Raw genomic sequence first — 109,776 nt, 5'->3', positions numbered from 1 at the left:
TGGATGTTACAATATCAGGAACTGCTCTGTGAGAACCCACGGATAAGACTGGAAGCTGTAAAAACTCCAAAGCCTGCCACTTTCTTGCCTGCAGCGGCGGGGCTCCCAGAGCACAACTGTCTAGAAGTACTTGATGAAATCTAGTCTAGCCAACCCGACCTATCAGATAGGCCCTCGCAAAATCGTGACTTCATCCTGTACACCGACAGCAGCAGCCTTCATGAACGAAGGCAAAATATATGCTGGTTATGCAGTAGTCTCTGATTTTGCGGTCACAGAGGCAAAAGCCCTTCCACAAGGATGGTCAGCCCAAAGAGCAGAACTGTGGGCCCTAATAAGAGCACTAGAACTCAGTAAAGACAAACGGGCCGACATACACACTGACTCGCACTATGCCTTTGCCACTCCACATGTACATGGGGCTCTATACAAGGAGAGAGGACTTTTGACCGCAGGAGGAAGAGAAATAAAAAATCAGGAAGAAATCCTAAAACTATTAAGGGCAGTCTGGGAACCGAGGGAGAAAGCAGTCATTCACTGCAAGGGACACCAAAGAGAAAGGACTCAGTGTCAGAAGGTAACTGATGAGCCGACGCCACAGCTAAATAAGCAGCAGGAAAACAAGCAACACCCTCAAAAATCATGCTGGCCCCACAACTGCCAACTTGCCCAAAGTGCACAATCCAAGAAACAAAATGGGGCACAATAGGAAAAAGGAGGCCAGACAAAAGAAGGATGGTGGGTACTTCCAGACCAAAGAGCTAGTCCAACAGGTGGCTCTCCAACAGATGAGTTCACCCACCTTGGAAAAACTGCCCTTAAAAACTTATTAAGCCATTACTATGTAATTGCTCGACTCCCATCCCTCTGTGCCTCAGTCTCTCAATGATGCCTCCTCTGTGCTCAAAATAACACCAAGCAAGGCCCCACTGGGCCCATGGGAATCCAACGCTGTGGTCAGGCACCCTTCGAAGATTTAGAGGTAGACTTTACTGAAATAAGACCCAGTAAAGGATATAAATATCTTTTGGCATTCATCTGCACGTTTTCAGGCTGGGTTGAAGCCTATCCCACACACATTGAAAAGGCAAGAGAAGTAACTAAGGCCTTGCTAAGGGATACCATTCCCAGACATGGTATGCCGTTAACCATAGGCTCAGACAATGGCCCAGCTTTTGTGGCCGAGGTGGTGCAGCAAGTAGCCAAAGTCCTAGGCATCCGATGGAACTTACATGCAGCCTTCCGGCCCCAGAGTTCAGGGAAAGTGGGATGTTTGAAACGGACCCTTAAATCAGCCATGGCAAAACTATGTCAGGAAACTAACTTGCCCTGGCCAGATATACTACTCCTAGCTCTTCTCTGAATACACTGAACACCCTGGGCAAAAATAGGATTCTCCCCCTTTGAGATCCTATGTGGAAGACCCCCTCCACTAGTCAAATTCAAGGGGGACCTGACAGAGCTAGGGAATTTAGAAACACAAAAACAACTACAAGGACTGGGGAAAACTGTATTTGAGATACATAGATGGGTGACAGACAGGATACCTATTTCCCTAGGAATACCTGTACACCCCCACAAACCTAAGGATCAGGTTTGGGTAAAAAATCGGAAAAAGGAACCACTTAAACTACCTGGAAGGGACCTTATTTAGTTGTGCTAACCATGTCCACAGCTCCCAAGGTTGTAGGTCTAACTGCCTGGATCCACCATTCTTTTTTTTTTTTTTTTTAATGTTTTTTAATTAATTAATTTATTTATTTATTTTTAATTTATTTTTGGGACAGAGAGAGACAGAGCATGAACAGGGGAGGGGCAGAGAGAGAGGGAGACACAGAATCTGAAGCAGGCTCCAGGCTCTGAGCTGTCAGCACAGAGCCCGACGCGGAGCTCGAACTCACAGAGTGTGAGATCATGACCTGAGCTGAAGCCGGACGCTTAACCGACTGAGCCACCCAGGCACCCCAAGGATCCACCATTCTTGAGTAAAGGCAGCCCACCTGTCACCTGACAACCACTTGAAATGGAAAGTAACTGCTAACCAGAATAATCCTCTATGAACCATCCTTAAGAAGATAGCAGATGATAAGCGGTCTGCAGCCAATACCTGAGAACACTCTGTAACCAGAAGCTTGAGGAAAATCACGAAGCAACTTAAATGAACCATAACAAATTATTCTTTTTCAGATTTCATTGTCATCCCCTACCTATCTCTCTTTCTGTACTTCTTGCTATACTCTGCTGTCAGGCTGGACCTGCTAACCCACGAAAGGAGAGGACTGTCTCTTCCTAAATGAAGAATATTGCTTAAAAGTCAATCAACCAGGGATAGTCTGAGATACGGTCCAGCAGGTAAGGGAGTGAATCAACAAACGAAGACAGGAACAAATGAAGACAGACTGGAACTCTTGAGGCAACATAAGAATAGAGAATCTTGACTCCTCCCTTCAGTGGGTCCTCTCCTAATGCTTTTCATAGATTGGTCCTTGCATTCTTTTTTTTTTTTTTTTCATATATATATATATATATGTTTTATTTTTATTTTTGAGACAGAGAGACAGAGCATGAACGGGGGGAGGGCCAGGGAGAGAGGGAGACACAGAATCCGAAGCAGGCTCCAGGTTCTGAGCTGTCAGCACAGAGCCTGACACGGGGCACGAACTCACACTGCGAGATCATGACCTGAGCCGAAGTCGGACGTTTAACCGACTGAGCCACCCAGGCGCCCCGGTCCTTGCATTCTTAATATGCCAACCAGGTTTGTTTCCTTTCGTCTAGAAGCTATAAAACTCCAGATGATGCTCCAGTTGGGCCATTCTAGCTGTCACTACTCTCCTTTGGATGACGAAGAACCCTAGCTGCCTCACCCCTCCCTTCGACATCCCTGTCCAGCAGGAAGAAGCCAGAATGGTCTTCACCCCTCTTCCCATGGCGGCAAAGGGTTCCCTGGCCCCCACAAACTGATTCTCTCTACGTCTGCCACAGCAGCTTGAGAATCAAGAGGGGGGAATGAGAAGAAAAGCTGTAAAAACAAGATAAAAGGGGCCAGTCAGATGCCCAAGGCTGGATTCTCCCCTTGCATACTTTTGGCTTTTGTAATCTTGTTTGTCTCCTCTGTCTACCAACTGCCCAGATAGCATCACTGATAAGGGCCCCCTCCCCTTTTTCTTTTGTCTCTCAACCCCCTACCATCCCAGTCATGAAAGGAGGTGCCAAGGTTTGGGGCTCAGCCTTTGGAGGTGACTCTGCTGGGCCGACACCAATGCGCAATAAACAGTCTTTTCTGATTCCCAGGGTGTGTGTGGCTTGTTTCTTCCTGAGCGCTGAGTACTTGCTGTAACATTACAACCAAGATCAAGAGGAGAATAAAACAAACAAACAAACAAACAAACATGTAAATGAAAAAGAGGCTTAAAGAAAAAATCTGAGGCCTTAGTTGTGGCCTTATGTACTATGTCAGACCAGACTTCCTGAGGTCCTGGCACCAAGTGCCATTTACATGACCATTCAGAGCACTAAAATGAGAACATCCTGAGAGAGGACAACCGAAATTAAAACCCCATAAGCCTTGCGCTTATGTGGAGACAATCACTGGAAATCTGAATGCCCTTGGGGACCTCTATCTGTGAGGGCTCAGATAACCAATGTCCCTGGAAGGGACTAACGGGCCTGGGGCTCTTCATGGTGGCTCCCCTAAACCAACTGTCTATCAGAAACTCAGAGCCTTGGGTAACTCTAAATATAGAAAGAAAACTGATTTCCTTCTTAACATCAGAGCTACCTTTTCGTCCTCCTGTCTACCCCAGGCCAACTATCCAAATGCAGCATGACGGTTAGAGGCATCTTCAGAAAACTAAATTTTTCTCTCAGCCCCTGGGATGTATATGGGGAAACCTAATGTTTTCTCATTCTTTCCTGATAATGTCAGAGAGCCTTACTCCGTTTCTAGAAAGGGACACTATAACTAAATTAGAGAGACTATGGTGGTGCTAACGCCAGGACAGAAAACATTTATGTGAGTTTTTGGAAATTACTGGATATTGTAGGCTATAGTTACCAGGGTTCAGGAAAATAGTTTGCCTGCTATATCATTTATTAAAGGAGACTCAATCCCACCTACTCTCCCCTCCCCGCAAAATAAACTGCAGTCTGACTCATAGACACTATTTGCAGCCCTTGGAATGATTACAAACAGAACAGGCCAGTTACTATTACCAAGCTCACAGAGCTAAAAGATCATTAAAAGACAGCATCAGGCCTTTTATTTAGGGAGGGACAAAACGTATCAAATGGTCCAAAGGATGTTTACTGGAAAAGAATTTGTCAAGGACAGTTCAGCAAGTAGTAGCAGCCTGTGAAGTATGTCTTAGAAACAATCCTCTCAACCACAAACTTGCTCTCCCAGGCAATCAAGAAACTGGAGGCTATCCAGGAAAGACTAACAATTAGGTTTCACTCATTCAAGGTCAAAGAGATTCCAACATCTGTTGGTATGGGTTAATACTTTTACTAATTGGGTAAAGGTCTTCCCCTACAAAACAGAAAAGGCACAAAAAGTAATAAAAATTCTGCTTTATAAAATAGTACCCGGGGCGCCTGGGTGGCTCAGTCGGTCAAGCGTCCGACTTCGGCTCAGGTCGTGATCTCACAGCTCATGGGTTCGAACCCTGCGTCAGGCTCTGTGCTGACATCTCAGAGCCTGGAGCCTGCTTCTGATTCTGTGTCTCCCTCTCTCTCTGCCCCTTCCCCACTCGCATTCTGTCTCCGTCTCTCTCAAAAATAAATACACATTAAAATAATACCCAGGTTTGGCTTACCTAAAAATTTGCAAATTAACAATGGTAAATGGCTCCCTGACTCTTTCTCTAGTAGAACTCCAGGCTCTTGGAAAAGTTTTACACCTCAAAATAAAGCAAACTGTCTGCTTATACTCAGCAAACCTCTAAATAATAGCTAACAAGCATTAGATGCTTAAAATTTTCTTTTAATTAAGTTAGGGCCAAACTCTTGGAAATAGAGCCACCATTGATTACTTACTGCTCCTACTCCTCCAGCACCTGGGGTACGAGAGATTCCCTGACATATGTCACTGACAAAGTCAGGGTCTCTCCTAGATTGTTTGACAGGTTTAAAAACTGGAGACATTTTAAGGTGCCATCTTGTTGGTCAGTATAATCTCTACTTTGTGTTTTTCTCTTCGTGTCTGCTAATGTTTATGCCGCCTCATGCCTGCCAGCCTTCCTGTAGAACCACACCGTGGGCCACTCGACTGACCCTAGGGTAGACTCTAACTGCTGTATCCCCACACCATCCCTTATCAGCTTGAAGGAGCCAATACGGTCATCGTCCCTGTTCCCTAATAGCAGTTACAGGCCCTATTCCAGGGGAGAAATACATAAGAAAAGGGTTAACACTAGGCAGGGAGAGATAGGGACCTTCAGGGAGGCAGACTGCAGCTGTAAGTGGGAGGCTAAAGAAGCAGATGGGATTCTCCCTTTTATAAAATCCTTTATGGGTGCCCTCCCCCCATTATCAAGGGCATAAGCGGGGCATCTAAATGAGATAGGCAAATTAACCCTAAGGCAACAGATGCGGGCCTTGGCTCTACCTTAACCACCTTATACCACTGGGTCAGGGAGCAGTTACCTGTGAGTCTGACCACAGACGCTCACCTCTTTAAACCAGGAGATGCTGTATGGGTGAAGGAATAGAATGTCCAACCCCTACAGGGGCCTGTTCACTGTCATTTTGTCCATCCCTACTCAGTAAAGGTAGCCAAAATGGGTCCCTGGATTCACTACAGCAGAGTAAAGCTGGCATCTCGAAACTGGGAGTGCATTCCTGATCCATCAACGCCATGCAAGCTGACCATATGGGAGAAGCAGTCTGCAACTCCAGAGGCTCCAGGAGACTACAGCCTTGCTTTAGTCACTCCAGAAGCTGACTAATCTACACGTGGCAGGAGCTTGACAGTTTCAAGCTGTCCGATGAAACAAAAGACTGTCCTTATTTTCTATATGTTTCCTTACTGTGATGCACTGTCGCATCTTGTTTCTCGTTATTATTACGATTCTTGCTCTACTCTTTGCCATAGGATTGGCCAAGGCCACCCTGGCTGGCTGAAAATGTAGTGAGAGGTTTCTGTTAACACTCACCTTCTTTTTGTGGATAGGATACTTCGTTGGTACCAACATGGGGAAACAACGGCCATAAGAGACTAGAAAATTAGATCCCCACAAACCTTATGGTAAAACAAAATACCCCAGTCCTACTACTGGGGTTTGGCTTCTCAAAAGCTCAATTATTGGGAAAAACTGTTTTCCCTAGCAGGGAAAAAGTTCATTGTTGTCTTTGTTAAAAACTTAACATGCCTAGGCCAAAGATTTTATAACTCAACTGCTAAAAAACCCCGATGGTGGGGGACCCCAGATCACCTTGAGCCAGATCTCCACCCCTTGTCTAACTTCTCTCATCTCTAAGAGGCCTGGAACAATGTCAACGCAGCCATCAAATGGCAGGGCCCAGGTGGACCAAACTAATATGTGGAAGGACAGCCTATATAGTACTTCCCTCAGTCTGGTCAGGATCATGCATGTGTGCTGGAAACTATTCGTCCATCTTCCTGCTCCCACTTGCCTGAGGGAAACATTTGGGAGGCTTTTTTTAAAATTTTTTAAAAATTAAAAAAAAATTTTTAAATATGCAAGAACTCTATTTTGTTCTTATAAAATCTTCCTATTTTTTTCTGTAAAAATCGAAGAGTAGAGCTTTCCAGTAAAACCTTCAGCAATGATGGAAATGATTTATATTTTTGTCTTCCATTATGGTAGCCTTTAACCACATATAGTTATTATGCATAAAAAATGCACCTAGGGGCGCCTGGGTGGCGCAGTCGGTTAAGCGTCCGACTTCAGCCAGGTCATGATCTCGCGGTCCGTGGGTTCGAGCCCCGCGTCGGGCTCTGGGCTGATGGCTCAGAGCCTGGAGCCTGTTTCCGATTCTGTGTCTCCCTCTCTCTCTGCCCCTCGCCCGTTCATGCTCTGTCTCTCTCTGTCCCAAAAATAAATAAAGGTTAAAAAAAAAAAAATTAAAAAAAAAAAAAAGAAATGCACCTAGTGTAACTGGGGAACTGAATTTTAAATTTTATTAGTTTAAATTAAAATAGCCACATGTGGCTGGTGGCTATTTTTTTTATAGTACACTTGTAGAGTATTTAACCCTAAAGGGAAAGCAAACTAGTATTTTTTTAGGGACTTTAAGATCGGATGGATCCCACTACATGGCTCTAGGCCTATGACTAACTCTACCTTCCGTCTTTTCATTTATAAAAATAGAAAAATCCCCATATCAAGGGTTTGTTGTCAAAGTAAAATGTTATATCCATAAAATGTTGAGTACATGGTAAGAGCTCAATTATGGTTATCATTTTTTTTTAATCTCCTAAAAAGTCTACCAAATCATGGATGGGAAAATTATGCAGAAGGGTTTTGTAGTGAGGAATGAATCTATATAAATGTCTAAGTCTAAAGAAATGTGAGGATTTTGGTTATAAACTGAAGGTATTACTTATACTTTGGGCATTGTAGACATGCTATAACTGAGTTTTACAAGTGACTTTTCCTTCCAAATAGGACATAGTAGGTTGTAACAGGACAATTTTCCTCCTACAACAACCTTAGAAAATGCAGAATAAGTTAAAAATATCATAGTTTAAAATGTATCAGAGAGCTGTGAAGTAAGAAGGACTTGTTATCTAACTTTAGGTAAACAAAAACTCCAGAGAGGGGAGAGCCCTTGTAAGGTGAGTTGATAATCACTAGCTGTTTTTTTTTTTCTGGAAACATTTGCTGATTTTAGGGACAGGCTGGGAATCAGTCTTAATCTAGGCAGAGGCAGCCTATGGGGGCAAAGAAAACCCAGAGGAACTTTTAGTGGGCTACTGGGACTGACTGAAAGCAGAAGCGCCCCCATGCATACCTAGTTTTCCATGTAGGGCATTTTCTGAGTTGAGACCTGCTTGGGAGGCTATGGGACTGAACCAAAACTTAAAAAAAAAGTCATGGTACTTAGGAAACCATACCCCATTAGAGGGACATGGCCTCCTCAAACACATGGCTAATTTCTCTCTTTTTTTTTTTTTTTTCCAGCTCAGCAAGACATTTCTCATATTTTGAAGCACAATTGGTTGGAGGCTAAAGAACTAAGCTCAAAGCCCCAGAGGAATGAACTGGAAGTACTATAGTCTTTTAGGGCCTCATGAGGAAACAGATTTTCTATCAAAAACTTGAGCTACACCTGAGGGATGAACAAGAGGTAGAATGACTATAGGAAGACAAACTTGCCAAGACCCGTCTCAATCCCTGATTAGACTCCGAGGACTAGCCCCTCTCTACCAACCTAACAGAGGGAAGGGGGAATCCTCACCAGTAGATGATATCATGTGGTGGCTCTACAATCCTTTTATGTACACAAGAAAATAATACCTACCGAGCATGTGAAGTGGCAGGAAAATATGACAGATAATTAAAAGAGAATAATGAATCACTGAACTAGACCAAGGATGATCAAAACATTGAAGTTAGCAAACAAGGTCGGAGGGAGGAAAAAACAAACAAACAAAACATGATAAAGAAAACAGAAGGAATGATGAACAAAATGAAAAGCTGGAGATTTTCATCAGATATAAAATCTACATAAAATGTATAAAACAATCAAAACCCTGAATATACATTATTAAAAATTAAGAACTCAGTCTATAGATTTGACAAATGACTGAAGATCACAGAAGAGAGAATTAGGAAACTCAAAACAATAGGACAATAGAAAACATTCAAATTGAAGCATCAAGTGAGAAGAAAGATGGTACAGAGTGTTAGAACACATGATGTACAAGGTCAAATAGTCTTACACATGTAATTGGAATCTCAGAGGAAAGGAGGGAATGAAGCAAAAACTCCAGTTGAAGAGACCATGCCTGAGAATTTCCTACGGGGCGCAGGGCCCCAAGCACCCCACCCTTAATACTCATTTGTATCCACCTCCATTCTATTCCAAATCGAATGTCCAAAATGGAATTCACTTTCCACTATACATCTGCTATATTTTCTGTCTAGACATTGTATTATCCATTTACGACTCCCCCAAATTAGATTGAGGGCTTGCAAGATAAAGACGTTAAAAAAAAATGTTGAGTGACTAGTGCCTCAATGTACCAGGCTGAAGCCACTTTTCTCTCTTCATAAGAAATAAAGTAACAGTTTTACTGAACACCTACTAAGCAAGCACTTGTAGGTCAGACTGTTCGGTGCTGGGGCTATAACGTTAATAAGACCCCGGCTCTCCAGGGGAAGTGTTCCCTCAGAGGCGGAGCACAGATGAAGAGGCACATTACTATACCAAGGGGTAAGATCACGGAAAAACCAGAAAAGAAAAGTTTGGGCCACGCCTTAAAGTGCATCCAGAACAGGAATGTGGTCTTTCGCTTTGGGCCAAAGGGAAAAAGGGATTAGCGGAGGGAGCGGCCATATAGTAGTTGTGGTCTGCCTTGGCCCTTTTGGGGTTATAAAGGTGCGAGGGGGCTGAACAGAAAAGTCTCAAAGCAGCCCTGCCGAGCCTCTACAATTTCCAGGTACTGTTTCTACCAAACCCCTCCCTTGCAGAGGCGCGGGTAAGAGTCCCCGTGGCGCGGCAGGACGCGTCAAGCGCACGTCTCGGGGGGCGGGGAAACGCGCCGCCGGAAGCGGAGGGAAGGCGGAGCCACGCCCCCAGCGCCAGCCTGCCACTCTCTCTTCCGCTCCCCGCACGGGGCACGGGCGGGGCTGAGGCGGAAGGGCACGGAAGGAGGTGACGATGTAAGTGAGCGCCGGCGTCGCGGCGGAGGCTGCAAAGGAAGCTCGGTGGCCGTGGCCGCTGTGAGCAGGCCGGACACCTCCTCACTGTCTGGGGTTCCCTAGAGCTGGCGAAGGCGGGGCCTTAGTCTGAGCTGCGGCAGTATCTGAACCCGCGGTGGGGCAGGTGCCGGCAGCGAGCGACGTAGGTAAGTAGGTGCCCGGTGTCAAATCGGGATGACTTACGGACCGGGCTTGCTGGCCATTCCCGCGCCAGAGCGCGCCAGCTCAGCACCCCGGCCTGGAGGCCTCGAGCGCTGCCCTCCCCCACGCCCGAACCGGAGGCAGCAAATTTCTCCTTGAGCGCTGCTCTGCCTTTCTGGGGGCCGGAAGGGAGCTTGTCCCGAGGGACCTCTGTCCTCCCCTTTTTCTTTCCAGTTTGAACTGTACGACGTAGAAGCGGAGAAAGCTAGGGCCCCTCCTGAGGCCGGGGAAAGGTTTGAGAGGAAGAGCTGCTGTTAGAGGTCCTCCCGCTGCTGCCGTTTTGAAAGCCGAGAGTTTATGTTTGTTCGGACAGTTCTGCTTCCTTCCTGCCTTTGGTTCCTTCCCCCCGCACACTCTTAAGACCCTGTTGTAGCGAATGTGTGTGGCACAATTAAACATTAGGATGGTGGGAAATCTGTTTTCTATGAGGCTTTCTGTTTTTCTGTCTATGCTGGGCAGTATCAACCCCCTTTCCACTGGGCCACTCTGTTGGGGGAGGAGAGACGCAGAGAGGATGTGGGAAATGAGGGTTTTGTATTTAAGTCGGAAGAGCGGAGTTAAAATCCTAGCCTGCCATTTGTTAGTGGTTTTAATCTCGTGTTAGACACTTAGACATTTTTAACCACATGTAAAGCGGAGCTTCCTTATACCTACATAAATACCTGGGAGAATGAAGAGAAGTGAAAAAAGCAGAACATCAGCCATTAAACGTTTTGGATTTAAGAATATCCTGGACATTTAATGGTAGGTTCTTAATTACATCTTTTACTCAGAATAACTACACTTGCTATGGAGGAGGGGACCAGAGGAGAAACTAGTATCTTATGTGGTTAGAACCTAACTGTGGGCTCTACTTTGGGTTGGGCAGCATTAGGACGAGGTCAGACTCTCCTAGCCAACCAGATGTCTCATGTTTAATGATAAGCATTATTGGTATATGAGGAATAACCTAAATCAGTTTTGCTCCTTACTCAAGATTGTTTTGTCCAGTGGGCCCTTTCTAGGATAAAAAGCTGGAAGGGCTTTATTTACTTACACCTTGGCCGGCTTTAGAAGAAATTCTTTGCACATCTTTCTGAGGACCCCTCACTCTGCCTCTAAAACACTTCGTGTTAATTGAAAATGTGCAGAGAATAAGAACAAGAACTTGACCTTTTGAGTGGCTGGACGTTACAGTCCTGAGTTAATCTGAGGAGCTGCCCTTTCTCTGTATTGGAGAGAGTAGAACATACCCCACTCTGAGGTTTAGTTTTTCTGTGTTTTATTTATTTTTGAGAGAAAGTGTGAGTCGGGGAGGGGCAGACAGAGAGGGAGACACAGAATCCAAAGCAAGCTCCAGGCTCTGAGCTGTCACCTCAGAGCCCGACGTGGGGCTCGAACCCAAGAACCGTGAGATCATGACCTGAGCCGAAGTTGGAGGCTTAACTGACTGAACCACCCAGGTGCCCCTGAAGTTGAGTAGACCCGAAGTTAGAGAAGTGTTTGGGGAGGAGCGAGCGGATATGCAGCCAAGTGATTTGAGTAAGTTGCACCTGTTCTTACAGTTGCTTGCTCAGACAGATTAAGGATGCTTCCTTTTCCTTAATGGAACATGACAATGGCTGCCATGCAGTATGTAGCCAAGTGCACTCTTCAGTTCCTTTGACACAGAATTGTCAGTTGGGAATTTTAGCTCATGGACACGAAAGGGACCTTGAGGGTTATCTAATCCAGTGGTTCCAAACCTGGCTGGGCATCGGCTGGGGTAATTAAAACAAAACCCCAGGTGCCTGGGTGGATCTGAAGTGGCACATGGGTATTTGTGGTCTTTAAATAGCTTCTCAGGTGATACTCAAGTTTTGAAAACCCAGATCTAGAGCAGGTTTCATATATTAGTTTATAAACAGGCTCAGAGATGAAATGTAATGTCCAACTAATTTGTTGCCTTCTATACCTTTTTAATTTTTTTCTTTCTCTTCCTTTCCTTAACAAATCACTTTACTTGAATCAGTAGTACTCTTTTGTACCACCTTGAGCCCAGAAGATAAGTCCTTTAAGTCAGTGGCTCAGTATAATTCTGTTTTTGTAGTTTCTTATGCATTAACACTCCTTAAAGCTCTTTGATGAAAGTATTAACTTTTACAATAAAGTTTCTTACTAAATGTTGCTTAGGTTTGTTTTTTGGCGTAATTATATAAAGGTTATATCACTTTGTAAATCAGCTTTTTAGTAGGCTTTTATGCCAAGCTTTCACAAACCATGGAAAAATTCTATTTAAGAAAATTTTGCTGTTGTTCTCACTTATCATAAACCCAGTCAACTATACACAGACTTTTTTTTTTTAAACCCCTTCCTCTATCCTCATATGTACTCGTATATATGACCACTCTGTCATGAAACACATGAAACACAGTTTGAGAACTGGGCTCTAAACATCTCTAATTGCCTTATAAACACCTAATTTAACTAGAGGCTCTTGGTATTTAAGCTTGTCCTTGAATTTTTAGTCCCTTTTCTTTTCTTGGTTAAGTTGTAATGTGTCACTGGTTTAAAGAATTTGATGGGGTGCCCAGGTGGCTCAGTCGGTTGAGTGTCTGATTTCAGCTCAGATCATCCATGATCTTGTAGTTTGTGAGCTCGAGCTTGGCATCTGGCTCTCTGCTCTCAGCTTGGAGCCTGCTATGGATCCTCTGTCCCCCTCTCTCTCTGCCTCTCCCCAACTCACTCACTCTCTCTCTCTCTCTCTCTCTCTCTCTCTCAAAAATGAATAAATATTTAAAAATTTTTGATAGATGCCTGGAAAGGGTCAACTGATTAGGCGGTAACAGTATTTCATGTGTATTTTTCTTATAGTGAAAACCTCTTGACTATTTATTTTTTGTAATATTTTCAGAATTGCTAAGGTAACGAGGCAGAGTTGAACATTCTCTTTTAGGGAGATATACTCATTCTCAAATTATTCTTCAGTAACCTCATTGCTTTAGTATTTCTGTTCTGTGTTAGTAGGAGAGCCACAAATAGACCCTACATCACAAGTCCATAGGATGCTGAATTATTTTCTAAAAGTGACCCTGTTTATTAGCATGTTAACTTCCTACAACCAGATGACAAAGGGCATTCTAAATTTGCTAATTAAAAAAAACATGTTAACAGGGGTGCCTGCCTGGCTTAGTCAGTAGAGCATGCAACTCTTGATCTTGGGGTCATGAGTTCAAGCCCCACATTGGGTGCAGAGATTACAAAAATAAATATTTTTTAAAACCCCCAGGTTAACAGATATGTAGTCTGTGAATTCAAGTCTAGAGAAACATGATATGTGTCTGAGATGAAAAGCCGTTACTGAGTCTCCAAATTTTTTTATTTTTGTGGCTGAAATACCTTAATTCTGAGGTTTTAAAAATTGTTGAATTTCAGGGGCGCCTGGGTGGCGCAGTCGGTTGAGCGTCCGAGTTCAGCCAGGTCACGATCTCGCGGTCCGTGAGTTCGAGCCCCGCGTCGGGTTCTGGGCTGATGGCTCGGAGCCTGGAGCCTGTTTCCGATTCTGTGTCTCCCTCTCTCTCTGCCCCTCCCCCGTTCATGCTCTGTCTCTCTCTGTCCCAAAAATAAATAAATGTTGAAAAAAAAAATTTTTTTTAAATTGTTGAATTTCATATTTTTACAGCAAAATTTTCAAGTTAGAGGTACTTAAGAAGGATAAATCTGAACCCATGGTTCCAGTTTTAGTCTAAACTGATATTACAGGTTTAACATAGAAACCAAGGTGGGCTGAGGGTAATAACAACTTGAAGACCCGGTGAAAAGTGGAGTTTAATAGAAGTCATTTGCTGGTCTTTGAGGCAGTCTTCTATGTCTGTGAGGACTTGAGAGCATAATGGGATACCATTTGTTTTAATTAAAAATTTTTTTTTAATGTTTATTTTTGAGAGAGAGAGAGAGCAAGCAAGCAAGCAGGGCAGGGCAGAGAGAGAGAGAGGGAGACACAGAATCTGAAACAGGCTCCAAACTATGAAATGTCAGCACAGAGCCCAGTGTGGGTCTCGAACTCGTGGATGGCAAGATCATGACCTGAACTAAGTCGTATGCTCAACTGACTGAGCCACCCAGGCACCCCTAATTAATTTTTTTTTATTTTGAGAGAGAGTGAGCAAGGGTGGGGGAGGGGCAGAGAGAGAGAAAATATCTCAAGCAGGCTCTGCACTTCTGCACTGTCAGAGAGGAGCCTGATGCGGGCTACAACCTACAAACTGTGAGATCATGACCCGAGCCAAAATCAACAGTTGGACGCTCAACTGACTGAGCCACCCAGGCGCCCTGAGATTTGTCGATTTTAGAGCACACTGGATGGACTCTTATTAGAGAACCTTCAGTAGCAGTATCTTTGGCTTTCCTTTTGAGCAAGTTAGATTCCTCAAAAAAGAATCTTCAGGGGCACCTGGTTGGCTCAGTTGGGGTTGTAAGTTTGCAACTCTTGATCTTGGGATGGTAAGTTTGAGCCCCACAGTGGGTACAGAGATTACTTAAAAATAAAATCTTAAAAAAAAAAAATCTTCAGATCTCCTGCTTGGAGCTTTTAAGCTGGCTGCCAGCAGTCTGGTAGCTAACCTGAGTGAAGGGATAGAGATTTTAGCCCTTAGTGTGTAAACTCTTTATGTTTGGTTAACTATTTTCAGTATGATACCCATATTCTTTTTTTTTTTTTTTTTTTTTTTAATTTTTTTTTTCAACGTTTATTTATTTTTGGGATAGAGAGAGACAGAGCATGAACGGGGGAGGGGCAGAGAGAGAGGGAGACACAGAATCGGAAACAGGCTCCAGGCTCTGAGCCATCAGCCCAGAGCCCGACGCGGGGCTCGAACTCACGACGGCGAGATCGTGACCTGGCTGAAGTCGGACGCTTAACCGACTGCGCCACCCAGGCGCCCCATGATACCCATATTCTTAACTGGGCCAGGAATCCATTGTTTTACCTTCTAGAGCTGCAGTGTCCAATATGGTAGCCAGTAGCTACATGTAGCCACTTAAATTTAGTGATTAAAATTAAAGAGTAAATACCTCATTTGAACCAGACACATCTCAAGTGGTCAGTAACCATATGTGTCCAAAGGCTACCATGTTGGATAAGGCAGATATAGAATATTTCTGTCATTGCAGAAGTTTCATTGGACAGCACTGTTCTCGTATAGAAAATAATTCTCCATACTTGTGTAAAGGTGAGATAGGGGTAGTTGGCTGGTTTTGTGGAGAGTAGGAGGTTATCTAAATGATTTGGTCTCATTTTTAGCACCATGTTTACACCTCTCTCATAAAACCTGATGCTGCCAATTCCTGATCTGTTTTGAGGCACTGTTGCATAAACTGGATTGCTTCCCCTTTGCGAACTTGAGATTAACTTTTTTCAGTCTTTAAGTCAATCTGCGTTCCAAGTTCCAAAAGGTTTTGTTGTCCCCTCTTCCATTTTGTGTATATATGCTTTAAAAAAACCCAAAACCTTTTTATCTATACATTTCATTGTATATAATTCATATTTTAAAAAATAAAGTTAAAATAATGTTTTATTTTCATTTTAATGGGATTTTGGAGGGAGTAAGAGTAAAATGTGTTCAGTCTGCCATCTTTTTCCATAAGTATAGTATGGAGCATTCATATATGAACAACTGTCTCCGTTAAAAACAAAACAAAACAAAACCCCCTACCCTGTCTATCTCGTATTTACTTGGGCTTCTTGGGCAGTTTTATATATTGTCTTCTTCAATCCATCTTGGTTTTTGTTCTCTCCATTCTATTAAAATTTGACTTACAAATGTCATGAGAATCAAATGGAGACTTTTTAATCCTTATCTTGCCTTTTTTGTTTTGTTTTGTTTTTTGTTTTCTAAGTAATCTCCACACCTAATATGGGGCTCAAGCTCACAACCAAGATCAAGAGTTTCATGCTGTACTGACTGAGCCAGTCAGGTACCCCAGTCCTTATTTTGCTGGAGCTCTCAACAGCCTTTGACCATTTCTCTTCTTCTGGAAACTTTCTCTAGCTTTCCTGATACCACATTAACCTGATTTTCTACCTATTTCTCTGATCATTCCTTGTCATTTTCCTTTGCTAAGTAGTCTTCCTTTATCTCACTCTTACATCCCAGAGTTCCTCTGAATACTGCCCTAGGGTGCATTTGCTTTTACCTTTTACAGAGTCTCCCTAGGTGAGTTTATCAGTTTCTGTAGCTTTAGTTATTATAAGCTGATGGCTTAAACTATAATTCCTGTGGTATCCTTTTTTTAGACTTCCTGACCTGTATATCCAGCAGTATACATCCAGATGAATTTCCTACAGTCACCTCAAGTCTACCATGTCTAAAACTAAAGACATAGCCAGTATAACCTTCCTTCAGTCTTTCTCCATTTGTTCCATGTAAATTATACAGCCATCTACCCAGTAGCTCATACCAAAACTCTTACTCCTCTCCCTCCACACAGTCTTCTAAAAAGTCTCAAGATTGATTCACTTTGCTATTTCTTTCCATTGTCTCTTAATCTGAGTGACTTTGCACCTTGCCTATATTTACCTGCAACAGCCTCCTAACAGGTTTCCTTTGCTATGGCCTTCTCCCAGCCATTCTGTACACGGCAGGTAGAATGATCTTTGTAAGTATACAGATCAGGTCTTGTACCCCTCTTTATATTTTAGTGGCTTGACACTACCTTTATGTTAAGTAGCAGCACCATTAGTTTACATTTTCTATTCTCCGGGTCCTCCTCCAAGTGATCCTGAAGTTTCTTTCATTTCCTTTGAATACTGCATTCACTGTACTGGGCTTTTGTTGATCTGTTCCCTTTGCCTAGTAACCATTTATCATCCTTTGTCTCAGCTTAAAAATAATTTCTTCAGAGAGGTCTTTCCTCCTGACCCTTTGCCAGAATAATACTCTGTTGTTGTTGTTTTTAACATAGAGTGCAAGTGGGGTGAAGGGGAGAGAGGGAGAGAGAATCCCAAGTAGGTTACATGCTGTCAGTGTGGAGCCCGATGTGGGGCTTGATCTCAGGAACTGTGAGATCATGACCTGAGCCAAAATCAAGAGTTGGATGTTTAACTGACTGAGACACCCAGGTGCCCCGTCCCATAATACTCTCAATTTGACCTTCTATTCATTACATTTGTGAATACCTGTTCAAATGACTCTCACATTAGACTATAATAATTTTTTGAACACTCATATGTCATCATATTTGTAAAAACTCACTTATTGAATTGAAATTTGAAAGATGTTTGTATATCTTTATAACTTCAGCATTATTGGTGATATAACCACCACCAAGAAATACGTTAGAATAACTTTTTAAGGTACAGTTCAGATAGTTTCTCTAATTTGGGCAGGACTTTTAAGATCTTAATTATACATTTTTTTACCCCCTTCTTCAGTCTAGATTTGTTATGGGCTCATAATTATGTAGCTCTGTGTGTTTTTAGAATAAAAAATATCTTATAGGGGTGCCTGGGTGGCTTACTCGGTTAAGCATCTGACTGTTGATTTTGGCTCAGGTCACACTCTCCCGGTTTGTGAGTTTGAGCCCTGCATCAGGCTCTGTGCTGACAGTGGAGAGCCACCTTGGGATTCTCTCTCCCTCTCTTTCTTTCTCTGTCCCTTCCCTGCTTGTGTTCGTTTTCTCTCTCTCTAAATAAATAAATAAACAGACAAACATCTTATTAAGATTTCCCAGTGATTATTACATTTAAGTATTAGGAAGAGTAAATTCCAGATCTCCTTTTATTGTTGGTAGTGCACAATGAGAATGTATTTGGATTTCATATTAATTTATTTTAATTTCTTTTTCCATTGATAAAGGGACACCTGGGTTGCTCATTTGGTTTAGTGTCTGACTTTGGATCAGGTCATGATCTCATGGTTTGTGAATTTGAGCCCTGCATGGGGTTTGGTGCTATCAGCACAGAGCCTGCTTCAGATCCTCGCACTCCTTCTCTCTCTGACCTGCCCCACCACCCAAAAAGAAATAAAACCTAAAACAACAACAACAACAACAACAAAAACCTTAAAAAAAAGTAAAATATAATACCCTAAACAGAGGTTCCCAAACTTTCTTTGTTTACTGCCCCCCTTAGTGTCTTTTTCATAGTATCCTTAGGCCTAATAATTAAATAACTAGTAATTTATTAAGTAATTAGATCTAAACAACTTAAGTACTTATAGTCTAGCAACCCAATAGTTGTTTAAAAAATACACATCAGGAGCTGAGTGGCTCAATCGGTTAAGTGTATGACTTCATCTCAGGTCATGATCTCGGCAGTTTGTGGGTTTGAGCCTCACGTCATCGGGCTCTCTGCTATCAGCATGGAGCCTGCTTTGGATCCTCTATCCCCGCCCTGTACTCCTCCTCCACTGATTCTCTCTTCCTCTTTTTCAAAATAAATAAACTTAAAAAAAATTCTTTTTAAATACACATCAGTTGAAAGACAATATAGTATTTTTATTTCATTCTTAAATAATCAATTACCCAATGTACTGGTTGGGCACTAGAGAACTTCTCAAACCTTGGAATCATTAGACACTGCTACCCACATTTCCTATTTCAAATAGATTTTTGCAAATTTTTTTTTTTTTAATCATCACAGTAACCAACAAAAACCCAACTTTGCAAAGATAGGATGTCATTAGAAAGAATATACCATGATCTAATTTGAAACTGAATTGTATTAAACTGGTAGTTTGTCACGTGTTTGATAGGTATGACAGATAAAGAATATTGTTTTTTCCCCTCTGATTTAGAATGCTTTGTGATATCCCTCTGAATTTACTGCAGAACCCTTGGGTTCCTTGGCACATAGTTTAGGAACTGTGGGCCTAAACTCTTAGTAGTTTGGTGTAAATTCTGATAGACATGTTTTCCCCTATAAATATTCAAAATACACGGCTTTTTCCACTTAGCAAAAAATGGGCTCGTACATTTTGTTTAGTAATTTTTTTTTTCTTTATTCAGCAGTATGTTATGGTAAGGAAATTGGATTGAATGTACACATTTAATTCCACAGCAGCCTGAAAACTCCATTAAAACTGTAGAGAAGTGAGGAGTGCCTGGCTGGCTCAGCCAGAGCATGCAACTCTTGATTTTGGGGTGGTGAGTTCAAGCCCCACATTCTGGAAGCTGGAAAGCAGAAAAGACTAGTGGTAACTGATTAACAGACTTGAGAAAGCTGAATCCTAAACCAACAAGTGGAGAAAGCTGACAAGTAGTCATGTTTGTGTTTCAGAACCTTTTAAAAGTTTCAGGGTTAGTGAGTAGTGTCATGGACTGTGAACATGTAGGTGAAGGTGAGACTAAAATATATATACATAAGTGATTGAAAGTCTGTTTAAGAAAAATCCTTCCAGATCTGACATTTTCTTCTCCCTATACATAAAAACAGGATAACTAAAGATTTAGTATGTGGTGTGGAGAGGGTAAAACAGTCTCTGGTCTGAGGGAACCTTGCCTATTTGAGGATGGGATGTAGGTGCTTTATAAAGGGACTAAGTAGAGGGGCACCTGGGTGGCTCAGTCGGTTGGGCATCCGACTTTGACTCGGGTCGTGGTCCCCCGGTTCGTGGGTTTGAGCCCTGTGTTGGGCTCTGTGCTGACAGCTCAGAGCCTGGAGCCTGTTTTGGATTCTGTGTCTCCCTCTCTCTTTGCCCCTCCCCTACTTGCACTCTGTCTCTATCTCTCAAAAATAAATAAATGTTAAAAAAAATAAAAGGGACTAAGTAGAGAAACGTATACTGAAGGAGAAACCTCTAGCCCTCTTTCCTGACTTAGTTCCCAGAATCTTGCCCCTTTCTGCCATTTCCTGTTTCCCAGCAACAGCCACTTTCAAGTCTTTGAGCTGTTCTTTTTGTATCGACAGCATGTCCCTAAATTAGCTTTTTTTCTTTTTTAATGTTACTTTTGATTTCCTAGTGTTAAGCTTTATCTGTAGACTATGGAAGATAAAGATTTACTTCTCTTTAACATGTGCTCCTCACTTCTACATACATGTACACGTCTGCTGTCCCATCTATCCTCACTGTGTAGTGATTCTGTAATTTTGGCTAGAAGTTTTTCTCAATAGGGGCAGTATTGTCATTTTGGATGAGACGGTTCTTCATTATCCTGTCCATTACATGATATTTAGCATTACACCAGGCACTAAATATCAATACCAACCTAAATTCATTGTAACAACCAAAAATTTCCCACACAGTTCTAAATACTGGACTGAGAGGTATGATATGGAGTGTCTGGTTGAGAACCATTTGATTAGAGCAGTGTTTGCCTTTTTATGATTATGTAAATGGTAATCACAGCTAAGTTATATAGTACTCTATGATTTATAGTGACTGTTTTTCCTTTCTTGTGCAACTTTTTCTTGTCCCTAAAGTGAGTAGTCTTTTTAGTAAACTAAATATATTTTCAAGCTCTCTTCCAGTTGTATCTCATCTGTCTTTGCATTCAGACATTTTAGAAATTCTATCAATTTCACATTTTTGGAGACATCTTTCCCAAATCCTTTTGACCTCTTTCTTCTGGGTTGGTGGCTCTCTAGGCTTGAGGCATAGTTGTCACTCTGATCTTTCTTTACCATTTTCTTTAGGATTTCTCTTGCTTGTGTGTTGTTTTGGATCTTTCCTGGGTCTCAGGTCTTTCTTCCTTTACTCCCTCATTTTGTCAGAGTGTGACAAAATGTGGCTCCCTGAGAAAAAGATGCATGGTAGTTCTGTATTTTGATAACTTACATCTCTGAAAACCTTTTTTCTATGCTCAGTTTTGATTGATGAATTGGCCGAGTTTCAAGTTCTGTGTTGAAAATAATTTTCCCTCAGACCTTGATATTCTGGTTTATAATCTTTTTTTCTTTCTTTCTTTCTTTCTTTCTTTCTTTCTTTCTTTCTTTCTTTCTTTCTTTCCTTTTGCCACTTTTTTCTTTTCTTTTTTTAATTTAATTTTTAATTTTTTAATTTTTTTTATGTTTACTTTTTTATTTTTGAGAGAGAGCATGGGTGAGGGAGGGGCAGAGAGAGGAGACTCAGAAACTGAAGCAGGCTCCAGGCTCAGCTGTCAGCACAAAGCCCAATGCAGGGCTCAAACTCATGAACTGCAAGATCATGACCTGAGCCGAAGTCAGACACTTAACCAATGGAGCCACCCAGGCGCCCCTGTTTTTCTTTTTTAAAAATATTTTTTTAATGTAATCTCTACTGCTTAATGTGGGACTCAAACTCATGACCCCAAGATCAAGAGTCATATGCTCTACCAACTGAGCTAGCCAGGTGCCCCTCATTGGTCTTTTCTATTCTTAAAAATTTATTTATTATTATTTTTTAAGTAGGCTTCAAACCCAGCCTGGAACTCAGTGTGGGGCTTGAACTCACGACGGAGATCATGACCTGAGCTGAGATCAAGAGTTGGATGCTTAACCGACTGGGCTACCCAGGTGCCCCTCTATTGGTTTTTTAGTCTCTATTTTATTTATTTCTGTTCTTTATTATTTCCTTTCTTCTACTCGTATTGGGTTTTATTCTTTTTTCTAGTTCTTTTAGGTGTAAGTTTAGATTACTCATTTGAGATTTTTTTTAAGTTTATATATTTACTTAGCATGGGGAGGTCGAGGGAGAGGGAGAGAGAGAGGGGAGACAGAGGACAGAGAGGAGAGAAAGAGAATATATGAATGAGAGAATATGAATGAGAATCCTGAGCAGGCTTCACACTGCCAACAGGGCTTGAACCCACAAACCACGAGACTGTGACCTGAGCCAAAATCCAGAGTTGGACACTTTTAACCGGCTGAGCCACCCGGGTGGCACCCCGAGAGATTTTTTTTTTTCTCTTGAGGTAGGCCTCTATCACTACACATCTCCTGCTCAGAACTGCTTTCGCCATGTCTCAAAGATTTTGGACCCTGTGTTTTCATTTTCATTTGTTTCCGTGTATTTTTTGGTGTCTTTGATTTCTTTGTTCACCCATTGGGTGAACATGTGGTTCAGCCTCCATGTGTTTGTGTTTTTTAATTCTTTTTTTTTTCTTGTCATTGACTTTTAGTTTCATACCATTCTGGTTGGAAAAGACACATAATAGAATTTCAGTTTTAAATTTATTGAGACTTGTTTTATGGCCTAACATGTGATCTTTTTCTGGACCAGGACCCCATCCAGGATTACATGTTGCCTTAGTTATTCTGTCTTCTTAGGCTTAGTCCTTTAATCTGGGACAGGTCCTCAATCTTTTTGTCTTTCATGACCTTGACTGACACATTTTTTTTAAATGTTCGTTAATTTTTGAGAGAGAGTGTGCACTGGGGGGAGGGGCAGAGGGACAGAGGATCTGAAGTGGGCTCTGTGCTGACAACAGAGAGCCTGGTGTAGGGCTCAGACTTACGAACTGTGAGATCTTGATGTAAGCTGAAGTCAGACGCTTAACCGATTGAGCCACCCAGGCACCCCTGCTTGACACATTTGAAGAGTATTGGCCAGTTATCCTATAGAGTATCCGTCCCTCAGTGTGGCCTTATCTGTTTTTACTTATGATTAAATTCAGGTTATACATTTATAACATCACAGAGGTGATACATCATACAAGTGACATTGTGCTACATCAGGAGGCATATGAACATCATATCTTATTACTACTGGTGATGATAGCCCTGATCACCTGACTAAGGTGATGTTTGTCAGGTTTTCCATTGAAAGGTACAACTTTTCCCTTTGTGATTTTAAGTATCTTGTGGAGATACTTTGAGACTGTATATATCTTGTTTCTCACTGTATTTTTTCATCTAATTTTCTTTCCTGAGTCTGTTGTTTATGAGTTGCAAATTATAACTTTTCTATTTCCATTATTCCTTCTGTATTTATTAATTTGAAATTCTGTGTAAGGAGAGCTGTCCCTTCTCCCCATTTATTTAGTCATATATTGTTGCAGACTAGGGCATTTGTTTTGCTCTTATAATCCATTACTGTCATTATATATTTAGTTGCTCAGAGTCTTTGACCATGGCAAGTCTCTTTAGGTTGGTTCCTGTGTTCTTTTGACATGTCATAATTTCTTGAGCACTTTTTTTTTTTTTTTTTTGCTTTCTGTCATTATAATGATATTCCAGGCTCATCTATTTGTTCTGTCCTGCTCTGGCATCAGTCATTTTTTAAAATGGGAACCAAGATCTGGGTGCTAGGGGTGTTCATTGCTACTGGGATGTTACTGCTTCTACACTAAGTAGACAGAGCTAGGAAATACACATGTGTGCACATTTCTAGATGTATATCTGTGTATATGTATATATAAAATCATGAACTCATATGGATACTTCTGATTTCATTCTGTCATTATAGATTCAAACCTGTCTCAGTCTGTTCATTATCTGTTACTCCTTTCATCAATGGTGAAAAACCTAGCTCTATTTATCTACAACTTATTTTCCTATGTACTCAGTTTTAGTATTTACAAGTTGCGGCATCTGGATGGTTCAGTTGATAGAGCATATAACCCTTGCCCCATGTTGGGCGTGGAGCCTACTTAACTAAAAAAATTAGAATATTTACAAAGTAGTTTCAAAATTAACTCATTCATCTGTGAAGACTAATTTGTTAACTAAAGTACAGTATTTGTATACAGTCCTTTTGTTTCTAGTCCTGTACAGTCCAAATGTTTTTGAAAATTACTTTGGCTAATTTTTTCGTACTTTTTCAGTATAGTTATTTGTCATTCATTTGCTATTTGTATTTCATTTTGGAGTCCTCCTGCATTCTGGTTGATTTTAATTATTTGTGTGTGTGTGTGTGTGTGTGTGTGTATGTATTTTTTAAGTTATTTATTTTTGAGACAGCGTGAGCAGGGAAGTGGGGGACAAAGATTCTGAGGCAGGCTCCACACTGACAGCAGAGAGCTGGATGCGAGGCTTGTACTCATGAACCATGAGATCATGACCTGAGCTGAAGTCAGACACTTAACTTACTGAGCCACCCAGGCACCCCTATTTGTATATATTTTTTAGTATATGAAGCATTAATATGGTTTTAAAAGTCAGAACTTTATAAAAAGGCAAGCTTAGAGAAGTACCACTCTCTCTCATCCCTGTGCCATTTCCTTCTCATTCTTTCATCCTATACATATCTATAATTTCCTGTATGTTATTGTTCTCATTAGTTTCTGGTTTATCATCCCATGTTTGTATTTTTATTTTATTTTGTCTTGGGGGACGAAAGGGCAGATATGTGTATATTTTTGTAATTTTTCTTTCATGAGAAGCAGCTACATGGTAAAGAATTTAACCTTGCCCCAAAAGCAAGCCTTTATCCTTGGCTTCTGGGAGGTAATCTCTAAGCCCTTGGAATGTCATGCCTTGTTGGAATGTCTGTATTTGCCTGGGAGCTTTGGATCACCAACAGTCTAACAGCATGAATTGGGATGGGGATTGGCCATGCCAGAAGGACCAACAGTGTAGTTTAGGGTAATGACTTTGGTATCAGTGGATCTCCAGAGGGGCTGAAAGACTGAGCTCAGTCTTGTGGGCAAACAGTTATGCCTAAAAACCCCAATAAGAGCTCTGGATATCAAGGCTCAGGTAAGCTTTCCTGGATGGCAATATTGTCATACACTGATGTCAGGACAGTAAAGTTCTCCTGTGTTCATGGTGCTAGAACACCTTATGTGCTTCTCCACTTGGCTGATTTAATCCATATTCTTCAGCTTTAATAAACCATAGCTATGAATATAATAGTTTTCAGTAAGCTCTGTGAGTCCTTTTGGCAAATTGCCAAACCTGAGGCTGGTTTTGGGAACTCCCCAAACTTGGAATTGTGGTGTCTATGTGCCACGGTCATGTCTTGGTGGCATAGTATTAATACTCATTTGAACTTGGCTTTTTTCACTTACCCTGGAAATCATTCCATGTTAGCCCATGGAGTTCATTTTTATTCTTCTATAGCTTCACTCAGTGTGTGGAAGAACCATACTTTATTCAACTACCTTCCTGTTAGGTTTCCAGTATTTTGCAATTACAATGTCGTAATGACTAACCTTGATTTTGTATTTTCATTATTATTGGAGGTGTATCTTAAGGATAAATTCCTAAAAGTGGGGCTGCTAGATTAAAAGGTAAATACCAGGGTTTGTTAGATATTATCAAATTCTCCTCCAAAAGGATTTTATCGGTTTGTATTCCTATTAGCAAAGTACGAAAGTTTCTTTTCTCCCACCAACAGAATGTGTTGTCACAGTTTTTGCCCACCTTTTTATTGAGGTATAATTAACATATAGCATTATATCATTTTCAGTTCTACATCATGATTTGCTGTTTGTATACATTGCAAAATGATGACTATAGTAAGTCCAGTTAACATCTACTACTATACTTAGTAACAAAGTTTTTTTTCCTGTGATGAGAACTTGTAGGATTTACTGTCTTAGCAACTTTCAAATACACAGTACAGCATTATTAACTATAATCACCGTGCTATACATTACATCTCCATAACTTACTTTATAACTGGAAGTTTTTACATTTTGACTCCTTTCACTCATTTTGCACAACTCCCCAACCCTCTTTGCCCATTTTTTTTTTAAGTTGAACATCTTTTCTTATGTTTAAGAGCTATTTAAAAATATTTGTGAAATGTCTCCTTATGTCTTTTTCCCATATTTCCATCAGGCTTTTTTTTTTTCTTTATCCCTCAATTTAAGAAAGTTCTTTATATTAAGGATATTAGCCCTTTACTTTTTACTGAGTTTTTCAATTCTTTTAAATTTCCAGGGTCCCTTTATTATTTTTGATTGTTGCTTTAGAAAAACAAAAACAAAACGGCACCTGCGTGGTTCAGTTCGTTGAGCATCTGACTCTTGATTTCAGCTCCGGTCATGATCTCATGGTTGTGGGATCAGGTCCCAAGTTGGGCTCTGCGTGGAGTGTGGAGCCTCCTTGGGATTCTCTCTCTTCCGTTCTCTGTCCCTCTCTGGCTCATGCTTGTTTTTTCTCTCTCTCTCTCAAAAATAAACAAACTTAAAGAAAACAACATAAAACATGCTATTATATTCCCCCCAGTGGATATGTTTTTTTTTTTTTTTTTTACTTTGAAGATACTGTTAGATTTTTTTCCTTCCCTCTTGTTTTTTAGTGTGGTAAATATACATAGCATAATTTTTACCATTTTATTTCATTTTATTAAAAAAATATTTTTTAATGTTTATTTTTGTGTGTGTGTGAGAGAGAGGGAGAGAGAGAGAGCGAGCATGTGTGCAAGGTGGGCAGGGGCAGAGAGAGAGGGAGACAGAGTCTGAAGCAGACTCTAGGCCCTGAGCTATCAGCACAGAGCCCAGCGTGGGGTTCGAACCCATGGACCACGAGATCATGACCTGAGCTGAAGTCAGACACTTAGCCCACTGAGCCACTCAGGTGTCCCAACTTTTACCGTTTTAAACATTTTTAGGTATACAGTTCAGTGGCATTAAATACATTTACGCTGCTGTGCAATCATGGCCACAATCCATCTTCAGAACCTTTTTCATCTTCTTAAGTGGAAACGTGTACCCATTAAACAAGAACTCCTCTTTCCTCCTCCTCTTAGTTTTTTATTTTTATTTTATTTTTAATTTTTTTAATGTTTTATTTATTTTTGAGAGAGTGCAAGTGGGGGAGGGGCAGAGAGAGGGAACAGAGGATCTGAAGTGGGCTCTGCACTGAGAGCAGCAAGCCCGATGTGGGGCTCGAACTCACGAACTGTGAGATCATGATCTGAGCCAAAAGTTGGACGCTCGACTGACTAAGCCATCCAGGTGCCCCCTCCGTTAGTTTTTTGAAGTGGACTTCTCTATGTAAGTTTTTGCTTTTTTAAATGTTGGTCCACTTGTCAACCCTAGAAATCTGGTGAATCTTGGATTTTCCTGTCATTTTAAAGAATAACCACTAAGAGGTTGCTTGGTAATTTAGAACATGCGGTGAGACTTGGCAACTTTGAGATGTACTGTGGGCCACCCTGGGCCATTTTGGGGGGATATCTGTATGTATTTTCTTGTGGACTATTTAGATTCCCCAGAGAAGAATCTTCTAATTTCCTACTTGGATGGTAAAGCAAACTGCCAAGGTTCTGGGAAATGAGTGGGAAAGTGTTGGGATGCATATATTTAGTGTATAAATCCATCTTCATATTGTGTCTGGGATCACCCTGGCTGCAGAGCTTCATTCACTTTTACCCTTTCTGGAGAATAAACTTCCAAAGTTGGGTAGTGGAGGGGCAGTTACCTCCTGGGTGGAGTTGGGGAGGGATTTGGGGTCTCACTGCTTAAACTCTGGGGTATAGTGTAGGGTAATTGTTCGGGCCTGTTTAGTTGAGGCATCCCCAAAAATCAGTATCTGCTCCCAGGGCTGATCTCTTCCTTAAGCTATAAACCTTTTTCTGGGATCTAAATGAGGAAATGGGTTGGGGAGGGAATTCACTGTGTAAAATCCTATATCCTGTTGAACCCCTGCCTTCAGTTGTGCATGATGTGCCTGACTAGCCTGGTTCGTCCTCCCCAGAAAGTAAAACTTTGGTTATCTGCCAGGGTAGGAGAATGCGCATCTTGGGGGTCTAACTGCTTCTTATTCAGACTTTAAATGGGTCCCTCCTTTTTGAGCTCCCTTCTTTGTTTTACAAAAATTTTTATTATTTTTAAAAAAATTTTAATATTTATTTGAGAGAGGGAGAGAGAGAGAGAGAGAGAGAGAGAGAGAGAGAGAGAGAGAGAGACACACCCCATGAGTGTGGGAGGGGCACAGAGGGAGGGAGACACAGAATCCAAAGCAGGCTCCAGGCTCTGAGCTGTCAGTACAGAGCCTCATATGGGGCTTGAACTCACAAATAGTGAGATCGTGACTGAGCTGAAGTCAGATGCTTAACTGACTGAGCCACCCAGTGCCCCTTAAAGATTTTATTTTTAAGTAATCTGTACACCAAACGTGAGCTTGAACTCAACCCTGAGATCAAGAGTTGCAGGCTCTACCAGCTGAGCTAGCCAGGTACCCCTTGAACTCCCTTCTCTTGACCTTCATAGGTATTGTTGCTTCTATTCCTGAGCCTTTCTGAGGTCCTGTAACTTGCTTCTGGTCTTCCCCTGCTGCTGGCTTAGATTTTCATTCTTTTGGCCTGCTCATCACTCAGTTATGTGCTTTCTTCTTTCAAAATTGTATTCTTGTGGGGCGCTTGGGTGGCGCAGTCGGTTAAGCGTCCGATTTCAGCCAGGTCACGATCTCGCGGTCCGTGAGTTCGAGCCCCGTGGCAGGCTCTGGGCTGATGGCTCGGAGCCTGGAGCCTGTTTCCGATTCTGTGTCTCCCTCTCTCTCTGCCCCTCCCCCGTTCATGCTCTGTCTCTCTCTGTCCCAAAAATAAATAAACGTTGAAAAAAAAAAACCAAAAAAAACCAAAATTGTATTCTTGTCTGCTTTTTTAAAAAAATTTTTTTAAAGTTTTTTTTAACGTTTATTCATTTTTGAGAGACTGAGAGAGACAGAGCATGAGTGGGGAAGGGGCAGAGAGAGAGGGAGACACAGGATCTGAAGCAGGCTCCAGGCTCTGAGCTGTCCGCACAGAGCCCGACGTGGGGCTCAAACTCACCAACCGTGAGATCATGACCTGAGCCGAAGCTGGACACTCAACCGACTGAGCCACCCAGGCGCCCTTTCTTGTCTGCTTTTTAATTTTCTTTGTCCGTGAGAGTTTTCCCTTCTTAAAACCCATTTCTGTCATCTTAATGGGATTTGGAGAGGGAACTGAGGTAAACATGTGCTCAGTCCTTTTTTTTTTTTTCCCAGAGAAAACTGATGCACAAAAAAGTAATACAACTTTTCTTAATAAGCTAATAGCAAGCTGAAATTAGATTATTAGTTTTTTGATTCATAGTCTATTATTTCTTCTGCCCCACCACCCACAACAGCCGACACCTTTCATTCTGCACTGAAGAGCCTTCAGTAGTGCTAGATCTTATTAAATCTGAGGAGGGATCCTGTTTGGTTTTTGACTATCATTTTCATCTATCATTCCTAATAAGTGTGTCCCTGAACTTCATATATGCGTGTGTGTGCGTGTGCTTTTTTACTTAGATTCACTTGAGAATCAGAACCCTAACTGTGTGAGAGCACCTGATGGGCTCATATCCCTGCATAGTCACTCAAAGTTTTTGACTGACTGACAAAGAGGAAGCTGGTTTCCCTCTTGAGGTACTGATGTTACTTGCATTGTCTGCCTCTAGATGTCTATACCCAGCAAAAGTATCGCCCTTCCTTTCTAAAATTTGATGTATAGAACACACTCTTTAAAAAAAAAATCTTTTAATGTTTATTTACTTTTGAGACAATGCAAGAGACAGAGTGCAAACAGTGGAGGGGCAGACAGAGGGAGACACAGAATCCGAAGTGGGTTCCAGGCTCTGAGCTGTCAGCCCAGAGCTTGATGCGGGGCTCGAACTCCTGACCTTGTGAGATCATGACCTGAGCTGAAGTCGGACCCTTAACCGACTGAGCCACTCAGGCACCCCTAGAACACACTCTTTTTATATGGAATCAGTTTTAAATGGTATGTGGTCCCCCTCCTTCCCCATCCTTCATTTTACAAATGAGAACACAGAATTTGGGTGACTGACTTAAAGTCACTTACCTAACAAGAAGCAGTGTCAACACTGACCGATTTTCTTCTGACTCCCTACCCTGTTTACTCCATCAGAAATTGACTGCATTTTGGGAAATGATCTTGACATTTCTGTCAGAGTCAGCTATACCAAATGGGGTCATGTGAGAGTATTCATGTCTTCCAGTTTTCACTGTGGGGAAAACCTTAATCAGGTAAGGATTTCGTTATGTCTGATAGTCTAAATTGCACTTCATAGGCTTTTTTTTGCCCCTAAGAGTTTTCTAACTTCTAATGCTGTGATTATATCTTAATGACATTTTTAGGGTAAATGTGTAACTCTTCTTTCTCTTCACAGCTGCATCAAGATCTCATTATGCATCAGAAAAATGAAAAAACAGAAGAAAATTTTATGGAGGAAAGGAATCCATTTAGCCTTTTCTGAGAAATGGAATACTGGATTTGGAGGCTTTAAGAAGTTCTGCTTTCACCAACACTTGTGCATTCTGAAAGCCAAATTGGGAAGGCCAATTATTTGGAGCAGGCAGCTGAGGCATTTCCAGTGCAGAAAGAAGGCCCTTCAAATCCAGAAGACATGGATCCAGGATGCACCTTTTTTTGCTAAGGCAAAGTCCAGTGTGGCTTCTCAGAATGTTAGTACTTTGCCCTCTAAAGTGAAAAGAAAAGACTCTAAACACTTCATTTCCTCCTCAAGGACCCTCCTGAAACTCCAAGCAGAGAGGCTGCTATCATCAACAAAGAACTCTGACCATGAATACTGTGGAGATAAAAGTCTCTTGAAGGCGGTTGCTGACTTACCAGCAAATAGTGTTTTAGGTCAGGTCAGTGGTCACAGACCTAGGACGGAGCCACAAGCTTCTGACTTTCCCATGAAGTTCAATGGGGAGAGCCAAAGTCCAGGTGAGAGTGGCACAATTGTGGTCACCTTGAGCAACCATAAGAGAAAGCGCTTTTGTTATGGCTGCTACCAAGGGCTGGAGCACCACAGGAATGGGGGACCCCTGATTCCAAAAAAGTTTCAACTTAACCAACATAGAAGAATAAAAGTATCTCCTCTTATGATGTATGAGAAATTATCCATGATTAGATTTCGGTACAGGATTCTCAGATCCCAGCACTTCAGAACAAAAAGCAAAGTTTGCAAGCTAAAAAAAGCCCAGCGAAGCTGGGTGCAGGTCACTGGGGACCATCAAGAGACCCTTAGGGAAAACAGTGAGGGTGGCAGTTGCAGCCCATTCCCTTCCCCAGAACCTAAAGACCCTTCTTGTCGGCATCAACCGTACTTCCCAGATATGGACAGCAATGCTGTGATGAAGGGAAAGAACTCTCATGTGCCTGATGGCCACACTAAAGGAAGCCCTTTCTTGGGCAAGGAGCTTAGTTTAGATGAAGCATTCCCTGACCAACAGAATGGTAGTGTCACATACACCTGGGACCAGTCACCCTGTTCTCCTAAGTGGGAGTGTACAGAGCTGATTCATGATATCCCCTTATCAGAACATGATTCTAGTAACATGTTTATCTCAGAAAACGAAAGAGAAGTTATGACTCTGGGTCAGGAAAATCGGACAAGTACTGTCAGTGATGACAGAGTAAAACTGCCCATGTCTGGGGCAGATCAGTCTGTGAGTGATGTAGATGGGCCTGTGTCCGAAAAGACTGAGAGCTCATGCCAGATGGATGAGGATGGATCTCTCAAGCAGAACATTCTTAGTTCTAAGTTGCTGGACCACCCTTACTGTAAAAGTCCACTGGAGGCTCCTCTGACATGCAGTGGACTCAAACTCGAAAATCAAGCAGGAGGTGGGAGGAACAGTCAGAAAGCATCTCCCGTGGATGACGAACAGCTGTCAATCTGCCTTTCTGGTATGCACTCTTCCTTTATTCTCCCTCAACCTGCGGCCCACACTTGCTGTCCATGATCTTTTCTTTCTTTGTTTTTTTTTTAAGTTTGTTTATTTTTGAGAGACAGAATGAGTTGGGGGAGGGGCAGAGAGAGGGGGAGAGAGAGAATCCCAATCAGGCTCCGTACTGTTCCCACGGAGCCCGATGTGGAGCTCAGACTCACAAACCATGAGATCGTGACCTGAGCCAAAACCAAGAGTTGGATGCCTAACCGACTGAGCCACCCAAGTGCCCTCCATTATCTTTTTCTGGGAGATTCCTGTTTTTTCTTCCACGCATGGATTTCCCTTTAAGCATTTAGACATTCTTCTTTGGAGTCTTCTATATTGCTGTATTATGGAGATGTTCAATACTTTAAGTTTTGGTTGATGATATTTGTGTTGCTTCCAGTCGTTTTCTTCTATAAATGATAGTGCAATGAAACTACTTCTATATACTTTAACAGTTTTTTCTCTAAGTTAAATTTGTAGTAGTGGAATTGATGATGAACAAATACACTTAAAATTTTAAGAGAATTGTGAAATTACCCTCCAAAAAGTTGAACCAGTTTACACTTGTTAAAATTTACTAATCTTCTCTTCTAGATCACCTGAGAGTTGTTTTGATTTGTGTTTTTGAGTTTAAAGCTTGAACATCTTTTTCTGTGTTTCTTGGCCATCTTTGGTTTGTATATAATTTTCCTTTGCCTAGAAGTTCCTATATGCCAGGCACTGTGCTAGTTCTGAGACTGTGGCAGTGAGCAAGAAACAGTGATTCCTACCTTGTTAAATTTTAATTACAAATGTCCTAAGAGTTTAAGTTTTTCCTTCCCCAAAGGTAAAAGTACCCTGACTTTGAGTGTGGTAATTTCGCTTAAAGGAAATTATCAATTCTTCATTGTGAAACTTATCTATCTTTAATGGCTTCAAGTTTTTACGTCATACTTTAAAAAGTCTTCTTGTCAAAATCTACCCCATGAGTAAGCTGGTGTAAACATTTTTGGAAGACAATATGGCAATATTAGTCTTTGACCCATTCCCCTTCTTGCAGTTTATCCAAAATAGGAATATATTTATTTGTATAGGGACATTACTTATAGTATTGTCCTGGTAGTAAAAAAACTGGAGACAACTGGAGCACCTGGGTGGCTCAGTCAGTTGAGCGTCTGACTTCGGCTCAGGTCATGATCTTGTGGTTCGGGAGTTCGAGCCCCGCGTTGGGCTCTGTGCTGACAACTCAGAGCCTGGAGTATGCTTTGGATTCTGTGTCCCCCTCTCTCTCCGCCCACCCCTACTTGCTCTCTGTCTCTGTCTTTCAAAAATGAATAAACATGAAAAAAAATTTTTTTTTATAAAAACAAAACAAAACTGGAGACAACCAAAAAAAAGTTTCTATGGAAGTATAAATTACAGCACATCTGGGCAATAGTACATTATGAAGCTGTTAAAAAGTTCAGTCTATATTTTGAACTGAAAGCTGTCTACATAAAGTGAAAAAAGCAAGATGCAAAACAGAATGATGCCACTTTGTTAAGAGATATACACACAAATGGAGCATACGTATAGAAGTGTGCACACACATTTGTATCGGCCACATCTGGAAATAGATATCAAATTGTTATAAAGGGCTTTTCTGGGGAATTAGGAGAATTACTTCTTGGTGGTTTAAACAATTCTGAGCACTTTGTTTTCTTAACCATTAAGTGTGTATAGAAAGTTTTTCTCCACAAAAAGACACAGAGTAGTACAGAGTCCTAGCAAATCTTTAAAAACAAAACAGTTTCTGTTGTTTATACTGTCTTAGAATAGGGAAAGGCAAATTCTCTACTATAAAGTTAGCAAAGCCATATAATACATAAACCTGAAAAAGTAAGCATTTACGCATAGATACCAATTAACTTAAAGAGATGTAGCACTTCCAAAAGCAATTGATCAATTGACTAATGGCATACAGTAAGACTGTAGTGTGACATGAGGAAGTAGGCATTTTTACAGAATGCACACTTGGTGATCTGGAAAGTAATTCATTATTTTCATAGACTGAGGAAAGAAGAACCAGAAGAACCATTTTTGGGGTTTTACTTAGCATCTCCATGCTGATTGAAAAGGGTTGAAGGCAGAGCAACAGCTACTGCCCATCACAGCCCTCCCTGCACCAGCAAAAAAAAAAATTACCCGAGTAGAGATAAGCCCACAATCTGTCACCAAATATGAGGAAAGCCAGCACAATGAAAAGGACAAATTCAACAAATAAAGGAACTAAACCTGAATAATCAGGATTAATAGAGCAATTAGAATAGGAATCCATACGGGACAATCAGTATAGTGAATGCTCCTTTAACTGACTTCTATAGCATTAGTTAATACCAGGTTCCACGGCATAGTGAATGCTGGCTTTTCTCTAATAGAACTACACATGTTCACTGCAGTAGATTGATACACTTATCAAGAGCCAGTTGTACTTACTACAGTTTACTTACTGTTTTATAGTTGTAAATATTGCATAAAACTGGTTTTGGAAGGAAAAAAAATAGATTCCTATGTCAGTATATTCTAGGTAGGTTAAAAATTTAACCAGTTAGGGGGCGCCTGGGTGGCGCAGTCGGTTAAGCGTCCGACTTCAGCCAGGTCACGATCTCGCGGTCCGTGAGTTCGAGCCCCGCGTCGGGTTCTGGGCTGATGGCTCAGAGCCTGGAGCCTGTTTCCGATTCTGTGTCTCCCTCTCTCTCTGCCCCTCCCCTGTTCATGCTCTGTCTCTCTCTATCCCAAAAATAAATGTTGAAAAAAAAAAAATTAAAAAAAAAAAATTTAACCAGTTAGAAACAAACACACACAAACCTGTACACAGATGTTCATTAGCATCATTATTCATCATAGCCAAAAAGTAGAAACAATCCAAATGTCCATCAACTGATGAACAAGTAAGTAAAATTTGGTATTTTATACAATGGGATATTCTGGCATAAAAAGGAATGAAGTACTGCTGTATGTTTCAGTGTGGATGAACCTCGAAAACATGCTAAGTAAAAAGAGCCAGGCACAAAAGGCCACATACTATGTGATTCTATTGATTTGAAATGTCCATGGTAGGCAAATACAGAGATAGAAAGTAGGTTAATAGTTGCCAGGGGCTGTAGAGAGGAAGCAATGAGGAGTGACTCCTAACTGGTACAAAGTTTCTTGTGGAGTAATATGAATGTTACTAAATTAGGTGATAGTAATGGTTGGACAACTCTGAATTTCCCAAAAAAAAAAAAAAAAAAAAAAAATTTTACACTTTTGAAGAGTAATTTTTTGTGGTGTGAATCACGGGTCAGTAAAGCTATTAAAGAGAACACATTTTATAACACCGTTTTATAATTTCACATTAATAATACATTTAATAATTTTCTGTTATTTTTTGAGAGAGTGTATGTGCAGAGATGGGACAGAGGGAGAGAGAGAATCCCAAGCAGGCTTAATGCCCAGCGTAGATCCCAGTCTCACCATGAGGTCATGACCTGAGCCAAAATCAAGAGTCAGACATTCAATCAACTGAGCTACCCAGGCGTCCCAATAATACATTTTAAAGCCTGATAGGAAACTCAGACGCAATATACCAGTTTGACCCCATAAACACTAAAGCTGCGTGTGTATATAAGAAGTCATTAATGAAAATTTAGAACTTTTAGATATGCATGTCCTTTGACCCAGAGATTTAACTTTTAGTGAGTGTGTTGTGAGGAAACAACAGAACCAGGATATATCAAGGGTTTTAGTTGTGACATTAATTGGAGAGCTAAAAAATTAACAAATGGTCCCCAGTAGGGAATTGTTTATGGCATACCCATTTACTGGGTTACTAGATTGTTCTGAATTGGCCTAGGGAAAAAAAAATTCCATAGTGTATTGAATGGGATAAAATAACTTCAAAAAGAGAAACTAGAGTGCTACTTACATGTTGAATAAATAATGTTCATATTAAAGGGCATAAAAGTTCTAAAGGAATTAGAGGATGATTGCCATTTTATTTTAAAATGTTTATGGTCATGTATTAGAAAAAAAATACTGGGGCACCTGGGTGGCTCAGTTGGTTCAGTGTCCGACTTCGGCTCAGGTCATGATCTCACGGCTTGTGATTTTGAGCCCCATGTGGGGCTCTGTGTTGACAGCTCAGAGCCTGGAGCCTGTTTTGGATTCTGTGTCTCCCTCTCTCTCTCTGCCCCTCCCCCACTTGCGCTCTGTCCCTCTCTCTCAAAAATAAATAAATATTAAGAAAAAAAATCCTGGGCCCCTGGGTAGCTCAGTCGATTGAGCACTGAGCGTCTGACTCTTGATTTAGGCTTCGATTTACATCAAAGTGAATTCCAACTGTAAATAAAAGATTTAGTTAATAGTTCTAATATTATTTGAGTGATCTTTTCCCTGTGGTTATGAGTTGCTACCTGTTATTAGGTCTCTTTCTGGATTTGGTTTTTCAATTTCTATACTAGTAGTAGTCTGTCTTAATTCTAGTAGTTTTATAATTTTTTTAAAAAAGTTTATTTTGACAGTGTGTGTGAGCAGAGGAGGGGCAGAGAATCCCAAGTAGGCTCTGTGCTATCAGCACAGAGCCCGGCGCAGGGCTCACACTCACAAACCATGAGATCGTGCCCTGAGCCAAAATCCAGGGTGGGACGCTTAACCAGTGGAGCCACCCACATGCCCCAGTTTTATAATTTGATGGGACTAGGCCCTTCTCCTCTCTTGCCCTCCCTTATTCACCTCTCCTCTTTAATTCTTTCCAAAAATTCCTAGGAATTTCTCATGTTTTGGTCCCAAGATGAATTTTAGATTTGTTTTTTCAATTAAACAAACAAAAATAATGGCTTTGATTGGTACTGCATCACATTTATAGACTAAGGGGAAATTACATTTATTATGATACTGAGTTTTCCTGTCTAAAAACAAAGAATTACTCCATTTATTGACCTGTGTCCTTTCACCAGAATTTTGTGCTTTTCACTTAGGCTTGCACATTTCTTAAGTTTAGTCTTAGCTATTTCATGCCTTATTTTGTCATTAAGATTTTGTTTTAAGTAATCTCTGCATCCAATGTTGGGCTCGAACCTACAACCCTAAGATCAAGAGTGGCATGCCCCACTGAGCCAGCCAGATGCCCCATGCCTTCCTTATTTTTGATGGGACCTTTCTGACATGTGTATTGTATTTTGTTGAAGAAGCAAATGGTTCCATTTCTTGTATGCACAACACAACCTCATTCCACATTCATGGTGGGATGTGACCTGTCAATTGCCTTTAGAAAAAACTATCCAGCACATTTGGTTTAAGATGAGCAATTTAACTTCTGAAATAACACTTCAGGTTTTGTTTTTCATATTATTTCCTTTTGTGGGTTTTTTTTTTTTTAATTCTTAGTTTATTAATCCTCTCATGAAGGATTTCTGCAGTATTTATCTGCACAATCACCACAGATAAAGTCACTGTAGAATCTTTACTCCTTTTTGCTGGCACCAACATTGGCTTTTGCAGTCCCCCTGACTTTCTGCATTCTGTTCTTGTGTTCTTTTGTTGTTTTCTTGAGGTCTTTTTCTTTTCATACAGGCCGTCTTACAAGACTGTGGGTTCGTTTTTCTTTGCATAATCCAAGGACTCATAAATCATGCCAAAGCCAGTCGCCTTGCCACCACCAAAATGGGTTCTGTATCCAAATACAAAGATGACATCTGATGTGGTCTTGTACATTTTGGCTATTTTTCCCCGAATTTCTGATGTAGGTACTTTTGCCTTTTCCAGATGAAGAACATCAGTGACCACTTGTTTCTGCTGAAATAGTGGACTGGTCATGAACTCGCTGGTCCCAACAGTTACTGTTGTTGTGTTGTTCATGATGGCTGAGCTTCTAGCAGCCAGGGAGGAAGAGTTACTACCTTTTGTTACTACCTTTTGTGCTGGCAGATGGACTATAATTTGAATTCTAGTTTTTGTTTTCTTTTTCCCCTAACATTTTATCATTTCTTTCTTGGTCACATTGAAGTTTTAGTACTATGCCAAATGCATTTTTCCTTTTTGGTTCATTAGTTTGTGAATGCAAGTGGGTAAAAAATAATGGGTTTAATTCTCATCTTAAGAAGCCATTTTCTGGGTAATTCTTGGCCAGGGGGTATTAAAAGGAAAAGATGCAGTGAAGAACAAGTTGCTTTTGTAGAGAAAAGATAATAGGCATCTCCTGCTTTGGAGGCAGCATAGGTTAATAGTTAATGGTTAACTTTCTGTGGTCATATAACCTATAATCAGAATCTTACTCTGCCATATGCTACTTAAGGGTTCTTGGGAAAGTTACTTAACCTCCCTAAGCTTCCTACCTCCATTGGTAAAGTACGGATGCTGTCTAACACAGTGTAGTTAAAAGGATGAGATGTAGTAGTGCTTGGTTTATGATAATGCTATTTGAATGCAGTTTTACTTCTGGTCCCAGTGAGATGTGTGTATCAATATGACATTGTCCTCTAGGGTTCTCCTTGAACATCCGCACAGGACCTTTCTGCTGCATTAGAAATCCATGTTTATCATCTGAAAGTGAAAACAAAAATGCAGATAAGAAGAAACAAAAATAACTTAAAATCCCCCCAATACTACCATCCATAGATAACACTGTTAAGAGGGATACCTCTTTCCTATGACACTAGTTTGGAATTGGGGTCAGTATCCCATTGATAGAGGAGACTGCTTTCTTATTTGAAGAGTCTCAAGGTTGCTGAGCCTACAGTTTACTCTTTTATTATTAGGGGCATTATTTTTGTATGAAATTTGCTCTTCAAATGCAGTTTCTCAAATGTTGGGATTCCTTATCTTCTATTTGAGTTCATTTTCCCATGTAGACAGACATAAGGCTGTTCTTAGGTAACCTGTAAACACTTGTTGGCAAATACAAGTTTAGAAGCCCCAAATCTTTACCTCCTTCTCTTATTAAGCTGGAACAAAGGATTCCCTTTCTGTCTTCTTTATGCCTAAAGCCTAGACCAGAACCAGGTGTAAACAATCAGCGTTTTCCTGTTTACTGTATCCTGACCTTTGCTCTGAAGCCTTTCAAATTGGGAGCCTTCTGGTAGGAGACTAACAAAAGGAAGATCTGTTTTTCACACCTTTGTCTGACCCTCCCTCAAAAAAATCCACCCTGTTCTTGGGACAGTTACTCCATTGTTCTCTTTCCTGTCCATTTTGTACTGATGTGTACCAGAGGCCATTCTTTTTTTTTTTTTTTTTTTTTAATTTTTTTTTTCAACGTTTATTTACTTTTGGGACAGAGAGAGACAGAGCATGAATGGGCGAGGGGCAGAGAGAGAGGGAGACACAGAATCCGAAGCGGGCTCCAGGCTCTGAGCCATCAGCCCAGAGCCCGACGCGGGGCTCGAACTCACGGACCGCGAGATCGTGACCTGGCTGAAGTCGGACGCTTAACCGACTGCGCCACCCAGGCGCCCCGCAGAGGCCATTCTTGAAGGTAGAAAGGTGACTGGGTAAAATAAGTGGCTAACAGTGCTCATTCTTCCCATCTTAATTCTGGAAACTTTTAGACTGATGGTTAATTAGGTTATTGCTCTCCCCATTCAGCATCAGTGAATGTCCTAAGTCATGTCAGCATTTTTGTGAGCCTTTCTTTCCCTCAGCTTCTGTGTATTTCCTTAGAAATAAAGCCCTGATTTTATTTCCTAGGACCTTTTTAAGTATGTTTGTTCAGTGGGTCCTCATGGAAGCCATTAAAATGCGTATACATCTTATTTGACCCAAAGACTGTCCTATTCTGGCCAAGAAGTCATCCTTTAATTCTGCTTCCCCTTTTAAAATATGCTGACACACACTTACCAAATAATAGTGACTGCGATCTCAACAAATCCCTCAACAAATTGTGGTTTTTGAAAAGATAACTCCTTTAGGGGCACCTGGGTGTCTCGGTTGAGCATTCAGCTTCAGCTTAAGTCATGATCTCAGGGTTTGTGATTTCGAGCCCCGCATTGGGCTTGCTGCTGTTAGCTCTGAGCCCACTTTGGATCCTCTGTAGCCCTGCCACCCCTTCCCCACTCATGCACACATGCTCTCTCTCTCAAAAATAAAAAAAATATTTTAAAAAAGAAATCTCCTTTAGTTACCAGATGTGATACACATTTAACCAGGTGATTAAACCATTTTAGATTTCACTCTTTAGAAGGGAAGATTCTTCTTCAAGGTTAAACTACTGAGTGATGTCAATCTTCAGTTTTAGCTAGCCATTTTCTAACAGTGCATCAGTAGCTTTAAAAATCCAATGTGAAATGATACCTTAAGGCATTTCTCTCTGGATTGGAATGGTGAGGGCCTGATCTATTTTATTTCTTACAAAACATAACTTTTAATTAAAAGATTTCTGTATAGCGTAATGTATAGGTTAAATGTGTGGTAAGTGTTGTGTATAGGTTAAATATTGGGAGAATGACTTTTGCTGAAAATGGTTTTTCCATTGTAATTTTTCTTCCTTTATTTAAGGATTCCTAGATGAGGTTATGAAGAAGTATGGCAGTTTGGTCCCACTCAGTGAAAAAGATGTCCTTGGAAGACTAAAAGATGTCTTTAATGAAGACTTTTCTAATAGGTTTGTCCATAATGCTTAATTTAAGCCCTTGAAAATAAAATTGTTGGCACATGTGACTTTTAAAAAAGAAGATACTTAGTAAATTTAGTGGAACTCGTGTTTCTTTCAAAATCTTTTTCAGAAAACCATTTATCAATAGAGAAATAACAAACTATCGGGCCAGGCATCAAAAATGCAACTTCCGCATCTTCTACAATAAGCACATGCTGGATATGGATGATCTGGCAACTCTGGATGGTCAGAATTGGCTGAATGACCAGGTTAGTGTATTGTAGGTTCTCAGTGTGGAAAAGTTGCAGAGGATGTTGGATAATAAAATAGAATTAACCTTTGGGTTGGTCTCATAGTTATGTTTTGAATCAAGGGTTCTTCACCCTTACTAAAGCTACTCATTCACCAACCCCAGCATCCAAAAGGTTTGATTACTGTTAAAGGTGTCAGTGTTATTCATTCTGATGGGATGTTCTGAATTGTATAGGGTTAGTAAGCTGGTTTTATGTTGACTTTTTATAGGTCATTAATATGTATGGTGAGCTGATAATGGATGCAGTCCCAGACAAAGTAAGTGAAAGTTACTCTTCAGGAGAGAGAATTCTTGTGTATTAAAATGAGGTTTCTTTTTAACTTGATGTAATTATTTGATATTCCTTCGATTTTTTTTTTTTTTTTTAATATTCCTTCGATTTTTAAAGGTTTTGATTTTATCTTGATCAGGCGCTAACAGGTTGGGCATAGGTTCTAGACAATATTTGAGCATAAGAAAGTCAGATTGCCAGTGTTTTCCTACATGTTTATTTACTTTTGAGAGCGAGCGAGCATGAGTGGGAGAGGGACAGAAAGAGGAAACACAGAATCTGAAGTGGGCTTCAGGCTCTGAGCTGTTAGCACAGAGCCTGTCGTTGGGCTTGAACCCACGAACTGCAAGATCATGACCTGAGCGGAAGTCAGACACTCAACTGGACTGAGCCATCCAGGCGTGCCCCACTTTTTTTTTTTTTAAGATTTAATTTAAGATTTAAGTAATCTCTGTATGAGTGGCTTGAATTCACAATCCAAGATCAAGAGTCACACACTCCACCAACTGAACCAGACAGGCACCCCAAGGAGGCTTTTTTAAGGTGTGAAAAAAGTTGGGGCGCCTGGGTGGTTCAGTCAGTTGAGCATCCAACTCTGGCTCAGATCATAATCTCCCGGTTGGTGAGTTTTAGTCCTGCATCGGGCTCACTGCTGTCTTTGCAAAGCCCACTTCAGATCCTCTGGCCCCTTTCTCTCTGCCCCTCCCCCCATTTGTGCTTGTTCTCAAAAATAAAAAACAACTGAGTATATTTTAAGATCTTATTGGCTTTATTCAAATGATTCATGAATCAGGCAGCATCCCATCTAATAAGTAAAAAGGAGCTTTGAAGAGCTGTACAAAATGGAAGACTTACAAGGCAGAAGGGGGCAGGACAAGGGGGTTATTAGCAAGAGTAGATTGATTGCAGCAAAGTTACCTTACTTAAGGGGAAGACCAGGTCTAACAGGCAGGTTACCTAAGTAGTGCTGAGCAGGTAATTCTGTTAAGATTACAGTCCTGGGAGAGGCTGAAGTTGCAATTAGGTTAGGTATATTTTGGTTTGGTGACATGGGCTAAGCACAAGTCAGCACTAAGTTAGATTCTATTTTGAGTCTCTTGTCTCTTTTTTAACAGTGACGAGATGCACAAAGAGTGTATTTTTGCTTTAAGTTTTTCAATTTAACTTAAAGTCTTATTCTTTTTAAAGATGTAATAAAGTGGTATTCATTGTCACTTTTTCTTGGATTAATCTTGGGTATTCTGTTCAAATACAGACAAACCCTCCTTAAACTCTAAAATTCCCATAGAGTTTTGTTACTATTAAAATTATTTTTTTAATTTAATGTGTTAATTTTTCTGAGTATTTAGATTGCCTGATGGGTAACTTTTGATTTCAATATCTAAAATCTTTCCAAATACTTTTATAAATCTAATAATTTAAACAGGTAAATAAATATAATGAGTCGGAGATTCCAACACTTTATGAATATAGACAAAATGTTTTACAACTTTCCACTTAAAATCGCAATTCTGTTGCATTTTAAATTGGAATCATGAGGTTAATCTGTTGGATTCTCTATTATGTGAAATTCTCTTAATCACCAGAAAGTTTAAACCTAAACACATATTATAGATGACTTTTAACATAAAGGTGTTAGTTTTAAGGGTATAATTTACCTTCATTATTTCTACATTATATTTAATTCTGAACCTTCATTGGATTAAAAGGACACTTACAGTCCCCAGACCAGTAGCACCGACATTACCTAGGAATTTACCAGAGATGTAAAAGTTTGAACTCTAACCTACCCCTACTGAATCAGAAACTGGAGGTGGGGCCCAGCAATCTGCTTTCACAAGCTGTCCGGATTCTAATGCACACAGAGTTTGAGAATCACTTTTCTTAGAAATAGCTATTACAAGTTCTTTTTATTGATATCTTAAGCTGCAGAGATCTCAGAACAGTGTGCATTAGGATTTTTTGGAAGGTTTATCAAACCAAACTGTTGAGCTCCACGCTCAGTTTCTGCATTAGTAAATGGTGTGGGGTAGGGCCTGAAAATTTGCATTTTAAGAAGTTCCTGGGGATGCTGATACTGCTGATCTGGTGACCACATCCTGAGAACCTCAATACTGAGGGAACATTTTTTTCATCTCAAGTGAATCCATTACTGAGTGAACACGTTAAGACCACAGTATGTTTACTAGTTCACATGAGCCGATCCTAGTTTATAAGCCAGAAATTTGATGTCAGGACACGATGTTCCATATGACCAGGTTAATTATTTCTGTGCTAGAAATGATCATGTTAAGGCTTTTTAACAGTTATGAAAGCAGGAGTCTGCAAGTCCATATCCTTCAGATGGGGTTAGTTTTGTAATCCATATCCCTTGAGTTCAAGGTAATGTTACCTCATTCTTTCTTAGCCTCTTTCAGTTTTATCACCTGATTTGGAGAGATTTGTCAGGTTGCTTCTCTACTTGATTGGATTCAGGTAATCTATTTATTTACTGTCCCATTCCAGTTCTGACTATAGACCACAGTGTAAGGTTATTCTAAGAAAATTTGGAACAGAATCTTCTGTGAATCAGGTAATGTATTTTCTATAGAAGAAACTTTTCCTCCTTTTGGTCTGTCTTACATACAAGGGTTTTTAAATTTCCATGTTCTTTTGAAGTTAAATCTGGGTATACAGCTTAATATAATCTGGGTGCTTATATTTGATGTCTCTTCTAGGTTCACTTCTTCAACAGCTTTTTTCATAGACAGCTGGTAACCAAAGGATATAATGGAGTAAAAAGATGGACTAAAAAGGTATTCTCTTTATTTCTTTTTTATTCTAAATGTGAAATGCAAATAAGCCACTTTGAGTGGAAGGATAACAACTTTAATGTCCATATGATACTGATTAGAAATAGACGCTTAAAAAAAAACCACTCTTTTAATATAATTATTTCTTATTGTTTTTTACATCCTGTTGTTTGAAACACAAGACACTAATAAAACTCCAAGTCTGTCCAGTTTATTGGATTATGCTCTAAGTGAAAGCACTGGGCTGGAAGTTAATGGTTCCAGCATTGTCATTAGCTTGCTGTGCAACTTGGACGAGACACTTTATTTGGGCTTCAGAATGCTTCATTTGGGCTTCATAAAACAAAATGATAAAATCAGCATAACCCTTAAAGCTCCTTGCAACCTTAATTTCTCTCTGGAGTCATTTACTAGGGCCAGAAACATTATTTTAAAAGCCCATTTATATTCTGTTTTTGATATTTTGACATAATTACCGAGTTTAGATTCCACAGTTACAGGTTTAGAGATACTGTAGCATTTTGTCTTTTTATACTGGATAGGTTATAGAAAATTAAGAGTAAGTCTTGTCTTGAGTAGTTGTGGATGGAAATAATTTTTTGCAAAGTAAAACACCTGACTGAACATGACTATTTAGGTAATATGTGCAAAGCATTATCAGTAATGCCAAGATAAACATGGCTGAAGGGTACAAATCCAGGGGAATAGATAGAATGAACTCAGGACTCAGACCTGGGTTCAGATCCTGCTGTAGCCCCTTAACAAGTTGTAAGACCTTGGGCAGATGACTTAATTCCTTTAAGCTTCAGTTTCCTCATTTGTCAAATGGTAGTATCACAAGTATTTACCTTGCTGAGAGGATTAAATGAGATAATTTGTGTAAATCACTAAGCACAACAGTAAGAATCATTATATTATGATGGTAGAAACATGGGCAGCAGCTAGTGTAGCTGGAGGACAGAGAGCAAAGAAGAGAGTGGCATGAAGTGGACCTGATCTAGTGATGTAGGGCATTAAGGTTTAGATTTTGAATTTTCCTCTAAATGTATAGGAATCTATTGAAGGGTTTTTGGTGACATCATCCAATTTGTAGTCTTTGCTCTAGCAGCACTGAAGAAGATGGATGAATGTGGGAGCAAAGCTGATGTGGGTAGAACAGGAGGCCACTGCAAAGTACCATTAGTGGTACTTTGGATTAGAATGGTAGCAGGATAGATGGGATATGTACATAAATATGAATATGATCTAGGAAGTAAAATCAACAGGACTTGGGTGACAGATTGGTTATGGGCATGAAGGAGAAGGAAATGTGAAAGATGACTTCCAAGTACAGTATATGATTATCTTTTTCTCATCTACATAACTCTTCTTGGTTAAGTAGCATCCCACTATATGGGTATATTTTTTAAATTGACCAGTCCCCTAATAGTTATCCTTAATTTTTCTTGGATAAACACCAGTACAGCCTATCCAGTGGTACAAGCCACATACAGGCATACCTTCTTTTATTGTGCTTCACTTTATTGTGCTTCACAGATACTGCGCTTTTTACAAATTGATTTGTGGCAATCCTGCATCAAGTAAGTCTATTGGCGCTGTGTTTCCAACAGCATTTGCTCACGTTGTGTCTTTGTGTCACATTTTGGTAATTCTTGTAGTTATTTCAAACTTTATTATTATTATATTTTTTATAGTGATCAGTGATCCTTGATGTTAGTATAGCCATTGTTCTGGGGTGCCATGAACTGTACCCATAGAAGATGGCAAACTTAATGTTATGTATGTTCTGACTGCTCCCCCCACCACCTGTTCCCGTCTCTCTCCCTTTGGGCCTCTCTATTCCCTAGATACACAGCAATACTGAAATTAGGCCAGTAACACCACAGTGTGTTCAAGTGAAAGGAAGAGTCCTATGCCTCTCACTTTAAATCAAAAGCTAGAAATTATCAAGTTTAGTGAGGAAGGCATACTGAAAGCTGAGATTGGCTGCAAGCTAGGCCTCCTGTGCCAGACAAGTTGTGAACACAGAAGAAAAGTTCTTGAAGGCTACTCCAATGAACACATGAATGACAAAGTGAAAACAGCCTTATTGCTGATATGGCAAAGGTTTTAGTAGTCTGTATAGAAGATCAAACCAGACAAAACAGTCCCTTATGCCAAAGCCTAATCTAGTGCAAGACCCTGACTGTCTTCAGTTCTGTGAATGCTGAGAGAGATGAGGAAACTGAAAGAAGAAAAATTTGAAGCTAGCGGAGGTTGGCTCATGAGGTTTAAAGAAAGAAGCCGTCTCCATAGCATAAAAGTGCAAGGTGAAGCAGCAGCAGGTGCTGGTGTAGAAGCTGCAGCAAGTTATTTGGAAGATCTGGCTCAGATAATTCATAAAGGTGATGACACTAAGCAACAGATTTTCAGTGTAGATGAAACAGACTTCTATTGGCAGAAGATGCCATCTAGGACCTTAATAGCTAGAGAAGAAAAAGTCAATACTTGGCTTCAAAGGACAGGCTGACTCTCTTGTTAGGTAGGGGCTTATGTGGCTGGTGACTTGAAGTTGAAGCCAGTGCTCATTTACCATTCTGAAAATCCTAAGGCCCTTAAGAATTATGTTAAACCTACTCTGCCTGGGCTCTGTAAATGGAACCACAAAGCCTGGACGACAGCACATCTGTTCACAACATAATTTACTGATTATGTTAAGCCCACTGTTGAGACCTACTACTCAGAAAGATTCCTTTCAAAATAAGACCTGTCATTGACAATGCACCTGGTTACCCTAAGAGCCCTGATGGAGATGTCCAACGAGATTAATATTTTTATGCCTGCATAACCTCTGTTCTGCAGCCCATAGACCAAGGAGTAATTTCAACTTTCAAGTCAGATTATTTAAGAAATACTTTTCATAAGGCTATAGCTGCCATAGATGGTGTGTGATTCCTCTGATGTATCTGGGCAAAGTAAATTGAAAATCTTCTGGAAAGGATTCACCATTCTAGGTGCCCCATTAAGAACATTTATGATTCATGGGAAGAGGTCAAAATATCAAAATTAACAGGAGTTTAGATGAAGTGGATTCCAACTATCATGGATGACTTTGAGGGTTCAAGACTTTAGTGGAAGAAGTAAATGCAGATGTGGGGGAAATAGCAAGAGAACTAGAAGTGGAGCCTGAAGATGGGACTGAATTGCTGCAACCTCTTGATAAAACTTGAATAGATAAGGAGTTGCTTCTTACAGATGAGCAAAGAAAGTGGTTTCTTGAGATGGAATCTGCTCTTAATAAAGATGCTGTGAGAATTGTTATGGCAACAGAGGATTTAGAGTATTATATACATTTAGTTGATAAAGCAGCAACAGGGTTTGAGAAAATGTACACCAATTGTGAAAGAAGTTCTGTAGGTAAAATGCTGTCAAACAGCATCACATGCTACAGAGGAATTGTTCGTGAAAGGAAGATTCTATCAGTACTGTAAACTTCGTGTTATCCAATTTAAGAAATTACCACAGCCACCCAACCTTCAGTACACTACCATCCTGATCAGTCAGGAGCCATCAACATTTAGGCAAGACCCTCCACCACCAAAAAGATTACAACTCACTAAAAGTGAGTCAGCATTGTTGGTGGTTAGCACTTTTTTTTTTTTTTTTTAAATTTTTTTTTTCAACGTTTATTTATTTTGGGGACAGAGAGAGACAGAGCATGAACGGGGGAGGGGCAGAGAGAGAGGGAGACACAGAATCGGAAACAGGCTCCAGGCTCCGAGCCATCAGCCCAGAGCCCGACGCGGGGCTCGAACTCACGGACCGCGAGATCGTGACCTGGCTGAAGTCGGACGCTCAACCGACTGCGCCACCCAGGCGCCCCGGTTAGCACTTTTAATAACAAAAAGTATTTTTTATTTAAGGTATGTATATTTTTTGTAGACATAATGCTGCACACTTAATAGGCTACAGTTTGTGTAAACAACTTTTATATGCACTGGGAAACCAAAAAAACTCCTTTGACTCGTTTTATTGCAGTGGTCTGGTACTGAACCCACAATTTTTCCGAGGTATGCCTGTATATGCTATATATAAGAAACATAAAAGAAAATGAACAAGAAAGGTTGAAAATAAAGTGACAGTTAAAAAGGGTCTAGGCAAATGTAAACCAAAAGAAAGGAGTGGTAAATAAAAAGAAGGAATGGCAGTATCAGGAGCAGATGAGGTAGAATTTAAGGTAGAAAGTAAACTGTGTGATACAATTTCAATATATAGGAGGTGCCTGGGTGGCTCAGTCGGTTGAGTGTCCGACTCTTGATTTTCGTTCAGGTCATGATCTCGGGGTTCCATGGACTCAAGCCTGCATCGGGTTCCACGCTGATGGTGCGAAGCCTGCTTGGGATTCTCTCTCTGCCTCTCTCTCAAAATAAATAAATAAACTCAAAAAAAAAAAAAAAAAAAGAAGAAGAAGAAAGCTAATGGCCATTAAATGCCTTGATCATTAAAGAAAAAATTAAAAACAGAATTTAGTGTTCACTAAATTAGATTACATCAAGATAGATTACAGAATGACCAAGGATTTGAATGCAACAAAAATAAATAAAACAATGGAAATACTAAGAAAACTCCATGAAAGAACTGGTCCATAGGGTAACTGAGTCCATTCTGTGCATAACTTAAAAGTTTATAAAAGAAAAGTGAATTCAGTTACATAAAAATAACTCTGCATTTAAAATAGCGATGTAAAAAGACAAATAGTAAACTAGGGAAAATATTTGCCATTAATGTCACAGAACTGATTTTCTTAATATATAAAGGGTTTATACAAATAATAAGAAAAAGACTACCAACTCAGCAGAAAAATGGGTGGGTGATATGAATGAAAAGGTTTGTAGTAAAGAAAGGTGTTCTGGAAATAAATTCTTTGTCAGGTCTATGTTTTGTGATTGTTTTCTGTCTATAGCTTTTTTACTTATTTTCTTAACCATGTGTTTTGGTAAAGATTTTTAATTTTGATGATTTCTCCATATGGATATCCAGTTCTTCCAATGTCATTTGCTTGAAAAGACTTCTCTTTCCTAGTTTAATTGCTTTGGTACCATTGTAGAAAATCAGCTGACCACATATGTATGGGTCGGTTTCTGCACTTTGTGTTCTTATCCATTGATCTCTGTTATTATGCCAATACCACACTGTCTTGATCACTGTATCTTTAGAGTATATCTTTTTTTTTTTTTTTATATTTTTTTTTAATTTTTTTTTTTTTTCAACATTTATTTATTTTTGGGACAGAAAGAGACAGAGCATGAACGGGGGAGGGGCAGAGAGAGAGGGAGACACAGAATCGGAAACAGGCTCCAGGCTCTGAGCCATCAGCCCAGAGCCCGACGCGGGGCTCGAACTCCCGGACCGCGAGATCGTGACCTGGCTGAAGTCGGACGCTTAACCGACTGCGCCACCCAGGCGCCCCTCTTTAGAGTATATCTTGATATATAGTGTAAGTTGGCCAGCTTTATCCTTTTTCCAGAATGTTTTGGGAATTCCAGGTCGTTTGCATTTTCATTTTCATACAAATTTTAGAATCAGCTTGTCAGTTTTTTTTTTTTTTTTTTTTAACTTGCGGGATTATTTAGTTTGGGGAGAATAAACATCTTAACAATATTAAATCTTCCATTTCCATGTACATGGTACATGTTCCCTTTATTTGGGGTCTTTAATTTTTCTCAGCAATATTTTCTAATTCTTAGTGTAGAGGTCTTGCACATATTTTAAAAAAACGTAACCCTGGGCGCCTGGGTGGCTGTTGTTAAGCATCTGACTTCGGCACAGTCACAGTCTCATGGTTCATGAGTTTAAGTCCCACATTGGGTGAGCTCGAGCCCTGCTTCTTTCTTTCTCTCTCCCCCTCCCCCTAGATCACTTGCACCCTCTTTATCTCAAAAACAAAACAAAACATGAAGCGCCTGGTTGGCTCAGTTGGTTGAGTGTCAGACTTCAGGTCAGGTCATGATCTCACAGCTTGTGAGTTCGAGCCCCATGTCAGGCTCTGTGCTAACAGCTCAGAGCCTGGAGCCTGCTTCTGATTGTGTGTCTCCCTCGCTTTCTGCCCCTCCCCCACTCACGTCCTCCTGTCTCTCTCAAAAATAAACATTAAAAAAAAATTATAAAACAAAACATAGCCCTATTTCATATTTCCGAAACTGCTATAAACAGAATTTTTTAAATGCTGTCTTCCAATTGTTTCCTGTTAGTAATAGAAATACAACTTATTTCTGTGAATTGACCTTGTATCCTGTGACCTTGCCAGACGCATTGGTTGTAGGAACTTTTTTGTAGATTGTGAGATTTTCATAGACAATCATGTCTCTAAGTAGTGAGTGTTTTAATTTTCCCTTCCAATTTGTATGCCATTTTTTTTCTTGTCTTATTGCACTGGCTGGGACTTCTATGAGAGGGGACATCTTTGCCTCGTTCTCAGTCTTAGGAGAAAAGCAGTCTTTCACTACTGTTTGTGTTGACAGTTGTAGGGTTTTTTGTAGATACTCTTTCATCAGGTTAAAGAAGTTTTGGTCCTATTCCTAGTCTATGTGACAGTTTTTAACCATAAATGGATGTTGAGTTTTATCAAATACTTTTCCTGCGTCTAAGGACATGATCCTATAGTTTCTCATCTTTAGTCCTTAAATGGGCTCCCAGATGGGAGGAACAGCACCTAATCTGGAGACATAACAGTCTCAGGGCCACAGGATGGCTCTTGAAGCTTCAGCTTGGTCATGACATAAATTCACTTCTATTTACAGAGCACTACTTAAAGCAAATCACATGACAGGACTACTTTCTTCACCTGGGAGGGACAGTGAAGCCACATGACATCAGGCAGTTCTATATAATCCTTTTTATAGGAAGGGCAACAAATAATTGGGTCAATAATAATACAGTCTTGGGGCGCCTGGGTGGCGCAGTCGGTTAAGCGTCCGACTTCAGCCAGGTCACGATCTCATAGTCCGTGAGTTCGAGCCCCGCGTCAGGCTCTGGGCTGATGGCTCAGAGCCTAGAGCCTGTTTCCGATTCTGTGTCTCCCTCTCTCTCTGCCCCTCCCCCGTTCATGCTCTGTCTCTCTCTGTCCCAAAAATAAATAAACGTTGAAAAAATAAAAAATAAAAAAAAAATAAAAAAAAAAATAATACAGTCTACCACACATACCATTCTTAATTATATATATAAAGTTATGTATGAGAGAGATAATGTATTAAAAAGAAGAAAAATCTGGAAAGATATACACTGAAGTGTACTTCTTATCTGTATTTTCTAATTTTTATTTAAAAATTGTTTTCATAGGGGCACCCAGGTAGCTCAGTCGGTTGAGTGTCCAACTCTTGACTTTGGCTTGTGTTGTGATCCCAGGGATGTGGAATTGAGCCGTGTTGGGCTCCACACTGAGCACAGAGAATGCTTAAGATTCTCTTTCTCCCCCCACCCCCTCCATGTTTATAGCAGCACTATCAACAATAGCCAAAGTATGGAAAGAGCCCAAATGTCCATCAATGGGTGAATGGATAAAGAAAATGTGGTTTATATACATAATGGAGTATTACTTGGCAATCAAAAAGAATGAAATCTTGCCATTTGCAACTATGTGGATAGAACTGGAGGGTATTATGCTAAGTGAAATTAGAGAAAGATAAAAATCATAGGACTTCACTCGTATGAGGACTTTAAGAGACAAAACAGATGAACATAAGGGAAGGGAAACAAAAATAATATAAAAACAGGGACGGGGACAAGAGACTCATAAATATGGAGAACACACTGAGGGTTACTGGAGGGGTTGTGGGAGGGGGATGGGCTAAATGGGTAAGGGGCATTAAGGAATCTACTCCTGAAATCATTGTTTCACTATATGCTAACTAATTTGGACGTAAATTTTTAAAAATAAATAAAATAAAAAAATCTTTACTAACAAGAAAATTCTCTTTCTCCCTCTGCCCGCTCCCCTGCTCACACACTTTCTCTCTCTAAAATAAACTAAGAAGACAAAATTGTTTTTATAATTAGGAGAAAGCTTTTTTAAAAATGTTTATTTTTTCAAGAGACAGAGCATGAGCGGGGTAGGGGCAGAGAGAGAAGGAAACCGAGAATCTGAAGCAGGCTCCAGGCTGTGAGCTGTCAGCACAGAGCCCGATGAAGGGCTCAAACTCCTGAACCATTAGATCATGCGAAGTCAGACACTTAACTGAGCCACCCAGGCACCCCAGAAAGAGTTTCTTTTTAAGAAGAATGTAAATTTGGCCTCATTTAATACTGTGTTTAGATGTGATTCCTTGTTTTAGATACTCAGGATTTGTGCATTGGAAAGGACCAACTGTCTTCATGTTTTCTTCTGTCCACCTCACCTGCCAGGTTTATGGATGCAGAAAATGGAAAAGTAGAGGTGCTAAAGTGCTTTGCTCCAAGATCATGTCGACTAGTAGAAGATTCATTTAGAGCAGGACATTATCTGAATATCAGAAAGCAAGGAAGGCTTGAGAAATAGCTTCTAAGAATCTGATGTACTTTAAAGTAGCCTTGTGACTGTTTTAACCCAAGGAATCCCTAAAAACTCTCAAAAAAAAAAAAAAAACCTGAAAAAAAATTCATTCACAACTTTTACAGATGTTTATTGAGCACCTACTACTTTATCATTCATTCCACAACTGGGATTTTGAGTGGAATAGTAAATATTTCTAGATTGTAAAGGATGTGTAAAGAATTATCAAGGATATTTTTCTCAATTTTACCATCTGGGAAACCTGAGGTAGTGATAATGGTAATAGTTAAGATTCACTGGCTACATAGAATATGTGAAAGCAGTTTTCTGCATCTTATATGTATTATCTCTCTCAATAATTTCCTAAGGTAGGGGCTGTTGTCTATAGTTTATAGTTGAGGAAATTAAGTCACAAGGAAGCTATGAAAATGACCAAAGTCACCTGGCCAGTAAGTGGAAGAGGTTCTCTTTGAACTTCACCAGACTTCCTTCAGAGCCCATGATCTTAACTAGGACACTGAGTTTATAAAAAGAAGGCTTATGGTGCCTGTGCTGTTTTATAATATGATTCCTTCCTACATAAGAATTGAGTCAAGGTCAAATATGTACACAAAAGCATAAAAATAAAGGCTAAGTCAAATTAAGCATTTGCAAAGCACAGGTGTAGCAGGTTTGAATGTGAAATGGTGCTTTCTGGATCTTCAGTTTTCTTATTGTGTATTAATAGCTTAGTAGTTACAAGCATGGGCTTTAGATTCAGACCTGGGTTCAGATTTTGGCTTCACCACTTCCTGCTTTTATGACCTCAAACAGGTCAAAGGTCAGTAAATTGAAGCTGTTTCTGCTGTTGTTTTGGATAGTCTGTGGTGATGGCCGCATTTCTTTTTCTTTTTTAATCAGGTGGATTTGTTTAAAAAGAGTCTTCTGTTGATTCCTATTCACCTGGAAGTCCACTGGTCTCTCATTACCGTGACACTCTCTAATCGAATTATTTCATTTTATGATTCCCAAGGCATTCATTTTAAGTTTTGTGTAGAGGTAAGTTAATATACTGCCTATATTTTTTCATTTATCTTGTGATCAAATAGAACAGAAGTCAGTTATCATAGGGGATCAATTTCTGTCATGAAAACCCTCTAAAATGTTGGCAGAGAAAAAGAACTACAAGAGGAATCCCCAGGTTGGGAGAGGTAGCTGTCTGTGATATGGATCCCACTCTGAGAAACAAGTCTAATTTGGATTTTGTCACATATTTTCCTGCCTCCCTATAAAGCTGCATTTTGAATGGATACAAATCATTTTCCTTGGTTTCTCTTAGGGCTAAAATTGGCTTGTATCTTCAAAATAACTTATGTAGAATGTGTTATAATCAAGAGAATCAGCCAGCAAAATAGGAGAGCTCAACTAATGACAGTTCAACAACATGGTGAGATGCAAGAAAAATCCATAGGTTTCCTGATTTTCTTTCAGTATCAAGGACCAGTTAAATTTAACTGAAAAAAGAAAGATTCCATTTTCAAAAGCAAACAGATATAAACTGACCAGGAGTATATACTCCAGCAAAAATTGAAGTTCTTTAAGAGTAGAGCTCTATATTTAAAGGAAATCTGAGCAGATGGAAAGATAGGTAGGCTCAGTATTGGAAAGAGATCAATTCTTCTCAAACTAATAATATATACCAATTTGCCCCCAATTTCTCAAGAGGATTTTGAATGAAAACTGATAAGCTCATCCTAGAATTCATAGTGCAGAGTTTATTGCATGAACATTGAAGGAAGGAATACTAGAGGCCAAACCATATCACAAAGTTTTAATAATTAAAACTTAGGAATAGACCAGTAGATTGGTGGTACAGCACAGAGAATCTAGGAATAACTGCTGTATATGAGGGAACCTGGTATATGATAAAGTTGGGGAAAGACAGGCTATTCAATATATGCCAATGTGAAAAGTAGCTGTCTATTTGGATCCACATACAGATCCTTCATACTATTTATAAGAGCAAATTCCATGTAAAATAATGACCTAAATATAAAATGCAAAACTATAAAAGTTAGAATAAAATATAGAAAATGCTATGTTTTAGATTCAGGAAAGACTTCTTAGAGCCATAAAAGCAAAACACCTAAAGGAACAGATTGATAAACTGGACCATACCATAATTTAAAACTTCTGCATGTCCTAAAATTCAAAGAGAAAGGAAAGACCTGGAGAAAATATTTGTGACATATAATAATCACTACCCAGAAAATATAAAGAACTCCTAAAAATTAATAAAAGGATTTAAGAGAAATGGATAAAGATTATTCAAATAAGTAATTTTTAGGAAAAATGCAAATAGCCTTGAAACGTGGAGAGATGCTTAGTCTTATCAGAAATACAGGAAATGCAAATGAAAACTACATCAGGGCTTCATTTTTTGCCCATTAGGCAAGTTTGATGGTATTCAGGTGTTCGTTAGGTGTAAGGAAACCAGCTTTCATTTTTTCTGGTGGAGTATATGAATTAATATAGCTAGCCACTTAGGGGAGTTGAAATCCTGATCAGTTCTAAGTGCCTTATAAATTTATAAAAGATGTATGTGTATCCTAGGGATTCCTGGCTGGCTCAGTCCTTGGAGTACACTCTTTATCTCAGGGTTGTGTGAGTTCAAGCCCCATGTTGGGCGTGAAGCCTACTTAAAAGAAAGAAAATATATATCCTATTGAATACCAGTTCTATTTCTTGGTATATAAAAATGCTTGTGTATGTATGTGCACAGTGATAGGGCATGCACCAGAATGTTGACTGCAGCAGCATTACTGATAGTAGAAACAAAACAAAAAACAAAAACCAAAAAAACCCACCTAAATTTAGCTCTACCAACAGAATAGTTAAGTACACTATAGTACATTCATACTATTAAACTGGCCATAGATCATAGATCTAGATCATAGATCATAGAATATAGATCTCCATGTTCTAAATAGCATGGAAAGATCTCCAAGACCTATTGGGTTTTAAATAGCCAGTTGCAGAGTGATAGAGTATATGTTTATGGGAAGAAAATACATATGTGCACGTATGTATGTATTATGTGTGTGTGGTAGTATGTGCATAAAAACAGTTGTATACATGTACATACATACTAATATTCCACCTTCGGTGTGGTTGGTTTAATTCCTGTTACCTCTGACTTCACCTTTAGAAGTGATGCACAGAAGTAGAGGGCATAAGGGAATATTTGAAACTCTGATAGGCTTCATCTCGGTAGAAGCTTCAGCAGTGGACTCGACTGTATTTAGTATCCAGAATGGGTTTCAGTAGAACTTTCTAGAAACTGCAAGATACCTTTATCTGCAGCCCTCAAAATAGAGTATATCTAAGGCTGGAATGTTTTTCATTTAGTTTCAATTATTGATTTCTGCCATGGGTTCCTTCTTTGTATTGAACATTGGCAGTAATCAGGTCTTTTTTTTTTGTCTTCCCAATATTTAAATGTCAAATTCAGCAAGTTGGCTGCTGGAAAAGGCTGACCATCTTACAAAAACTTCTAATTAAAACATACAGTGGTATCCACAGCCTAAATGCATACCTGAGTATAGAAGGCCTGAGTCCTTCTTAACACTATGAAACGAAAGGTCAGAAATAAAGTTCCACCTTTTAAACTCTTGAGTGCAGACTTTGCCCAGTGGTGGGGCCACAGCCTCCTCCTCCTTTGCTTCTATCTGCTGTGAGCAGGTTCCATTTTTCACCAACTGATGGAACACAGCATCTGTGTTGTGGTTTCTTTTTAACCAGAATATAAGAAAGTATTTGCTGACTGAAGCCAGAGAAAAAAATAGACCTGAATTTCTTCAGGGTTGGCAGACTGCTGTTACAAAGGTAAGTATGTGATAAAAATGAAAACCCAGGCATGTCAAGGGGATGGAATTATCCTTAGGGGTGGGTGTCTTTAAAAGCATTTGAAGACTGGTGATGGAGATACCAGTAAGAGTCTGGAGGCTGCAGGGAGGCAGCTTAGAATAAACCTATGTAGTATTGATCATCTAGCTACTTAGTTTCCCAGTGCTTCTGGAGAAAAATTTAGTCATTTCATCAATGGGGCAGCTGCTAATGATATGGTTGTTATATTGGAAAAAAGGGAAAGGAAAACAACTTTTTCTTTTGATGGCACCTGCCTCTTCCAGATGACCCACATAGACCCAGAGAAATGCTGAAGCGACTGTTTGGATCCACTAAGGGAGCAAGTGCACTGGGCTTCTTACCAGGCATCTGGGGAAGACAGTGGCTTGAAGGTTTCAGTATGAAAGCAGCACTATGTTTGTCCTATATGCACTCATGCTGTCTATGGGGCAGAGTGCTCAGGCAGGTCTTCTCATCACTGTCACAGATACCAGCATCTTACATTTTATGGTCACTGCTTTATTGTCTTCAGAGTGTTTTTGCATGTGTGATCTCATTTGATCCTTACAGCCTATGAGGTAGGCAGGTCATTTAGGGATGGGCATCCTCTTTATTTTATAGATGAGCAAACTGAAGCCTAGGTGTCACCTAGGCCATCGGAACTACTGATAGAGTTGGGTCCTTGAACTTAGGTCTAGATCACTGAGCACAATCTTAAAGAGGCAGAGTCTTGGGGTGCCTGGGTGGCTCAGTCGGTTAAGCGTCCGACTCTTGGTTGAAGCTTAGGTCATGATCTCAGTTTCGTGAGTTCAGGCCCCATGTTGAGCTCTGAGCTGGCAGCTGGAAGCCTGCTTGAGATGTTCTTTCTCCCTCTCTCTGCCCTTCCCCCACTTGCACTGTGTCTGTCTCTCTCAAAACAAACCTATTAAAAAAAAAAAGGCAGAGTCTTGAAACAAACTTTAAGCCAAACCCAAGGGAACCAGATTTATTTGTTCATCCTTGAACTACACCAAATGCTAAGGTTTAAACCTAGGCTTAAGTTTTCTTTTAATAACTTAGTCTTTTAGTTGAAACCGGAATTGAACTTGTAAATTTTGAAAATTACCCAACTAGAATACCTAGGTATTCCAAATTTAGTCAACATCCTTCACATTTCCCCTTTAGGCAGAATACATAATCAGTTCTTTGGGAAACATACTGCTCTTTTTTATTTTTTAAATAATTTAAATGTTTGTTTTTAAGAGAGCATGCAAGAAGGAGAGGAGCAGAGAAGGGGGGACAGAGGATACGAAGCGGGCTCTGCGCTGACAGCAGAGAGCCTGATGTGAGACTTGAACTCACAAACCGTGAGATCATGATCTGAGCCAAAATTACTTAGCCGACTGACCCACCCAGGCACCCCAACATACTGCTTATCTTTATTTCTTTCAAAGAGTGACAGATGAAACGTGAAGACTACTAAGCAGGATTTTTAGTACATACTCAGAGTCCAGGCGTATGCTTTCTGATCCACAATTCCATTTTGATTCCATTGTCAGTAATCTGATAGCAAAACTATCCAAATCAAGTTTTAAAACAGGGTTTTGATTTTCTATTTCTCATATTTAGGCGAAGGTTCTATACATTTGGTTGCTAGCGCTTTTGATGCCTCTGTAAAATCACACACTTTAAATACCAGAGATATATACTAGGACACCAGCTGTCCTGGACAGACAAGTTTCTTTTACTTATTTTTCCATAAAAACAAATTTTCCTATCTGAAGAGGAGTACTTGGTCTTATTTTAATGATCATTTTGTTTTTCTCTTTAGTGTATTCCACAACAGAAAAATGACAGTGACTGTGGAGTCTTTGTGCTCCAGGTAAAGAAATCTGTTTATCCAGAATTTGGAATGTGTGAATTAAATTTGTTGGGTTTAGAAAGGAGAGATGGGAGCCCCTGTTGTTATGTACCTGGCATTAGGCACAGGTACCCGAGTATCTCCTCCTCTGGTGTACATGTCTTATCAGAGGTTAGGCACACTAGAGACTGGTCTGAATCTGTCTGTATCGTAGACCCTTGGCATTTGCAGAATTAACTACTTTTTTTTTTTTTTTTTTAACCTTTGGCAAGTGGTCTTTAACCACAGAACAAAATTAATTACATTTTAAATAAGGGCCACATTCAAAAACTGCTTTCTCATGCTGTGGGTTCCCTTAGTGGTCTAAAAGGATTAATGCAAATTTTGTCATACATTACGTTTACGAAGAAATTGTGTATAACCCATGAATTTATAGAGATTTGCAAAGATCATGGAAGATGGGCTCATTCCTTTGACTCATGAATGTCTGGGGTTTGTAAACAAACCGAAGTTCTCACTTAAAAGACCACTTTAGGTGGAGTGGCAGTCTCAGCAGGTAGCACCTTGGAAAGAGTTGGAGCCTCTCCATCAATTTCTGCTTCTCACAGTGTTGTTTGGGGGAGAGAGGGGAGACCCCAAACCATATACTTACCTGGAAAGTTGACTATAATTTGGAGGCAAATGTTTCAAAACAATGTTTTTACAACGAGTTTAAACTTTAAAATGCCACCTTAGGCCCCATTCTGTTAGGTCTGCATCAAAGCTCCATATGCCATTTAAGTGTTTCTGGGACCTTTGCAGTACTGCAAGTGCCTCGCCTTAGAGCAGCCTTTCCAGTTTTCCCAAGAGGACATGCCCCGAGTGCGGAAGAGGATTTACAAGGAGCTGTGTGAGTGCCGGCTCATGGACTGAAACTCAGCAGGACTCTGGAAGGTCTGACCCAAGTTGAAGCAGATGGTTTGTTACTTGAATCTCCAAACACTTATTTGAATTTTTACAGATATTTCAGATCAGTGGTGTTGGGCCACTATTGTTACCTCAAATTTGTTTTTTGCCCTATTCATTTCTCTAGCTACCGTGTACTATTTTTTAATGTTCAGTTTGGTTTCATTTTTAATTTTATGGATTCCGTGTGTTTCCCCCATATTTAATATTTATTATCCAAACGCATGCATATAGACAGAGCATGCAATGCAGAGTATTAAAAAAAAAAAAAAGCCTAGTAGATTTGGTGCAGCTTTTGAAATTTACTTAGACGTGAACTGAATACAGGTTTAAAATTTAATCCCAGAACCTAAAAGTGCAGGATGTTTTTGATACAACATAACTTTGAGAAGGATCGTTGTTCCCTGGGGTGTAAAGGGTAGCTAGGAGTGGTGGTTTTGACAAAGCCAGTCCTGTTTTACCTGCTGCACCTTTCATGGACTTCCTTCTCCAAATGAGTCTTGCAGAGTGAATTGCATTCCTTTTGAAAGGTGAGAAGTGGCCAAAATCTGACTGGTGTGTTCTATTTATACAAGCACACTTATAAGTGCAGTGCCTACTTTGGGAGGAGTTGATTAAAGACAACAGCTTTTGGGGGTGGGGGCGTCCAGTTATTTTAACACATGAGAAAATTTCAATCTTGGCTTTAAGAATTACAACAAATGCCTAAATCTTATAAAGGCTTTTGCTGGAACACTGAATTCTCTGGATTAAAAAACATTAATATCCATCAAACTAGTAGTCAACCACATGAGAATTCAGCCTTTCCAAGAGTAATTTACAAGTTGTCACTACCCTTGTGTTGTCTAAGATGTGACAAATACCTTTCTATTTCAATGGTGTTTAAATATTAATCTTCAGAACTAAAGACTGACCAGGTCTTTTGCAGATGGGTGGGGAGAAGAGGAAAAGTAGTAAGACTTGCTTGCACAGGAGCACAGCAGATGTTACTAGACTTTTTTTGCTCCTACCTCTTTAGTGATCTCAGCAGCATGCGGGGCTCCCTCAGTTGGCCTCTTGTTGACCAACCCTGAGACTCCAGAGCTGGAGTCCTTTTTTCACTTCTATCAACCTCGTCTTCTGGGGAAAAGCAGAAGCGACCCTGTCCTAATACTTCGCTGCATTAGGATTAAAGTAATGGATCTTGCATCTTTATTCTAGCCTTTTGTGATATTTGAAAAGAAAGGAAATGAGGAAAGATGCATGTTAAACTACTCAATTACCTTTTCTGAACTGGGGCAGAAAAAACAACAGAGGTGTATGTAAGCATCTCAGAAGCTTACACCAAATACCAAGTAAATGACAGAAGATACTTGGATTTATGCCTGGTTAGGTATGGGGTGTTGGAAATAAAAAGCTAAAACGTGCAGTTAAACTTGGCCATGAGGTAAGGTTTCCAGCAGTTGAAGGTAGAGTCAGAACATGTTTACACGGAGGGTTCCCATCCCCTGACATTCCAAGCACCAACACCAGTGTTTACATTGTAAAGAGCCCCAGCATTCTCCACACTCCTCTAGACTTCGTGTAAAACCAGGTCAGTATTTCTTACTGTGCTTCAGGTCGCTAAAAGGACTGAGATCAGAGGCACTTTATGCTGCTACAGTTAGGCTTGTGTTGTCAGCATTTGCAAAGATGACAATTTAAAGTGAGGAAGAGATCCTGAGGTTTTCTGACATTAGCTAATTATGCAAACATGAGATTTTTTCAAATCTGCATGTAAGACATTTGCCTAATGGGAGAAGGGGGCAGTTATGCAGTGGCCAGTAACTAGGCTGTGGATTCACAGTGTTTTATACTTTAGAGCTCCATCTCACCTCCTCACTGACAACCAGGCACGTAGAAGAGGCAGAACTGTGTTCTGCATCTTTAATGCTCAGAAGTGGAGTTGCCGTTTTCCTCCAGTCTGAGAAACGGTCACCTCCTCGGCGCGGAGGCAAGCAGGGGTGCTCAAGAGGTAACTACAGTAAGCTGCCCAAGTCCCGCTTCCCTTTCACTTCCAGCTTCATAGGGCACCCTTGAGGTGTACTGTCAAGCTTGCTTTTGCCTAATGTCAGATGTTTTAAGTATGGTTCAAAACGTTCCTCTATTCATGAAACTCGGTTTTAGCATACAGAGTTGCTTTTCCCCCTTGTGATTAGGTGTAAACCTCTATTAGCCCAAACCCTACATCAGAGGGGCCTCTGTCCTGTTTGCAGTAATTGCTTCTTTGCAACAAAGACATTTTTTAAATATAGTCTGGGCTGCTGGTGGAAGAGACAGGCATTGTTTTATTGTCACTAGCTTGGCACTGAATTGTTTGGGTGCCCACAAAGTGGGCAGACCTTATGCTTTTGAGGTTGAGTGCAGGCCTTGTACAAACTAAAAGCTGCTTATGATGTGCCTTCAAGCTGCCCGGTCCATCAGCAAATTACTAGTCTGTTGTTTCTTTCCAGTGATTTGTCCTTATGTTAAATCTGTAGCCATGAATGTGGATTTAATTCAACTTTTAGTTCTCTTAAGAAGAAAGGGAACCTCTTAAGGAAGGGAAAGGAAGCAGTTGCTGCCAATAATCCCCACTTTCTGGCTTTGCATTATATTTTCTACTTCTGAGTGACACTGTCATCTTGGAGTCACGGTTGGAACAAAACAACAGCCCTGACTAGTGGAAGAGCTGCCCTTTTTCTTTGCAGTTGTGTTCACTGCTTCCCCGGGTGAGAAGGGCTGACTGGGAGAGCTCTGGGTGGATCAGACCCTTCACACGAGAAAAAGTATGTTAATAATAAATAGTGTGAATTGAATATACTGACTACCTGCTCTGTTTAATTATGTTAAGAAACCAAACTAATCAACAGTTGTAAAGCACCTACTTCTATTATGTGCGAGGCTCTGCCTCCTGGCCTATAGATAATTAAGACCTAGGGAATATACCGTCAGAGAAATGCAAATTGTATTTGGGTGTTACAAAAACAGGCCTAGATAAGCTGTTCACTTAAATGGTACCTTTGGACAGAAAAAGAATTTATTTAAAGATTGTGATCATGTAAAAGTACTCAAACCTTCTAGCAAAAATATTTTTTTGAAAAATAAACTAAATGCCTTTATAAACGTGTGTTCTCTTGTACTGAATAACACGTACTGTTTGGGAGAGTGACGCTCTTGTCACGACAAAGCTCATTTATGAACAGTGACCAGTGTAAGCTCTAAGCAGCTGACCCAACAGTGTCCAACAGAATCTTCTGCAGTGATGGCAATGTTCATATTTGCATGCACTACAACAGCCGCTACCCCCATGTGACTCATGAGCTCGCTATTAGACATGTAAATTCTGCACATTACTCAAATATTCCAGAGGAAGAGTTCCAATGTCTCTCTTTATAGGTGATGGGCAGAGATGATAACTTGGTTCAACAATTCAAAAAGGAACCACTGTCTGTGGAAATCTGAGTTACGTTTTACTACAACATTATAAAATACGTTAATTCAAAGTACAGCGTAAAAGAAATATTTCAAATGAAGAGTGTTATGTCTTCATTAAACATCTGCAAATTATGCACTTACAGCTAGTCATAGCTCTTAATCCAAGTAATCAACTTGAACTTAATGAGAGAACCTATACTTTAATGTGAAAGATGTTCCTATTAAGGTACTTCATCTCCAACTCTCACAAACCTTAGAAGTTAGGAGATACTTTGTTGATAGATGAGAAAATTTCACTTATATGTCAGGGAAAAGTATATTAGACTAACAGTTACATTAGAGAAATCAACTTATGCCTTATGAATACAAAATAAATTTTGTAGACTCCCTTCTCTAAACTGTCCAGGCTCTGACACTCCGTAAGCACAATTAAGGAAAAAACAAGACAGACTTCAGTATGAGAATTAGCCAAAACACATTTCCTGAGGGAAGCAATTCTGATTGTTCTTGTTATGTGTTCTCTTGATCTTCAAGCCCTTTTTAAACCCAGTCCATCCCTAACATCATTCTGAAAACAAATCAGTCTGATGCATAAACCCTTCTGTAGCTCTAAGTAAAACACATCTTTTGAAAAATGTATAAAATAATAAATACTCAAGTCTTAATACATATAGCATATAAGCTGGTGGTATCCCCTGGCTTACAGTCTAAGGCTTACTTTTGCTCCAACAATTTAGGAAGTTGCCCTGACTCCTAAATTTGCCTTTAGAGATTAGAACTCAACCCAGAAACAAATGTAGTTGTCAGACTTCTAAACAGAACAAAGCTGTACAACATAGCAAAGCCCCATTTATTACATTTTGTCTCCTGCAAACCTAATTTTTAATAATTCCAGGCCCCAGTGTAGACTGTGATCGTACTATCCATTTAAAAATTTTTCCATCTTCCTAAAAGAAGTGTGGTGTTTGGGGCTGACAGATCAACATCGTAGATTGAATCTGTTGCCATGGAACACAAATTCTGACCTGGTAACCTGACACATGGCCAAGATTGTAAGACTATAGATTTAAAGGCATTCTTTTGGATTCTGTCCTTTAATAGTTTTCAAAGGAAAACCAGGAAAAGGCTTCCAGCTCAGAAGAGACCTTGATCAAAGCATGGTACAAGTGGACAGGTTTGTAGACCTTGGGTAATGCATGGCAAATTGAACAGGCCAAAGGACTGAGTTTTCACGATGGGGCTCTCACCACTCACTGGTTTTGGGCCAGTTTTCCATAGCCTCCTCTCCCAGCGTCATAGTCCTGACGATACTCATCTCGTACCTTAATTGAAAAGAACACAAGTTACATTATAGAGAAGATTGGGGTAGCAAATAAAGTAAGTTCTACACCCAACGTGGGGCTTGAACTCACAACCAAGACCAAGAATTACATCTCTACTGACTGAGCCAGCCAAGTGCCCCTACTAACAGTTTTTTACCAAACATTATGCTCATACTCTTTCACCAGCATTCAAAAGTAGCATACTCCAAAGATTACTCAAGTTAGGCTATTTTTTAAAATAAAAACTCAGAACTTATTTCAGTGCATTTTCCTTTTGTTCTAGACACTTGCAGGTACAAAATATCTAGGCCCTGGCAGAAGTCCAATAATGGTTGCTTGTGAAAATGTATACAATCTATAATTTACCAATCCTAATGGTTAGTTTTCAGATTCCCTTCAAGCGAGGGTTATAGGCACAAAGTTATTTTCTACAAGAGCAAACACAAACTGACAAAATCTTGTCACTAGGACTGAAATCCCAGGCAAACCCTGAGCCAAGAGAACCTTCCTGCATACCTGGCCCCCAGATCGCCCACGGCCATACTGCCTGCCCTCCTTAAAGCCTGCGTCCCAGTCTGTGCGAATGATCCGGTCATCCAGACGAGTTCCATTTATGTACCTCATGGCATTTTCTGCATCTGCTCTTGAATAGTATCTTAAGTGGAAGTATTAAGGAACACTATATAGCATTTCTCCAAACATTTTTAGAAATACGGGAAACATCTAAATGAAGCTGAGATAAGAAAGAATACAAAAACAAATCCAACCAGATAGATTTCAGAGACAGACAAGCTTGTTTGAGGTTGGTCCAAAAGCACTTACAGGGTCAACTAAGATTTATCCAGGACTACTGACTGAGATTTCCTGGAGAATCTTGCCGATAATGATTTGGTCCCACTGTCCCCATATTTTGGTTTGTAAAGTATAAATATGTTCAGTGCAGGTTTGGATCACAAACTGCACACTTCTTATCCAAAGAAACAAAAGCATCCAAATCTGAAACTGTATATTCAACAACCTTAATAAAAAGATTACAGTGCATACGGAATTGCCATTGCATTTCATTAGAAGGAAAGGCTCTATCAGGTTAGTTGTTTCCAAATCTATTTAATTAGGTCTACTAAATCTATCTTTGGAGTGGTATTAAAAAAAAAAAAAAAAATCTCCAGGGACACTTGGATGGCTCAAACATCCAACTCTTGATTTCAGCTCAGTTCATGATTTCATGGATCGTGAGTTCGAGGCCCACGTGGGGCTCCATGCTGAGAGTTGGGGAGCCTTCTTGGGATTCTCTCTCTCCCTCTCTGCTCTTCCCCTGCTCATGCGCATGCTCTCTCAAACTAAATTAACATTAAAAATCTATATATTAAAAAAACCTCCATAAGCAATTATGATCATTGGCTGGGTTCAGGGAAATGCTGATCTAGATTTTTTCCCATGTCTTTTTTTTTTTTTTTTTAAGGCTTATTTTGAGAGAGCGAGCAAAAACATGCACAAGCAGGGAAGGGGCAGAGAAAGGGAGAGAGGAAGAGAGAATCCCAAGCAGACTCTGCACTGTCAGCATAGAGCCCGAAGCTGGGTTCAGTCTCACAAGCCACAAGATCATGACCTGAGCAGAGTCAGATGCTTAACTGACTGAGTCACCCAGGCGCCCCTTTCCCTCTAGGTCTTTAATTACACAGGTAAGGAAGCACTTGCAGAAATTCCAGTGTCCAACACCTACACTGCTGGCACATAATAGGCATTCAATAACTTTTTTGCTGAATGAATGAGAAAAGGGCAAACTGAGAGAAACCACTGTCCACAGCAGCCTTTCCTTTGGGTATTTGCTATTATGATTGTGAATCTCTGACCTACAAGACAGATGCAAAAGCATTCCAATTCTCAGACTGATTATTAATTATAAGGTAGATTTTCTTTGCTTTTTGTGTTCTCGTTCTCCCTGTGAAGAGGCAGATATAAAATCTGAGCACTCTTGTCCTCTGTGACTGACAGGAGAATGGAAGAAGCTTGCAGAGCCTAGAAATCAAATACCAAAATCACAAGTTTGGAATAGGTTAAGTAGGGCTTCCATTTCAAGCTGACAGAGTGAGCATATTCCTCATTTCCTTCTCAAGACCCAATTAAAATGACAGAAAAGATACACCCAAAGAACAGAAAAGGCCATCAGGAAACCAGAGATTCAACAAAAGCTGATGGAAGACTGCTGATGAAAGAAAGTCACAGTTTGAAATATTCTTGAAGGAGCTTAAAGGAGACAGCAAACACATGAGGCTCTCAAAAGTGTGAGACAGCAAACGGTTTAATTAAAGGTCTATATGTGGGAAGACGACCCGGTAGCAGGAAGGCATTTAATCCTAGGCAAATAAAAAAAGAGTAACAGAATTCTGAACAAATTGGAGGAACTAGGGTTAGGGCAGTGTCTTTGATGTTAGTATGACAAAATAAAATCCCTTTCATACTAGCATTTGGGAAACCCACATATCCCAAAGGCAAGGCAGAAACTTGAAAGAGAAGATCTGCTGGGGTCTACAAAGTTAGCCTTAGCCTTTCCCTGATTATGATCAGAAACCTCCACCAGACATTTAAGGAAAATTTACAGCATAAATACAACCTGCCAAAAAGAAAAAAGAAATGGTAATTTGGGACACAAAAAAAAGTTTTTAAAAACACGCTGTTAGATCAAGTCTGGGAAATTTCTCAGAACATAAAGCAAAATGACCAAATACGAAAATATTGGGGAAAAACCCCCCAAATGATAAATCCAGGAAGTCCAACATTTATACAATTTCCAGAGAAGTAAATTTTGGTTTTGACCTATAAAATCAAGTTCTATATATCTACATGATGAAATATTATACAGCCATTAAAAAAGGTACACCTACATATGCTAACAAAACAATCTCTAAGGTAGAGGGCAAAAATTAGTGCATGCAGTATGCTACTACACATCCACAGGATCACTTCTGGAAAGATACCCAAGAGACTGGTAACAGTCTCTAGGTTTAGAATAGTACAGAGGTTTTCACTATACCCTTTGAACTTTTGGTCAGCTTTTGGTCAGCTTTCCACCCCCACCCCGCCCCCATTTTGAGTAGTCTTCACGCCCAGTGTGGGCGTGTAGCCCAACATGGGGCTTGAACTCACTACCCTGAACTCAAGACCTGAGCTGAGATCAAGAGTTGGACACAACCGAGCCACCCAGGTGCCCCCGCTTTGGACTTTTGTAAATATCACGAGCATATACTTTCAACAGATTGTTTCTTAAAGAATCGGTTATAAACAAAAGCATGGATTTCAGAACAGGATGTAAATGTTATCAGCTTTCACAATTCAAGAGTGTAGACACATTGGACAGGAAGTTAAGAGGGAGATGAAGGAAGAAGGAGAGGTTAAGTACAGGGATGCTAATTAGTGGATGGCCTCACTCAATTTTTCAACAGGTGACTAGCCACTCTAGGCCCACCCTCATCCAATAGCTTATGCCAGACACATAGGAAGGATACTCCACAAAGCAGAACCCACATGCTGTCTTCTTCATCTTATCCAGGCCCATAATGATTTTCTTTATGTCGCCACTTTTACTGAAAAGTTCATAGATTTGTTCTTCAGTTGTGTAAAAGGAAAGATTTCCAACATACAACGTACAGCTCTTCTTCAGTAATTTTTCCTGTTCTTCATTGTCACCCTGGAATTTCAAATAGAGAAAAAGTTAAGCAACACAATCTAAGAAGAGTCCTGCTTAAACAGTATTCAAAGTATGGCAATTAGTTCTGATTTGGGAATCAGCTTCTTTCTCATCATCCCAGTCTACCACAAATTCCTTGCCAAAAGGAGAGAGGGAGAGAGGGAGGGAGAGAGGGAGGGAGAGAGGGAGGGAGAGAGGGAGGGAGAGAGGGAGGGAGAGAGGGAGGGAGAGAGGGAGGGAGAGAGGGAGGGAGAGAGGGAGAGAGGGAGGGAGAGAGGGAGGGAGAGAGGGAGAGAGGGAGGGAGAGAGGGAGAGAGAGAGGGAGGGAAGGAGGGAGAGAGGGAGGGAAGGAGGGAGGGAGGGAGGGAGGGAGAGAGGGAGAGAGGGAGAGAGAGAGAGAGAGAGAGAGAGAGAGAGAGAGAGAGAGACAGGTGTTCACATTCTAGGAGGCACATCTGAAGGTCCAGACTGCTTCTAGGAGACAGCCACAACTTGAGTCATGTTGCACGTAGCCCTCCTGTAACACACTGCTCCCAATGGCATGCCTTTTCCCTGCACACTCCATATCCTCAGCATTAGATCCTTCTCTCATTGTTCAAGTTTAATACACTAGAAAGGTCTTTTTTTGTAGTGAAAAATAAATGCATTTTCAGACAGGGTATCCCTTATAATACTCTCCTAGAGAAGAGATGGTTTACATGCTCATAGATTTTTCTGAGTTTAGGAGAAAATGTAATAATCACTAAAAACGAGTGCTTATGTTCTTGACAGCCTTCCTAATTTGGAAGACAGGATGAAGCCAGAGACAGAAACATAACTGGCCTTCAGCCAACATACTTCACAATACTTGGGACTCATCATGGGCTAGATCTAGTATTTTATATGCCAGCATAGAAACCAGTTGGCCATCTTGGATCTCCTCTTCTAGCCTCCACAATGCGGACAGATGCTGACTAAATAGAAGGCCTACCCACTGACCTGCTCTCAGGCTCTCAGGTTAAGGCTCTAACACCAACCATACAGTGGTATTCCAGTTTGGAAAGTGGCTGGGTAGATCCACACTCAGGACCCCAGAGCACTTTACCAAGAGGCCTCCCTTCTTCACTTACTACTCTCTATATAATGTTGATCCAGCTTCCTTCACTCTAAGAATAAGACTTTGCATTGCTGGTCTCTGAATGCTTTGTAGCACAGTGGTCAGACTAACAGATCTCATGTGATCACGTTCAGTGGTAGAACAGAGGAAAAGACAAACCATCTGAACTCACGTCAAGGGGAAAATGATGAGATAAATTATGGTACATCAATAAATATAAAACTATGCAGCCCCAAGAAAAAAGTAGAACCACATGCAGCGATAAGGAACATCTCCAAGATAGCACACTGAAAAAAGGTACAGAACAATGTGAAGGGTATGCTCCAAATTATTACTGTTTTTAATGTTTACTTATTTTTGAGAGAAGGACAGAGGATCCCAAGCTCTGCGCTGACAGCAGCAAGCTTGATGCCGGGCTCAAACCCATGAAACCACAAGATTCCAACCTGAGCTGAAGTTGGGGACTCAATGGACTGAGCCACCTAGATGCCTCCAAATTATTATTTTTTTAAGTATGAATATACATAGATCTCATACACAAGAAACAGGTATATCTTCCTCCAGGGACCACAGGCCAGAGACTTCCACCTATGAATCGCATTTAATTCTCAGAACTGAATGAGGTAGGTCCTTTTGAAAGAGAGAGTGTGTGAGCAGGGGAAGGTCAGAGAGGGGCAGAGCGAGAGAGAGCGAGCACGTACACGCAAGAGAGAAAATCCCATGCAGACTCTGAGCTGACAGTAAGGCTCAAACTCAGGAAGTGTTAGATCATGACCTGAGCTGAAACCAAGAGTTGGACGTTAACCAACTGAGCCACCCAGGTATCCCGAAGTAGGTCCTGTTTTATTATCCTATTTTACACCTGAGAAAAGACAGTTAAGTAATTAATTCAAGGTCATACAGCTACTCAGTAGTTGCAGCTGGAATCCAAACCCAGTCTTAGCCCCAATCCCATACTTCCTTAAAAAGTACACAGGACAAGTCATTCTACATTAAAAACAAGTTTTCGGGGCAGTTAAGCATCAGACAGATTAACGTGGCTCTATCAGTTAAGCGTCTCAGGTGGCTCAGTTAAGTGTCTGACTTCGTTTCAGGTCATGGTCTCACAGTTCGTGAGTTCGAGCCCTGTGTCAGGCTCTGTGCTGACAGCTCAGAACCTGGAGCCTGCTTCAGATTCTGTGTCTCCCTCTCTCTCTGTCCCTCCCCCACTCACACTCTGTCTCTCTCAAAAATAATAAACATTAAAAAATAAAAAGAGAGAGAGAGACAGAGACAGAGTGAGCAGGGAAGGGCAGAGAGAAGGAGACACAGAATCCAAAGCAGGCTCCAAGCTTTGAGCTGTCAGCACAAAGCCTGATGTGGGGCTTGAACTCATGAACCATGAGATCATGACCTGAGCTGAAGTTGGTCACTTAACCGACTGAGCCACCCCAGCACCCCTTTTAAAAATATGCCTGGGTGGCTCAGTCCATTAAGCATCCAACTTCAGCTCAGGTCATGATCTCACGGTTTGTGAGTTGGAGCCCCACATCGGGTTCTGTGCTGACAACTCAAGAGCCTGGAGCCTGCTTTGGATTCTGTGTCTCCCTCTCTCTCTCTCTGCCCCTCTCCCACTCCAAGTCTCTTTCTCTCTCAAGAATAAACATCAATTTTATTTATTTGTTTATTTATTGCTTGCATGCAAGAGTGGGGGAAGAGCAGCAAGAGAGGGAGAAAGAATCTCAAGCAGGCTCTGCGCTAACAGTGCTCTAACTCATGCAGGACTTGAACCCACAAACTGTGAGATCATGACCTGAGCTGAAATCAAGAGTTGGATATTCAACTGACCGGGCAACCCTGGTGCCCTGAGTTTTCAGAGCTTTGGAATGAGGCATTAAAGTAGATTCACCTTATTTGTATCACTGCTGTTACTGATTTATTAAAATTACCAGGAGGCCTTTTCTTAATTCTACTTTTCTCACACATGTAAGTAATCCAAACAAATAGCCTATTCCAAACAGCTACAGCTTAAGACAACTGTGGTGTAAGTACTTACTTAAGGAATATTCATGTGGGTTCCATTCAGGGAACACCAGAAATTCCTCATGATAGTATCTTACTACTATCTGAATAAAGTTACAGGTCCTTTAGACCGCACAGATGAGTAACAGAAAAAGTTGAAACTTTTCACAGTTTTAATCTCATAGGATACCTGAAATTCAAGATGGTTATGATGCAGGGAACTTTCTAAAGCAACGAGAATTGTAAAAGTGATAGAAGTGAAAATCTTGCTTGGCATATAGTAAGCATTTAAAAACGGCTGGCTTAGTGAATGAATTTAAGATCATCCTCAATTTGGCCTCAAAATTAACTTTTCCCTACCCTACTAACACATTTTTGCATTCTCCATGCCCACCCTCTTCTAATGTTTTATTTATTTTTGAGAAGGAGACAGAAGGCAAGGGGGTGGGGGAGACTGAGAGGAGGGAGATGGAGAGAGAGGGGGAAGGTGAGAGGGAGAGAGAGGGGGAAGGTGAGAGAGAGAGAGAGGGGGAAGGTGAGAGAGAGAGAGGGGGAAGGTGAGAGAGAGAGAGGGGGAAGGTGAGAGAGAGAGAGAGGGGGAAGGTGAGAGAGAGAGAGGGGGAAGGTGAGAGAGAGAGAGGGGGAAGGTGAGAGAGAGAGAGGGGGAAGGTGAGAGAGAGAGAGGGGGAAGGTGAGAGAGAGAGAGGGGGAAGGTGAGAGAGAGAGAGGGGGAAGGTGAGAGAGAGGGGGAAGGTGAGAGAGAGAGAGGGGGAAGGTGAGAGAGAGAGAGGGGGAAGGTGAGAGAGAGAGAGGGGGAAGGTGAGAGAGAGAGAGGGGGAAGGTGAGAGAGAGAAAGGGAGAGATGGAGGGGGAGAGGGGGAGGAGAGAGGCGGGAGGAAGAGAGAGAAATCTGAAACAGTCTCCAGGTTCTGAGCGGTCAGCACAGAGCCTGATGCAGGGCGAAGTTGGAGGCTTAACCGCCTAAACCAGCCAAGTACCCCTGCCCACATTCTTCTGAAAACACGTCCCTCCTTTCCTGTCACAAGCTGTCTTCCTTTTCTGAATCTTCACAGGATTCCCTTATCCTCACCATTTCTGCTCTAGATTATGATTACTTGCCACTATTTACAATCTCTATTAGAAGATTATAAACTCTAAGGGTACGGAAACAATATTCCCTCTCCCTCTAGGACTTAGTTTCGGCAACAGCACTTGATAAAAGTTTACGAAATAACCAGTGGTTGATGAGTGTTGCTCCACTTCAACACTGCCTCTGCTGATAATCAACAGCCCACCTTGAATATTTGCAGCCTTTCCTTTTCCCACAAACTAAAACCTCCCTCTTCTGAAACCCAGCAGTTCTCTGATCTGGACACCTAGACACTTAAAAGTGCCTAGCTGGGATGGTCCACCTTCCCACTCCGAGGCCTCCTTAAGGTTGGAGACAAGGCTGAACTTTGTGTCTCGCCAGCCCACTGCGCAGAACTTTGTAGGACCAATCTACTGTGCCAAGGAAGGAAAAGGCCACAACGACAAAAAGCTGATCTAACTTAAAATAAAAAAGCACTAGGGGCACCTGGGTGGCTCAGTCAGTTGAGCTTCCCACTCTTGATTTCAGCTCAGGTCATGATCCCAGGGTCACGGGATGGAGCCCCGCACTGGGCTCCCCGCTGGGCAGGGAGACAGCTTGGGATTCTTGCCCTCTCTTTCCCCCTCTGCAACTCTTCCCCGCTTCTGCTCCCTCTCTAAAAATTAAAAAAGTAATAAAAAGTCCCAGTACCTGGGTCAGGAAAGCGCCCCTCCATACTCCCTCCAGGTGTCAAAAGGACACCTTTTGCCCCTCATATCACAAAGTCACCTTCCCAAGCCATTGCCTGTGAAAACGCAAGCCACCGTTACTACTGCCGCTGGAACCCCTCTGCAGGGAGCAGCTGCAAGGGAAAGGAAAATGAGCCTCAAATTCTCTATGAGATAAGGGCATTCAGCCCTTTCAGCATCCGTTCCCCAGGAGGCACCGGGCCTCATTTCGCTTTTCGGGAAACCAAAGAATGGAAAACGACACAATGAGACAACAGTAAGCCGATTCTGGGCGTTCTGGCCCTGGGCCTTCCTTCTCGCGTCCCGGCCTCCCTCACCCGGAAGTGCTGGTCCCGGTACTGGCTCAGCTCCACGTAGGAGTCGCTGCGCAGCGCCTTCAGAAGGCCGCCGGACATAGTGCAGAGAGGTACACGAAGACGCCGCCACTCAGGGATCAACGAGGCAGCCGCGGCGGCGGCGGAAGCGGAAACGCGCTGAAGCGGCCGCAGAAGGTGGATATCCTATGGACCAATCCCTGCGCGGTAGTGTCGTCACGGGGCGGGGCGGGCGCAGACGTGGTCCGTTTTGGGGAGTCGTCGGTCGGAAGCAAGAGCTGTGGCCTCTGGGTTCCGGGTCGCTCCGAGAATGGTTCTTCGGCGGCTCTTGGCCGCGCTGCTCTACAGCCCGCAGCTGGTGGAGCGTCTGTCGGAGTCTAAGCCCATCCGGCGTGCGGCGCAGCTCACAGCCTTCGCACTGCTGCAGGCCCAGCTCCGCGGCCAGGACGCAGCCCGGCGCCTTCGAGCCCTTGCGGCTGGGCCCGCGGGTTCCCTAGGTCGCCGCGCTGCCCGCTTCAAAGACACCTTCACTCAGGAGCTGCGCCGCGGCCTCCGGGACCGCCCGGGGTCACCCCCGGGTAGCCAGAGGGGCCCAGGCGCAAACCCCTAAATCCACGCTGGGCCCGATCAAGGTCACCGGCTTTCCTTTCTGGGCTCGACACAGGCCTCGGCGGTAAGGAGTCACCATGGGCACTGTGCACGGCTTCGAATTCTGACTCAGATTGTCGGCCTTCTGGGGTTCCGTTCATCAGGGAGCCCAGGCCAAACCGACATCCCCGGTGAAGCCCTGTGATCCGACTGGACAATGTGAAGAAAGCCCCGAAGCCTGACAGAAGCAGACAGGCTGCGCCCTGATGTACCGTGTACAGAGAGCTATGAACCAAACCACAGCCGAAAGAGTGCCCTCTGCTAATGGGACTAAAACTCGTGCTAGATGCTGCTACCTCTACACTCACAGAGCAGCGCGCTACTTCCAGGGGGGGAGCATGGATGGAAGGACAAACCTGCAGCTGCCCAAATCCTCTGATTAAATGTATGAGCTGAGTAATGATGTGAGTGTGGTACTTCTCTGGCAAGATGGGCTAGGGTTCCTGGGGACTATGGGCCCATGGTAATACTAGTTAACGCATTTTGAATGCTTATTCTGTGCTGGCACTTGATAATTGCCCTCGTGTGGATTATCTCACACTTTACAACCACTTTCATATGAGGAAGTGTAGGTTACATCCTTACAGAGTGGGATGTGAATACATGAGTTTGATTCCAGGGCCTAAGTTCTTAATTACAAATCTCTGCAGCATTTACCCTGACCTTCAATGCCTGCCTTCACCCCAGGACCTTCTTCCTTCAGAAGTTACCACTGGGCGGTAGGACCACTGCCTACCATGGAACAAGCTGCCTGGATTCCTAGTCCCAGTTTTAGAGGGTTTGGGATACAATCAAGACTATGGCCCAGTTAATGGACCCGTGATTAGGAAATCCATGGTATACAGAAATGTCTTGTCATCTGAGGCTTCTGACTGAATTTCTGATTGCCTCTAGTTAGGCTCTACAGCTAATCATGCAATCTAGGGAATTTGAAGCCACAGGAGATGCTTTTAGGCTGGTGACCAGCAAGAATTTATATTTTGGCCTTTCTTATAGTCACAGAGAGGGAGCTGGATATGGCCAGAGACCTCCCATGGGGATGGAGAAGCTAAAGTAGCTTTCCTAATGTTCATGCTTCTGATTTGATATCCCATCAGAGGTGCTGCTATTTAATCCTCTCTGCGGCCAGAAGTTCCATGTCCTGATGACCAGAGTCCTGATTTGGCATCCTACCCCCCTGTCCTATCAAAGGACAAGTCCTTCTCCCAGACCAGAGACAACTCTGGCTTCTTCTTTGAGGCTGTCAATGAGGAGCCTGAAGACCTTGTTCCTTCTACTGCCTGTCTGCCTCATTGGTCTCAATCTCACTCATTTGTCTCTGGATCTCAGAGCAGCAGAATATTAGCGGTCTCCAGCTGGATCCCCTACCCTCAACACAGGTCAGCACATTCAGTGGTAGGTCTTTTTCCAGACTGGCAGAGAGCAAAAGGAAGCATTGCAGGAAGCCATGAAGCTACTAGACAAACTGGCCATTTTGTTAAGAAAGGGAAAAAAAGCAAGAGAGGGGGACAGTTGTTTATTTCTCATGGAAGAAGTGTATAAGAAGTAAGTTCCCTCCATTTTTGTAGAGGGAGTCCGAGCAGAGAGAGAGAAAACAGAGTCCTTTCTATTCTAGTGACAGGTGATTTAAAAGGCGAAAGATTTATGCGATCTGAAGAGAAACCAGAGTATAGTGACAGGTGATTTAGATGCCTCCGCACGTCATTGGAGAAGCCTCCAGGGATTGCAGTCACTGGCTTGCCATCCCACCAATTACCCTATGACTAAAGAAACAGACCAAATTCTTCCCACCATTCCCAGTGGCAATAATCTTCCATCATGCCTTTCAAGCTCTAAGTTCTGCCAGAAAGTGAAGCAGGAAGCAACTCCTCCTGCTATCCTGCAGGGCAATTCTGATTCAACCCTTGATGCCTCATAGACCTAGATATGAGTACCTTTTTTTTTAAGTGGATTTTTTTTATTTAAGTGTATTTGTTTTGAGAGAGACGGAGACAGCATGAGCGGGAGAGGGGCAGAAAGGGAGAGAGACGGAATCCCAAGCAGGCTTTGCACTGTCATCCCAGAGCGCTGTGTGGGGCTCAAAATCATGAAACTGTGAGATCATGACCTGAGCCGAAACCGAGAATCAGACGCTTAACCGACTGAGCCACCCACGTGCCTCTAGATAACAGCACTTTATGGACAACTGTATTAGAAGTCAGACCGTTAACCATCTACATGGACTGCTATGCCAACAGTTCCTCCAGGGAATTCTGAGACTGTGGATCCAACTCAGGGAAGATGCAGAAATCCCAAGAAGTCCAAAGGAGTTTGGGACCCTGGAGTCTAGAGTGTCTCCAAGGTGGCACTTGGGCTGCAAAGTAAGCAAATAAGTGCCAGAGATGATGTTAGGCACTAAGGATAGGAAGACACATCAGAGGTTCTTAGAAACCTAAACCACAATGGTGGATACTATAGAATTTAAATGAAGGGATACTATAGAATTTGAAGGAGGGAAATGTCCAGTAGTTTGCAAGAGCCAACTTCCACTGGATCCTGAGAGCACATCTTTGGCATCTCCTCCCAACTTGGAGTTCAGTAACATCATTTTGGTAGTTTGAAATCAGCCAAGGTGGGAGTATTTATACCACAAAAATTGGCCAATACTACAAATTGGGGCTTTTTTGCCCCCAGAGAATGGGTTGCTAAACATTTACTAGCATCCACTGACTTTCCTCTTCCTCAGGGTTGGAGTCATGAGGAGGGTGTGGCACTAAGACGAGCAGGAGTCCCAGGGCAGCATGACTCAAAGGGCTGTAGGTTCAAGTTGACCCAAGCTTTGGGCACCTCAGTGGCTCAGTCATTAAGCATCTTACTTCAGCTCAGGTCATGACCTTGTTCATGAGCTCCGCTTTGGGTGAGCCCCACTTCTCTCTCTTTTCCTCTCTCTCTCTCTCTCTGCCCCTCCTGGGATCTCTCCACCTCCCCCCCCACCCCCGCTCTCAAAAAAAAAAAAAGGGGATGACCCAAGCCTTAGACAGCAGAAGACGGGACTAGAAAAATGCCCAGGTTTGGTCATTTGTATTGTTTTGGTCTCCTGCTCTGTACTGATTTCCAGCTCACTGATTTCTGTGGCCTGGGTGCCTCTTATGAGCTGGTAGAGCTTTGAGCAGGGAGAATGAGGACAGGTTTAGTGCCAGAGCTCCTCGCGTTCCCAGTGGATGGGTACAGGTGCCTTTAGGCGTGGAGAGCATCGTGCGTGGGGCTATGATGGCTTCCACCAGAGCAGGTGTTGGTTTGGCATGGGGTTTGCTCTTCATCCTGTGAAGAGGTTTCAGACGGGGGCTATGAGCTTAGAGAGTGACCAGACCACTTTTAAGAAGTCTCTGGTAGCATCAGATTGCTCTCAAGTGCAACCAGCTACTAAGAGCATTGTGTGTTCTCCATTCCCACTCGGGTGGGCTGAGGAAGGAGAATGGTCTTTAAAGGGTAAGCTGTCCTACCACCTCTCTCATGGACAGGAGTAGAAGAAGGTGGGGAGAAAAGTTCCAGAACTACTTGTCTCGGTAATAACAAAACGCTGAGACAGCAGGCATCAGAGTGCCCTTAAATATACCGCCAGTCTATGCTTAAAGAGCTTTGGGAGAGATATGCATATTTAGCCAGGGGACATGTGCTGCAGACCAAGGCATGCCATAGTGTCAGCTAGCAGAAACCTCAGAGATCCCCTCATCCATTGTACAGATTGGGAACTGAGGCTAGGTGAGGGGGAGGGGCTTTCTTAAGATCACACAGCCAGTGAGTGGCAGGCAAACCAGGGACTAGAACTCTGGTCTCCAGAGTCTGAACTTCCTGGTCTTTCTACATCACCACACTGCCTCCTTCCCAGGTATCTAGGAAGCCAGAGGGTTATCAGGACAGCAGGAAGTAAGGCATCCTGGAAGGTTTGAGAGAGGTCATTCAGGAATGTCATTAGCAGATCTCTCTTTTCATAACCAGGTGCTATTACATGTCACAACACCACAGCGGCTAGAAGAAACAGAGCAGGAACAGACATTAGGCGCCATTGGTTACACCAGTGGTTGGTTCTTTGGGGACTTTCGCATCAGGATTGTGACTGGTCAGATCTTTGGTCTTTAAGGGGAAAAAGGTGCCAGCTTACCCCGAAGGTAGAGCAGCCAAAGCCTATGCACAGGAGAGGCAGTGGTGGGAATTCTGGAAGGGAAAGGAAAGGAAGAGAATCAGGGCTCTGTCCCAGCCCAGCTACCCACATAGAAGGTGGAATGGTGCCTTCACCTATGGCTGGATCTTAGGCAGTGACTTTTCTGTCACGTTGTCAGGCTTTTCCCCCAGTTCCAAGATGTGAAGGCTGAGATGGTCCCTCCAAGCCCCACTCAACAGAGAGGACAGGGCTGGCGGGTCTTCCAGGGTCAAGTGGGGAAACAGGAGTGCCTCACTCTTGAGAGGGAAATGGCACTTCTCCATGGCAGGCCTGGTGGTGCCAGGAGTCACCACAAAAAGGCGGCAGACCCACGGCCCACCAGCCACCTGGCAGGCTGGTTGTCTGGTGAAGTTGTTCAGGGCTCGGCACAGGACCCAGTCCTCCGTCCCACCCATGTCCACCACCTCCACAGCTGAGCCCAGGCCCGGGAGGTGCAGGAGGTGCCGGGGGGGCATGTAGGTGTGGGTGAAGAGGAGTGTGTAGTGGGTAGGCATGCTTGGGAGCACGGGTGCGTGAACCACCTGCTCCAGGTGCTCCAGGCCAGGCACCAGGCCTCCCTGGTGCAGGCAGCCGAAGAAGAGGGCGCCCAGGCTGTTGAAGAGGACCAGGGTGCCCTTGCAGGGCACAGATTGGGCCTGTGGACTGCAAAGCAGGACTAGGGGGACCAGGAGGGGGATCAGGAACCTAGCCTCCTGGTGGCTAAAGGCAGACAGCAGGGCCAGAGGCATGAAGTAGAGGAGCAGGAGGCAAGGCCTGGGGCTGGACAGCAGGCTCCAGCCGCCCAGAGCCCGCGGGAAGCCCGTTCGTGCAAAGGCCTGGAGGCAGGCTTGCAGCTGTTGCCACGCAGCCTGCAGGGCCCGGGCATGCAGCATCCCAAAGAGCAGGAAACCATTGACGGCCAGGTGAGTCAGCCGCATGTGTGTGCCATGCCTCGCCAGGTTTTGAGGATCCAGGTTGTAGTACAAGAAGTTGGCGGGTGTCAGAACAAGGGTAGTGGATCTAGATGGACTGGAGAAATACCAGCTGTCCACAGCCACAAACATCGCTGCCACGAGGGTTGCCCCTGGGAGCAGCTCCAGGGCTTCCTTCGTCAGTGACTTGAAGCCAGGGTTTGTGGCTCCACAAATGCTCCAGAGGAAGAGTGGGACCAGAGCAAAGGCCAGAAACGTGGGCCGGTTGAAGAAGCCGGCAGCCACGACGCCCCCGAGAAGCCAGCTGTGCCACCAGGGGCCTGGAGCAGGCTTCTTGGGTGTGGGGCTCCAAGCTAACCGGGGGGACACCAGCACCAGCAGCCCGGCAAAGAGCAGTCCCTCGATGGTGTTGGAGAAGGTCCTTGTGTAGAAGACCAGAGTGACGTAGGAACCAGACAGCAGGACCAGGGCGTTCCAGCGCTCCGCCCCCCACAGCGGGGCCAGGTGGTACACGGCCACGTCCAGGGCAAAGGAGAGGGCAGTGAGGAGGAGCCGGGGTCCCACCAGCAGCACGTAGCCGCTCACCGGGCCCGGCCATGGCCCCCACTGTTCCCAGAGCCTGAGCAGCCAGAAGGCAGAGCCGGAGGTCAGCAGTGGGAAGACCACCGTGCGGCAGGAGCTGGTGGGGTGAAACTCCCATGGCCGTGCAGCTTCTATACCCAGGATGTCCTCTGCGGACAGAGAAGTGGAGATGAGCCAGGTCCAAGCTCAGGGCACGTGGGAGACAAAATTCTAGGATGGCCCCGAGATTTTCCCAGCCGCTAGTGAACATGGCCTGCACGATCCCTGGGACTCTGAAGATGGTGGCTGTCACTCCTGTGGTTAAGTTATGTCACAGAGCATGGCTGACCATTAGACAGGGGGTAACCCCGTGTGGGCCCGACGTAACCACACGAGCCTTTTGAAAGCAAAGAGTTTTCTCAGCTGGTGGTGGAAGAGGACATCAGAGAATCAAACCATGGGGATTTGGTGCACCACTGCTGGCTCAAAGGTGGAGGGCCCCTGGCAGGGAATGTGGGTGGCCTCCAGTTCCATAGCGGCAAATTTGTCCAACTGACAAGAATGAGCCTCGAAGCAGATTTCCCCCCAGAGCTTCCAGACAAGATCTCAGCCTGGCCCAGACCTTGATTTCAGACTTGTGACACGCTGAGCGGAGAGCCCCTACCTGACTTCTGATTTACAGAACCATGATTTATTAAGCAGCAACAGAAATGAACATAGGGAGCTCAGCCCTTCCGAGGTCCCCCTGTGAAGGGGGCAGGAGGAACCATGCCTGGGAAGTGAGGGGACACTGTGCCCTGGGCAGGGTGTGGGGAGAGCAGGGGGAGGCTCCAGTCCGCAGAGTGCTAAAGCCTCCAACATCAGAGTCAAAAACCCGTCTCTGTGATGATGGTTGTCATCTAGGACAGGCATGGGAGACAGGGGAAGGAAACGAGCGGTTGTGGTTAAGGTCAGAAGTGACTTCAGTGTTGCCTATGATACTTAAGATTTTTAGAAGAAAAATGTATTCAAGCAGTACTTATGTAATTAACCTGCTTGCTGCCCAGGGCTGGTCTGTGCCCCTGTGCCCCAGTGTCCCAGAGCTCTGAGGGGTGGGTGAGGGAAACCAACTCTTAATTTCTGCATCTCAGCTCCAAGCCCCACAATATCTCATGCCTGATTAACACTGCTGGCTGTTTAGGGCTCTTTGCTTCTCCTACTTATTTTACTTATTCCTGTGGCCTCTTGGCTGTTTTCTCTTTCTATGTCAGAAGGTGAAAGGGAAACAAAATCTAGGATCAGATCAACCTAGCTGCCTTTTGTTAGTGGCCAGGTTTTTAAAAAGTGTGGAAAAGACTGGACCTTTCACCTTAAGAAATGAATCCACCTGTTGAGCCCTATGACAGAGATAGATGCATGCCTCCCCAATATCCATCCATTCCCTCCCTCTTTCCTTTCTTCTCTCCTTCCTTCCCTCCCTCCCTCCCTCCCTTCCTTCTTTCTTCCTTCCCTCCCTCCCTTCCTTCATGTCTTTAGTTGGGCATTTGGTCAGATATAAAGAGTATTTTTCAGGGGCACCCGGCTGGCTTAGTCAGTGGAGCATGTGACTCTTGATCTTGTGGTTGTAAGTTTGAGTCCCACAATGGGTGCAGAGATTACTTAAAAATAAAATCTTTATGGGGGGCCTGGGTGGCTCAGTCAGTTGGGCATCCAACTCTTGGTTTCGGCTCAGGTTATGGTCTCACAGTTCGTGGGTTCAAGCCCCACATCAGGCTCCATGCTGATATTCAGAGCCTGCTTGGGACTCTCTCTCTCTCCCTCTCTCTCTGCCCCTCCCCTGCTCTCTCTCTCAAAATAAATAAACAAACAAACTTTAAAACATAAAATAAAATCTTTAGGGGCACCTGGGTGGCTCAGTCAGTTAAGCATCCAACTTCACCTCAGATCATGATCTCATAGTCTATGAGTTGGAGCCCTGTGTTGGGCTCTGTGCTGGCAGCTCAGAGCCTGGAGCCTGCTCGGGATTCCATGTCTCCCTCTCTCTCTGCATCTGCTCCACTCAAGCTCTGCCTCTCTTTCTCAAAATTAATAAATTAAAAAAATTTTTAAGGGACGCCTGGGTGGCTCAGTCGGTTGGGCGTCCAACTTTGGCTCAGGTCATGATCTCACGGTTCGTGGGTTCGAGCCCCGCATCGGGCTCTGTGCTGACAGCTCAGAGCCTGGAGCCTGCTTCAGATTCTGTGTCTCCCTTTCTCTCTGACCCTCCCCCATTCATGCTCTGTCTCTCTCTGTCTCAAAAATAAATAAACATTAAAAAAATTTAAAAAAAATTTTTTTTAAATTAAAAAAATAAAAAATAAAATAAAATCTTAAAAAAAAAGACTATTTTTCAGCATCCTTTGCAACTGGGTGTGGTCATGTAATACATCCTGACCAATGGCATGGAAATGAGCAAAAAGTATATGACATTCAAAATATGTCCATTAAAGAGAGCAGGCGTGCCCATCTCCTTTCCAATAGCTGGAAAGACTTGATTTTAGACTTGATGGCTGGAGCTCAAGTAGCCATCTTGAACCATGAGAAAGAAGCCATGTGCCCACAGCATCTGAAAAGCCTCAAGGTCTCTGGCAACCATCCTCATGATGTGTCCTACACCACCCAGCAGATACGTTCTAACAAGTGAGCATTCCAGGCCTGGATTCCCTCAGCCCTTATATGAACCCAGAGAAGAAAAGTTTCATGATCTCAGACCACATCCTGTGTAAGTTTCCCTAAGCATCTGGGAAGCCCAACTCTAAAACCTCTCCACTGAATAGTACAAAACTGCTTTCATTCAGAATAACCTGTGCTGTTGGTCCAAGCAGGAAAACATCAGAGGCTGGCATTTTCTTAGTATCATCCAGAAAATCAATGTCACCAGTCAGGGAGGAGATGCGAAATCCCCACTCCCAAGTTCTCACTCCAGAGAGGCTCATGGAATTACTACTCGTCCACACAGACATGTTTCTCCCTCCCCACTGAATATCCAATCAGCAATAGTCCAGACTCTGTGGCAACTTATCCTAACCGCACACAGGGAGCTTACCTGCCATGACCTCAGGGGACTGGAAGAACTCATCTGGGTGCACATAACCCGTCTGCGGAAGGAGACACCACAGCAGACGGAGCAGGCTGAGGCTGCCCCACAGGGCCCTGAGTGCCATCTTCAGGTCAAACTGCTGCCAAGACACTGGGCCAAGAGCCTAGAATGGCTTCTCAGTTGCTCCAGACGCAATTCTGGTTCCACAGATCTGCATCTGCTGACAATAGCGTTTGTTAGTTATAAGGTAAATTATAATACGTCCAATTGCCTGGACAAACTCAAAATGGGTTTACATACAATAAAAATGTTAATAATAGCTGCTATTTACTAAGTGCCCGTTAAGTAGTAGGCACTTAACACCCATATCTCATTTTGTCCTTTCTACATTTCGGGGCAGTGGGTCTTATTATCTCCATTTTACATATAGGGAAAGTGAGACCTCTGTTGAATGACCTGGTCACTGCTAACCATATTTGTTAAGAGTCTATCTGCAAATAGGATCTGCAGACCCTCCAAATATGGTTCTCACAGCCCCATCCTGTTCACCAGCTCCTGTCCACAGGCACGGCAGCCTGTCTCTTGCCCATGTGAAATCTGTCGGAACCTCAATGCATTCCATCCATTTCCCTGCAAACATAAAATACATTTGACCCCATTGTCTCCAGTCACTCCCTCCAACCTTCACACACCCTGAAATTGACCTTTCGGAAGGTGATAAGAACTTACTGCCTGAATGTTTGTGCCCTGCCCCATTCATATGTTGAAATCCGAATGCCCAGATGTAATAATGTCAGAAAGGTGGGGCCTTCGGGAGGGAGCCCTCCTGAATAGGATTAGTGTTCTTATAAAAGAGATCCTCATCCTCTCCAACGTGTGAGGGCACCTTGGGAAAGTGTGGACTATGTGCCAGGGAGAGGGCCCCTCACCATGCCCACGCCTTGATTTTGGACTTCCCAGGCTCTAGAACTGCGAGAAATAAATTCTGTGGTTTATAAGCCACCCAGTCTGTGTATTTTGTTATAGCAGCCTGGGCACACAAAGACACTTTCTCTTGCTCAGGATTCTCACTCCCTGGACTCAAAAATCAGTAGGAATCTGAGCCCTTTACATGATGAACCTATATATCAGCACCCACATATCATCCCTGGTGAACAGAAAAACAAGTTTGACTCTCCTCCAAGAATACATATGGTGACTGTTTCCTGACTTTGATATTTTATTAAGGTATTTATTTATTTATTTATTTATTTATTTATTTATTTATTTATTTATCATTTGGACACAGAGTGAAAAGGGAAGAGGGGTCGAGAGAAGGGGGATACAGAGTATCCAAAGCAGGTTCTGTACTGACAGCAGACAGCCCAATGCAGGGCTTGAACTCACAAACCATGAGACCATGACCTGAGCCAAAGTCAGACGCTTAACGACTGAGCCACCCAGGCGCCCATATATTTTAAAGCCTGACCTTAAACAGCTATTGTTCTCAGGTGGAATATGTCATAGCAGGGATGAGACAGGGAAGCAACAGAACAGGAATCTAGCAGATCCTGACAAGGAGCCTCTTGACACTCACTAACACTTCAAGGAGTTTGAAAGATAACTTTTTGCAGCCTCTCCTCGAACTTTCGAACTGAATTGTACAGACTCTTTTTCCAGAACCAGTGACTATCCTGACTTTTAGAGATAAGGTGAGGCCAAACTTAATGCTGGAGTGCAGGCAAGGATCCCATTCCTTCCCAATCAATGCCTGAAAGAGAACTTCAAGTACCTCCATTTTGACCTTAGTCTGTACTTTCTAACAGATCAAATTCTTCTTTCCAGCTTATCCCTTAACTCAGGCAAGAGACCTTGTGGGCAAAGCATCCCGTGGTGGGAACCAAAGCTACCCCTTCATGAAAGCAATAAGGACTGCCCTGAGCCAGCAAGACCCCATGTGACTGACCCCAAGACAATGATCTACCTGACCTTTACTGCCCACCCGCATGTACCCACAATGTTAGTCCCCTGTCTCCCCAGTGCTGGCCTCCCTGAAATAAGTTCCTTTTCTGTTTCAACCACACTTGTCTCTCTGCCTTTGGATTTTGTCAGTGGTGAGTGACTGAATCTGGTCTGTTTCGGATCCTCGGAGCTAGGAGCTCTTGCACCTCTGTGCCCTGGTTACATGCCCTCACTTTAACTTTCTTTCTAGGCTGGAATTCAAAGTGCACTGTAATTTAACAGCTCACAGGATGATGTTACGGGTTTGGTTTTCAGCAGTTTCAGCCCTGCAGGTAATAGGGGAGAAGGGTCTCTTTCAGGGCATGCAAAAGTCATTTTATGAGGACCTTGAGCTGGGAATTTGAAGCCCAGCAAAGGCATCATATACATGTCACCCAAAACCTTCCCTGGGGTATCTCTAATGCCACATCACTCCATGGACTACCAGTGCCCTCGTTACCACTTGAAATAGAGTCATTTAAATCTAATCAGGCTAGGGGCACCTGGGTGGCTCAGTTGGTTAAGTGTCCAACTTCAGCTCAGGTCACGATCTCACAGTTCGTGCATTTGAGCCCCGTGTCGGGCTCTGTGCTGACAGCCCAGAGCCTGGAACCTGCTTCAGATTCTGTGTCTCCCTCTCTCTCTGCCCCTCCCCTGCTCTCTCTCTCTCTCTCTCTCTCTCAAAGATAAACATTAAAAAAAATCAAATACAATCAGGCTAGAGAACCAATTCTAGAAAACCCAGAACCTCTATTCAAAAAATTCATCTTTAAGATTCTGTTCTTCTAGAACCCTTACAGTAACAAAATCTTAGTCAGTGTTCAACCAGAGAAAGAGAACTGGTAGGAGATATACATTAAGATTTACTGCAAGGAATTGGTTTATGCACTTGGGGGGGGGTTGGCTAGGCAAATCTGAAGTCGATAGGGTAGACTGTTAGGAAGACCAGGAAACTCTAGGGAGGAGATAAAGCTGTAGTCTGTAGAGGAGGGGAGCTTCTTGTTCGGGAACACCTTGGTTCGTTCCAAAGGCCTTTCAACTGATTCTCTCAGGTCTACACAGATTATCTAGAATAACGTCCCTTATTTATTTTTTTAATTTTTTTTTAATGTTTATTTATTTTTGGGACAGAGAGAGACAGAGCATGAATGGGGGAGAGTCAGAGAGAGGGAGACACAGAATCTGAAACAGGCTCCAGGCTCTGAGCTGTCAGCACAGAGCCCGACGTGGGGCTCAAACTCACGGACCGTGAGATCATGACCTGAGCTGAAGTCGGACACTTAACCGACTGAGCCACCCAGGCACCCCTAACGTCCCTTATTTAAAGTCAAATGTTTGTGGACCTTTACTGCATCTACAAAATACCTTCACAACAACATTTAGATTCATGTTTGATTGACTAACTGGGGACTATCGCTTAGTCAAGTTGACACATACAAAAACGGACTATCACACTCTAAATAATTCAGTGTTTATAACTGTGTTTGCATTTTAGACCAACGGGAGAATTCTTTATGCAACTTACCAGTGACTCACTTCTTCTACTCAACATTCTGTTAATGGTGTTCCCTGTAGCTGTAGTTCCCCTGTGGTATTCCACTGGAGATATAGATAGAGATATAGACTAAAATTTACTTATTCTTCTTACTGTTGTTTATCTACTAGAGCATCTCTGAGTGTTGACAAATTTTTCTATTCCTACGAATGCTGCTGCTACAAACATTCTTATACAGGAGTTCTCTGACGTACATATATAGAAATGGAACCCCTGAGTCTTGGGTGTGCAGGCTTTCAACTTCATTAAAGAATGCCCAACTGTTTTTCCAAAGGTCCTGCCAGCCAGCAGATATTATAGTGCCCACTGCTTCATATGCTCCTTTATGCTTGGGATTCTCTAACATTTTGATTTTGTGAATCTTTTGGGTATTTACATGCATTTCCCTGAATACCAGTGCGGTCGAACACCTTTCAAATGTTTGTGGAACATTTTTGTCCTTCTGTGGAAATCCTTCTGACCATTTTTTCTTAGTATGTGTAGGAATTCTTTTTTTTTTTAATTTTTTTTTAACGTTTATTTATTTTTGAGACAGAGAGAGACAGAGCATGAACGGGGGAGGGTCAGAGAGAGAGGGAGACATAGAATCTGAAACAGGCTCCAGGCTCTGAGCTGTCAGCACAGAGCCCGACGCAGGGCTCGAACTCACGGACCGTGAGATCATGACCTGAGCCGAAGTTGGACGCCTAACCGACCAAGCCACCCAGGCGCCCCATTCTTTTTTTTTTTTTTAATGTTTTTCATCCTTTTTTTATGTTGATTTATTTTTATTTAAAAAAAAATTTTTTTTTAATGTTTATTTATTTTTGAGACAGAGAGAGACAGAGCATGAACGGGGGAGGGTCAGAGAGAGAGGGAGACACAGAATCTGAAGCAGGCTCCAGGCTCTGAGCCATCAGCCCAGAGCCTGACGCGGGGCTCGAACTCACGGACCGTGAGATCATGACCTGAGCCGAAGTCAGACGCCCAACCGACTGAGCCACCCAGGCGCCCCAATGTTGACTTATTTTTAGAGACAGGGAGAGACAGCATGGGAGAGGCACAGAGAGAGGGAGACAGAGATCTGAAGCAGGCTCCGTGCTGACAGCAGAGATCCAGACATGGGGCTCAAACTCACAAACCGCAGGACCATGACCTGAGCTGAAGTCGGATGCTTAACCCACTGAGCCACCCAGGTGCCCTTCCAACATTTACTTTTTAATGGTCCATTTTGGTAGACATTCTGTGGATGCTTGAGAGCACCATATATCCTACAGTTATTGGATACATAGTTCTACACATGTTCATTAGATCAAGTTTGTTAACTGTGTTCCTCAAACCTTTTATATCTTTAATGATTTTCCATTACTTATTCTACAAATTACAGAAATGTGTGTCAAAAAATAGCTCATGAGTAGCGAATTTGTCTAGTCTTCCTTGTAATTTTGTCATTTTAGCTCAGTTTTAAAGCTATGTCATTGTTTTTATAAATTATAAGTTTAGAATTGTTGGGGTGCCTGGCTGGCTCAGTTGGTAAAGCATGCAATTCTTGATCTTGGGGCTATAAGTTCAAGCCCCACATTGGGTAAAAAGATTACTTAAAAATAAATATTTTTTAAAACGTTTATTTTTAAAAATAATAAATAAAATAAAATAATAAAAAAATTTAAAAATAAAATAATAAAGAGAGAGCATGCAAATGAGCGAGCAGGGGAGGAGCGGAGAGGAGAAAGAGAATCCCAAGCAGAGAGAAAGAGAGAGAAAGAGAGTGCCAAACATGTTCCACACTATCAGTGCAGAACCCACGAACCATGAGATCGTGACCTGAGCCGATATCAAGAGTTGAATGTTTAATCGACTGAGCCACCCCGGCACCCCCAAATCTTTTTTTTTTTTAATTAAATGTTTATTTATGTATTTTGAGAGAGAAAGAAAGCATGCGGGCATGATCAGGGGAGGGGCAGAGAGAGAGGGAGAGAGAATCCCAAGCAGGTTCTGTGGCACAGTGCAGAGCCCGATGCAGGGCTCAATCTCACGACTGTGAGATCATGACCTAAGCCAAAATCAAGAGGCGGACACTTAACCCACTGAATCACCAGGCACCCCAAAAATAAAATCTTTTAAAAAAAAGTTTAGAATTGTTAGAACAGTGAACATTTTGCCATAACACAGTTATCTTTTTTTTATCTCTAGTGTTTTTTTCCTAAAATATTGTTTGATATTAATATAGTTAATATAGCTATATGAGCTTTCTTTTATTTAGTATTTCTAGTACTGTATATCATTTTAATATTTATTTCTTATTTTTATTTTTTTCTGTTCGAATCATTTTCAGTATTAAATACAAAAGGTGAGCACCTACTTTTTTTGTTTTTTAGACACACACACATAGGTCTCTAACAGCCAAAAGGGGCAGAGGAAATGAGCTCCTGTACTGTCCTCCACAGTCCCCATCCTGTGGTTAAAGCTGCTGCTGGCCCTCCCTCCCTTTGGGCATGGAAATTCACAATACACCCCAGCTGTGATGCCTTATGTATTTCATACTGTGTATGTGTCCCTTCCCAACATCTCCATGCTTAAAACCAAAAAATGGTCAGGGGTACATCCTTCCCAGTGGCCTCAGTTCCTATGCCACAATGGGATATTGAGGAGATCTGCAGGTCACAAGTTATTTAGTGAAAGGGGTGGGATGGCCAGAGTGAGGACAGCAGAAATGGTGCAGCAGGGAAGGCACGGTTGCAAGTTAGGAGGAGTCTAGGTGAGACACTCAGGAGAATTCTCCCCACCAGGTTTAGATGGACCAATGTGCCAAAGTCAAAAAATAATAATAATCCTGGTGTCTGGGTGGCTCAGTCAGTTAAGCGTCTGACTTCGGCTCAGGTCATGATCTCATGGTTTGTAAGTTCGAGTCCTATGTTGGGCTCTGTGCTGACAGCTCAGAGCTTGAAGCCTGCTTCGGATTCTGTGTCTCCCTCTCTCTCTGCCCCTCCCCTGCTCACACTCTGTCTCTCTCTCAAAAATAAACATTAAAAATTTTTTTTAACTAATAATAATCCAAATAAATCAGCAGTTCAAACACTACTGAATTTTCAAACTTGTCCAGCAAGAGAAGCCACATAGCAGGAACAATATAGAGCTTTCCAGGAAATGAAGGTAGAGCCCTGGCAAGCCCCCTGAGAACCTGCGTTAGGCCCTACAAGTATCTGCCGTCGCTGTGGGTGTTGCTGCTGCTCCATTTGCAACTTCTCAATCTCAAAGACAACAGGAAGCACCAGGATCATGAAGGCTGGCCTGGAAAACCTGCACATTTTTTTGAGCCCCAAAGAGGGAGTGATGAAAAGTGGCACCAGCCATGGACCGGACCCTCTCTGGGACCATCTCTGTCAGACCCCACAGTCTCTCTGACAGGGTCTCATCCAGCTCCTCTTTGCCTTCCTCCTCCAGCTCCTCCTGTCTTCTCGGCATTGCCTTTCAGAAGCAGTTCATCCGGGGACAGGGGCACCCCAGGACTGCCAGTGGTGGCCAAAATTATAATATTTAACATGCTATGTTCTGTGGTTTCACTGCGATGATTCTGGGTGTGCATTTCTCTTTAGCATATTTGGAAACTTTATTGGCTTCCTGACTGTATGGATTGGGTCCTTTCCCATCTATAGAAAGTAATCTTCCCTGGGGCGCTTGGGTGGCTCAGTTGGTTAAGCGTCCGACTTCGGCTAAGGTCATAATCTCACGGTTTGTGAGTTCGAGCCCCGCATCAAGTGACCTCGAGCCCTGCTTCAGGCTCTGTGCTGACAGTGAGAGCCTATGTAGGATTCTCTCTCTCTCCCTCTCTCTCTCGGCCTCTCACTCCCTCATGCCCTCTCTCTCTCAAAAATACATACATACATACATACATACATACAAACAAACTTGGGGGAAAAATACTCTTCCATTATTTTTTTTTTCAAACATTTCCTCTTCTCTCTTTTTTATTTATTCTCCCTCTGGAATTATGATTAAATGTATGATAGACCTTGTTGGTCTATCTTCTATGTCATTTTAACTTCTATTTTATATTTTCCCTATCTTTGTCTCTCTGGGCTATATTTCAAATAATTTCTTCTGTTCTATCCTCCACATCCCTAATCATTCTTTCAGCTATATTTAACCAGCTTTAAACCTATCTACTCAGTTTTACATTTCAATTTTTTATTTTTCTTTCCTCTGAGTTTTTTTTCCCACATTTGCTTGCTCTTTTGTCATATTTTCAAGCCTCTCTTATTTATTCTATTACATTAAACATGCTTATTTGAGTATGCTAGATCTGATAATTCCAGCATCTAAAGGTTGGGGTTTTTTTTTGTTTTTTTTGTTTTTTTGTTTTTGGTGGGGGGAGGGCACGCCTGGGTGGCTCAGTCAGTTAAGTGACTGACTTCAGCTCAAGTTGTGATCTCAGGGTTCCTGAGTTCCAGCCCGTGTCAGGCTCTGAAGCAGCGTGGACCCTGCTTCAGATCCTCTGTATCCCTTTTTCTCCATCCCTCCCCTGCTTGCATGCGCGCGCTCTCTCTCTCTCTCTCTCTCTCTCTCTCTCTCTCTCTGTCAAAAATAAATAAACATTTAAAAAATATATAAAGTTTTTTGGGGTCTGAATCTGCTGTCTCATTTCCGCTGGTTCTTACTCATAGTGCCTTGTTTACCTCTATATTTGGCAAATTATTTTATTTGGGGCTGTTTGTTTTCCTTGGACATAACCTTTGGGAATTATTTGAGGCCAGGGATGAAGGCAAATTTCTGAATTCCACTGAAAAGGATTTACACTTGCTTCTGTCAGGTACCTGGGGGCATCAAAAGTCTGGGACCAATTCTGATCATATTATTGGCTCTAGGGTGTTTTGTTTTGTTTTGTTTTGTTTTGTTTTGTTTCCCTTTTAGGGGAGGTGGTACCTAATCATGTGAATCCAGGCTGAAAATCTATATGAAGGCAGGCTTGTGGTTACATATTCTCAGGGGAGATTTGCCCACCCACATTCCAATTCAGTTAGCATCAGGATCCCAGTCCTCTGCAGAAGGAATAGTTTATTTCTGGGTCACCTTTATATGGAGAATGTAGTCCTCCAGAGTCCCAGCTTTGAGCGAGTCTCCTGTTAAGCTTCTCTCTTGAGTGGGCATCAGGTTTTATCTTCTGTCCTGCCAGTCCTGAGAGAGCACAAAAACCCATGTTCATAAGCACTCAGTTTTGTATATGTCCTTAGTCCATATCTGGCTTCAAGGCCCTGAATACCTCTCTAGGCCCCTGCTCTCGTGCCTTAGTATTCCTTACCTTTTGTTCAGCTCATGTATCGTTACATTTATTATAATTGAATTTGTAGGGACACCGGGGTGGTTCAGTAGGTTAAGTGATCAACTCTTGATTTTGGTTCAGGTCATGATCCCAGGGTCTTGAGATCAAGCCCCACATTGGGCTCTGCACTAAGCATGGAACGTGCTTAAAATTCTCTCTCTCACTCCCTTTGCCCCTCTCCCCCGCTCATGCTCTGTCTCTAAAATTTGAAAAAAAAAATCGATTTTGTGTAGATAATACAGAGGACTGCAAGAAAAACTGCCTTTCTTGGAGTCTAATCCCGATTGAATTCAGGTATGGGATCTCCTCTGAGAATGTGTAACCACAAGCCTATTCTCATATAGGTTGTCAGCCTGAATTCTCATGATTCAGCACCACCTCCCCCAAAAGAAAAAAAAAACAAACCTGGGGCCAATAATGATTAAAAATGTACAATTCCAGATTGTAATGCACATACAATAATAATACAAGATAGATTACATATAAATTATTATTTTATATTTATGTATAGACAGAGAGGTGGGCACAAGAAATAACCATGTTGAGAGGTAAGATGAGGGTGGTGAAAAGCTAAGTTAGTTTAAGCTGTGTCAAGTTATTTTCAAGGAAGTCATGTACTTAGGGGTCAGCCTTGGTCAGTGGATCCTGTGGTCATTATCTGAGAGGAAACAGGAAGTGTGACAGGACTGTGTTGCAAACATATCCGGGCTCTTTTAGGATATGGCCCAAAACTACTAAGGGGAATCCGGGTGTCTCCACAATTGTTGCGGGTGGACGGGATGGGCTGATGCTATGCCCAGGCCTCTGAAGCTGGTTCTAGAACTGCTGGCAGGCTGTTCCTCCGTGTTCAGGAGGGAGGGCGATCGTGGGACCATTGGGATAATGACTTGACTATGAGGCCTATGGAACAAGCCAGCCTGTGGCCCTGAAGAGTATAAATGTGCTCTAACCATCCCACCCGATCCCGCTCTTATCCTGCCCCTCTAGTTACTACACGCTCTGCCCAAGCCTATGCCATTGGCTGGGCTGCTCCATCTCAGGGGTGCGGCTTGGAACAGTGGAATTAATTGCGTTTATCTCTATGAGGGCTGTCTGACAATTCAGTGAGGATTTTGGTGTATCTAATATGCTTTGGAACAGGAAAGGAATCACACAATGTTTGTTTGAGGATATGCTTTTGTCACTTAGCAAAATATCATGAGCGTCTTGCTGTACGTTATAAGCATCCTCACCCACCAGCCACAAGCTCTCCATCCGTTCTGTATCTACTTGCTCCCTCTGTTCCCTTCAGCTGGCACCTTCCCTTCCTCATAAGCATGTTTGATTATCTGCCATTCCTAGAAAAACAACCTCCCAAAACTTTCCCTGAGCTGATGTGCCCTCCATCCACCGTCTCTCTCTCCATGTCCCTGTACGGGACTCCCTAAACCATCCACATTCACTGAATTCGCTCCTCACGTCTTGTTGGCCGCTCTACCCCGGATGGTCTAGCTTTGCCCACCACCACGGTGCTCACACAGCCCTCTCCTGGGCCTCATTGCTTTTCTAATTGTCGAACCCAATGGTCACTTCAGGCCCCTACCTTGCATGTCATGTGACAACAGGGATCCCTCACAATTCCCATCTCCTAGAGTGCCTTCCTACACCATAAAAGGCTGGGAAGCAAAAAGCTTCATTTTGTAGATTCCTTGAAGTTGGGTTACGTGAATGAGGTTTTAAGAATTTAGAGAGCAGGGGCACCTGGGTGGCTCAGTCAGTTAAGCATCTGACTTTGCCTCAAGTCATGATCCCACAGCTTGTGAGTTCGAGCCCCACGACAAGCCCCACATCGGGCTCTTGTGCTGACAGCTCAGAGCCTGAAGCTGCTTCAGATTCTGTGTCTCTCTCTCTCTGCCCCTCCCTGGCTCACTCTCTCTTTCTCTCTCAAGAATAAATAAGCAATGAAAAATTAAAAAAAAAAAAAGAATTCAGAGAGCAGATGTGAGACAGACCATATATCTGCAATTTTCATTGTCTTCTCTGGGCAAACAAGATTATGGAGACATGGAGTTTTCCTGCAGCAGCTTCCCAGTGTCCAGCCCCAGCTTCGTGGGTACGGAGACACAGCTGCGGTTATGGTGGCATCCTGACTTTCAGCAACAGTGCTGTGTTACTAAATTTGACTGAGTCCCAAGGTAGCCTTAACACTTGCTGGACTGTCACACAAATGGCAGCACCTCTAGTGAGTTACTTCTGGGTGTTTACAGAGTCTTTCCTGGAGGCCCAAACTATAGCCCATTCTTCCAGGGCACCTAATGACTTATAGTACCTGTATAAATTCCTTTTCTGCTGGCTTCTATTTCCCATACTGCACGCTGGTCATTTGGTATCAGAGGTGGCTCTAGGCAAGGATGGGAATATTCATATGCTGAAAGAAAATAATTGTGCACCAACAGCGGGGGAAGCCTGGGCCCCGCTTAGGCCTCCTTGGCAGCAGGTGTTCTGGCCCATGGCTCAGAGAAGTGCACCCTCCCCTTATGCTTGTCCCCACAGCCTTCCAGAGCCTCTCAGTCCACCAGCTCCGCCACACCAGCAAAACCCTCCCATGCTCACCTGCTTTTCCATCTTGACCACACATCTCATTCTGCTTTCATCCACTGCCTCCATGTCGAAGGGCCCCTTGTCACCCTTCTTCTGGACGTTCTGGTCCCTAGGCCCCAGACCACAATCAGGTCCACCCTGCAGGAAAAGGGAACAGTCAAAGGGCCCAGACACACGCCACCGTCCCTCCCACAAGAGCATACATACATACATAAATGGAAACAGAAGAAAATAACTACCAGTCTATCTTCTATGTCCAAAATTTTTTTTCAAGAACATGGGCAAAACAAAGATATTTTCTGGCAAATCAAAACTGAAAGATCTTTACAAGCAGACCCTCAGGAAATTCCAAAGATTACATATATATACCAGGCAGAAGGAAAAATGATTCTAGATAGAATATCCGAGACGGGTGGGCGGGGCACCTGGGTGGCTTGCTTGGTTAGCGTCTGACGTTAGCTCAGGTCATGATCTCTCAGTTCATGTGTTCGAGCCCCGTGTCGGGATCGACGCTGTGCAGAGCCTGCTTGGGATTCTCTCTCTCTCTCTCTCTCTCTCTCTCTCTCTGTTCCTCCCTCACTCGTGCTTCCTCTTTCTTTCAAAATAAAATAAATAAACTTAAAAAAAAAAAAAAAGAATATCCGAGATGCAAGTAGGAATAAGGAGCAAAGAAGTCATTGGATGGGAGGTATCTGGGAAGTGGACGCCAAGTGAAGGCCATCCTCCTCCTGTAAGTAAGGCCGTCCTCTGGCAAGTAATGTCAAGGCAATGGCTAAGTTCTCTGAGGTAGTGTTCCATGTTAATTTGCCAGCTTCGTGGGTGCTGGCAGGCTATGGCCAAACACTGGCATCACAAACACAGCACTGTGTTCTTGAATTCAATAGTTCCAGTGGTCCCACTCCCTCTCTGTGGGTGTCAAGACCAGAAGAGCATGGTGCCGCTGGGCTCCCTTGCCACTTCCCAGGGATTCTCATGATTTCTGTCTCTTTCTTCCTGTGCACATCATCCTCATGCTGGTAGCCAGATGGTTAGAGCAAGCCATTCCATGCAGACATGACAACATTGAGAAGATTCTGTATTCTTTGTGTACCACTGTTTTTGTTGCTTCTTTTTCAACAATTTGAGTTATAATTAACATACAACTCATTCAAAATGTTCAATTCAATAGCTTTTAGTATATTCACACATATGTGTGACCATCACCCTTATCGATTTTTTTCTAAATGTTTATTTATTTTGAGAGAGTGTGTGTGTGTGTGTGAGCAGGGGGGGGGGGGGAGAGAGAGAGAGAGAGAGAGAGAGAGAGAGAGAGAGAGAGAGAGAGAATGAATCCCAAGCAGGCTCCTTGCTATCAGCACAGAGCCTGACATGGGGCTCGATCCCACAAACTGCGAGATCATGACCTGAGAGGAGATCAAGAGTCAGGCCCTCAACTGACTGAGCCACACAGGTGCGCCTGTCAATTTTAGAACATTTGGTCACCTCAAGAAGAAAGCGCATACACTTTATTCATCATCTCCCATCTCCCTGCCACCTCCTCAGCCCTAAGCAACTAAACCACCTTTTCTCTATAGATTTCCCTATTCTGGACTTCCATTATGAATAGAAGCATACAGTATGTGGCCTTTTGTGGCTGCCTTCTCTCACTTAAAATAATGTTTTCAAAGTTCATTCATGTTAAAGCCTGTATCAGTACTTATTCTTTATTATAGCCAAATATTATTCCATTGTATGGATGTGTCACATTTTGGGTATCCATTCCACTATTGATGAACATTTGTGTTGTGTCTACATTTTGGCTATTATGAATAACACTGCTATAAATATTTGTGTATGAATTTCAGTGGGACATATTTTTTTTTCATTTTCCTGGGTATATACCCAGGAGTAGAACGGCTGGGTAATATGGGAACTCTATGTTTAATTGAGGAACTGCAAGATTATTTTACAAGTGGCTATTCCTTTTTACATTCCCGCCAGGGTTCTGAATTCCCACCAGGGTTCTGAATTCCCACCAGGGTTCTGAATTCTCCACATCCTGACCAACACTTGGTGTTATCCAGCTTTTTGATTCTAGTTGCCCTAGTGAGTATGAAGTGGTATCTCATCGTGGTTTTGGTCTTTGTGGGCATCTTTTCTTTTTAAATCAAAGAAATATTTTCCAGAAGTCCCTCAACAGACTTTCCACCAAGTCTCATTGGCCAGAAAGGGATCAAATACACCTTCATAAACCAATCACTGGCAAGCACAGTGGGATTACGAGTGAAGACTGACTTCCTGGTTTGGAGCTGGGGCTCTGGGCTGCCTCCTGCAAGGCACACAGAATCCAGATGGTTCTTACCCCCAACAACATCAGGTTCTGTTGGCAAACAGTAAGTAAGACAGAGGATCAACTGTGTGTGGCTGCTACGTGTGGATTCCAAGGCACCAGGCTCTGGTGGCTTTCTTCTGTCTTCTGGACCATTTGTCTTTAGTCTCCTCTTCCTCTGTCCACCGCTGAAATGTCAATGCTCCTGGTCTTCAACTTCACTGTTCTCAGCATCTACACTCTTTCTGGGTTATCTCATTTATCCTCATGGTTTCAATTCCCATTTGATGACTTCTGAAATTGCTTCTTCTCTGAACTTCAGATTTATTGATAATAATAACAACAGTAATAGTGTTGCCAGGATGTCTGGGTGGCTCAGTCCATTAAGTGTTCAGCTCTTGACTTCGGCTCAGGTCATGATCCTGTGGTTCATGGGTTCGAGCCCTGCATCAGACTCTGGGCTGGCAGTGTGGAGCCTACTTGGGATTCTCCCTGTCTCCCTCCCTTTCTGCCCCTCCCTCACTATGTGCTCCATCTCTCTCTCTCTCTCTCTCTCTCTCTCTCTCAAAATAAATAAACTTAAATTAAAAAAATAGTGTTGTCATTTTTAGATACTTATTATGTTCCAGGCACTGTACATTATGTCATTTTATTCTCATTTAATAACAACTCTGAAACCCTATTATTATACCTATCTTATAGATGAATTAACAGGTTTAAAGAGATCCGGTTTTTTGCCCAAGGTAACACAACTAGTAGGTTGATGAAGGTAGGAGTTGGACCCAGCCTGTTAGACTCCAGAGCCCTGAGTCACTGCCTGTTGACATTCTGCACCCACCTCAAACCCAGGGCAGCCAAACGTCTCATCGCTTTCCCATTAACCAGTCCTGCCCCCATATCCCCTGCAGCAGTGAGGGAATGACCATTTGTCCAACTATTCAGTCCAGAAATCCAGGGGTCATCTTCCTTCTTCACCCCTTCACTAAGCGATACTAACTTTGCTTTCTAAGAATTTTTTTCTTTCTTCAAAGATTTTATTTTCTAAGTCATCTTTATACCCAACACGGGGCTCAAACTCACTGAACTCACAACCCACAATCAGAAGTGGCATGCTCTACCAACCGAGCCAGCCAGGTGCCCCCTAATCATTTCCTCATCCTCTCCCCAGGTCTGGTCTGCTGTGACTGGGGTACATGCTGCCTGAGACTCCTCAGCCCCCCGGGGTGGCTGAACAGGAACTTCCGGTGGCTGGAACCCCTGTGTTGGTTGCCTCTAGCTGCAAACAGCCCCTTCCCATTTTACCGTGGTGTCTCATACAAAAGGAATCATTTTCTGTGCATGTATAACAAGGAAAATATCAAGAAGCAAGATGTAGAGTAGATTGCACCCACCTCTCTGCTTTCCCTCCTCTAACTGCACCCTCCCTCCTAAGTGCAGCCAGTGAGCTACATGCATTTATCTCCTGGGTAATGACCCTCTGGCTGGGTCAGCCCCTCACCTCCCTCAGGACCAAGTCCACATTCCCGACTATAGCTTACAAGGCTCTCCAGTCCCCACTGTCCCCACTCTCACCTCTGCACAGAACTCGGTACTCCAGAAACATTACGTTTTTCTGTAGTCCTCTCTTTTGTCCTGCATTGTTTCTCACTCCAGCGTCTTGGCTTATAATATGAAGGTTAAGACCCTCTTTGGTCAGTTTCAAATCCTTGCTGTCACTTGCTCACGGCAAAAGAGCAATCAATCTGTAAAATGAAGTTAACAATAGTACTTCCTTCAGAGCTGTTGGGAAGACAACATGAATAAACAAACGTGGCAGCGGTTTCTTTCATTTTTCATTTTGCTTCAAGTGCCGGGATCCCCTAGAAGCCCTCCCCAATCTTATTTCCCCAGAACCCTGTGCTTCATAGCACTGACCCCTGGCACTGTCTGATTGCTTCTCTGCCTTGCCTGGCTGAGATCCCCCAGGTCTGGGATCCATTCTATCCATCTCAGCCCCTCGAATCCACCTGATGGGCCTACTGTGGTGACAGGGTCAAGGACAGAGTTGGAGATCCCCAGAGGAGGTGACAACATAACAGGGCATTGAACTTAACAAGTGCGGGAAGTTGTCAAGAAAGACCCAAGTGCCGCTCCCCAGGCAGAGAGGCTAGGCTGGAGGACTGGTCCCTGTGGCCAGGTGTTCTAGGGACAGAGCCAACACCACAGGTGTGGCCACTAGTCACCTGAACACAATCAGGATAGGCGGTGGCTCGTGTGTGCATATGTGCACACTGAGCTGTCCCTGTGGAGGTTCAAATCCTACCTGTCTTGCTGGGTGGGGAGAGGGGTGTGGGTGGGTGTGGGTGGGTGACTGTCTCCAGAAGGGCAGTGGAGAGGCAGGTTCTAGAATAAAGGGACAGTGCCTGGGGCCATGGAGTTTTGACTGTGGGGCGGGGGAGTGGCCACTAACAACCACAGACAGGGGCATCCTAAGCGTGTGCGGGGGATGTGTGAAGGCAGGCAGCAGGGAGAGACCATCTCAGTGGCAGGGGTGCAGGGAAGCAGAAACCACTGCGCTGGGCGCGGGGGAAGCCAGGGAAGAGATCACAGCAGTGGGGCGAAAGGCAGCCGGCTCACGCTCTGCCAGCCAGACAGCCAGCGGAGGGGGTGTGGAGACACTAGCCTGTCTCGTCTTTCTTGCTGAGTCAGAGGGCGGGCTGGCGCTTGGTGCCCCACCTCTCTCAGGCACCACACCGTGTACACTGTGTGCACAGCACAGTGTCGGCTCTGGGGGCACCGATGTGAACAAGCATGGTTCAGAACAGCAGCCACTGTGTGGTGGCTTGTTGCAAGGGACGTCCCTACCTTCAAACTTAAACTTCTTCCTGATAAAGCTCCTGGATCGCAGCTTTAAGGAAGAGGGGGGTGATCCCAAGGTTTGGCCCTTTCTGGAGACCTGGCATTTGGAAGAGGTTTTAAAGACTGCAGGGCCAGGAGTGTTCGAGAAGGAGCCCCCTGGGCAACAGTCAAAGGCATCTTCAAATATGATGCACAAAGACCATGTCCCTTAAGGCCAAGATCTTGCTCCAAACTCTGAGGTCCATCCCAGGGGCAGAGGGTGACAGTGGCTCTCCTGAATCCATTTGCCTGTGAGGTGTTGATTTCATCCTCTTATCAACACTGATGGTCACAGTGAGTCCTTCAGGGCACCCCACTCTGGAAGCATTGGAAAGTCTGACTCTGGCTTCCTCCTTCCCTTGGTTGGCCACATGTGCCTGTGTTTATCCTTTGATTAACAGAGAATGATGGGGCGCCTGGGTGGCTCAGTCAGTTAAGCGTCTGACTTCAGCTGAGGTCATGATCTCGCGGTTTGTGAGTCCGAGCCCCGCGTCGGTCTCTGTGCTGACAGCTCAGAGCCCGGAGCCTGCTTCAGATTCTGTGTCTCCCTCTCTCTGCCCCTCCCCTGATGGTGCTCTGTCTCTGCCTCTCAAAAATAAATAAACATTAACAACAACAACAACAACAGAGAATGCAACACACAGCATTGAACACATATAAGGGTGAGTAGAAGAGAGTAAGGTATGTCCACTAACTGGCATATGTCATCAACCATCCATGACCTCATGCTTCCCATCTGCAAAATGGGAACTCTCCTCTGTAGTGGGGACTTTCTAGGTGTTAATAATTCTGACAGTGGTTCCCAATTTTATGAGGCAAAAGAGTCTGAGGTGAAGAATGACATTTAGAAGTAACAGTGAGGGATGTCCTCAAGGAAAGGGGCAAGTGTCTTTGCCATATTGTATGTTTACCCCTTAGACCCCAAAGGTCCAGACAGCCACCAACCAGAGCAGCAGGTGCTCGCCCTTGCCCACAGCCTTGCCTGTAGCTTCCTGGACGACAGGCTATTGCCCTTGTCCGTGCTCCCTTGTGAGACACTTGGGCAAGGAGCCCATCCTCTCACTCTGTGAAAGGGCAGGCATGACCCGACCTTGTGGAGATTCTTCTCCACTGAATTAACACACATCTATCTGTGCTTCACAGACTTAGTGCTCAGCACTCAGCGTCTTTTGGGTTCGTCTTCCCAGGGACCCTGGGAGGTAGTATTACAGTCCCATTTTATAGATGAGGAAAGTGAGGCTCAGTAAAGTTTCAGAGCCACCCAAGAACATCAGCCGGTTCCAGGAAAGGATTCAAGCCTACGCCTCTGTCTAGGTCCAAAGCTAGTGCTCTAAAGTATCCTCACAGTCTCTCCTCCCCTCCCCTTCCCGAGAAGGCGTCACTGAAAGCCTCCTGTCTCCCCTAGGTTGGGGCACGTTAGTGCTCAGAGCCGGCAGACCCGGGTTTGGGGAAAACCGCCCGCGATAAGGTGGGAATCCCTGCCTGACTCACCAGTCTCTAGCATCTGCTGGTCTCTTGGCAGCTAGCAAAAGTAGGAATGGAAGCAACTGTCCTTCCTCCCTGCCTTGCCTTCCTCCCTCCCTGACCCCCATTAACACTTCTGGAGCTGCTCGGCCGACTCACCGACGCGCTGTGTCTGGGCTGCACCTGCGGCGCTGGCGGCGTCCGCCCACCCGGAGGCCTGCACTGGGGGTGGGCCCGGAGCCTCCCCGACCACAGGGCGCGGGACGGGTGCCGTGCGTCCTCAACGCAGCCACCGCTCTGCCAGGTCCGGGAAACTAAGCAAACCACGCAGTGCGCCAGGCGGGCGGAGAGGGTTGGAGACGAGGGCGCCGGCAGGCGGGGCTGCCCAAGTGCGTCCCTTGAGGTCCCGTGGTGAGCTGTGGCCAAGGGGGGGTGGGGTGGGGCGGGGAGGGTGATTACAGAGAGTCCGGTGTCCCTTGGGCCTTGGCACGCCGGTCAGTGATGGAGCTCTCCCCTCCCCGCATTCCAGCTCATTCCCCTAGCAGCCCCTTACTTGGCCCGCCACGCCTGGTGAGCCGCTTTTTCAGCACACGAGGGACAGTTTAAACAAAACATCTCTAGGACAGACTTCGTTTGTCCTTCAAAATGACAATTTCTGAGTTCTATGTGGGTGGAGATCTGCTAAGGCTACGATGACCTGCTTGCAGGGGAAGAAGGTCCGGGAGGAAAGAGGCGCCGCGGCGTCTTTCTGCGGGCCTTGCCGCAGAAGCGGCGCCAGAGAGGCCGGGTCGGTTTCACCCGGGACGCTGCTGGGTCCCGGCAGCCGCCAGCGGGGGCGCGTTCCACCCAGAAGCATTCCCGCGGCGGCCGCCGCTTCCCGCTTCTGCATTCCGCAAGTCGGGGCCAGAGAGCTGCCCCCACGCTGCCCCACGGCCAGGGCTGGAGGCGGGGGGGGTGGGGGGGGGTGGTCATCGTGTGCCCGGGAGCCCGGGCTCCTTTCTCCGGCGCCAGGCCCTCGGAGGCGGCCGAGCAGCGCGTGCGGGTGTGGGTGAGCGAGGGCAAGCCGGCCGCTCACCCGCAGGGAGGCTGGGCGGACGGCGTGGGGCGGGAACCACCTCTCCCGGCCTCTGCGGGGGAGAGCGCCCCCACCCCGCACGCTCCGGGGGGCGTGCGACCTCGACGTGCCCCGGGGAGGGAGGGGTTCTTGTCGCCTCGGCCCGGGCCTGCGCCTGGGGGCTTTGAACTGGCCTTGGTGGCCGGCTGCCGACGACACTGCTCCCTAGCGGGGAGAATGTTTCACTAAATCTCCCGCTCGAGGCTGCCCGAGCGGAGAAGGGAGCCTCACTCCTTCCTTTCTAAATCAAATGCTTTAGGGAAGGTCCTTAGCAGAATCCCTTCACTTGTGTTCTCCTTCATTAGCAGCCTTCACAGCAGCCCTCGCATTAAAAAAACAAAACAAAACAAAACAAAAACTCTATTGGGATATGTTTTACATACAGTAAATACGAGAAATTTTACATATTGTAGATACTTCTGTAATTTTTCAAGTTTATTTATTTTGAGAAAGAGAGCCAACGCCCCGCAGGAGCAGGGGGAGGGGCCAGAGAAAGGGAGAGAGAGAATTCCAAGCAGAAAGTTCCCTTCTGCCCCTTTGCAGTCAATCCTTTACCTTCTCTTCCCTGGCCTGAGACAACCACTCATCTGATTTCTGTCACTATACTTTGTCCTCCCTGGAATTTCATATAAATAGAACCATACAGGATGTGGCCTTTTGTGCCTGGCTTTTTTCACCTAGCACAATGCTTTTGAGAGCCATCCACGTGGCTGTGTTAACAGTAGTTCCTTCCTTTTGTTGGTGAGTAGAAGACTATGCATGTACTGTAAGCTGTTTATCCATTTGGACATTGGTGGGTGGGTGGGGGAGGCCCAGCTGGGCTGGTGGGGAGGTATCCTCTCAGGATCCCAAAGGACTTTTGAGTTGTTGTTGGACACGTGGGCTACATCTGGACATCTGGTTTTGAGATACAGTGAATAAAAGTGCCTTGAATATTCCTGTAAAAGTCTTTTTGTGGACCTATGTTTCCATTTCTCTTGAACGAAATACCTAGAAGTGAATGGGATGGCTTGGTTGTATGGCATTTTTAACTTTTGAGGAAGCTGTCATGAGCACACTATGAAGGTACACATACAAGTTATATCTAACAGCTTGATTCAATCCTAAACAAGGTTAACGTAATTATAAAGCAGGTTCAGAATTCCAAACTCAAGGACATTTCACCATGTGGTTAGCTTGGCTTCCTATATAACACACAGACCAGAACATAAGCCACACAACAAACAAGATAACAGAAGGATGTAGGAAGTTAATGAACCAAACTCAAAGTCTGTGGGCCCACAGTTGAGATAAGGTATCAGTCTGGTCTGAGTCAGCCCTTGGCATTTACTGCCTATTATATTTGATCAGTGAAGGATCTCAGTCCTGTTTGGAGATCAATCCAGCTGCCTTTCTGAAGTGGTCAGACACAGAAGGGTCTTGTCTGAAGAGTCTGACAGTTTGCTGCAAAATCCTCCCCTTTTAAAAGGGATTTAATCAGTGTTGGGCCCCTGCAGACCTCCTGTGCTTCTGCTGGTTATCAGTCCTGGGGTGTCAGCTGATGCTGGTCTCCGTGATCTCTCATAGCTACACTACCCTTAACTGTTTACGTCATTGCTTGACACAGACTCCTGCTTGACATGAGTAACTCCATCTTGTTCTCCGTGCTGTCAAACTGTTTTTCAGAGTGGGTATACTATTTTAACATTCCCACCAGCAATGCATGAAAGTCCATTACAGTTATCTCTGCATTTTCTTAAAGGTAAAAAGCAGAGTTTCTAATTATGACTGTGTCCAATTTATCAAAAATTTTCCTTGGTGGTTCACTCTTTTTACTCTAAGAAATCTTTGCCTACCTTAATGTGAGGTCACAAAGATTTTCTCCCAGAACTGAATAATTTTAGCTTTTTGCTTAGGTCTATGATACAATTCAAATTAACTTTTACATATGATGGGAAGTAGGGATCAGGTTTCATCCCCCCCCCCCCCATATGGATATCCAGCTTTCCAGCCAACATTGAGGACCACTGTCCAGGATGATGGCAAGTCTTGGAGACTTAGGCTACTGGTAAATGAGAGTTCCAGTCCCTAGATAGGGAATAAATAGGTGGAGGTGGCGAAGATTTAGGGGGGAGTGTTGTTTTTTTTTTTAATATTTTTTAATGTTTATTTATTTTTGAGATGGAGACAGAGTGCGAATGGGGGAGGGGCAGAGAGAGAGGGAGACACAGAATCTGAAACAGGCTGCAGGCTCTGAGCTGTCAGCACAGAGCCCAATGCAGGGCTTGAACCCACGAACAGTGAGATCATGACCTGAGCCGAAGTCAGACGCTTAACCTACTGAGCCACCCAGGTGTCCCTAGGGGGAAGTGTTTTTTTAATGTTTATTTATATTTTCAGAGAGAGAGAATGTGTGCACAAGAGCAGGGGAGGGGCAGAGAGAGGGGGGACAGAGGATCCGAAGCGGGCTCTGCGATAACAGTAGTGAGCTGATGTGGGTCTCGAACTCCAGAACTGTGAGTTCATGACCTGAGCCAAAATCAGATGCTCAACCAATTGAGCCACTCAGGTACCCTGAGGGGGAAGATTTTAAGTTTGGTTTTGGTTAGCTGGTAATAGGGAGATTTCCAGAAGGTCGAATGTGTATTTTTGAAGCTCAGAAAAAAAAGTTCTAGATTGGAAAAACAGTCTGGTTGGCCATCAGAATGTGGAACAGTGGTTCTTAACCTGGGGTCTGTAGACCCAGTTAATTATATGGATAGTTTTGTGTGTACGCATATATGTATATTATTTTTCCTGGGGTGCAGAAGGGTTTCTAATTTCAAAAGGGCCCATGACCCTACAAAAGCTAAGAACCAGGGTAAAACAGTGGTGAGTCCATGGGAACACTGCCAGGGCAAGAAGAGACAAAGGCTCATTTCCCCCACTGTGGCCCAGCTGGAAGGTTCTGTCTGCCTGGCCTTCAGGCACCCTGCCCCTGGGATCTTTGCCTCTCTACTTGCCAGGGTAACGCTTCATCGTCCTTCAGTTTCTTTATGTCTGATTGAAGTTTTTCCTGCTTTAATTTACATTTTTTAATTGAAGTAATATACGTGTACAGTTTAAAAAGTTCAGATAGAAACCCAAAGCTTACATGAGAAGGGCAGTCTGGTATGAGAGTCTGATGATACAATCGAGTAACCCTGAGGCCTTCTCATCTCTGGGTCGGGGCTCAGCCTCACATCTTCCAGTCCTCCAGGCTCCTGCCTTTTCCTTTGTCCCAACCTCTCTTTCATCTTCCTCCTCCACTATATCACCACTTGGAATCAGTACTAGATCCTGTGGGAAACCAGAAGACAGGTGCAGAGCCTGTGCTGAAACCCTCTTCACTTCTTCTGTTCTTAGCCCACAGGGGGTGGGGACCAAGTTCTCAGGTTGTGCAGCCTCAGGAAGAGCCGAGGTCTTGGCTCAGGTCCTCCTGTGGTTTCCCTAACTCACAAGTGACAGGTTAGCTGTGCAACAGTGTTTCCTATGTTGTCAAGAGGCCGGAAGAGCTGGGATGGGGAGTCGGTGCTCAGGAATGAGCTGGCTTTGCCACCAGCGAGGTGTGACCTTGAGCAGGCCAATTCCTTCTCTGGCCATCGCAGCGCCCTCCTGACTCTTGCACCCAGCCTGGAGGCCTTCAGTGATGGGGAGTATCCTGCCTGCTCTGCCATGTCCTCAGCCGCCTAACAAAGCAGCTTATTCTCTTGGTCCCCGTGTCTCACAGGATGGGAGGAAGCAGCCACGGCATCTTAGGATGGGGAATGTTGGACTTCGCCATTTGGATATACCACTTGATGTGGAGGACGTTTTTACCTCAAGGAAAATTTGAATCAACACATTTAATCCAAATTATGTAAATGTTGATTAATGTTTGGACAGAGAATTTTCCAGAGTAAACTTTGCTAAGCTGACAATTAATTACTTGATGTTCTTTTTTGCATCCAGTTTTCTTTTTGAATGAACTACTTTTAATACAGTTTAAAAAAACTATTAATGAATGGCCTGTCTTGGTTCCACTAACATCTTCTGTTCCTGTATGACACAAAGTGCTCAGACATTCTGCAGTGTGTACCTGGAACAGGCTTGGCTGGGATCTCTGAGGATTGGGATCTCCAGTTTGGGAGCCTAATCTTCTCTCTAAAATGGGAAGGGAAACCGCTGAACACAGAGTGCCACTCTGAGTCAAGACTCAGCTCAAACCGGGGCTGGCCTCTCTCAGCTATGTGATCTTGCATTAAACCCCCTGGGCCTCATTTTTCTCATCTCTAAAATGGGAATAATACCTATCACCTACCTCAGAAGAGCTGTTTGGGACACATCAGAATAAGTAATTATCACCACAAACCGTAGCATTAAATAATCACTTGTGTAAAGCTCCTAATCCCAGCGTGTAGTGAGAGCTCCTGGAATGTTTTTCTGTTGTTAACCATCATTAAGGAAACAAATTCTGTTTACTTGCTCTCACCACTGGGTGGCACCACAGATTCGATTCTATGACTATTTTGTTCTCAAGGCAGCTTTTGTGTTTGAACCACAGCAGGTTTTTTTTTGTAGGTCACAACCAACCCATATGCAGCAGTCACACATAGTTCTACCTGAAGTTTGCAGTGCGCCCTGCCCTGGGCTGTTTCATTTTGGCTTTATCTCAGCTAAACCCTGACCCATTCCAGGGAGTCTCCCACTGAAGCTTTTAGGAAGCCTGGGCTGTGTCCTTGTCACCGGTGGTTTGAGCCTATGCAATACCCCCACTAGGAAGCCAGGACTTGCCCCTAGAGACTCAGGGCCAAGGACCCATCCAAGCTGGGAAGAGAGAGCCAGAAAGACAGCGTCAGGGTTAAGAACAGAGCCCAGAGAAACGGCAGACTGATGATCTCAGGATTTGATCTCCAGAGTCAGAAGTCCCCCATTCTCCATGAGCACACGTTTCCTTGCTGGGCCTAGGAAGCTATTCCCCAAGACATTCAAAGGATGCACCATATGCCCAGGTGACCCTGACCTCTGTTTCTTGCTTCTTGTTCCCTCTCTCTCTCATGAGGGATGCTGGCCTTGAATCCCCAGCATTGTAAAAGAAGTTGAGAAACAAAGATCTCAGATCATTAACAGAATTGACTGGTGACCCTAAGAGGTTGGAGTGGCTCACCAGAAGGCTGGGCGGGGCTCCAGGCCCCATACACCTGGGTGAGGAGCAAGTTCTCAGGCAAAGAGCCCGTCTGATCTGACCTAAAGCTAAGCAAGCCTCCATATTCATGGGGCGGGGCGCTGCAGATAGGAGGGTTCCTTTGGGCCATCTGTCTGTGGCTCTCCAGCCAAAGACACCCCAGGTTCTTCATCTATAGATGAAATTGTTGCAGGATTTTTTTTTACCTCAATGCCCAGGATTCATTGTCTCATTGCTTGGAAGAATGAAGAGATAGACACAAAATAAAATGAGCAGCAGGCAACGGTTTATTAATAGAGTATAAGATCAGAAAGGAAGAATAGTATGAAAACTCTCTTTAGAGAGAAGGGACCTTCGAAAGTGAATGGCCGCAACTACAGGCAAGGGACTTTGTTCTATAGGGTTCTGGTCGGCACCCCCTCCTCCCTTCTGTTCTCCCTTGTTTCTTCTCAGGTTCCACCCTTAATTGGCTAGGTAACTCTAAATGCCTAGTCATTCCTTCTTGATTGGCTTGTTTCTATTGTATGAGGGGTGGTCTATGGCCATACTGTTCCTTGCGGGTCGTATGTTTTATGGTCGACTTATTTTTAGTCAGGTCTTTTGTTTGTCCAATTCCTGAGGGAAACCTGTGGGAGAGTAGGCGGTGTCTGCTACATTCTTAAGAGGAATTTTATGCCTGAGGGAGTTTGCTCAAGCCCAGACTTTCCCAGAAGAAATGTTTTAAAATATGTATATTTCCCCACCCAGGAGTCTTCAAGCCTTAGCCTGTCCCTTTCTGCTTACTGAATCCTATCTTTCTCTATCATAAAATTGGATCTGTTGAGGGAAAAAAGATCAGTGGTTCTCAGGGGTTCACGGGAAGGGAGGGATGAATAGTTGTAGTACAGGGAAATGTTCTGTATGATATTATAAGATAGATATATGTCATTACACATCTGTCGAAACCCATAGAATATACAACACACAGATGAACCCTAATGTAAACTATGCACCTTGGTTGATAATATACCAATGTTGGTTCATCAATGATAATACATGTACCATTCTGATGTAGGAAATTGATGGTGAGGGAGGGGCAGAGCAGGGGTTATGTGGGAACTTTATACTTTCCATCCAATTTTGCTGTGAACCTAAAACTGCTCTGAAAAAAAATCTATTAATTAAAAAGGAACTATTACAAACAGCAAAATGATTCAGTAAGATGTCTGATTTAAAATTAATATTCAGGGCTGGGTGGCTCAGCCAGAATATCCAACTCCTGATTTTGGCTCAGGTCATGATCTCACCATTGTAAGCCTCCGTGGGGCTTCGTGCTGAGCATGGAGCCTGCTTAAGATTCTTTCTTTCCTTCTGCACCACCCCCCCCCCCCCCCCCGCTCTCAAGCACTCGTTCTCTCTCTTAAAAAAAAAAATTGTAAAACAAAACCAAACCCAAATCTAGGAATAATGATAATATCAATAATATCAATAGAGTCATACTAAGAGAAACATAAATTAAAACTCACTGAGTTGAGGTGGCCGGGTTGGCCCGGTCCATTAAGTGTCTGATTCTTGGCTTTGGCTCAGGTCATGATCTCATGGTTTCTGAGTTCAAACCCCGAGTTGGGCTCCTTACTGGTGCAGAACCTGCTTAGAATTCTCTCTCTCTCCCTCTCTCTCTGCCCCTCTCCTGCTCACGATCTCGATCTCTCTCTCCCTCTCAAAATAAATAAATAAACCTAAAATGAAAAACTCACTGAGGTACCATTTTTACCTATTTGGTTAATAAAAATTATAAAGTCTGATAAGAGGTTGTCGAGGAGGACATGAGACTTTCATATGTTGCTGGTGGCTTTGTGAACCAGGACAATCTCTGAGGCACACAATTCTGCAATATCCATAAAAATTACTATTATTATTTTTAAAGACAAGTTTTGGGTTATATACCTTATTTCCATGCATTTACTCAGCATTTCCCCCTTTAGATCTTAGACTGCTCTTCTGAGATCATTTTTCCCCCTTCTAGTGCAGGTTTCTTGATGGTAAATTCTCAATTTTTACTGCCCTAAAACTTGGAAGATAGTTTCGCAGAGTTTGTAATTCTAGGTTGGCAGCTATTTTCTATCCATATTTGCAAGATTGTATTCACTGTCTTCTGACTGGTTGCTGTTGGGAAGTTGTTTTTTGCAAATGACCTGTTCTTTCTCTCTGGCTGTCTTTACTATTTTATCCTTGGCTTTGTTTTCAGTTTTACTGAGCTGTGTGTAGGTATGGACTTATTTTTATTTATCCTGCTAAGTATACCCTGTTTTCCTTCCTAGACTTCTGATAGAATCTTTTCCACTAGTTCTACATGTTTCATGCCCATTATCTTTTTAGATACCTTTTTCCCCTTCATTCTTGTTATCCTCCATTTTTGAGTTTCTGATTCTGTACATAGAATTGATTAGAGGTTTGTACTCTCACTTCCTGTCTCTCTTACACAGTGCTTCCTTTATGTTTCCCCTCTATTTGTCTCTGTTGCTCTTTGCTAGTTTATTTATTCCCAGTTCTGCCATTCTTTCTTTGTGCCTAATTGATATTTTATTACAAGAATTATATTTTCATTTCAAAACATTTTTTTAAATCTGTTCATGTCGGATAATCTCTTATTGCTTTGTTATTTCATTCATCTCTGTGATTGCTTTAAACTTTTCACATATAGCTGTATTTTTAAACTTTTATTTAGAAATAACTTTGCATTGGCAAAAGAATTGTAAAGACAGCACAGTGTCCCTTCACGCTAACATCTTCTGGGACCATGGCATTATTTACCAAGACTGAGAAATTAACATTGGTGTAACGCTATTAACTAAACTGCAGACTTCGTTCAGATTTCACCCACTTTCTGTTCCAGGATCCCATCAGGATACTGTCATGTACTGAGTCATCGTGACTCTTTGGATTCCTACAGCCTGTGATTACATCACAGTTTTTCCTTGTTTTTCATGGCCTTGGCTTTTGTTTTTTTTTTTTTTTTCAACGTTTTTTAATTTATTTTTTTGGGACAGAGAGAGACAGAGCATGAACGGGGGAGGGGCGGAGAGAGAGGGAGACACAGAATCGGAAACAGGCCCCAGGCTCCGAGCCATCAGCCCAGAGCCCGATGCGGGGCTCGAACTCACGGACCGCGAGATCGTGACCTGGCTGAAGTCGGACGCTTAACCGACTGTGCCACCCAGGCGCCCCATGGCCTTGGCTTTTGAAGAGTACTGGTCAGGTATTTCACAGACTCTCAATTGGGGTTTGTTTGGTATCTTCTCTGATTAGACTGCAGTTCTGGATTTGAGTGGAGAATATCACAGAGGTGAAGTGCCCTGCTCATCACATCATATAAGTATCAGCTAGTTACGATATCACTGATACCGGCATGATTTACTACTGGTAACATTCATCTTGTTCTTTTGGTTAGGGTGGTATCTGCCTGACTTTTCCACTGTAACATTATTATTTTTCCCTCTCCGTATGCTCTTCGTGAGAAGTCAGTCAGAGAGTCCAGCCCAACCTCAAGGGGAGAGGAGTTAAAATCCTTACCCCAGAGGGAAGAGTATCAAAGAATTTGTGGATGTATGTTAAAACCGATGCGGTAACTAACAATATTTTGGAGGAAGTACTTTGAGTCTATGCAAATATCC

The 109,776-nt window shown here is 43.0% G+C and overlaps 4 protein-coding genes and 2 pseudogenes across 17 annotated transcripts; 2 read left to right on the top strand and 4 right to left on the bottom strand.

Annotated features, from left to right (window-relative positions):
• The first annotated feature begins 9,857 nt into the window (after positions 1–9,857).
• On the top strand, positions 9,858–61,855 carry SENP5 (SUMO specific peptidase 5). Of its 6 annotated transcripts, XM_086675094.1 has the most exons (11): positions 9,858–10,036; positions 29,774–29,892; positions 30,036–31,564; positions 40,084–40,189; positions 40,311–40,449; positions 40,703–40,750; positions 43,482–43,559; positions 52,963–53,100; positions 55,843–55,926; positions 57,758–57,808; positions 58,589–61,855. In XM_086675094.1, exons 3-11 carry the CDS (start codon positions 30,067–30,069, stop codon positions 58,697–58,699), a joined length of 2,253 nt encoding a protein of 750 aa, XP_086531220.1. In that variant the 5' UTR covers positions 9,858–10,036; positions 29,774–29,892; positions 30,036–30,066; the 3' UTR covers positions 58,700–61,855. The 6 variants fall into 6 exon arrangements, with proteins under 6 accessions (XP_086531220.1, XP_086531218.1, XP_086531221.1 ...); XM_086675092.1 differs by lacking the exon at positions 29,774–29,892; XM_086675095.1 differs by lacking the exons at positions 29,774–29,892; positions 55,843–55,926.
• On the bottom strand, positions 34,628–37,449 carry LOC147577394 (small ribosomal subunit protein eS24 pseudogene; annotated as a pseudogene).
• Positions 34,919–72,574, bottom strand: NCBP2 (nuclear cap binding protein subunit 2). Of its 2 annotated transcripts, XM_025913964.2 has the most exons (5): positions 72,410–72,574; positions 66,996–67,177; positions 64,006–64,144; positions 63,422–63,489; positions 34,919–38,133 (listed from the first exon to the last, which is right to left on the bottom strand). In XM_025913964.2, exons 1-5 carry the CDS (start codon positions 72,485–72,487, stop codon positions 38,130–38,132), a joined length of 471 nt encoding a protein of 156 aa, XP_025769749.1. In that variant the 5' UTR covers positions 72,488–72,574; the 3' UTR covers positions 34,919–38,129. The 2 variants fall into 2 exon arrangements, with proteins under 2 accessions (XP_025769749.1, XP_025769748.1); XM_025913963.2 differs by lacking the exon at positions 34,919–38,133 and having other exon boundaries at positions 62,182–63,489; positions 72,410–72,573.
• Positions 72,575–72,649: 75 nt separating this feature from the next.
• Positions 72,650–73,454, top strand: NCBP2AS2 (NCBP2 antisense 2 (head to head)). The gene has a single exon (XM_025913740.2). The coding sequence runs from the start codon at positions 72,717–72,719 to the stop codon at positions 73,014–73,016; it is 300 nt and encodes a 99-aa protein (XP_025769525.1). The 5' UTR covers positions 72,650–72,716; the 3' UTR covers positions 73,017–73,454.
• Positions 73,455–74,555: 1,101 nt separating this feature from the next.
• PIGZ (phosphatidylinositol glycan anchor biosynthesis class Z (Gwada blood group)) lies at positions 74,556–100,268 on the bottom strand. Of its 8 annotated transcripts, XM_086675104.1 has the most exons (6): positions 100,008–100,265; positions 97,080–97,249; positions 90,370–90,474; positions 85,291–85,364; positions 81,792–82,002; positions 74,556–78,897 (listed from the first exon to the last, which is right to left on the bottom strand). In XM_086675104.1, exons 5-6 carry the CDS (start codon positions 81,907–81,909, stop codon positions 77,330–77,332), a joined length of 1,686 nt encoding a protein of 561 aa, XP_086531230.1. In that variant the 5' UTR covers positions 81,910–82,002; positions 85,291–85,364; positions 90,370–90,474; positions 97,080–97,249; positions 100,008–100,265; the 3' UTR covers positions 74,556–77,329. The 8 variants fall into 8 exon arrangements, 6 of the variants coding, with proteins under 6 accessions (XP_086531230.1, XP_086531225.1, XP_086531226.1 ...); XR_015240227.1 differs by lacking the exons at positions 85,291–85,364; positions 97,080–97,249; positions 100,008–100,265 and adding an exon at positions 93,212–93,338 and having other exon boundaries at positions 74,556–77,062; positions 77,196–78,897; XR_015240228.1 differs by lacking the exons at positions 85,291–85,364; positions 97,080–97,249; positions 100,008–100,265 and adding an exon at positions 93,212–93,338 and having other exon boundaries at positions 74,556–76,354; positions 77,196–78,897.
• On the bottom strand, positions 86,315–89,847 carry LOC147577393 (mitochondrial import receptor subunit TOM22 homolog pseudogene; annotated as a pseudogene).
• Positions 100,269–109,776: the final 9,508 nt, after the last annotated feature.

The sequence above is a fragment of the Puma concolor genome, chromosome C2 (assembly GCF_028749965.1).
Source record: "Puma concolor isolate L17-30 chromosome C2, mPumCon1.1.hap2, whole genome shotgun sequence".
Lineage (NCBI taxonomy): Eukaryota > Metazoa > Chordata > Mammalia > Carnivora > Felidae > Puma > Puma concolor.
This window is presented reverse-complemented; position numbering and strand designations above follow the sequence as displayed.

Bases quoted from the DNA above. Each gene is read 5' to 3' on its own strand.
- SENP5 (XM_086675092.1), top strand. From the start codon at position 30,067: ATGAAAAAACAGAAGAAAATTTTATGGAGGAAAGGAATCCATTTAGCC. The intron at 40,190-40,310 runs GTTTGTCCATAA...AATCTTTTTCAG, and splicing joins AATGAAGACTTTTCTAATAG to AAAACCATTTATCAATAGAG. The intron at 57,809-58,588 runs GTAAAGAAATCT...GGACCTTTGCAG, and splicing joins GTGGAGTCTTTGTGCTCCAG to TACTGCAAGTGCCTCGCCTT.
- NCBP2AS2 (XM_025913740.2), top strand. From the start codon at position 72,717: ATGGTTCTTCGGCGGCTCTTGGCCGCGCTGCTCTACAGCCCGCAGCTG.
- NCBP2 (XM_025913964.2), bottom strand. From the start codon at position 72,487: ATGTCCGGCGGCCTTCTGAAGGCGCTGCGCAGCGACTCCTACGTGGAG. The intron at 67,178-72,409 runs GTGAGGGAGGCC...TTGAAATTCCAG, and splicing joins ACCGGGACCAGCACTTCCGG to GGTGACAATGAAGAACAGGA. The intron at 64,145-66,995 runs GTATCCTTCCTA...CTTCCACTTAAG, and splicing joins TGTGGGTTCTGCTTTGTGGA to ATACTATTCAAGAGCAGATG.
- PIGZ (XM_086675099.1), bottom strand. From the start codon at position 81,909: ATGGCACTCAGGGCCCTGTGGGGCAGCCTCAGCCTGCTCCGTCTGCTG. The intron at 78,898-81,791 runs GTAAGCTCCCTG...CTCTGTCCGCAG, and splicing joins GTCCCCTGAGGTCATGGCAG to AGGACATCCTGGGTATAGAA.